At 42.2% G+C, this 144,179-nt stretch overlaps 1 protein-coding gene across 1 annotated transcript; it reads left to right on the forward strand.

Annotated features, from left to right (window-relative positions):
* Positions 1 to 50,538: 50,538 nt before the first annotated feature.
* On the forward strand, positions 50,539 to 94,723 carry LOC124612566 (DNA-directed RNA polymerase II subunit RPB1-like). The gene is made up of 5 exons (XM_047140848.1): positions 50,539 to 50,641; positions 59,668 to 60,665; positions 80,947 to 81,058; positions 85,308 to 85,768; positions 94,679 to 94,723. The coding sequence occupies exons 1-5, from the start codon at positions 50,539 to 50,541 to the stop codon at positions 94,721 to 94,723; spliced, it is 1,719 nt and encodes a 572-aa protein (XP_046996804.1).
* Positions 94,724 to 144,179: the final 49,456 nt, after the last annotated feature.

The raw sequence follows: 144,179 nt of genomic DNA on the forward strand, positions 1-144,179 counted from the left end.
GCAGCCAAGAACAGTACGGAGCTTGGACCAAACCTGCAATGAAGAGGCGTATGTCCCCGGAGGGGCACATAGTGCTCCCAGCATTCCTTTTTACACTGCTTAATAAGGTAATGAGCCTTCGCATGAACACACTTAAAAGCGAAGAGGTTCGTCTTTGAAATGTGTTGCTTAAAATGCTGCAGTGCATGTCAGCAGTTATAGACAGTGACTGTGACATCCTTGGCCCACCAAAGTACCCATCAACGATGAGGGGACATGTTGATGGGGGGGAGGGGGTGGCAGCAGTGTGAAGAATAGTGGCAGAGATGCCTTGCAGACTGCATCAATGCAATTCGACAGGGAGGTGTAGAGGTGCACAGCAGATGTATACAAAGGGCAATTGGCCCTGCGGAATTCGTAACTTGGGGGCCTGTCTGTCTGGTGGCGGCAGGGGAACAATAGAACCACTGTAAAGTGGTCACTGTCACAAACATCATCATGGGCTGACAAATGTAGGGAAGCAATGACAGCAGGAGAGGTGATCGTGAGATTGATAGTGGTAAAGGTGCCATTAAGAGCATTGAATTGGGTAGGGGAACCCTCATTGAGGAGACACAAATTCAGGTCCGTAATAAGCTGGTCAATTAGGAGACCCCTACCCATTGAAGTGTCACTCTCCCACAATGAGTGGTGGCTATTGAAGTCCCAAGGATGAGAAATGGGGTGTGAATTGCTAGATTAAGGTAGACAGTGCAAAGTAAGGAATTATTGTACCTGGAGGGAGGTCGACACTGCAAATGGTGATTGCCAGAGACATTTGCACTCTAACCACTATAGCTTCCAGGTAGGTACTTAGTGCGATCCGGTCACTACGACATTGGAGTGAACCAAAGTGCAGATCCCACCAGATGCTTCCCTGGGGCCAGTACACTTCCGACAGAAGGTTGCATTTCTGGTAGGTGATGATAGTAACTTTGGCAATTTCAGTGGATGACTGTGTGGCCAGAATCCAGATTACACAAAAAAATGAGGATACCATGTCACTTGGTCAGTAGCCTTCACCTACAAGGGTGAGGTGACATCCGTAAATAAGATAAGATCTCAGGCACAGGTTGCAAGGCAGGAGGTGGCATTACTGGGGACAGCGGTTGGGGGGGGGGGGGGGGGGCGGGGACCTTGTCTTAGGATTTATGTTTCTTCCTGTCCGTTTTCTCCTCCTCCTCCTCCTCCTATTTCAGAGCTGGAGGAGGGTAGAGCACAGAGGGAGTACAGGTGACTGAAAGAGAGCGGGTGACCTTCGGATGAGCAAACGCACTGACTGAGTGATGGTAGGAGTCTTCCAGCCTGAGCTGAGCTGGGCAAAGCGGCCTTGTAAGGGACCCCAATCACTGGCAGGTGCCAAAGAAGGGGCGCACTTCTTCGGCTGGAGAGAGGGAGCAGACCCAGACAGGAGGTTGTGGCAACTGCAGGGGTAGGGGGAGGGAGAGGGGATAGGTGGATGGGGCTGGGCAAGGGAGAGGTAGGAGGAGGAAATGAAGTAAAAGAGAGATAAGTTGAAGATAGTGACACTGGATGGAGTATCTCATACTTTTAGTAACCCTCAGTATAAGACAGGCGATTCGATGACTTGTATTCTTGGATCTCCTTCCTCTCTTTTACGCCGGGCAAATTTAGCGAGTGAGGGGAGTGGCTTTCAGTACATTTGTCACACACAGGTGTCAGAACACAGGGGCTTCCCTCATGGAATGGGTGTCCACAGTGAGTGTACAGAGGGTCTACCACACACACCAGGAAAACATATGCCCAAATTGCAGCCACCAGAAGCACCGCATAGGTGGTGGGGTGTATGGCTTCACATCACAACTTCAGCACATAACCTTGACATTCTCTGGGAGGGTATCCCCCAGAAAAGCTAGAATGAAGGCACCAGTATGGATGCGGTTGTCTTTGTGGCCCTTCTCCACATGCCAAACCAAATTAATGCACACCTCTCCAGATTAGCCCAGAGTTCCTAATCATTTTGCAGGGTGAGATCCCAATGAAAAATCACTCTACACCATATTCAGAGATTGGTGAGGGATAAAAGACACTGGGACATTGCCAATAGGATCACAGATGCAAAGAGCTGCCCATTGGGTGGCAGAAGATGCTCTGATCAAGAAAGTTTTCCTCAATATTTTCCACAAAAACAATGGCATTGTGGCAATGAATGTGTCCCCATCTGTCCTCGTACAGATGAGGTTAGGGGGGAAGTATATCATCCAAAGATGGCTAGCCTGGCCATCCTCCCATGGTGTAGCCAGGGAAGCAGAGGTTGCTGGGTAACATGAAGCACCATTCAATGATTGTTCACCATTCAAAGAAGCAGCCGTTTGAGATCGGCCAGATCTTTGCAGCTCCATACGCTTCATGCATCAAGCATCCCCCAAATACCAGCCATTCTGACCATGGGCTCTCCCGAAGGGTGCCACCCACCCAAACCTATAGCACGGTGGCTATAGGTGGGACTTCTGATGCTCCAAGAAGACAAGCAACCACTCCTTGGCATACATGGGGAATGAACAATTTATGAATCAGGAGAGTGATTCCTGTGTTGTCAGGGATCTCAGCCAGATGGGTACATAACAGACCCATCACACAGACTGGCTATGTGTGCTGGTGACCTAGCTGGGTTGAAGGGGGCAACAGGGGGAAGGCAAGAGGAATCCACATCGCAGATGCCAGGGAGCGAGTTGTTCCCCAAACGGCTCACATTAAACAAAAACAAGAAATTTTGAAGTGGAGGTAAAACTCAATTGGGGACCTAAAAACCAAAAAACATGAATGAACAGGCAGAGGAAAGCAAATTGTAAACAATAAAGGAAACCAGGTGGATAGCCATGTCGAGATGAATCAGATCACCAAGAAAGGTGGAGGAGGGGGCAACTGGGAGTGAGCAAGGATAGGGAGGGAGGGCAGGGTGACAAATGCGGACAGTAAGGAAGAACTGGCTGCATTAGCTCAGAGCCACATGTGCACCACATGTGAACTAACACGAAGGAACCATAATCCCCTTGTGAATGGTGGGGGGGATACTGTCTGCCTAGAGGGAATCGGAATGTAAAGTAGTTCAGGCATTTTAGTGACATTTTTGAGTCTTGTGGTAAATAATTATGAATTACAGGACACTGCTAAATAACCATTTGATACAGTTTGCAACACATACAATAGCCCAAGACTGATTGCATCAGCACATCTGAAGAAGCTGTTAACGTTTCTGTCAGCGACTGGGGAAGGTGCAAGTGAACTTCATGCACTACTTCAAGCAATATTCATGTGCTGTTGGCATTACAACTAAATGTATCCTTTCAAGATGTAATTACTTCACTGCTCTTTATAGAAAAAGTTGGCCAGTCTGTAACAACAAGATTTAAAACCTGCCTGAGTTTCAATAGCTTTCTGATATTAGAATGGAGATGTGCTTTTCTCAAAAATAAATGCAAATCTGAAATTATCAAGGCTACAGTACTACCACGACACAGCACATATGGGAACAAACAGCAGACCACCTGCAATGTCAAGCACTTAGGGCGTTTGAGATGAATCTAGTCGCTGCTAGTGTTGTGTATGTCATGCGTCACTTGACTCAAGCTTTGCAGAAGTGCAGCAAATTCAGGCAAGCCACGTGTAGTGAACACAAACCTATAGTGATGCCAAACAAATTGTTCAACAATTGTCCAAAGGGTGATTGTAGGGCTTCTAGTTGCACTTATGTATGCCGTCATGCTTGTCAAAAAGGGCACCACACATTGCTACACACAGAAATAAAACACACAAGATGGAACAAGGAAGGATTGTCCTAGTGACATGAAACACAAAAAATGGTATACATCCAAGTACATTGCATTACTGCTCACTTATAATCATCCGAGACAAACAAGTGCTGCTTACAACAGTGACAACATGGTTGATAGATAGTAGTGGCTCTGACTTCACAGATGGCACAGTAGAGTATACATTCAAGGAACAGGTGGAATCATACAACAAACAAAGCAGCACATCTCTGTTTAAGTTGACTTCTGTATAAACTTCTTCATTTCATCTTCTGTCTGGGATCAAGACAAGATGTCAGTTACCTTCAGCAAAATTAAACAGTGTGTTGGATTTGACACGTACAAAACTTATCGATCTAGAATTTTGGTCACCTGGCAAGATCGACAAGTTGCTGGGAGCAAACGTTTCTCTGTACATTCAGAAGGCAAGGACTATCTCCAGAAGAACTGATCATCCAGTGCTTTAAGATACAGAACTGTGTTGGATTATGTATGTGAAGGAGTATCAAATGGTAGAGCACAAAATGTTTTCAAGGTGGCCATTCATATTACACTTTGTGAAAACTGACACCGACTTTCTTGAACAAACTGTGGAAGACAGAAGGATTAAATCATGTCCGAGTCGTAGCAACACTTGCACATGTGTGTTGGTTTGGTGGGTCCTGAAGAAGAATTGGCATGTGGGCATGTGGCTGGCAAGTTGTTGCTTTTGGCAGACTCCCACTGTCCGGTGCAGGTCCCGAGATGCTGCTGAAGGTTGAATCAGTCACGTCAAGCTGGGCAGGCTGTCATAAGGCCAGATAGCGGTGAGCTGCATGAAGACATACGGACATTGCAAGCAACCTGATTGGCAAGTAACTGGCTTACTCTACAAGCTTAAATTTTATGGCTCCTCAATGATCACCTGAGTGTGTAGGATGCAATAATACCCTGGCTGGAATCCTGCAATGTATGGCTCCTTCACAACTGAGTGGAGTAAAGTGTTGTTCTTTTATATTTGAGTAAGGTCATGTCTGTGTTATCTAAAATTGCATCTGTTATATTAATGCACCTATGAGTGACTGAGTGCATGATCATCAGTCAGTGTTATTAATTGCAATTTGTGTTCCAGGTAATATGTCATGCAAGTGTAAGAGTATTCCCTGTTGTAAGTCTCATGAAGGGAATCAATTGTAACGTGATCTATGTCAGAGGCAAAGTGATCTTGGTATATGTGTACACTTGAGTTATTTTATCAGCAGGTGCTGATATTTTCAATTCTGAATAACAGAAATTTTAAACAGTGTCAATTACATTGCTAGTCACTTGTGCGTTTTGTTCACATTTTCTACTTCCTGCCCCTTCTTGTGTGAAGCTTTATTTGTGCAGAATTCTGTTCCCATTGGTGTGTGTTGGCAGGGTAGCTTTGGCAGGAAATGATGTGTTCTTGTTCCCTGTGCCCAGAGCAGAGGCATGTTTGCCTTTTGCCATGGTGGCACCTCTGTCGTCGCACGGCATCTGAGTTGACTGGCAGTCTGCTGCCCCTACCAGTCGCTCGAGTGTAGCGAAGTTGCTCATCTGACATGCTCCATGGCAGAGTGCCACAATTTGGGCAGGAACCAGTAGTCTGTTCTATTCGGTGAATTTATTGAGCTCAGGAGGATAAGGTACATTTATCGAGCCTGAGGTTCCTGCTCATTATAACTAACTACTCGCTTAAATGTTGCATCCTTATTACCAATTCTAAATACATTAAGTTTAAAACCTGTTAGTTACCAGTGTAAACTGTCGACATTTACCTTGGTGCATAGTCATTAGCTAACTCCACTTGGGGAATTTGGCTGCTCATTCCTAGTTGACTGTGATAGCTCTCTGCTCTAGCTCTCAGCCTGCTCTGAATTTTTGACAAATGTATGTTTATTAAATGTCTTTTACTTCTCACAGCACAACCTGTGATATATGAGCTATCAAATATGACGTTAGGTTTATTGAATTACTAAGCGACACAAGTTAAACATATGATACCCAAAGACAAGAAGACCTCTCTATGAAGTGCTCAAAAAATCTATTTAAGGGTTCGGATAGTATTCTAATAAGATTTTTTTCAAGTTCATCTGGCTATGATAATAGCAAGAAGAGTGACTCCATTATTGGTTTAAAAAGGTAATTGGCATGTAATTGCAATAACTAAATATTTTAGACACCTGTAGGTGGTAATTATCATGTTTACTGAATATCAACTTTGGTGTAACCTATCTCTTGGGTAATGTTACATATTTCTCAATGTCTATAGTACCAATGAATGATGGTTGCTGCCAGAAGGTCATATTCCAGTTCAAATAGTGGGTTTAAACTTTTATTCACTTTCAGAATTTTATCTCTTGCATGAAATCTGCTGCAAATATATGAACAGTTTCTGCAGAGTGTGACAATGATAGTTCCTTCATCAGTCTTCAATGTATCTGCTGATTTGAGTGGTTCATTCCATGCTATCTCATTCTTGCTCAGTGAAGTGCCGTGCCCTGGATCTGTTGCACCCATTACTGTCATTAGCCAGTATGCGAGTATTCTTTGATAAATTTTTGTGAAAAATTTGTGATAAATTTTGTGTTCAGTAGGTAATTACATCTTAATAATAGACTTGAGTTACCAGTGCAAATGGAGTTGCCAATGTTGTGGTGTCAGGAAAGATTGGAGTGAAAAAAATAAGTATGAAGTGAAGATATATAGGGTATATAGAAAGGAGTTGATTAATTAAAATGGTGTGTGCAGGGCAGCCCACAGAAGGGCTCAAAACCATGGGCTAATGAAAACTGTGAGCACCCTGGAAGGAGGCCAGGAAACAGAGGTGGGGGGGGGGGGGGGTTCATTACATGCCATAAAGCCAAACTTCTTTGCTGCTGGTGAAACTCACCCGCTCTCTGTCCGTCTCAGGGGTGCTTCCTCTACTTTCACTCACCTGAGCAATAGGACGCGGGGCTTCGTCGACAACAGGGCCTGATTGACAAAAAAGGAAATTGTGTGTTAATATAAAAAATACTTAATCTGCAAAAGTCAAACAAACAGTTGATAAATGAAGACTGTTTCAATATGACATTATAAAGAACAGAATCAATTATTTCAATCTTTTAGAGAGCCTAGTGATCAGTGAATAACTGAGCATCTAATCTAGTCAATTATGTACAACAGTGAACATTACTAACCGAGTTCCACAATGTCAGAACTTTATTCGAGTTGCAAGCTGGCTATCTGAATACCGCCAGGGGCAAATAAACTTTTATTGTCAACATTTCAAATAATTACTAACCAAATTTTATAATTAAAAATCCTGTAGTAATCTGCTTATTAAAACATACAATTTTATGTTACAGGGTTAACTCACTGTGGCAAGTTTAACAGTTAGGAACTGTGTGTATGACTGTACATGCAGCCTCACTCACTGCAAGCATATGCTGTCATTCTATTCATCCAGTATTTGACAATGAGAGCACTTGGTGACTTGCAGAAAACTTCACCAAGAATTTCAAATTATCATTAACTTTTCTCAGGGATACCCCTCATAAGGTAATAGCAAAAATTTTATCACTTACCACATTTTTGCTGTTCATGCAGTAAAATTGCACATCAAACACATACAATGTAATCCTCCTTTCTTTACTTACAGATGGATACACATAGCCAGGAGACTGTGTAGCAGATGATGTGGGTTGTTTCTCAGGTGCATTCTTCGTAAAGGTGAGGCAGGAAGAAATTTGTTGGGAACAGGATGGAATAGAAGACATCATAGGAATGAAGTAGAAGTGTGTGGTGTACCATATGACTGGTACCTTACAATGCTGACTTGTGACATTCAACAGAGTGCTGCCTGTTGCTAGCATGTTAATAAACCTGAAACAAAGTCAGAGCAGCTCATCTTGCCCATGACAGCCATTGCATAGTTTCTGTATAGGGACCACATGACACTGGACAATTTTCCAGCATTCCTGTGCTCTTCACAGCCTTCATAGACCACTGCACAATGGCTCACCAGCCAACCCAAGTCCCAGACTTGACATCCACTATCTACTTCTGAGTGCCATGACTATATTAATAAGAATGTAGCCCACAATATTGACATCACTAGTGCAACCTACTCTTTAGATACCTACAGCAGCGCCTCTCAGTTTTTACAAACAGAGTGCTGAACTGGAGCTTCAAGAATAGTTCTCATATTATCAAACATCTTTCAGTGGATCAGGGCATTCTTTACCTTGCCTTGCTGTAGCATTCCCAACTATTCCTCTGAGCACAACAACAATGGAATCTAGGAAAACACCAGTGCAGCTTGCAGTGCCCAGCTTAGCTCATATTTGTGACAACCTTACAGCATAACAGGACTATGTTTTTAGCACTATGAAGCCATTTCATATGCCCAACATTATAATGAGCCTTCTGTGTTGCAATGAAGTTCTAATGTTCATGACAACCTAAGCACATTTCTCACCTTGTGTATGGATCATCCGCAACAGATGGGATAAATGACCACGAGTGGATGACAGATGGGGAAATGCAGCTCCCTACTGGACACCATGTAGAGGGGTGAGGCAGTAAGAGAAACAATTTTGTCTGGGAACAGACTGTAGTGAAAGTCTTGATGGGAAATGTTTTTTGAGCAAAGGGACAGTGGTACTGTACGTACATTATCTTCGGATACTTATCACAAATTCTCTCCAAATGTGTGTGCACATTTCTCCTATGTGTTTCAGTTGTTTCTACTACACAATTTACTCCCAGCCTCTTCATTTCAGAGGTAATCAGCTCTCATGTGTCATATGGTAAATCATAGAAACATTATTGCTGACTGGATTCCTCATAAACCCCCTCCTCATTAATCAAAACACAGCTCCATAAATAAATGTAAACACCTAAATTATACGAAGAAACTACTAAGACAGCCAAAACAAAATAAGGAAAACAATGCAATTGTCTCCAGTACACTATCTCACAAGGAGGAAGAAAAATAGTACATTGTAAAACAGTGTCTGTACATTTGTGATGGCTAATCTCCAACTACAGTCTGGATTTTGACAGTCATGACTAATAGATACATGCATTAATTAGCAAAGTTAGTTTGTATGCTCTATTACTGCAATGCCAGACATGTCATCCAGCCATAGATACTTAGCCTTAGCTGTGGTAGCTATTATAAATGTAAAAATGTAGCTTTAAAAATAGAAGAAGTGATCAAAACAATAACTTTGCTGAACACACTAGTTACAAGACACAGACATCACTTTTCTTCAAGAATAAGTTATCGGTGAAAATATATGTCTAATAGTATATACCTAGCAAATAATGTAATAAAGATAAATAATATCTTCACTGACATTGTCACCCACAAAAAAAGCAAAATCCTTGCAGTTCTTTCTACAAAAGGAGTAAAGAAGACCTCTTGTGTTGGTGATATGAGGGCTACGTAGCACTGGAATGGAGACAGGGAAGGGTCTGAATGGGTGAGAAAACTGACTAATCAAGGTTGAAGCCAGGAGGGTTACAGGAACATAGGATATACTGCAGGGGGAGTTCCTGGCCACAGTTTATTACTGGTAATTCATGCAGACAGACAGCTTGTTGCTTGCCATTCCCATGCAGAAATCAGCACATTGGTTGAAGCTCAGCCTCTATATCAGATGACTGGTTTCACATGTAGCCCTGCCTTTGGTGGGATATATGTTGTTTGTGACCAGCCTGGAGTAGATGGTGAATGAAGGATGTATGGGACAGGTCTTGCATTTAGTTCTATTACAGTGATCTGAGCCATTAAGTAAGGGTTGGGAGCAGGGATTGTGCTGGGATGGACGAGTGTATTGTGTAGGTTTGGTGGACGGAGGAATATCACTGTGGGACAGGTGTGGAGGATAGTAGGCAGGACATTTCTGATTTCAGAGCACAATGATAGTCAGAACACTGGCAGAGGATGTAATTCAGTTGTTCCAGTCCTGGGTGGTACTGAGTTACGAGGGGAATGCTCCTCTGTGGTCAGATGGTGAGACTTTGGGGGTCGTGGGAAACTGCAAAGATAAAGCACAGAAGATTTGTTTTTGTACAAGGTTTGGAGGATAATTATTGTCTGAACACTTCATTGAGACCCCCGGTATATTTCGAGGATGGCCTCTCATCACTGCATATGTGGATAGACTGTATGGGAGGGACTTCTTGGTATGGACTGGGTAGCAGTTGTCAAAATGGAGGTATTAATTGTAGTTAGTAGGTTGGATATCGACAGAGGCAGTGATGTAGTAATCTTTGAAGTGGAGATCAACACCTAGGAACTAGGCTTGCTGGCTTGAGAAGGTCCTGGTGAGACAAAGGAGGAGAAGCTGTTGAGGTTCTGGAGGAATGCGTATAGGGTGTCCTCACTCTCGATCCAGATCACAAAGATGTCTTCAATGAATCTGAATGAGGGGAGGGGTTTTAGGATTCTGGGTGTTTAGGAAGAACTTTTAACCCATACTCATATCCCTGTAATAGCCCCAGATGCAAGACCTGTCCCATACATCCTACCACCACCACCACCACCACCACCACCACCACCACCACCTTCTCCAGTCTGGTCACAAATATCACCTATCCCATTGTAGGCAGTGCTACCTGTGAAACCAGTCATGTGCTATATAAGCTAAGATGCAGCCATTGTGCTGCATTATATGTGGGCATGACAACAAACAAACAGTCTCTCCACATAAATGGCCACATACAAACTGTGGCAAGAAACAAGTTGATACCCTGCTGCTAAGCATGCTGCCCAACACGACATCCTTCATTTCAACTCTACTATATAGTGAGTAGCGACTCTGTTTCATAATATTCTTTGTTTCAATTCAGTTCTTCAGTTTTATGAGTCATTCTCCTCAGTTGCGTCTAATTCTATTTCATGTTTAATTTTAAATGAGCTATTTCTTCTTTACAATTTAATTATTTGATAGATTAAAGATCTACTTGCCAAGCAGCAGCAGAAAAAAAACACACACACACACACACACACACACACACACACACACACACACACACACACACACACACACACACACACACACACACGAAAGAATGTGATGGGTTATTAGATGTTTTTATCTATCCAATTAAATTACACTGTTAGACAAAAGTGTGAACTTAGCAAGGGCTCATCACATGGGCATGCTACTGTTTTCTTTCTGTGAAATCATCATAATTAATTACAGTGGAAATTGCAAATACATTTTTAAATGTTATTCAAATCTGTAGATAATAGCAAAATCTAATTCTGACTGAAAATATGTGTTGGTACCAGTAGCATGGATTCAGAAAATGTGCTTTGAAAAAAAGAAAAAAATACCTATTGGAGGCAGCAAATTTAGTTTTCAGTGTCAGTTCTGTAATTAGGAAGCCTGTCATTCCATACTATGAAAAGGAAAGTTGCTACTCACCATGCAGCGGAGATGCTGAGTTGCAGATAGACGCAACAGAGAGACTACTGTTGATGAAGGTCTTAATGGCAGTCTTTTTGTTGTGCCTATCTGAAACTCAGCATCTCTGCTATATGGTGAGTAGCAACCTCCCTTCCCATAATACTGTTACATTCCATCCTGGATTTTTGTCTTTCCACACTCTCATAGAAATACACTTATGTATTTTTATGCCTGAAATGAAATAAGAAAATTTTACACAAGATACTAATTTACCTGATGCTTTGTTCCTGTGGGAAGAAATACAGATGAAGCAAAAGCATCTAAAATCAGAGTGATGAACATTACCTTTTGTACAGGAAATGAAGCATTAGCAGACACTGTATTATTGATAAGTAATGTTTATTACATCCCTGTCCTCTACTCAATGAGAAGATTATGCACTTCGGTGTCCACATGTTCCACAATACAGGTTAACTTTCCATGTAACATGCAACCGAAGGTAGTGCACTCAATAGTGGCTCGACAATACGCTTTTTTAAACTACCACATTGTCTGATTCAACCTACTACATCACCAACAACAAAAAAACAAACTCTAGTTCCACCAGCAGTATCTCATGCAACACATAGTACCATAGGGCAAACAACTGGTAAAATGCACCTATTGGAGCACATGAAAGATGAATATGTTCCTCTTTAAAATACTGACAGCAGAGTGAGGAACCAGCTGCCCCAGTCTACATTTTGCCTTCCTCACCAAACGTTTTTGCAATGTGAACATATTCCCACTGTTTTAACACGCAATTACCTAAATTCGTTCATCTGGTCTCTCCCTCTAGTGAAGCCTTCATACTCAGCACCTCCCCCTCACTGTCACTGTCACTGTCTATGTATATGGCTCTCCCCCACTGTCTCATTTTTCTCCCACTGATTTACAGAATATCCCACTGCCAATGTCACCTCTCTCAATTACACTGCCTGTTTTTGTCTTTCTTTGATAAGCTCACTGACTCCACAACTCCTTAACAGCTCAAAAATAATTCTGGGGCATCCAAGTTAGTTGTTTTTCCTTATACACTAGAGTGTAAGACCTCAGACCAAAATTTTCTCTCTCCCACACTTATGTGTTCATGTATACCAAGAAGCTGATTTATGGTGTCCCTAAGTCTTCCTTTTTGTCTACACAGGCTCCTATCTCTTTTCCTCCCACTGAGTCTATCTTCACAAATCTCGCCTCCTCTTTTACTAACACTGTCTCACTGACTATCACTATCTCATTTACCTTTCTTTTTAAAGAAATTTCCATGATTTGAATATTACTTGTTCATTTGTTTACACAGTCATGATTTCAGCTTTATACCCATTCTGAAGATCATGTTGAAATATTAAGATTGTTTGACCAGTCTGTGAGTTACCGAAAAAATATATTTTTGGTCTTGTAAGGTGTGTTCTATTGCAGGATATGAGTATGTGTGAAAGATATGTGATGTGGCTGATATTGTGCACAGTTGAAAACTACAAATGGGTCTATAAAGTTAGAAACATGTTTTTTTTTCAATAACAGAACAACACAGCATGACATACATATTAACATTTCAACAGGCATTCAAGAATGGCTAAGAAGCCAATGGCATTATTGTGCAAAATAAAAGCACACTCTTAAGTCAATTGATGGAAATTGGTTTTAAAACATCCCCCACCCCCGCAATTGTGTCCCTCATGCTCATTCCCTCATTGTGGAGCATTTGAATGCAATGGAGAAGGTTCGACAATGAAGAGTATGAGAACCACAAGCCAAATCAGAAAAATTACTGGTTGGCATTATGTGCATCATCCACTTGCTTGTCATCGATTAGTGTGTGAACACCACTGATCATTCCTATCTTGCACCATTACTGATGATTAGAAAATGTGTCTTTGTGGTAATTTAAGGGAAGGCATAGAATGGAATGCTTTTGTCTAAACAAGGCAGCAATGCTACAAAAACCACGTGATTTCTACTGTTGTGGATTCAGAAAGTTACCCCAACATTGGCAGACTGCAGTGATTAGTGGAGCAGATTATATTATTTATGACGACTTAAGTCTCCATTGTGTATAGTGTGTGTTTTTTGAACTTACAGAAAACATTACAGTCTTATGCACCAGCCTAAGATGTTCTGTTTGTCATGAAAGAGTTACTATGGAAATAAGCAGTGAAAGGTTAAGCCTTGAATAACATTTGCCACACTCTGTCCCTTTCTCAATCAGATAGATTTTCTTAAACCTGCAGGACAACTGTGTGAGGAGTTGTGGTGGACAGATTGAGTGAGAATGTCAGTGAAGGGATGGGGTGGCACAGGATGTAATATAGGAGGCACAGGGACAGATACGGGGATATGGACGGAGCTATGCTTGAGGAAGGGCAGCACACGGGTAATGAGTAATGAGGGAAGGAGTATTGTGGAACTTAAGGATGAGTTAAGGGGAACTCCCATATGTTTAAATTAGGGAAGCTGATATGGGAGTGGACGGGGTGACAGAATTGGAGATGGGTATCGAGAATGCAGTACACAGGTTGTGAAGCTACAACCAAGTCAGGCATTTTGTACTCAGTAGCATATTGTCAATGCGTAGTCAATAACCCTCTTGGCAGGCGAGGGATAACTGAGGCACCCAGGCTATTTCACACGTCACGTCAGTGAGGTTGCAAAATACTGCTTCAGGAGAGAAGAAGGATTACAGGGACAATATTCTTCATTTTGAGACATGATGATGAGGTTTCAAATCACTGGACATGAATGTGGTTAACTTGATCCAGTCCCCAATAAGATTGGCAATTTTTCTCTTTAAGAAGCTCAACTATGCTGAGTGATTGTCTTATACATAAATATATTTATCTCAAAGTGATTATTTTAATATGAGCCACGACTACGGAATAAGGGGACTGTGATCTTAACATTACTACTTATCATAGTGTGCCAATTTGTAATGTTAGCTCACCTTTACAATGACTTATTTTAAAATGTCAATTTGGTACTTAGAAATTTGTCTTCTTTCTCTTTCATCACATTTCCCTCACAATCTACCACCGCATACATTTTAAACACAACTGCACATTTGTGACCAACCTTTTGTAGTTACAAAGGCACTGCCAATTTTCAGTATGAATTATGTACATGTAATTAACATCCAGTGTCAAATTCAAGTATAAAATTTTGAACACCTGTTGCACTGAAATACTTTAGCAAGAAAAATATGGAAAAAATACCACATAAGAAAATATTAAAGTGATAACTTTAACATGTAATTAAGCTACTGAATAAAGCAAAAATCTCACCTGCCAGTACCTCCTCTGGGTGTACCTCTTCCTGCTCCTGCAAAAAAAATTAAAAAGCTGAATAACTTTACATGAACTGAATTTAAGCATAAATCAAACACCTTCAAATGTGTCAGTGGTATGTTATCTCACTGCACATGCTCATCTCAGTGTTAGTAAGTTGGTAAATTATATAATGACAGATTATGAATCAGGTGCAGTGACAAGTAGATACATGTGAAATTTTATTAAAGTGCAATTGACGAAAACTGCATAATAATACAAATGAAGAATCACAAAATATTTCTATTTCAATTGAGCATAACTGTCTGAATTCACTAGAGCTGCCAGCTGCCACATACAGCAACTGTCACAGTGCAGGACAAAGAAGGTGCCCACAAACCACAAGTCAACATGGTGGGAATGTAGACTACAGTTGCTAGATTCATGAAGGCTGGTGTAAGGATAATGCCAGTGACTGAAATAGAAGCACAGCATGGTTTGCTGGAATGAACACCCCTCAACTATGACCTGGTGGAGTAGTGTAAAGCAGCATGGAAGGGTTGGGTTGTTTGGGGAAGGAGACCAGACAGCAAGCTCATCAGTCTCATCGGATTAGGGAAGGATGGGGAAGTAAGTCGGCCGTGCCCTTTGAGAGGAACCATCCCATCATGGAAGGGGAAATGAATAACAGACCATTATAAAATTACAGATTATAGAGATAGTGATAGGGTCCATTATGATTGTATCTGCTGCTACCAGGGCAGAAATTTGAAAATGATTCTTGGTCCCAAAGAGCCACCTGAGGTTGGCCCACACAACAGAAGAGGGAGTGGAACAGTTAAAAGAACTAGTTAATTTAATCCAATCAATTTCTTGCTATCCTGAAGGGTGTGACGACACTGTTCAAGCAACAGTTTGCAATGTCTGCAGTTTTCTTTCATAGAATGTTAAAAACATGTAGAGCACATCTCTGCATATGAGTTGAGTCACAACATGGCTCAGTCAAACAAGGGTCTGGGACACAGCACGGTAAAGATGAAGTGCGAGAATGGAACATTGTGTGGTGGTAATGATAGAATTTTTAAGATTTTCTACTTGGGCATCAGAACTGGGGAAACAATGTTTCCTGAAGGGTGCCAGGGAACAGCAAATCTCTAGAAATCCTTAGAAAGCTGCCATTTGGGTGGGCACGTAGGTGGGGTAGGAGTCAGAAAATGGATAGCTAATGGGAAATGGTCGCTTGAGTGCATAACAAAGACAATGATGAGATGATGGGTAAATTGGGCAGTGCACGAGAGGTCCAGATGGGGGTAGGAGTGCATGGAGTGTGAAAGGCAGGTGGGTACTCCAACAATAAAGCAAATGAGGTTATGGTGACTGAGAAAGTCAGCCAAGAGGCACCTCTCCAACAGGTTCTGGGAGAGTCCCAAAGGGAATGGTGTGCATTACAGTCAACGAGCAGCCAAAAGGGGTGAAGGAGTTGGCCAGTAAGCATGAAGAAGACTGTTCAGTGACACAGAATGACTGAGGTATGCAATCAGTACATATGGAAAAGTTTACGATAGGAAGTAAAATGCAGACTGGAATAGCTTGAATCTGGGTTTCCAAGAAGACTATGAACATCATCCTTGATGAGCAGCATCACTCCACCCAATTACATTGAATCGGTCCTTGGATGATGCTGTGAGGTTGGGGGGATGTCACAGTGGACTGGAAATACACGCGAGAGCTCAAAGCAGGTCATGAGGATTCAATTTTGTTTCCTGGAGGCAGAGAACAAGCAGAGGCTGTGATTACAAGAGCAGCCATAAATCCTCTTTATTGGATCAAAGGCAGCAAACATTCCATTGGTGGATTGTCATGATTAGGGGAGGCGAGAAGGGAAAAATGCAGGGGTGTCACCTCAATGACTATTGAGTGGCAGCTTTTGAAGGCTCACTGCTACAGGGCAGAAGGGCTGGAGAATCAGCCTCTGTAAGATCTACAGAGGTGTTGGCATTCTCATTCTGTCTGTCCTTGAGGTCCAGAGCAGAAAGATGCCCGGAGATGCATACCAGCTACAAGGTGTTCAGTCAGCAAAGGGTATCATGTGGCCACACCATCAAGGAGGAACTGTGAGCCAATACAGAATCACATTGTTTGCCTTTGTTTGATTTCTTGGATCCTTTCTGGTTGGCATAGGAAGACTGAAATGTTTGTTGGCTGAAGGGACATAGAAAGCCTTTGTGGGAGTATTCATTCCATCCCTCCTGGGCTTTCAGTTGTGTAGCAGGTGACTTTGTCCCATGAGACAAAAGTTTGAGGCTTCTTGCACAGCTGGAGAGGAGGAGGAGGAGGAGGAGGAGGAGGAGGAGAAGGAGGAGGACGACGACGATGACACAGCTGCTATGACACTGGGTGATTTAACAACCACAGTGCTGTATTTCACATCACACATCTGGGTGTCCACATCCTTCATGGAGTGAGATGTAGCACCAATGGTACTGTAACTGCCTGATGGTAGAACACAGGGTCACTGACTAGCCAACAATTTGCGAGTGATCTGGTAAGGCATCTTTTTCCTTGACCCAGATCTCCTGGACACCCAGTCATTGAGATACACGAGACAATCTTGGTAGGAGGTGGCATGATCACCATTGCAACTTGTGCAGCAGAGAGGCCAAGGTAGCCAGGTGACACAGTTGGCTGGGCGTCACCATGACATTTGACTGTGGTCATAATGATGACACTGGTAGCAGTGCATTGGGTTTGGTGGTGTGCCATTTATGCAGACAGTTACTGCTTGTTTTTCCTGCCCTCCTAGAATGCAGTACAGTGGTTGGCTGCGGCCTAGCATTTAGATCACATGACGTGTTTCACAGGTTGCCCACCACTGAAGGGATACGTAATGTTTCTAGCTGGACTTCAGTAGGTGGAGTTGGTGGGGGGAGGACGTGTGGGATGTGTCTGCATCTAGATCTATTAGAAGGGTATGAGATAGGAGCTGCTGAAAAACACACAGTATTTGCGTGTTACAGAATATCAGTGAGTGCCCCGATCAACAAAAAGCATGAAATTGCACAGTGGGTACCAGCAATCAAACTCTGTTATATACACTGGTGCATGACATACAATAAATTGTTCCTTGAGAGATTGAATACCTAGCACGAATTTTGTATAACTCCAGACTTGCAGTACCTGAAAGAGCCTGCACAATATGTCATCGAAATATTGTGCATAAAATGTTGAAAACTCAGCAGGACTCCTGGAATCACAGAACTAAACACTGACAAGGCTTCTCCATTAGACATTTTGAAGTACGGGCTCAGAGATGTTTATCTAAATATCAAAATTTTCATGCAATATTTACGACACTCCTACTTGGCCTGGACAAGAGGGGGGGTCAGGCTTTGGCAATTCTGCCAAGGCTGCCAGACTACATTGATATGCAGGTCTGTAAATGAAGAACCACCACAGAAATTCAAGGCCTTTTAGAATTTCCACAAATGTAACTGAACGTAATTTAAGAAGGAGACGAACTGCTAATGGACCTCCTCAGACAAATGACAATTTTCCAAATGATGGAGGGAGATATTTTTATTGTAACTACTATAATGTTGAAACCAAACTGGCCTCAAACTGCCCAGTGATTTCTTAACATATTCAGAGAAACAGCACATGTAACGAATGTTTTGTCAATTCTGTGGCTCAAAGAAAATGTTTTTCACCTGTCTGCCATATATTTTTCTGTGCTCATTAAGGGCTTGAAGCCAAAATCATGATAGCAATGAAATAAACAGAAAGTAAAGAAATTCATAAATCAAGTAGGATATCACCTACCTCACAGAAGAACCAACACATTTGAGGTCAATCATTTTGTGTCAAAGCTCTCTTGAAATTGATGTCAACCCACCTTAGCAAGCTCCCAAGGGAAGCTAAAACATGGATATCTCGCAACAAAATGTCAGAAAAAAATCAGTTAGGTCATGTACCTATTTCACAAAGAAGTACAATGGAAGTTATGAATTTGAAAGTAGTAAGGAAAGGTGAGTTTGAAGTAAAACTTCTGTCTAACAAAGAAACTCACAAAGGTTACTAAAACATAATGCAGATAGACTCACTAACCAAGGAATCAGGTAAAGGCTATCAACATGAAATTAAAGTGACTAAGCATGGCAGCTTGCAAAAAGATATTCACAGCACCAAAAATAATTCAATAATAAAAAATAAAGGTAAAATGTGGTGGAATGAAATATGCAAAGAAACCATACCAGAGAGGGATAAAAGATGAATAAGGAAAAAATGCTGAAAGAAAATTCTAGATCATGATCAATCTAAACAACAAATAAAGAAAACTACCAGAATAATCAGAAATACCAAATAAACCTTTGAGAAAGAGAAACTTTTGCAAATAGACAAAAATAAATCCCCTGTTTTTTATCAAACTGTGAAGAACAAATTGAAGAGGTTTCAAACCGCAAATATGTTTCTAAAATAAAAATGGCCAAATTGGGTTAAATAATGCTTTCAAGATTTTTCATGAATTTCAAATCTCAGTTAGTAATGAAAATTGTGAAGAAGATTTACCACAAGCTATGCAACAAACTGAAAAAGGAATTAACACCCTCAGAAATAAGAAAGATTGTGGAGAAGATTGTATTTTAGCTGAACTTTTGATGTGGTCCCTGCCAAATAAGGCAAATTAGCTAAATTTACTCTTTGATGAAATCTGAAAAACAGAAAAAAAAAAAAATCCCAGAGGAGTGGAAAGTTACCTTGATACATCCACTGCATAAGAAAGATAATAAACAGTTGGAAACAACTACATAGTAACCTCTCTACTGTCAGTAGCAGCTAAGTATTTTCCAAAATGTTATCAAGCAGAATAAAAAACAACACTAGACAGCTTGCTTTAGATGAAGGGAAGGTCATGATCAGATCAAATATTTAATCTCATGTCACTAATTCATCACCAATTACTAAATTCAAAGGATATTGTATTATGTTTGTGGATAACAAGAAGGTTTTTGATTATGTTGACAGAAAAACTACAGATAAAATAATTTGAGGATTTGGTATAAGGTCTAAACTGACAAACCTAATCCATGAAACACTTACAGATACCACTCTGTTAAGTAAACCTTATGGGAGAAATTTCATAGCCTTCAAAATAAAAACACATGTACCACAAGGTGATGGCCTGTACCCATCTTTTTTAATACTGTATTAGGGAAAATTATAAGAATTTCTTACAAAGAATGTATTGAACTCAGCATTTTTCCAATAAGATTAGGAGGAGGAAGGAAAAAGGTCGAAATCAATTTGGAGGTGATTTTGTATTACCTGCCGAAAATGTGGCATCTGCTGTAACACAAACAAATTTCCTGGTGGAAATAGCCAGAAGAAGTGCTTAAGGATTTCTACAGCATGAGGGGGGAGGAGGGGGGGTATGTTAAGAATGCTAGGAAATCCTTTAAAACCGATGTGGTCCAAATAGATAGGTTCACTGTTAAGTTGATACATTGTTGTCGCTCTAACCAACACAGGTTCCATGTCTCAAACTTGGCCCTGGACTGACTGTCTCAGGACCAGAAATCAGGCCCTTATATACTATCACAATGATAGGTGCTGAAACTACACATTGTTTGAAGTTTAATTTACAGAAATTACAATTAAATTGTAACTCGTTAAATTGACTGATTACATCAAAAAATTCCATCTTTTTAACAGTTTCTTCTACTACAAGAGTTAGACAGAATTATTTGTTTAAATAATCAAATTGACAAATTTATGTATGCAAACAATACTTTGGACAAAGCTATTAATTAGTTTGGGATTAAATAACAGATAATTTTGCTAACATGTTTCTGAATAGAGGCAAATAGATACTTTAAGATTACTAGTATTTTGTCTCCCAAATGTTTATAATTAGTACAGAATTTAGATTTGTTTATAAATCAACAACAGAAATTAAGTTATGAAACAATTACTGATTTCACCTAATAATGGAAGATACCGACAAGGAATAGTCAAAATAAACTGGGAATTCAATTACATACATAAAATTAAGCACAAAATTTGATCTGATGTTAAGTTCCTTAAAACTGAGGACCAACGTTTCTCTCTTATGAAAATGCAGATTATATTGACATATGTTAATAGTACTTAATTCAAAAGTGACAAAATGAATTTTAAGGAGGCAGATGGCAAAACAAGAGTGGGAGTAAAACTATCCCAGCTTGCTTCATCACAAACACAAGACAGTAGATTTACAAATAAGATTTTAAAATAGCTGTGGGATAAGCAGTACAGAAATAGCTGGGTCAGTGAAGTAAAAAAAAAAAAAAAGTTTTAGAAAGAAACTATATAAGGACAGAAGATGCTAACAGAGAAATCTTTCAGGAAGAAGTTTTGAAAATCAAATTACTCCGAGGCAGGGTAGCTAAAAAGACTGGTTCAAAATGGTCTGCAAAGAGACAGAATATAGTGAACAAATGAAATCATAATGGAAGAAAAGGAAACAACAAACCGTGAGGATCTAAAATTGGAATGTGTTCCTCAGATGAACTATTCACAGGAGAAAAAATAAATAAATAAAAAGGTTATCCATGAACTTTATACAAACAGGCTTTTCCTGTTTGTCAGTCACTGTTTTCTTTTCATTTCAAATAACATATTTCTGTCACAAGATGTCCTGTGTGTATTCCAGAAAGCCAAAAAGTTATAAAAGTAAGAAGATTATAGGCGATAAGAAATTTGCACTGTGCCAAATTTGTTCAAGAAAAGTTCTGCGCCATACTGGAATGAAACAGCATGCATATTCAGTCAAAATCTGCACACCAAGCAGGAAGAAACATTCTTTAAGCCAGGGGAGGTGCAATTTTGGAATTAAGCAGAAGTATCATTCTGGGCACCGTAATGGGAGAGCATCTGCAGCATATGTGAAAAGTAGCAAAGATGAACTTAGCACAAGAAGGGAACAAATGGATACACCATACTTAATAGGGCTCTGTGAAGTTTATGTCTATGTGCTGGAGGGACTTTATATTTAGGCTCATCAGATAAAAAGTCCAGGGAAACTGCTGATTTGATAAAGTTATTTAACACATCACAATGACTACAGAATTTAAGACATTTTTGGCCTTACCTCTGTTTGACCTACACAGCTCTCTCTATCACCATCTAGTGGAACAAAGGGAAGAAACTTTTTCAAGGTTCTTAGAATTTACCTAACTTTCACCTGCAATAAAAATAGGAACTTGGAAAAACTGTCTCTTAAATGAGTAATGATGCTTTTTCTGCTGCCAACCTTGAGGGATTTCAATAGTTCCCAGGAGCTTGCTTTGTCTGCATCCATGTACAGCCTAAAGTCACACTGATACTGGTATAAATATCCATAGAATTTAAGAAGTATCAGTTCACCCTCCCATTTCCTTTGAATAGTTTGCACATTCCAATGTCCTGAGGATGAGGGTACTGAATAGGTTTCAAGCCTAAACATATTCAACTCCTGGGAGAGAACATCTTCTCAACATACATCATTAAAAACTTTAAAAATTCATATTTTACTGTAATTGCTGGGATATTTTGGATGTTCTCAACGTATTGTGAGAAAATTTAGTGCACCATTGGGCATCCACTCACTGGAGGGAGACTCAAAACGCTTCTCGAATTTTCACGGATCATCCTCCTGCTGCTCAATCACCAATGCAAAACTGTCGTCTGTACTAGTATAATGTTTAATGAACAAAGTTTATGGCTCTGTGTTTATATATTTACATGTTATCTTTGGGAGCGAATTCAGCTGTCACAAAACACATCCATTGAGGCCAACATACCTCGTAAGAGTGGTGTGTGTTTTCTGTAATGTATCTATTGTTCCTAATTTATATAAATGGTATGCCCTCTGCTTGCTGATGACACTAGCGTGGTAGGAAAGAATGTTTTGTGGAATGTTGGTATTGTTTCAAGTAGTGCAGTTTGAGATATAGGTTCATGGCTTGTAGAAAATAAACTAATGCTAAATCACAGCAAGAATAAGTTTTTACAATTTCTAACAAAAAATTCAACAAAACCAGCCATTTTAATTTCACAGAATGGCTGTACAATTAGTGAAACATAACAGTTCAGATTTCTATATGTTCAGATGGATAGTGAACTGTTGTGGAAAACTCGTGTTCAGGATCTTGTTCAAAGACTTAATGCTGGCATTTTTACTATTTGAATGGTATATGAAGTAAATGACAGTGTGACACAAAAATTAGTCTACTTTGTTTATTATCATTCGCTTATGAGGTATGGTGGTATATTTTGGGGTAATTCTTCCATTTCCCAAAGGATGTTTCGGCTCAGAAATGGGTGGTTCAGGCATTAAGTTGTATAAGCTCGTGTAACTCCTGCTGAACCCTGTTAATTAGTCTGGGTAATCTGACATAGGCCTCTCAATAAACACACATTCTTTGCTGTCATTTCCTGTTAACAGTGTCAGTTTACTCCCAAGAATTAGCAGCTTTCACTCAGTTAACACTAGGAAGAAATCCAATCTGCCTATGGGGCACACTTTCTTGACTCTCGAGCAGAAAGGCGTGCAGTACACTGCGGCATCCTTTTGCAGTAAGTTACCACAGGAATTCAAACCTCTTAGCAGTAATCCATGTAGTTTCAAATCAAAATTGAAGAGTTTCCTATCGTGTTGAGGATTTCCTTGAAAAATTAAGCTGATTCCTGTGTTACATTCTTGATTGCATTTACATAAACTTATAGCTCCTCTTTTTTGGTTTCTTAAACATTTTATTTTATCTGGCATATTCCATGACCTTTAAGATTTGTACCAAATATTGGTCCTAGAAAACAAGGTGTATGAAAATTAAAGCACTTACTGGACGAAAGACTGTTTGCCATGGTCAATGCAAGATCTGAAACGCCATCACAAGAGTTATCATTTGATTTTGTTTCAGGTACCAATCCCGAAGGACAAAAGTAGCTAAACAGTTACTTTTACATCACACTGCACAATTTGTGACACATGTGTTTAAGTACATTAAGGTAGTTCCATTGAATTACTAACCAACACGTGTCAAACACAACAACCACTAAGACAAGTAGATCTCTCGAAGTAGTCTCTTGGTACTTATTTAGCAACCAGGAAAGTATTTTCAGAAGACTTCAGGAAGTTTGTCATGCCATGATTATATGGAGGAGAATGAGTCACTTATCATTTGTGTTTATGATATTTGCTCAAAAATGAGGAGAACTCACTTCCAAACAGCAATAAGTAAGTATTTTAGACAACAGTAAGTGGTAGTTGTCATTCTGAAAGAATATTAATTGTCATATTTAATGAGTAACAATTACGATATGACCTACTGATTTGGTAAATTGTTTACCTCACCATGTCTATAGTACTGATGAATAGTGGTCACCACCATAAAGTCTTTTTTTAGTTCAAATGGTGGCTTTAAACTTTTATACACTTTAGGAGCTTTCTGTGCTGCACATGAGAACTGGTGCAGATTGATGTAGGATTTCTGGAGGGTGAGATGACAATAGTTGCTTTATCGTTCTTCAAAGTACATGATGATTTGAGTGGTTTACTCCATACTGATGATATCTCTCCTTGGGTTGATTCCTTGCTGTTTCATTCTGGTTCAGCATTGTGGATTCCCCCTAAATCTGTGAGCACCGTGACAACTACCATTACACAGGAGAACAAAGATGAAGTTGAGCTGTCGTTAAGATTCTGCATACTAACCAATGACACACGACTTGACATTAATTATTAAAGAGTGTTACTTGTTTTAAATTAAGAGCCAGTATATGATTGGTCTTTGAGAAATGTTTTGGATCATACAGCAAATAATTTAGACTTGAGATAGCATTTCAATTTCCATTGTAAAAGAAGTTGTGATGTTTGTGGTGTCAGGAAACAAACTGGCATGGGAGATGTAATGAGAATGAAATGGAAATGAATAGGATATGAAGGAAGTAGTTTTTATTTTATTTAAGTAAGTGTGTAGAGTGCATGGCAGTACAGTAGAGGAGGAAGTATTGTAATGGCTAAAAGCCCAAATGTAATGAACTTTGTGAGCACCTGAAAGGAGGCCAGGAAGTAGTGTGGTGTTAATTACAGGCCACAAAATTGAACTTTCTGCTACTGGTGAAACATACCATGGCTCCATCAGTTGTACCGGTGCTCTTTCCACTTTCACTCTCCTCAGCAATAGGAGATAGAACGCTTCGAATTGTACCTGATTGACAGAAAACATTTTGAGTTAATATAAAAAACTCTATCTGCAAAAGTAAAACAAATAATTGATTAACTAATAGTGTTTCAACATGGCATGATAAAGAACAGAATCAATTATTTCAGTCTTGTAGAGTGCCTACTAATCAGTGAATAACTGAGCATCTAATCTACTCAATTATGTACAACAGTGAACATTAATAAAACCCTGTCTTTCTGGAACTCAGTTAGTGAAGTTGCAGGCTGCTATCTGAAGACAATCAGGGGAAAATAAACTTTCATTGTCAACACTTCACATAATTGCTGATCAAAATTTAAAATGCTGTAATAATCTGCTACTTAAAACATATAATCTTATGTTACATGGTTAACACACTGTGGCAAGTTTAATAGTTAGGAACTGTGTCTATGCCTGTGTATGCAGCTTCACTCATTGCAGGCATATACCAACTTTATATTCATCTGGTATTTGACAATGAGAGCACTTAGTGACTTCCAAAAAACTTCACCCATAATTTCAAATTATCATGAATTTTTCTCAGAGAGAGCCCACAGAAATCAATAGCAAAAATGCTTACCAATTACTATATTTTCATTGTTCTACATTAAAATTGCCACATCACATGCATACAATGTAACACGCCTTTCTTTACTTACAGATGGGTACAAGTAGCCAGGAGAATGAGTGGCAGATGAGGTGGGGTACTTCTCAGGAGGATTCTTTGTAGAGGTGAGTCAGAAAGGAAAGATGATGAGTATGGCAACAGAATGGAGAAGGAGACATAACAGGAATGAGGTTGAAATGTGTGGTGTAGCATCTGGCTGGTGCTTCACAATCCCGCCTTATGCCCCACAATGGCGGGCTTTCAGTTGCTGGCATGCTAACAGGGCTGAAACTGAAACTTACACTCAGTGCAGCTCATCTTTCCCACGACAGCCACTGCATAGTTTCCACATTTGAGCCATGTGACACTGGGCTTTACAGCATTTCTCCATTGCACAGACTTTGTAGGTCAATTCACAGTGGCTCACTTGCCATTCAAAGTTCCAGACTCGATATCAACTATCTGCTTCTGAGTGCCATGACTATATTAATAAGAATGCAGCCCACAATATTGGCATTGCCAGTCCAACCTACACTGTAGGTGCCTACAGGAGTGTTTGTGACTTATTACAGACAGAGGGCTCAAGTGAAAGCTTAAAGAATAGTTTTCATATTAGCGACATCTTTTAGTGGATCAGGGCATTCTCTACCTTGCCTTCACCAGAGAGCTGTTTCATTTGCTGCATGTTGGCATGTGCAATCTGTGTCGCAATGAAAGACTATTCATTTTGGCTATTCAGGAACATCTCTCTTTCTGGCTTTTTTTTTATTACTTTTTTGTCTCTGGAAACTTCTTACCAGTGTCTTGTGTTTCATTAGGTAGAGTTCATCTCTGTGTTCAAGTGCTTCTTGACAGTGGTTGAATGGTTTTGCTCTATGTTCAAAAAACATTCTTCATATTTCCTTTGGGTTGCAGATGACTCTGCACAATTGTTCTCCCATGTTCTGTGATTATTTGCCTTATAATTACTTGTTCTAACTTGTCTATCTTGTGTCACTTCATTCCTTCATTCTCATGTTTTTCTGCCTGCACCGTTCCACCACACCGTTCCTCCCTAATGATGTCCTAGCCATTTCCTGTATTTTTCTTCCAGGTCTGTGCCTCCTGGATGGCATTGCTATCTCCTCCATGGGGATGAGAGTTGTCATATTTTTGCTGTTGTTACAGTATCAATTTCTCCTCTGAGTGCAACATCATTGGAATCTAGGACATCACCAGCATAGCTTGCAGTGCTCAACTTACACCTTACAGAGTAGGTCTCATATTAGTGAGAACCTGAAAGTGTATCAGGACTGTTTTTAGGTTGCTTTCACTGGAAATCTGTTGCACTTGCCCAACATCATCATGCGTCTTCTTTGTAGCAATGAGGTTCTTATGTTTGTGACAAACTCAGCACATTTCTCTCCTTGTGCATAGATCATCCACAATAGGTGAGATGTATGACCACGAGTGTGGGTGGTAGACGGGGCAAGGGAGTTCCCTGCTGGGCTCCCTGTAAAGAGGTGAGGCAGGAACACAAACAGATTGGTCTGGGAACAGACTGTAGTGAAAGTCCTGATGGGAAATATTTTATGAGCAAGGCACTGGCACCAGAGATAAATCAAGAGAACAAGATGTTAAGATAAGTTTAGTGTTTAGTAAGAAATTACATTTACTCTACATCCTATCTCAATGAGTATTTTTTCTGTATCACCAATAATTCCTGACTATGCTATGTTTCATGTCAAACTTTCTGTAAGATAAAAATTAAATTGAATTAGTATAACAACAAAAAATAATCCATTTTTACAACATAATGTAATTGGATAGGAAAAAATCTACTCACCAGGCAGTTTTGTTCTGTTTGTTTCATTTGGCTTTAGGACACAAAAAACAACTGGGGTCATACACACCCAAGTCAAGACTATAGACCACGAACACAGAGAGGAGTTAAACAACTTCACATCTGTCCCAATTGACAGAATAGGAGACAGCTAAAACCAGGCACATGGAAACAAGGCAAAAAAAAACCATACAGAAATGGAGGTCCGAAACTAAAAATTAATTGGCCTTCGTCATAGTGCTTCGGCGGATGAAAAGTAAAACGCAGTTGACAGCTCTCGCATCATTCTCTAAAATGGCTGATAAATCAGATGGCAAACCCAGGCTGGAATGTAAATTGTTAAAAAGGGCATTCCAGCAGGAAGTGGTGGATAGTTAAAATTTGGGGGTGATGAGTACAAAGTGGTGGGGTAGCTCCACTTAGCAAATGACAATGGCTAAAAAGGCTGTGCCCAATATGCAGCCCAATTAAAATAATCTCCACCTGGTGAGAGGCACTCATTCAAGGCACTGGCAGAGGCTTAATAAGCCAAAGCTTATTCTTGTGAAGGGAGGAACACTGACGATGCCAAAGGGACAGCACCTTCTGACAGGTGGCAATACAGAGATCATTGGAAAGAATATAGGTAATTGCAGGCTGAGGTACAAGGACTGCAACCTTGGCAGCAGCATCAGCAGCCTTGTTTCCTGGCAGACTGACATGACCAGGGACCCACAGGAACATGACACTGGTTCCACCAATAGTGAGCAAGTGACAGTTTACCTGGAACTGCTGCACTAAGAGATGAGCAGTGTACAGTGCACATAGACTTTGGAAGGCAGTGAGTGAGTCTGAGTGAAGGACACAATTGTGAAGGCTGTGTCCCCTATGTACTCCGTGGCCTGATACAAGGCGAAAAGTTTGGCTGTAAATACTGAGGAGTGTGCCGGCAGCCGATATCAAAAGACATGGGTGCCAATGACGAAGGCATACCTGACCCCATGATTAGTCTGAGACCCATCAGTGTATACAAAAGTACTATAGTGACATTCCATTCAAAGATCATGAAACTGAAGGCAACAGATCAAGGCTGGAGTAGTGTTCTTTGGAAATGAAGGAAGGCCAAGATTAACATGGGCCACTTTGCAAAGGAAAGGTGATGAACAGTTCATACCCACTAGGAAAGTTGCCGGTAGTGTGAAGTTAAATCGCCATAGCATGTGGCGAAAGTGGACTCCAGGAGGTAACAGAAGAGGGACGAGTCCCGTACTGATGATCAAAGGTATCATTGAAGAAGGATGCATAGGCAGAGTGGCCATGCTTGGCAGACAAATGGCATGCATAATTGCTGAGGAGAAAGTAATGACAGTAGGACAGTTGTAGTTCAACAGTGTCAGCATACAGACCCTAAACTGGGCTGGTGTAAAAGGTGTCCTTGGCCAAACAAACGCCACGATGGTGGATAGTGTTGAGACAGCATAAGAGGGATGGGTGTGCAAACTCCTAAACAAAGCACCCATAGTCGAGTTTCGAATGGACAAGGGTCCGAAACAAACTGAGGAGAGTGGTTTGATCGGCACCCCACGAAGTATCATTGAGGACATGTAGGAGATTGGGGAACCTCGTACAGCTGCGGGCTGCCAGGTAAGACACATGGGAGGATCAATAGAGTTTCCTATTGATCAGGAGCCCCAAAAATTTCATAGTTTCAATTAATGGAAGAGCAACAGGACGAAGGTGTAGAGATGGTGGGAGAAATCATTTTTGCCGTCAGAAATTCATACAGATGATTTTATCAGGGGAAAAGCGTAAGCCATTGTCAATGCTCCAGTAGTAAAGACTATCAAGACAGTGCTGAAGACACTGCTCAGTGAGACAGGTCTATGGAGAACTGCAATAGATGGCAAAGTCATCTACAAAAAGAGAACCGGAGATGCCTGGCGGGATACGGGCCATTGCAGGGTTAATGGCGATAAGAAAGAGGATGACACTGAGGGTGGAATCCTGAGGCACACCATTTTCCTGGATAAAGATGTCCAACAAGGCAGAACCCACATGCAACTTGAAAACTCAGTCTTGCAAAAATACCTGAAGAAATCAGGGTTGGTACCTACAGAATCCCAACATTTTATGAGTACAGAGGATACCAGTTCTCTAGCAGGTGTTTTAGGCCTTCTCCAAATCAAAAAACACTGCCCAGTCTAGGATTTTCACAGAAAACCATTCATAAAATGGGTGGACAACGTAATGAGATGGTCAACTGCAGAACGCCACACTCTAAATCCACACTGAGCATCCATCAGTAAATTCTGAGATTCAAGCCACCACACCAGCCAGTCATGAATCATACAAATTCCATCACCTTGCAAATGCATCTGGTAAGATATATGGGGGTGTTGGTGGGTGGGTGGGGGGGGGGGTAGCCAGAAGGGAGGTTTTTAGTGGAAAGCACTTGCCCACAAGAGAAAGGTGCTGCAACATCTGAATGTGGATGGTGTCTGGCCCTGAGGCGGAGGATCAGGATGAGCTGAGAGTATGATCTAGCTCTGTCATAGTGAAGACAGGTTTGTAGCACTCATGATTCAGAGAAGGGAAGGGTCTCACCCGAGCCCCCTCCACTTGTTTCTGATGGAGGAAGGTAGGGTGGTGGCAGGAAGAGCTGGAAACTTCTGCAAAATGGCATCCCAAGGTGTTGAAGATAGCAATAGCGTCCACAATGAGATCATCAGCTACTGTCAAACTACAAAACTGGGAATGGATCTTTGTTCCAGAGAGCCGTCTGATGTTGGCCCACATGACACAGCAATGTGTGGTACTGATAAAAGAACTAGTGAATGAAATCCAGCTAGCTCTTTTGCTATCCTGAAGAACAAGATGACTCTTTGCACGCATGTTTTTATAATGAATGAAGTTTTCCAGACTAGGGTGGGGGTTAAAAATGTGGAGAGCACATCTACATGTGCAAATTGCATCGCAGCATGCCTCAGTCCATTAAGGGACTGGGACACGACATGGTAGAGAGGAAGTGTGGGGGATGGAACGTTCTTCAGCAGTAAGGATAACATATCCCAGTAAGGATAACATATCCCACAAATGTGGGATATTCGACCTAGTCATCACAACTGGGAAATCTCATTCCTTGAAGGTCGCCAGGGAGGAAGGGAGGAGTAAAGCTGGCAGTTAGCCCTAGAAAGCTGTGATGGGCAAGCTGGGCAGTGTAGAAGGATAGGTCCAAATGGGAATAGGTGTGCGAGGAGTTGGACAGTGAAGTGGGTGCTCCAGTATTAAGGCACAGGAGAGGTTAAGTTCGTTAAGCAGGTCAGCCAAGATGGCACCTCTCTGACAGGTCCTGGGGGAACCCCAAAAGGGATGATTTGCATTAAAGTCACCAAGCAGCAAAAATGGGGAAGGTAGCAGCCAATAGTGACATACCCTATCATGTATTTAAGTGCCTGCCTCTCACTCAATGAAGCAGTCCGATATTCGCCTAAGTCTCTCGATATCTGGCTTACAGACATCACGTTTACTTGGCTTACTTCCATGAACCAGTGAACATTGTTGATTTTGTGAGGTTTTCACTTGTGACCCCGTTGCTTATTGCTTGTTGTTCTTGGTGTCTTTCTCTGTCATCTGTCGTCATGCTTGTCCTTCCTGTCCCATTCCTCCATTTTGTTTGTTCACGGGCTGCTCCCTTTCAGTTCCACCGCACTTTCCTTCACGGCCAATGCCACAACCACCCTCGTGAGTTGTTGTGACCCAGCCAACAGAGGCCAGTTCTGTTGGGACTCCTCTTTGCCTGATAGGTCTATGGCATCTGCGTCTCCAGACGCCGGTCGGGCGGTACACTTCCATCTTGCGCACAGTCCTTTACCACACATTCTCAAGCTGAATGTTCCCACTGCTCAGAAACGTGTATACTGTGTTTTTTTTTTTTTTTTTTTGGTTGTGGTTTTAGGGCGCAAAACTTCTATGGTCATTAGCGCCCAGCCCGTGACGTAGAAAACAGGAAAAAAACGAAATTTAAAATCAGCACCAATGGGAACAAGGTCATAAAATTTGAGAAACTAAAGGCAGAAGGAATGCTTAACAATCCACTATAGAAAGGGGTTGGTTGTCCCCCAAAAAAAGCTTCAAATGACTGACGTCATTTCACTGTCACTAATAAACTGTAGAACGCGGTCAGCTGAGCGCGTGTCATCTGCTAAAATCGATGATAGATCAGGCGATAGCTGTAGACGGGAGCGTAACGGATTAAAATAGGGGCATTCAATTAAAAGGTGTCTGACCGTCCACAGCCGAGAGCAGTGGGGACAGAGTGGGGGAGGATCACCGCTTAAAAGATGTCGATGACTAAAAAGACAGTGCCCTATCCGGAGTCTAGCTAAAATTACCTCCTCCCGACGACGCGTTCGGGAGGAAGAGGTCCAAGCGCAAGGAATGGCTTTCACTTACCGCAATTTATTATGGGGAAGTGTTGACCAATTCGCATGCCATAAATGAGCAACTTGGCGACATAAACGGCTCCGTAGATCGGTAAACGGAAGAGACTGAATAGCTGCCCGAGGAAGAGAGACTGCAGCCTTGGCCGCTATATCGGCCGCCTCATTTCCACAGATACCAGCGTGTCCCGGGAGCCAGAGGAACGCCACTGAGACGCCCCCCAGGTGGAGCAAGCGCAGACAGTCCTGAATCCGGTGGACCAGAGGGTGCACAGGGTAAAGAGCTTGGAGACTTAGGAGAGAGCTGAGAGAATCTGAGCAGATTACGTACTGTATCCGCTGATGGCGGCGGATGTAGTGGACAGCCTGGAGAATAGCGTAAAGCTCCGCAGTATAAACCGAACACTGGTCGGGAAGCCGAAAGTGATTTGGGGTGACGCCAACAATATAGGCACTCCCTACACCTAACGATGTATTCGAGCCATCGGTGTAAATAAATGTGGCTTCTGTCATTTGTGCACATAGAGCAGCAAATGCCCGACAATAAACAAGTGTAGGGGTACCATCCTTGGGAAATTGACATAGGTCTCTGAGCAAGTCGATCCGGGGACGGAGCCAAGGCGGTGCTGTACCCCAAGTTGTCAAGAAGGTTTTAGGAAAGCGGAGGGAAAGAGAATGGAGCAGTTGACGGAAGCGGACTCCCGGGGGTAGTAGGGAGGAGGAGCGGCCTGCATACCCGACATCAAAGGAGGCGTCGAAAAAAAAGTCATGGGCTGGATTAGCAGGCATGGAAGACAGATGGCTAGCATAATGACTCAGAAGGACTGCCCGCCGATTGGACAGCGGAGGTTCAGCAGTCTCAGCATAAAGGCTTTCCACAGGGCTGGTGTAAAAAGCTCCAGACACCAAACGTAATCCACGGTGGTGGATAGAGTCGAGACGCCGAAGAATAGACGGCCGAGCAGAGGAGTAGACTATGCTTCCATAATCCAATTTCGAGCGCACTAAGGCGCGATAGAGGCGGAGAAGGACCACTCGGTCCGCTCCCCAAGAGGTACCATTCAGGACACGGAGGGTGTTAAGGGAACGCAGACAGCGAGCCGAAAGATAGGAAACGTGGGAGGCCCAGCACAGTTTTCTGTCAAACATAAGACCCAAGAATTTAGCGACGTCGGAAAACGGAAGGTTGACAGGACCTAGATGTAAGGAGGGCGGAAGAAACTCCTTACGTCGCCAAAAATTAACACAAACGGTCTTACTGGGAGAAAAACGGAAGCCGGTTTCGATGCTCCACGAGTGGAGGCGATCGAGACATCCTTGAAGACGTCTTTCAAGAAGGCTGGTCCGTTGAGAGCTGTAGTAGATCGCAAAATCGTCCACAAAGAGGGAGCCCGAGACATCAGGAAGGAGACAATCCATAATTGGATTAATGGTGATGGCAAACAGTACAACACTCAGCACGGAGCCCTGGGGTACCCCGTTTTCTTGGGAGAAAGTACGGGATAGAGTAGGGTTCACCCGCACCCTAAATGTGCGCTCTGCCATAAATTCGCGAAGAAAAAGGGGCAGCCGGCCTCGAAAGCCCCAAGAGAACAGTGTGCGGAGGATGCCTGTCCTCCAACAGGTATCGTATGCTCTCTCCAGATCAAAAAATATTGCTACCGATTGGCGTGTCCGGAGGAAATTTTTCATGATATAAGTGGAGAGAGCAACAAGATGGTCAACGGCAAAACGATGCTGTCGGAATCCGCATTGGGCTGGTGTTAAAAGACTGGGGGATTCCAGCCACCAAGCTAAACGGTAATTCACCATACGCTCCAAAACCTTACAGGCACTACTCGTGAGAGAAATGGGGCGATAGCTAGAGGGGAGATGTTTGTCCTTTCCAGGTTTCGGAACGGGAACGACAATAGCTTCCCGCCATCGCCTGGGAAAGGTACTGTCGGTCCAAATTCGATTATAAAGGCGAAGGAGGTAACGCAGGCTATGGGTTGATAAATGCAGCAACATTTGGACATGGATACCATCCGGTCCTGGGGCGGAGGAGCGAGAAGAAGAGAGTGCATGTTGGAGTTCGCGCATGGAGAAAACAGTATTGTAGCTTTCGCGATTTTGAGAGGAGAAAGCAAGATGTCGCACTTCCGCTGCACGTTTCTTCGGGAGAACCGCTGGCGGGTAATTTGAAGAGCTCGAAATCTCAGCAAAGTGCTGACCCAATGAGTTATAAATTGCGATGGGGTCCACTAAGGTATCACGCGCGACTGTGAGCCCAGAGACCGGGGAGAAACTAGGTGCGCCTGAGAACCGTCGAAGCCGACTCCAAACTTCCGAGGAGGGAGTGAAGGTGTTAAATGAGCTAATAAAGAATTTCCAGCTTGCCTTCTTGCTATTGCGGATGACGCGACGGCATCGCGCATGGAGCTGCTTATATCGGATACAGTTGGCCAAAGTTGGATGGTGACGGAAAATGCGAAGAGCACGTCGCCACTCACGTATTGCGTCACGGCATGCCTCGTTCCACCAAGGAACTGGGGGGCGCCGGGGCAATTCGGAGGTGCGTGGTATTGAACGTTCCGCAGCTGTGAGGATAACGTCGGTAAAATGTGTGACCTCATCGTCGACGCTGGGAAAGCGACGGTCATCGAATGTCGCTAGAGACGAAAAAAGTGTCCAATCGGCTTGGGCAAACTTCCAGCGTCGCGAGCGCATATATGGCAGTTGAGGCTGCAGTCGAAGAACACATGGAAAGTGGTCATTCGAGTGTGTATCATCAAGGGCGAACCATTCGAAGCGCCGAGCTAGCGGAACAGTACCGACCACAAGGTCCAAATGAGATAAATTTGCCGTGGAGGCAGACAAAAATGTGGGGACCCCAATGTTGAGGCAGACTAGATCCGCTTGGTGGAAGACGTCTAGTAATAGTGAGCCACGTGGACAAGGATGTGGAGATCCCCAAAGCGGGTGGTGGGCATTGAAGTCCCCAACCAGCAAATAGGGGGGTGGAAGCTGATCAAGAAGATGAAGGAGATCAGCTCGTGCCAGTGGTGTAGACGATGGAATGTATACCGTACAAAGAGAGAACGTGTATCCAGAAAGGGAAAGACGGGCGGCGACAGCTTGGAAGGAAGTGTTTAAGGGGATTGGGTGATAATGGAGAGTATCATGGAGCAGAATCATGAGTCCTCCATGGGCTGGAGTGCCTTCAACAGAGGGGAGGTCATATCGGACGGACTGAAAATGAGGGAGAACAAAGCGGTCATGGGGACGCAGCTTTGTTTCCTGAAGACAGAAGATGACCGGCGAGTAGGATCGTAAGAGAATCGACAATTCATCCCGATTGGCGCGAATGCCGCGGATATTCCAGTGGATAATGGACATAGGGTGAACAGAAAGTGGAGAAACGTGACCAAGGGTGCTGTCAACGCAACGACTGCTCAGAGCTTGCGACCGACAGCATGGAATGGCATTCAGTCGAAGGCAGAAGATCCTGATCCATAGGTTGGTCAGGAGCAGCTCCTGCCACCAACGATCGCCCAGTTGACCGGCCACCAGCAGTGCGCCTCGGCGACACAGAAGATGGCCGAGGGCGATTTCCGCCAGGTGGTGCTGTAGATGGGACACGCCTTGGCGGAGAAGGAGAGGAACTGTGTTTCTTCGTAGCCTTCTTGGAGGTATGATGTTTAGATGAAGGAGGAACCGATGCTTGTGAAGTTGCAGTACGTAAAAACTCTTCACGAGAATGCTCTTTTTTCGAAGACTTGGCGTCTGACTTTTGGGCTCGAGATTTAGCAGAACCCGACGAAGGGTGAGCCATAGAGTGGGCAGGCGAAAGTGGTGAGGTTGAACGGGCGATCTTTGCGCTGGCCGATCTGACCACCGTGGTACTAAATGTGAGGTCGCAAGTCTGCGTGGCCGCCTCCTTTGTTGGCCGAGGAGAAGCAAGGACAGTGCTGTACTTTCCTCTCTGAGGCACGGTGGGCTGTCGACTGGCGAGTAACTTTCGAGCAGCAAGGGTCGACACCTTTTCCTTCACTCTGATTTCCTGGATGAGCTTTTCATCCTTAAAAACGGGGCAATCTCGAGAGGAAGCAGCGTGGTCACCCATACAGTTGATGCAGTGAGGGGATGGAGGTGGACAAGCACCCTCATGGGCATCCTTGCCACACGTAACACATTTGGCCGTATTGGAACAGGACTGGCTGGTGTGATTGAACCGCTGACATCGATAGCAACGCGTAGGGTTTGGGACATAAGGGCGAACGGAAATTATCTCATAGCCTGCTTTGATTTTTGATGGGAGTTGAACTTTGTCAAATGTCAAGAAGACAGTGCGGGTTGGAATGATGTTCGAGTCAACCCTTTTCATAACCCAATGAACAGCGGTGACGCCCTGGTCAGACAGGTAGTGCTGAATTTCTTCGTCAGACAATCCATCGAGGGAGCGTGTATAAACGACTCCATGTGAGGAATTTAAGGTACGGTGCGGTTCCACCCAGATAGGGAAGGTGTGGAGCAGAGAAGTACGCAGCAATTTTTGAGCCTGGAGGGCACTGTGTGTTTCTAACAACAGGGTACCATTCCGTAATCTGGAACAAGACTTTACAGGACCCGCAATTGCGTCGACACCTTTCTGAATAATGAAAGGGTTGACCGTGGAAAAGTCGTGACCTTCGTCAGACCGAGAAACAACAAGGAACTGTGGCAACGATGGAAGAACCATCTGTGGCTGAGACTCAGTGAACTTACGTTTGTGAGCAGACATAGTGGAAGGTGAGGAAACCATTGCGGAAGAATCCCCCATGATTACCGGCGTCTCCGATGGCGCGCTCCTCCCTTGTGGGGGCCCTCACCGAGGGCACACCCGCCTTAGGTGATTGTTCACACCTCAGGTCACACCTCCCGACAAACAGACGGAGGGACCAATCGGCATTTTCGGAAGGTATCAGCTCGGGTAATCACCCCTCCCTGGGCCTGGCCGTTACCAGGGGGTACGTACGTGTCCTACCTGTCTACCCGGGGCGGGGAATTACGCGTTACCCCGTCACCGGCTACGCATGGAAGTGCGTGGGTCGGCCTTCAGACACGCACAGGGAGGAAAAAAGAGAAAGGGAAAGGAAAGAAAAGGGGGTCTCAAACGCCGCAGCGGAGAAAAGGGCAAGGAGAAGACGGAAGTAAAAGAGAATGACAGAGGAAGGACGAGGACTTGCCAGTGTAAAAGCAAGGAATTTGGAACAGTTTCGAGCGTCCGTCTCCGGACGTAGGCACAAACCATACTCCCAGAGGGGGAGAAAGGGAAGGAAAGAGACAGGGGTGAGGGGGGGGGGGCGAAGATGGGGGACGGGGAGGGATGCGGAAAGGGAAGGGAAGGTATGCAGCCCGGAAAAGAAGGAGGGCCACATTAGCTCAGGGTCCCGTGCTCACTACGCACGTGTCCACAAAAGAGTTGTGGACCCCCTGGGGGGGTGTATGCTGTGTGACAACGAGGGCCACATTCAATCGGCTTGTCGCAGTTGCTCGACTCACTTCAGTCCTGCCCCTCCTGGGCCTCAAGGTACCATACATGCTCTGCAATTGATTGTCCCACTGGATGACCCATCAGTGCGGTAGCTTTTAGCTTTTCCTCACATTCAGCCTTTTCACGGAGGATGACAGTTTTCAGGTCAACACTGGGGCCACTGTCTCCATGATTAATATGGCAACATACATGCGACTGGGTTCTCTTGAGTTGTCACCTACCTCTCAGCAGTTGGTCACCTCCAGAGATGGTTCAATTCCCCTTCATGGGCAGTTCATTGTCCAGGCAATTTACAAACACGTTCCCCAGCTCCTTACCCTATTTGTCGTCTACTATCCATTGGCTTCGAATATTGTTGACCTGGATGCATTTCAACTGTTTAACTTCTCAATTTCTGATGAAGTTGAGGTCGTTTCCACAGCTGTTCTTTTTCAGGACCTGGGCAATCTGTGCTCAGCTTCTGTGTCATTGTTTGTCACAGATCTCGGATGTGATTCAGATTTTCAGGCACACATCACACTTCGGCTGGAAGTGCAGCCTCACTTTTTCTGGGCCCCACCCCTTCCGGTCAAGCAGGAACTGTATCGGCTCCAGGTTACTGGCATTCTGGAGCCTGTGACTTGTAGTGCCTGGGCGAAACCTTTGGTGGTCATACAGAAACCCAATGGGTCTCTTTGGCTGAGTGGGGACATTGCGCTACTGTCAATGCTCAGCCCCTCATAGACACTTACCCCATTCCCTGACAGGAAGACCTTCTCACCAAGCTAGCCGAGGGAGAGAACTTTTCAAAGATCGACCTGGCTGAGGCATACCACCAGTTACCCTCAGATGCCAATTCCTGGAACATCATGATTATCAACATGCCTTTCTGATTGTACAAGTACAAGCACCTACCATTTATTGACTATTCGGTGCCAGCCATTTTCCAGCAATTCCTGGCGCAGCTTAGGCAGCCCTGCAGGAATTGTCTGAATGACGTCTTGGGTACAGGTCATTCCCGCCAGGAACACTTGCAAAACCTCAGTGCCTTACTTCACACTCAGCAGTCTGCAGGTTTACGCTGTCAGCTAGACATGTGATGTTTTTCTTTCAACCAGAAGTGGAATACTTAGGCCACTGGCTTAGCAAAGATGGCATTTGCCCTTCAGGTCATAATGTTGTGGCCATTTAAGGCCCACCTCATCCCAAGGACTTATCTGAACTCCAGGTGTTTTTGGGCAAGATTACTTATCACTTGAAGCTCTTACCCCAGACTGCCTCTGTAGCTCAACCCCTAATTCACTTGTGTCACAAAGGAGTACAGTTTGATTGTGACCAGGCTTTTCTCTGTTTAAAGGTGATGCTTAACTCTGCCCCTTGCCTTACTTCCTTCTTTACGGACCACCCCTTGGTTGTGGCAGCTGATGCATCAGCATACGGCATTGGGGCCCCCCCTCATGCATGAGAATGTCAATGGCTCTGAACAGCCCATCACTTATGATTCTAAGATGTTTACCCCAGCACAACAGAACTACTCCCAGATTGGAAGGAGGCCCTGGCAATAGTGTTCGGCGTCCAAAAGTTTCACAACTATCTCCTTGGAGCAAAGTTCACTTTCCTGACAGACCATAAACCCTTAGTTATGCTTTTTGGGCTCCACTCCCACATTCCAGAGTGGACGGCTCATCGTATCCAGCACTGGGCATTATTTTTATGGAATTACACTTACACCATCCAGTATAAGCCAACCGCCTATGATGCTAATGCAGACGCTTTGTCACATCTCCCAGCAGGTCCTGAAATTGTGTTTGACGAACAGATGGTCCTCTGTTTCCACATTGATTCCACCCACCAGGACACGCTGAATGCTCTGCTTCTTATGGCTGCCACATTGCCACGGCTACATGCCGAGACCCTGTCTTGTGGCAGCTCCTCCGCTATGTGGTCCACTGGTAGCCCATCTATATTACTCATTGGATGTGGACCAACTTCAGCCCCTGGCACCCACTGTACCACAGTCTCTCCATGGTCGATGATGTCCTCCTGTTAGCCATGGAGTCTGATCCCATCAGGTGGACATCCCTCCAGATTTGTGGCATCAAGTGCTCAGTTTGTTACACTGTGGGCACTGGGGTATGTCCCACATGAAATTTTTGGCTCATTCGCACATGCATTGGCCAGACATCAATGATGATGTTGACCGGCTCATCCGTGGGTGCACTTTGTGTGCACGTCACCAGGCAAGCTCCTCCTCAGTCATTTGCACCCTGGCTTGTACCTTACCAGCCATGGCATCGCACCCATCTTGATTCTGAGTGCCTGTTTTTGGGGTCTGTGTGGTTACTTATCATTGACACCTACTCCAAATACCCATATGTTGACCGTGTTTCGGCCACCGCCAAGGAGGCCACACTCGTGGCCCTGGCCCAGGTTCTCACCTCTGAGGGCCTGCCTCACACATTGGTCTACCATAATGGCCCACCAATTCATGGTGTCCTCCTTCCATGACTTCTGTCTGGCCAATGGTATCAAACATATCCTCCAATGGCGCAGCAGAGAGGCTTGGCCACACGTTTATACAGCTGACAAAGGCAGTCTGAACATCTCCAACCACATCGGCCCCCACCCTGTTCTTGAGCACCTATCACACCACGCCAATTGACGGACGTAGTTCAGAGGAAATCCTCCATGGGTGACAGCCACAGACCCTGCTGCATTTGCTGATGCCATCCTCTTCCTGCCCCCGCTCTTGACCCTCTCAGCATTACGGCCCCAGCACAGTAGTGTGGGCCCACGTTTACAGGAGCAAGGCCGGTTGGACACCTGCCAGTCATCGCAACCCATGGGTGGCATGTGACATCAGTGCACATGCTGAAAGGGTTGGAGTGCCGCCATCATAACCAGCTCCACCCACGTTCCCCTGCGGGACTCCTGCACCAACTCCTCAACCACTACCTCCTTCAGGTACACATGTGGTCCTTGAGTCACCACCACTGCCCCAATTGTTGCCTCCCTGCCAGCCTGACACCAGCCCTCCCCGCCCCCAGATGGATCGGCAGCTCCCTCAGCTGCCATGGCCTCTGGGTTGGCCATCATGAACACCTCAGACGTCCTTTCCATGTACGAGTGGCCTTTGTCGATTTATGAGGCTTTCACTTGTGACCCCGTTGCTTATTGCTTGTTGTTGGTCTTTGTGTCTCAGTATCTTGCTCAGTCATCTGTCGTTGCGTCTGTTTTTCCTTCCGTATTCATCTGTCTTGTTTGTTTGCGGACTGCTCCCATTCGGTACCACTGCACTTTCATTGACAGCATACCTGCAGCCATTCCGGTCATGGTTACAACAGGGAAGATCAAAGCAAATCGGTAAGAAATTTGAAAGCTCAAAGCGGTCATGAGGGCACAATTTCGTTTCCTGAAAGCAGAGTACAAGGGGGTGCTTCAACACTAAAAGCAGTCGCAAATCCTCATTGTGGGACCGAAGGTGGTGAATGTTTCATTGGAGAACAGTCATGATGAACAGACGTTGGGGTGTCACCTCGGCAGATGCTGAGTGACAGCCTAGGAAGAGGTGCTACTACAGAGTGCAGACACAGGAGGATCCTGCTCGATGGAGTCAGACAGAAACATCAGATCGCTTGCGCAGGCTGTCTGTGGAGTCCAGTGCCGAAAAACAGTTTTTAGTTAACATCGGCATCATGGAGGCTGGCCGGGGTAAGGTATTACGTGCCGACACCATCAAAGAGGATCTTCAGGGTGGCAAAAGGAGGACTGTTTGCCTTTGGAGGACTTCTTCGAGCCCTCCCAGTTGATGACTCAAGTGTTGTTTGGCTGGAGGGACAGAGTAAGTCTTCATGGGAGTACTCCTTCTGGCCTTTCCGGCCTACCGGTTGTGTAGCTGGTTGCTTGGGTCCTTGAGGCAAGAGTTCGACGGTTTCTTGCAAAGCAGGACAGAGGGATGGCGATGCTACCTTGACACTGGGCAATTTCATGTCCTCAGAGTTGAATTGGAGGTTGTATGTCTGCCTGGCCACGTCTTTCATGGAGTAAGGGGTAACAAAAACAGAAATAGATGCCAGACAGGAGAACACAGGGTTTGTGACTACTCAGTAACTGGATAAGGCACCTTTTCCCTCAACTGGATCTCTTGAACAACGTGCACACCAAGATACACTGGTCACTCCTAAGATGAATTCGCATGGCCGCATTTGCAGTTGATACAGCAGGGAGATAGAGGTGGACGATCGCCCTCGTGCGCATCCCTACCACAGGTGACATGTGGCTGCGTGTTGACAAGATGTTATAGAGTGGTTAAAATGATGACATTGGTAGCAGCACATTGGGTTTGGAATGTATGGCAATTTGGAAAGTTTACTGCTCACGCACACACCCCACCCTGAGACTGGCCTACAGCAGGAGGAACGAGAGAATCCGACCTGTCAACACGGGGCTGGGAATTATGAGTCACCCAGTTGCCTGTTATGCACAGATGCATGGGCCAGCCTTTAGGAGCACACAGGGAGCAAGAAGAGAAAAAGAGGACCCTCGAACGCAGAAGCGGAGGAACAAGAGAAGGGGAACAGAGAAAGGAAAATGGAGCGGAAGACAAAGGTGAGATTGTTTGTACATCAGTGACAGAATGCTGGACATTCCCAAGAATACCCCAGACATGTTCCCCAAGGGGAAAAAGAACAGCAAGATGATTGACATACAACACAAAAGGGAAAAGGTGCTGCAAAGCCTGGGGCCCCATGGTAGCCAAGAATGAACCCACCAAGGAATGGCGTGCCCCCGGAGGGGTGGGGGGGGGGGCAGTGTTACCAAGCTACCAAGTGGTGGCATGAGAAAAACACACACACACACACACACACACACACACACACACACACACACACACACACACACACACACACACACACACACACACACACACACACACACACGTTTAACTTATACAAACATTTGGAGCCACTCCACTTACATTACATTGCTAATAAAATTGGTTTGCTATATTTTTAGGTGGGGCTCATGTGTCTTGCCCCATGGCCACCCCTCACTCTCCACAGTCCTGGTTGCAATGGCTGAGCAGTTTCTCAAAACCGCACACTCCTGTTGTCAACACTAAACAATACTGAAGGTCACGTAATGAGCAATGTCCACTGGACAGTGGACAACTGGAAGCAGGGGACTAGGAGTGAAGTGACAAATCATTCTATATTCCATGGCAATGTGACTGAAGGATTTGGGTTAGCTGAATGCTGGCTGAACTTTACCTGCCATCATCTTTAGTACCAACAATCATGTGAAGAGGAGGCAGTGTTACAGTATGCAATTCCTCATCGTTAACTTGTTGTCCTCTTATTGCACTTTAGAAAATGCTAAATTCAGAAGGATAATTATGTATTTGAGGTAGTGTACTGTCTACAGCAGAGGAAGTGTTCAGACACAAAGACTGACAATCAGCTCAACAATGCCCCCTGTCACTGAGCAGCATTGTGAGGCAAAGGTTTATGGACAATGACATTCCTGAAGTGAACTTGCGTGCCAATGTTCCAACCTGAAAGCAGTGGATCATATTCGGGACGAGTCATAATGGTGACATCATTCCAAACCTGATGTCCAACATCTCTACCTTCTTTGGGTTTAGCTCTCGAGGAAGAATGGGCTGCCATTTCTTCACAGAGGTTCAGACGTCTCGATGAAAGTACAAACAGAAGAGTTCAAGCCACCATAAAGGAGAAGGGTGGACACACTCCCTCTTAATGTCCACTAATATTTGTCCTGATACATTTGATTCACAAGCCTCCCACTGTGGGGTCTCACTACTACTCACCCACTGAGTGCCTGGCACCTCCAGCTCTTGCTTTTTTACTGGGTACGGCATCTTCCTCAAGTTGCCGCCGTCTTCCAGCAGCTGCAACTGTACACACAGAGAGGAAAGCATCTCTTAATAACTTTATTTACTGCTTTAGTGATGTGCTCCTTCTACTATTCCCACATTATGGCTGCAATGACTGGAACATATGTTAATTTTAACACACACTGTTGCCATACTGAGCCTCTAATCAATCTAAGAAGACATTACAAAGAAACAGAAAGCCACATTCATGGTCTGTGTAAAAAGGAAACTTTTAGACAGTGTCAATTAGCACACTACTTTCATGGAATATGCTTGTACATACCACTTCAAAGGAGTGATGCCTTCTTAATGAATGACATTTTTAAAAATGTCATTAATACAGTATGAAAATAATAACATAAAACAACCTGTCATATTGTTCATTAGATTTATTTTCATTTTTTATATGGTGAATTTTCGACATGGAACAATATGCACCTTCAGCACTGGAGAGTTTTAACAGCAGCTTTCAGTGAGAAACTATGTGCTTGGCTGTGGTAATAGGTACTCCGTGGGTCACCACACTGTCCTGCTGATGCATAGGCTTCCAAAGGGCAGTTATTTCAATAAATTATACATGCAGTGAGACACAGAAGAGGAATGTTGGAATTATAACAATTCTCTCTTTTATACTGAATGAATGAAAGTGGTCTTTTAGGTGTGTGTGTGTTTTCTATGACTGTTAAAAAACAACAACAACAACAACAACAACAACAACAACTACTACTACTACTACTACTACTACTACAATACCAATAATGTCTGCAGGAAGGATGAGTTGGAGAATCTTTGTTATCCTTCCAAACTCTGTGTCAGACATTTAAAAATCATATAAAGGGCTGCCATGCTCCAATGTATTTACATCACAGATGAAAATGGTAAAATAGGTCCAAGCAATAACCACACCTGTAAATTACTAATAAGTACTTTGATCAACTCTTGAACTGTAAACAACTAAATTGTTCCATCATCTTTCGCGCGTGCACTTGGGACAGCGACAATTCTTCTTGTAATATTTCAGCTAGAAACCTCCCAGCAGACTTCAAGGCAAGTCGGAGACTGAGTTCATAGCATTTGCGCATGCCTATTTATATGGAGAGTCATGTGATACAAATCTGCTGAGGATTAAAAGCGCATGCGTCAAAGATATCAAAGTCGCCACTACTGCACTAGTCATAGTTAAGATTTATATAGCAAAGATAAACATATAAGCGCAGAGTGCAAACAAAATAGTGCTGCTGCGAATCCACCGTGCTTGTAAATAAATAATTAATCTTTAAAAGGGGTAACATCTGTCAGAAGTGAAGATGCAGAAATTCTTTCTGAACGAAGGTCTGAAATAAGTGGTTTCCAAGCATTGTCAAGATGAAATCCTTCGTCATGGTTTAGCAGGTTGTCGGCTAGTTGTATTTCTACAGCTTCCTTAACAACTGAGTCCCAGAAAGATGAAGCAGTAGTTAAAATCTTAACATCTACATAATCCATGGCATGGCCAGTAGAAATGCAACGTTCAGCAACTGCTGATTTGTTGAACTGAAGAAGACGTGTGTACCGCTGGTGTTCGACGCATCGTTCCTGTACAGTGCACATGGTAGCCCTACGTAACATTTTCCACACTCACAAGGGATTTCATAAACTCCCGCCTTCTGCAAGAGCAGATCATCCATAACAGATCCCAACAAGGCTGCAGTCTTAGCGGGTGGGCGGAATATCACATCCACTTTATGTTTCTTCAAGATTCCAGCAATTTTAGAAGAAATATCATCCACGTATGGGAGAAAGGCTGTAGATTTCACTTCACTTTCCACTTCCTCATCCTTTTCCTGTGATTTTTCTGCAGTTTTTAAGACATAGTTTTAACATTTACAGGTTTTAGAAAAGCGTTTGATTGACAGGTTAACAGTGGGTAAAGTGACTCGAGAACTTGGCATTACACTAAACTAGCAAACCTTATTCGTGAAACACCCACACACTGAAGCATAAATAAGGTTTTGGTGTGAAACACCTAAGGCACTCAAAATAACAGGTGAAATGCAGGGTGACAACATGTTTCCACACCACCTCAACTGCATCTTAGAGGAAATAGTAAGATAATTGAAACAAAAGGCAAAGAACATAAGCTGTCACAATGAGACTGGAGACTTCAGGAAAAAGAGATACTGAAATTCAGTGTCTAGTATTTGCAAATGATTATGCCATTCTTTATAAAAATATAACAAATTCAGAAATACAAATCAACCTCTTGGAAGGTATACCTAACAAAGCAGCTTTAAAAGTTTCAGTAGAAAAATTTTTTTAGGACAAACATAAAAAAATGACCCAGAAATCCTAGTAACAGATAATGAACTGATAAAGAGGGTTTATAAATTTAAATATTTGTGAGGAAAGATTCAAGGCAATGGCTTCAAAAATATTTGCTGTAGACAAAAGAGTATGTAAAATGGAGAAAGCATATGATATAAAAATGAACATTTACAACAAGATGTGTGTGTCTAGAAATTTGAAAATATAGCACTACAGCACAGTAGTAAAACCAGAATGTCTCTATGCAAGTGAATGTTTAATGTTGAATTATGAATTATACAAACTTCAGGTCCTAGAATTAAGAATCATTTGAAAAATACTCAGACTGCTAGGAAATCCATAAGTATGAATATTAAGAAGTAATAAAGTATATTGCAGCATAGGAAAAACAACTGAAATGCTGCAGAAGAGCTGACTATTATTTTTTGGACATTTATACAGAGTGAACAGCAACAGGTTAACCAAACATATTGTTAAGCATCTTTGGGACAAGATGTCAACAACAGGACAGATTCAAGTAGTTAGGAAAGATTTGGAAAGAAATACAAGAAAAAGACCCAGCAGAATGATAGGATTTCAAGAAGAAAGTGTTGCAAATGGAAGCATTCCAAGGCAGGAAGAAGAAGAGGAAGACAGGGTCAGAATGGTCTGAGGAAGAAAAAAGGATAGATAGTGAAGACGAAGGAAACCTGGAAGAAGAACAAAGGAGGAAGCATTGAAATTAGTATGTGGTCATTAGATACCCCAAACAGAAAAACAAAAAGAAGAAGAATGTCTGTGATGTCATTAATATAAAACATCAATATCAAGGGCCCCACACACTTCCTTGGAGCACATCTACAGTTACATCTACAATGTTCCATATAGTTCTATGCAGTGTCCTATGTACCGATATCTTCAGCCTTGTCACGAAGCTCTTTTCATTTGTACATATTTTTTATTTAAACCACCCATCATCAATGCATTATGATGTTGGTACATCATTAGAACATTAAATGTTGGGAGCAAAAACAGAGAGACGTCTTAAGTGAACACTGTGCACTGTGTTATTGTTACTTATGCAGCCGATACCAATAATGTAAGAGTGAGCACACAATGTATGCTTTAAGTCAGCCTTTCCCATCATTGTGTTTTGTGTTGTTGGGGGCATTACATGTGATCTAAGACAAGTTCATATGCCTAGGGATAAAAGGATACAGTTGTCTTTTCCACCATTTTTACGAAGTACATTACCTTGTTCTCACTTAATGTGGACACATTCTTTTAGGTAAATTGTCATTCTATGAATATTATGTTGACACAAAGCACTGCTACATTTTAATTTAAAATGGCTAAGTGGGCAAAATGAGAACAGTGGTGTTTATGAATATGTGGTTTCAATGGTAACGTTTTCACCATGTATGGGTATAATGCCATGGGACAGAGCATGGCAAGGAAAGATTTTCTAATTTAAAGGATGATTGTTTTGACATTATTGACCCTCCATTTTCAGAAAGACCTTCAGCATTTGATGAAGATCATCTGAATGCATTAATCCACGATGATGCACATCATTGCACTCAAGAACCAGAAAATGTGATGAAGTATGACCATTCCGTCACTGTGCAGCATTTGAATACAAAGGAGAAGGTTCAACAATAAAGCATATGGGTACCACATGCCAAACCATATAAATCAGTGGTTGGCTGTATGTACATTACCCTCTTGCTTGTTCTTGATTAGTGGGTGAATACCACTGACCATTTCTAACCTGTATTGTTACTGATGACTAGAAATTTTGTTTTTATGCTAATGTAAGAGAAAGAACAGAAAGGAATGCTTTAATCCAAACAAAGCAGCAGTGCCACATAGACTTTTGAGCATCCACACAAGATAATGTTATGGATATTGTGGAGAGGTCCGGTGTTAGAATATTGCTGCGGGGTGTGGGAGCCTTACCAGGTGGGATTGACGGAGGACATCGAAAGGGTGCAAAAAAAGAGCAGCTCGTTTTGTATTATCACATAATAGGGGAGAGAGTGTAGCAGATATGATATGCGAGTTGGGATGGAAGTCATTAAAACAAAGACGTTTTTCATTGCGGCGAGATCTATTTGCGAAATTTCAATCACCAACTTTCCCTTCTGAATGCGAAAATATTTTGTTGAGACCAATCTACATAGGTAGGAATGATCATCAAAATAAAATAAGAGAAATCAGAGCTCCAACAGAAAGGTTTAGGTGTTCGTTTTTCCCATGCGCTGTTCGGGAGTGGAATGGTAGAGAGATAGTATGATTGTGGTTGGATTAACCCTCTGCCAAGCACTTAAATGTGAATTGCAGAGTAATCATGTAGATGTAGATGTACGTGACCATGTGGTGTACTACGAGTTGCTTGCATGAGGTGTAACTTCCCTGTTGGTATTTATTGTCAACAACAGACATCTTGCAGATATAGTCCCAGAAAAACATCCAGGAAGACTGTGTGAAGTGGTGCTATTCCACAGTAACAGTCACCAGCATTCTGCTAGACTGGCAACAAACACTATAGAACAACTGGGTTGAGAAGTCATTTTGCACCCACCTTTTTCATTTGATCTTGCACCCTCAGATTTCATCTTCTCTGCTCTCTGTTCAATGATCTTGACATACTTCCTTTGGGGTGAAAATACACTTTGAACATGGCTCTTTGCTACAAAATCACATGATTTCTACAGTTGTGGATTCAGAAAGTTATCCCAACAGACTGAAGTGAACAGCGAAACAAATTATATTATTTATGATGATTTAAGTCTCCAGTATGTATAGTCTGAGTTTTTTAACTTGTAGGAAACACTACAGTGTTATGCATCAGCCTAAGATGTTCGATTGGCCATGAAAGGGTTAATCTGGAAATAAGCAGTAAAAGGCTAAGCCTGGAATAACATTTGTTGTGTTCTGTCTCTCTGCCAATCAGATAAATTGTCATAAACCTGCAGGCCAACTGCGTGAGGAGTTGTGGTGGACAGATTTAATGCAAATGTCATAGAGGGGATGGGGTGGCAGAGGGTGTAACATAGGAGGTACAGGTACAGGTACAGAGCTAGGCATGGGAAAGGGCAGTGTAGGGGTGGCTAGTACTGAGGGAAGGATTGTGAAACTTAAGTTAAGGGGAACTCCAAAATTTCAAATTAAGGAAGCTGGTATGGGAGTAGAGGGGGTGAGAGGAGTATGAGATGGGTCTCAAGAATGCAGTACACAAGTTGTGAAGCCACCAACAAGTCAGCCACCTTGTACTCAGCATGTTGTCACCGGGTAGTCAATAACACTATTGGCAGGTGAGGGATTGAGAGTAACTGTGGCACCCAGATGGGTCAGGCTATTTCACACATCAGTCAGGTGGCAAAATTCATTACTACTTATCGTAGTGTGCCTATTTGTAATGTTTGCTTAACATTACAATGACAAATTTCTAAATGTCAATTTAGTACTTAAAAATTTGTCTTTTTTCTCTTTGACCACATTTCCCTCACAATCTACTACAGTACACATTTTCATTGCTACTGCACATTTATAACCAATCTTTCGTAGTTACAATAACACCGCCAATTTTCAGTATGAATTATGTATGACATAATTAACATCCAGTGTTAAGTTATAGTATAGAATTTTGAAAAACTGTTTCACAAAAATTATTTAGCACACCACCAATGGAATATTAATGTCAAAGAAAAAGATGAAGAATAAAGTACCACATAATAAAATATTAAAGTCATAACTTTAATGTGTAATTAAGCTACTGAAGGAAGCAAATATCTCACCTGCTAACAGTTCCTCCATCCTCAACTTCTGCGGCATCTGCAAAAATATTAAGAAACTGAATAACTTTACATCAACAGAATTTGAGTGTAAATCAAACATCTTGATATGTGGCAGTGGTTGTCTTCTCACTGCACATGCTCATTTTAATGTCAAGAAGTTGCTACACTAAAATAGTGATGGAGATTAGGAATCAGGTGCTGTGGCAAGTACATACATGAGAAATTTTATAAAAGTGAGATTGATGAAAACTGCATAATGATCCAAGTGAAGAACCACAAAATATTTTAATTTTAATTGTCTGAATTCATTACAGCTGCCATATACAGCCACTGTCACAGAGAAGGACAAAGGTGCCCGCAAAAAGCAAGGCAACATTGGTGTTTGGAGGCTGGTGTAAGGACACTGCCAGTCACCGAAATAATGGTACAGCTTAGTTTGCTGGAATGAACACCCCTCATGAAAGGGGAAAGGAATAACAGACCATTATAAAATTACAGACTGTCACAGTTAGGAGATAGAGAAATTATGTCATGTACAATTCCGATAGTGTCTCCATTGGATTTCAAGTTACTGAGAACCAGCAGATCCCAAAGTGTTGAGCCACAGCAGTTCACGTGGCACACGTTGCAAATGACATGCCATGTAGTGTAGCAGAGTTGTGGCAGCTTACAACTATGTGACTCACTTTCTTTTGTATTAGTAGTGTGATGTTGATTGGAAGCCATAAAGGCCACATGAATACCCAGAATCCTGATCGAAACACTTTAAACTATCTGCAAGTACTGTAATGACTGCATACCTACGAAAATGGAGGACACTGGCCTCAACAATACATTATGATTTTATGAGCTTTGTCTATTTAGGGGTGTACTAACCTGTTCCAGAGTGTTGTTGTGTTAGAGTAATTCTTCATCAAAGTTCATATTTTGGATTCCAACATGCTAATAGCTGCCCCATAGGTAAGGAAGTTTAATGTGTTGAGGGTATACCCACAGATACTTAACATGCGTGGCCAGCACATAAGTTTTCATTTCAATTGAGTCACACTACCCTGTTAGGGAGCTTCTTACAGATGCAAGCAGTTTGTTCAAGGCACATTGTTGGTTAGGGTTTGGATAGTTATTTTCTATGTGAATTATGTATTTTGTGTTGATTAGCACATGCTCAGTTAGCCCCCAAACTACACTGAATAGCTCTTGTTGTTCACACTGCTACAGCAGACTGCAATGTGATTGAAGTATAGCACTGTAGGCATCCAAATCGCTATTGATGGCATTCTCCTGTAAAAATGCATCAGTGGCAACTGGCATCAGTGTATCATCCTCTCTGATTTGTACCTGCACACACAGAACAAGTGAGACTTGTGTGTTTCATAGTGAATGACTAGGTGGAAGCCACTTCATACTGTGGACAGTGTTAAGGTGATATGCAGAAAAGTATATCTAATTTACAAAGATGATAGTGTAGGTGTCTTGAAGTGTACTATGTGACATTGGTAGCAATGATATACGGCATCATAAATCACAAATACTGTAACAGCCTAGCACATATTCATAGTAACACTGCAGAGAGCAACAATGACTGCATGAAGAACCAGCATAAAGGTGTGGGAGTTTAAACAATTGGAAAATTTTATATCCAGCAACTAAAGGAACTATATGCCAATTTGGATACACAGCTTAAACAACAAAACTATCATCAACAAGTGTGGTACTCAGTACTGGTGACTTAACATGAGGCATTCCTGTCAGGGACTGCTGTTACAACTTTTACAAGAAACTAATGTAACATTTACACAAAATCCAACTGCAATGTAAATTTGGATTCCTTGACACGCATAAGGCAAGTCCTACATCACTTGGAGGGGAAAGGAAATTTCAAAACTGAAGTCTTTAAAGTAATCTGTAAGAGCACAGTTTGACAGAACTACAGGCAATGCATCATTATCCCATTTTGGTATATTCGAGCATTTAATTGGGAAGCTGTTAGAGCAGTTGCTGTGGACAATTTTGAAGGCAACTTTGTATTTTGGCCATGCATATCTCTGTGGTCATGGCTAACAGGGATGGAAGCTGATATTATGACAGCAGCAACATAATGTGACTAATGTGAACACATCCAATAGAGAGGAAACTGCAAATAAGAATTTTTTGTCCAGTAGTGACTTGAGCAGGAGCATAATTGGACTGGGGCAGCCCAACAACTAGGGCCCCAACGGCAGTCAAAACAAAGGAAATACAAGAAATTAAAATGGAAACAAAAAGTGGAAAAATAGGTAAAAACATCTGACTAAACACGTCCACAAATGTCCATAGCTCATTGAGGAGTTACAGCAATGGTCTGGAATTAGTCCTCTGAAAGTGAACTAAATGGATTTTGGTCCACTCAGCTTGTGTCAGTTGCTAACAGGAGGCGGCTTAACTTCCAGCACTGCAGTACCTCATGAGAAACAAGTACTTTTATTCACTCCGTGAAGGCAGTACAGAATTCTCTGAACAGTTATTTGCACAGAAGTCATTCCATGTGGTACTGTGTTACAATCATTACTGTATGCCTCCTACCAGATTTAAACACATGATAATGAATTTAATAATGGTTACCGAGAGCCAAGGATGCTTGCACAAGGTAGACCAGAGTGGAGAACTGCATCAAACCCCATTCGGACTGACAATAACAATAACAACAACAAGAACAACTGCAGTCCATAAACTGCATGAGTATGAGCCTAATACCAAGTGGTGCTTACTTTACAAACTGATTTTCTGCTACATCAGTCCCATACTGACTTCCCTCCTACCTCCCTCCCACCCACCCTACCTCCCTCCTTTCGCACTGCAGTTCTGCAAGTATGAAGTGTCTGAGATGAGTGGCAGTATAGTTACTTCCCACTCACCAAATCTATCACTCTCACTGAAGGGTGCAGTGATGTAAGACAGATTGTGATTTTTTTTGGGGGGGAGGGGGGGGGTGTTGGTATGTTTAAGGGGGACTAAACAGCTAAGGTCATCAGTCCCCCATTCCAAAAAACAGGCGAGACTGAAATGCACGAAGCAGGTAAAACCCCAAGGGGAAGGAGACTCCCCCCCAGGCCCTAAAAGAACACAAATGCGGTAACAAACACTACAGACACGAAGACACCAGACAAAAAGAAACAGAACAAAAGAAGATGACTGGAGACTGGTTGACCTACCATGACAACAAAAAAGGGAAAGAGTTAACCAACCGACTACACACTAAAATCTGCAACCAAACATAAGAGACTCGAGGACAAGAGACACACAAAGGGAAAGGAGCAGGACTTCCCTAAATGGAACCACAAAAAGGACTACCACGGATAAAATGTAAAACATTGTCAGCCATAGAGGCATCGTCACATAAAATCAAAGGTAAAGTGCCCGAGAGATTAAAAGACTGCCGAAGGGTGCGCAGTCGGGGACACTCCAATAAAATGTGGGCGACCATCAGCCGGGACCCACACCGACACAGGGGGGGATCCTCCTGACGCAAAAGATGGCCGTGCGTCAGGTATGTATGGCCGATGCGGAGCCGACACAGGATAACAGAGTCCCTGCGAGAAGACCGCAGGGAGGAGCGCCACACATTGGTCATCTCCTTGACAGCCCGCAGTTTATTAGGCGCTGTCATGCTTCGCCACTCAGCAGACCACATCCCAAGCACCTTACAGCGCAACACCAGCTGCTGATCGCAAGCCGTGAGGCCGATCTCCAAAGCTGGGGCGTCAATCGCCCCTTTGGCCAGCCTGTCAACACATTCGTTCCCCGGGATGCCAACATGACCTGGCGTCCAAACCAAAACCACCGAACGACCAGAACGGGCAATGGCGGAAACAGACTCCTGAATAGAGGACACCAGAGGAGAAGAGGGATAGCAGCAGTCGATGGCCTGAAGGCTGCTCAGGGAGTCACTGCAGATCACGACGGACCTACGTGAGCAGAAACACATATGCTCAAGAGCGCGCAATATGGACACCAGCTCTGCAGTAAAAATACTGCAGCCAGCCGGCAAGGACCGCTGCTCAACATGGGCAGCGTGAGCAAAAGCGTAGGCAGTGCGACCATCAACCAGGGAACCATCAGTGTAGACGGGCTCACAGTCCGAAAATGAGGCGAGGAGCGCAAGAAAACGGCGACGGAGGGCCACAGGCGGAACCGAGTCCTTGGGTCCCTGTGCCAAGTCCAGACGGACAGACGGCCGGGACAAACACCAGGGAAGTGTAGGTGCACGGACCCGGAAGGGAGGCAGAAGAGGGAATGACCCCAGTTCCGACAGCAGGGACTGGACACGGACAGCTACGGAAAGCCCAGACCTAGGTCGCCGTTCGGGCAGATGGAGGACCATGGCAGGGAAAAGCAGGCGACGATTGGGATGGCCAGGCGAGCAATGCACGTGGACAGCATAGTCGGCGAGCAGTCGATGGCGGCGAATCCGCAGTGGAGGAACCCTGGCCTCCACCAGTAGACTATCCACGGGGCTCGTACGGAAAGCGCCAGTTGCAAGCCAAACCCCACAGTGGTGTATGGGGTCTAACAACGTCAACACTGAGGGTGATGCAGACCCATAGGCCAGGCTCCAATAATCAAGCCGGGACTGCACAAGGGCTCTGTACAACCGCAGCAGCGTGCAGCGATCTGCACCCCAAGACGTGTGGCTAAGGCAGCGGAGAGCGTTGAGGTGTCGCCAGCATTTTTGCTTCAGCTGAGTAACATGAGGAACCCATGTGAGCCGGGCATCAAACACGAGTCCCAAGAAGCGGCAAGCGTCCACCACTTCAAGCAGGTGGCCGTTGAGGTAAAGTTCAGGATGAGGGTGGACCGTCCGACGCCTGCAGAAGTGCATAACCCGAGTCTTGGCAGCAGAGAACTGAAAACCATGAGTCAGAGCCCATGATGCTGCCTTGCGAACGGCGACTTGCAGCCTGCGTTCGGTGACTCCCGTAGTCGTGGAGCTAAATGAGATGCAGAAGTCGTCGGCATACAAAGAAGGAGACACCGACGACCCCACTGCTGCAGCCAAACCATTAATGGCCACTAAAAATAAGGAGACGCTCAACACCGAGCCCTGCGGGACTCCATTTTCCTGTATATAAGATGAACCAGAGGTGGCACCGACTTGCACCCGGAGAGAGCGGCGCAATAAAAAGCTTTGAAGAAAAGCCGGGAGCCGACCATGAAGACCCCACTCATGCAACGTGGCGAGAATGTGATGCCTCCATGTGGTGTCATACGCCTTCCACAGATCGAAAAATACAGCAACGAGATGCTGACGTCGGGCAAAGGCCGTACAAATAGCAGATTCCAGCCGCACCAAATTGTCCGTGGCAGACCGGCCCCGACGGAAGCCACCCTGGGATGGAGCGAGGAGACCGCGCGACTCAAGGACCCAACACAAACGCCGCCCCACCATACATTCGAGCAATTTGCACAAAACGTTGGTGAGGGTAATGGGACGATAGCTGTCCACCGCCAGTGGGTCCGCACCGGGCTTCAAGATGGGGACAATAAGACCCTCTTGCCATTGCGACGGGAACACGCCCTCGTTCCAGATGCGGTTAAAGATGGTGAGGATGTGTCTCTGGCAGTCCCTGGAGAGATGCTTCAGCATCTGTGCGTGGATGCAGTCCGGTCCTGGTGCTGTATCAGGGCAATCGGCGAGGGCAGCGAGGAATTCCCTCTCGCTGAAAGGAGCATTGTATTTTTCAGAACGACACGTGTGGAACAATAACTGCGTCTGCTCGGCACGCTCCTTGAGAGAGCGAAAGGCGGGGGGATAAGTTGGAGTCGCAGAGCTCTTAGCGAAGTGCGCAGCAAGGTGTTCAGCAATGGCGGCAGCGTCCGCGCAGACAGCGCCGTTCAAAGAGATCCCAGGGACACCCGTAGGGGTCTGGTGTCAATAAATCCGCCGTATCCGGGACCACACGAGCGAGGGGGAGACACGGGAGCCCAAGGAGGAGACATACCGCTCCCAGCACTCCTGCTTACGCCGTGTAATAAGACGACGGGCAAAGGCACGGAGCCTCTTAAAGGCGATGAGGGTCTCGAGAGATGGGTGCCACCTATGACGCTGGAGAGCCCGCCAACGGTCGCGAATAGCCTCAGAAATCTCCAGCAACCACCAGGGTACAGCCTTCCTCCGAGGGAGGCCAGAAGAGCGGGTGATGGCAGCCTTGGCGGCCGAAACCACCAGGGTACAGCCTTCCTCCGAGGGAGGCCAGAAGAGCGGGTGATGGCAGCCTTGGCGGCCGAAATCATTGACGTGGTTAAGACGCGGACCACCTCATCAATGTCACCCTGTGGGGGAGACTCAATGATTGCAGCGGAAGTAAAAGCCGCCCAGTCAGCCCTATGGAGAGCCCAGCGGGGCAGGCGCCCAGAAGAATGACACTGGGGCAGTGACAAATAGATGGGAAAATGGTCACTACCCGACAGGTCAGGGTGCACCCTCCAGTGGAGGGAAGGGACAAGTCCGGGGCTGTAAAGAGAGAGATCGATGGCCGAGAACGAGCCATGGGCCACACTGGAATGCGTGGGAGCACCGGTGTTCAAGAGGCTAAGGTCGAGCTGAGCCAACAAATGCTCCACGGCTCGACCGCGGTCATCAGAGACAGTCCCACCCCATAGAGGGTTGTGGGCATTGAAATCGCCCAGAAGCAGCAATGGTGGCGGGAGTTGAGCCAGCAGGGCAGCCAAGACATGTCGGGGGAGCTCCCCATCCGGAGGAATGTAAACAGAGCAAACAGTAATAGCCAGCGAGAGCTCAACCCTGGCAGCAACTGCCTCTAAAGGCGTCTGAAGGGGTACTGACGAGCTACAGACAGAGTGGTGAACAAAGAGGCAAACCCCACCTGACGCTCGTTGACAGGCAGCACGGTTCTTATAGTATCCCCGATAACCACGAAGGGCGGGGGTCCACATTGCAGGAAACCAAGTTTCCTGCAGAGCAATGCAGAGAACAGGGGAAACACTCAGAAGCATCCGGAGCTCAGGCAGGTGGCGGAAATAACCGCCGCAGTTCCATTGGAGAATGGAAGCAGGAAGGGACTGGGAGGGCATGAATGCGACTAAGAGGCAGACAGCGCCTCAGAGCCAACTGCTGCCACTGGTGGAGAGTCAGCTGAGTCCATAGGAGAGGCCTCCAAGGGTTCCGTGAGGGTGAGATCCGCGGCAGAGGCGAGGATCTCCACCTCATCCCCGGAGCCAGGACCATGTACAGCAGGCGGTGCTGAAACTACCGGAACGTCCTTCTTCTTGGACACATGCCGTTCCTTCTTCTCACGTCGGCCCTTAGGGTGAGAGGGCTGGGAGAGCTTCTCTGAAGGAGCGTCGGAGGCTGACGATGACCCAGAAGCCCTACAACCAGCAGGTGGCGGAACCTTCAGCCACTGGCTGACATACGGCTGGGTAGGAGAAGAAACGGAGGAAGGGAGAGCCCCGAGGGACCCCTTCCGCGAGAGAGGAACCGGCGGAGGCAACGCCGGCGGAGAAGGAGGGGGAGGGATCGAGCCTCCCGGTTGTGGAGCAGATGTCACTCCCAAAGTAAGCGTAGGGGGAGCGACAGAAGAGGGTTTGCCCCCAACTGCTAAAGGGGCAACAGAGGAAGGCTTGCCCCCAAACACGAGGGGGCAGACAGAGATACACGGCCCAGACGGCCCACTGAAGGCGGCACAGATGAGGCGACAACCGTCGCTCGCGTGGGCGACGATAACGTGGCTGCAGCATAAGATGTTCAAATGGAAGCAGGATACAACCTTTCATATTTCAGTTTTGCCTCTCGATAAGTAAGCCGGTCCAGAGTCTCAAATTCCATGATCTTTCGCTCCTTATGAAGAACGGGGCAATCCGGCGAGCATGGAGAGTGGTGCTCCCCACAGTTGACACATACAGGCGGAGGCGCACATGGAGAATCGGGATGAGAGGGCCGTCCGCAATCTCGACATGTAGCGCTGGATGGGCAACGGGAGGACATATGCCCAAACTTCCAGCACTGGAAGCACCGCATCGGGGGAGGGACGTATGGCTTGACGTCGCAATGGTAAACCATCACCTTGACCTTCTCGGGCAAGACATCACCCTCGAAGGCCAAGATAAAGGCACCGGTGGCCACCCTGTTAGTCTTGGGTCCGCTATGTACACGACGGACAAAATGTACACCACGTCGTTCCAAGTTGGCTCTCAGCTCGTCATCGGATTGTAACAAGAGGTCACGATGGTAAATCATCCCCTGGACCATATTTAAGCTACTGTGGGGAGTGACGGTAACAGGGACGTCCCCCAGCTTATCACACAAGAGCAAAGCTCGTGACTGGGCTGGGGAGGACGTCTTGAGGAGGATGGACCCATTCCTCATTTTAGACAACCCCGCCACTTCCCCAAACTTATCCTCCAGGTGTTCCACAAAAAACAGAGGCTTCGTCGTAAGAAAGGAGTCACCATCAGTCCTGCTGCAGACAAGGTATTGCGGTACGTAAGGCTCCCGCTTGGCACTAGATCGGCGTCCCTCCCATGGCGCAGCCAACGAGGGGAACAACTGAGGGTCATATTGCACAGCATCAAAGTCTACTCTACCTTGCTTAGAGACGCTGATTCCCGTGCGACCACCAGTTTGGTTTGATTTATTGCGCTTCATTGCGCCACATCCGCCCAGATGCCACCTACTCCGAACGAGGGCTCTCCCCAAGGGCGCCACCCAGCCAAACCAATGGGTACCTGCCCGATATCCCGTTGCCCGAAATCCCCGTGCCCCAGACAAGATGGGCACATACTCCTTGGCATGCATGGGGAGGAAACAGCTCTGGCATCTGTAGTGCGATCCCTGCGTGGTCAGGGGGCTACCACCAAGAGGGTACATGACGACCCCACCACAACGGACTGGCTACCGTGCTGGATTTTAGGTGTTGAAAGGGTCCACAGTTGTTGTGGGCATGAAGAAGAAGAGTGCGCTCAAGCCAAGAAGGAGACAACCCAGAAGACGTTGGGTGTAGTCCCCCCCCCCCCCCCCCCCCCCCCCCCCCCCCCCCCCCCCCCACACGACAATAGGAAACATGCAAGATGGTGGAGCATGATGGACCAATAGAAAAACACCACATAAGGTGTCCTTCCCCAAATGGCACGCACTAACAACAGAAATTTGGAGGGGGGGAAAAAAAAAAAAAAAAAAAAAAAAAAAAAAAAAAAAGAGGTCAAACCCAAGAGGGGACCACCACAGAAGGCCGAAACGTTTGAGACTCCTTTTAGTCGCCTCTTACGACAGGCAGGAATACCGCGGGCCTATTCTTACCCCCGAACCCGCAGGGGGAGATTGTGATTTAGTAAGCAAATTGAGTGCACGGTCTTGCTATTGTTAGGTAGCACTGATTGGGACAAATGACCGACAGTTGAGATCAGATGGCCTCTAACAAAGCTGTGTTTAGTCAGGCTGTGGAGGATGCATGGGGAAATTACAAGATGCAGTGTCCACAGTTGCATTTTTCCTCAATTACATGAAGGAAGAACAATCTCTGGACAAAGTTCATTGCTGTAGCTCAGGATTCAGACAAGAAATAAACACGTTTTGTCCAACAGAAATTAAATGGCATATTGTTTCTTATTCTACATACAGCATGAGGAAACACATGTACTCCATCAATAAATGCAGCATACAGACCAATTTCTATATATATAAACACCATTTAGAAACTACAAATTATTATACTGCCCTGTTTTCTTATTTGGTCATGAGAGACTTTCCAATTTCTAATTTGCGTGTGCGTGCGCGTGTGTGTGTGTGTGTGTGTGTGTGCGTGTGCGTGTGAGAGAGAGAGGAGAGAGAGAGAGAGAGAGAGAGAGAGAGAGAGAGAGAGAGAGAGAGAGAGAGAAGATATATTTTGCACATTTTTGGCCGAGTCCGATGGGTGGCAATAGAGTGGGAGAGAGATGAATTTGACATAACAAAAAATAGCCCTAAAAAGGGGCACTCTTGATTTATTCATTTCATGTATGTAGGCAGAGAGCAAGTAAAGAGAATGTAATACTCAAAATATTAAATTAAAATAAATTTATTTCAGGTACAAGGATAATGCCAACTAGAACTAGCTCAAATTTCCTTCACTCATCTTTGATATTTTTCCGTCACCAAGAGATTTTGTGCTGGCTCTCACTGACAGAACACTGCACAGCAGAACAAGGAAAGAAAGTAAAATGTTCTCAGTCCATAACATTTTATCCAGAATGCCCCATTATTTCTGACTTCAGTCATGCACCCTGGCACTGAATCTGTGAGGCATTGGACCCATTTGTCAGAAGAGGCAACCCCACCGAGGCTTCAAAAAAGCAGTCCAAAAGAGCATCAGCTATAAATGGTGTGTTTCACAGCCAGTTCTCTGTGTGTTCGTGCTACTTACACACACATAATTTCCATTGTGTTCATGTGAGCAGTCTCTCACAGCAAGTCCATTACATTAATGTCTATGTTGGACAGCTGCAGTTGAATGAGCAGACCTATACACAAGTGAATATTCTTCCTGTAGCATGAGATCCCCTCCACAATATAGCATTCACACTAAATGCAGCACCACTTTCTTCAAAATGTGGGCATACGGCCTGCTACTGAGGAAGCATTCCTGCTCCTCTCACAGAAATCCAACGCCCCCAACGGGGAAACCAACGCCCCAAACGGGGAAACCAACGCCCCCAACGGGGAAACCAACGCCCCCAACGGGGAAACCAACGCCCCCAACGGGGAAACCAACGCCCCCCAACGGGGAAACCAACGCCCCCAACGGGGAAACCAACGCCCCCAACGGGGAAACCAACGCCCCCAACGGGGAAACCAACGCCCCCAACGGGGAAACCAACGCCCCCAACGGGGAAACCAACGCCCCCAACGGGGAAACCAACGCCCCCAACGGGGAAACCAACGCCCCCAACGGGGAAACCAACGCCCCCAACGGGGAAACCAACGCCCCCAACGGGGAAACCAACGCCCCCAACGGGGAAACCAACGCCCCCAACGGGGAAACCAACGCCCCCAACGGGGAAACCAACGCCCCCAACGGGGAAACCAACGCCCCCAACGGGGAAACCAACGCCCCCCAACGGGGAAACCAACGCCCCCAACGGGGAAACCAACGCCCCCAACGGGGAAACCAACGCCCCCAACGGGGAAACCAACGCCCCCAACGGGGAAACCAACGCCCCCAACGGGGAAACCAACGCCCCCAACGGGGAAACCAACGCCCCCAACGGGGAAACCAACGCCCCCAACGGGGAAACCAACGCCCCCAACGGGGAAACCAACGCCCCCAACGGGGAAACCAACGCCCCCAACGGGGAAACCAACGCCCCCAACGGGGAAACCAACGCCCCCAACGGGGAAACCAACGCCCCCAACGGGGAAACCAACGCCCCCAACGGGGAAACCAACGCCCCCAACGGGGAAACCAACGCCCCCAACGGGGAAACCAACGCCCCCAACGGGGAAACCAACGCCCCCAACGGGGAAACCAACGCCCCCAACGGGGAAACCAACGCCCCCAACGGGGAAACCAACGCCCCCAACGGGGAAACCAACGCCCCCAACGGGGAAACCAACGCCCCCAACGGGGAAACCAACGCCCCCAACGGGGAAACCAACGCCCCCAGGAAACTGACAATCGGCTAGTACTACCTGTTGTCACCACTTATTCCCCATTATGTCTGGACCCTCGCGGCTGCTAAACTACTGTTTGGCCTTGGTAAGACAACTTATCTGTGAAAAGTACATTTTTCCACATTGCATTCAGATGGAGCTCTGTGGCTGCCAGCCAGTGTAACACATTTCCTCACTGAGTTCCTGTTTTATAGTGGATCATTGTGCGTGCAGTACAGCTTTCCTTGGCCCTCAGTGAACTGCATCATTGGAACTGGGAAGTTGGTCACTCACTACAACTGCTTCGTATCTAGGGGAGGGATTAGTTGGCTCTTACAGGCAAGCTATGTGTTATCCTGCTGTGTGCTCATTATCTTGAGCCAGGCATTCTGCTGATAGTGCCTCCTTCAACAAAATTCTTTAAAACTCTGTTTACAGTAGGGGTAGACTTCTGCCATTCCAAAGATTCATCAATCACACAGGTTGATATTTCATCCAAAGTTCCCAATACTCAGGCAACTTCCATTCCCATAGTCACCCTTGGGGTGAATTTGTATAGCTTTAAAAATGCACGTTACTACCCCTTAATATTTGTCATGTCAACACAGGATACATAGAAATGCACGACTCTGCCAGATATGTGACAAACTTGGATGGAAAGCCAAATCATCTGCATACTGCAGACGTTTGCTGAACCCTGCACAGCTTACACTGGGGACAGGCCACATATTTGAACAAAATTTCCTTAAACATTTTTGCCATTTATCAGCATGACAAGAGAGAAATCAGCATTGGACTAATATGCCATTTCTGATGACTAACACCTCTGACAATACCTCAGTTACAGTCATCCACTCACAAGCAGCACCACAGGAATATCACAGTCAAGCAAACATTAATGGTTTGAGTTGGAGCCAGGGCATGGGTAACAACAACCAAAGGTGTATTCATTTATTTCTTATGTCTGTTACTTGTAATTAGGGTCTCAGTGATGTTCTAAGACCTTCCATGACATCTTCCACTGATCTGTGCTGGCTGGGCTGTTGAGGGAAGAGACCAAACTGCGAGGTCATTGGTCTCATCGGTTTAGGGAAGGATGGGAAAGGAAGTCGGCCGTGCCCTTTCAAAGGAACCATCTCGGCATTTGCCTGGAGCAATTTAGGGAAATCACGCTGATCTGTGCCTGCAACTATTGCTGCTATGATGGTCTAACACAAGACTGCAACTCACCTCGCCATCATCTTCCTTATCGTCCCCTTCTCCCTGTTCCCTTTGTCGAGCACGATATGCAGTACACTAGGACTCCCATACAAGACAAACATCGTGTGATGAAAACCTGAATAGTATTGTAAACCCCGTGAAGAAATTTTCTCTCTTTTTGCTGTAGAAATGTTTGTTGAAGTGCACTTCACAATGTTGATATTGTGCTGGACTATACACAAGCACTGTAATGGAAAGTGAATTTATTCTTTGGCACATGTGACAGATGAGATTTGATGGAATATGATCAAATATTTTGTTGCAACACTTGGCTTACCTAGGCCTGCAACTGGATGATACTGTGAATCATTAGTTTCACTGTTTCTATTCTTTGCCATGAGGTCTGGATGGTAAGTATTAAGTGTGGTTGTAGTAGTGTGTAACATTTCTTATCATGAACTGTTAAAGGTTTCATGTTTCATTCTGTCTTAAGAAGAGCTCTTCAAATGTTGCTTTTGTTGTTGGTTATTTTCTCTATCATAAAACATTATAACTTTCATTACTTTAGCTACAGGTACTTTAATAAATGTATCTGAAACAGAGTGAAGCCCATACGCAACAAGAGCAGCTATTTAATTACTCAGACACACAATTCCATTATTTGCATAAATGTCCAAAAAATCTGTCTCTCTCTTTCTAGTGAATTTGCAAAAACAATTAAAAAATGGAAATGTGTAGCTTTGAACTCTGGACCTTCAGGTTACCGTGCAATGCTTCTATCATTTCACCAAGGAGAATGGATTTGGGAAGAGCAGGTAATTTTGAGGCCTTAACCTTCATTCCAAAACATGCAGAGATATATTTTCAAGCTGCAAAATGAAGAATATGAGTGGCAGTGGAATACATATGTCAGTGGAATGCATATGTCAGTGATTTGAACCTTCTGAGAGTCAGGTCCATAACCTATGCAGTTAAGTAAGTGATCACTAGCATATGGGGCATACACGAATACTGAGTCAGTATCAGACACCTCACATTTACCACACCAATGACACTCATCTCCCCGAGATCAATCCCTGGTCTGGTTTTTACGGCACTATTGCCAAATGGTCTGATCTTTCCTGGCTTTTGTCTAATAAGGCACAATTGTTTGTTTGCTGATAAGTGTACACTGACCCCTACCCCAGCACCTCAATGCCTCGAGCCATCACAATTCTTCAGAAATGAATTTAACAATACCATGGAAGGCACACAGGCACGACAAAAAAAAAAAAAAAAAAAAAAACTGTAAGAAAGTGAGCTCTCAGTGAACAAGGCCTCTGATATATATAGATAACATACACTCACATACTCACGCAAATGCAACTCTCACACACGTGATCACACTCTCTGGCAGCTGAAGCCAGGCTGCGAGCAGTTGCACATGATGAAACAGGCAATCATGTGGGGGTAAGGAGGAGGCTGGGACAGGGTGTGGGAGGGTAACAGGGTAGGGGTGGGCAACAGTAGACTGCTGGAGATGACCTGCAGGAGACAGGACATAATAAAGTTAAAGGCAATAGCAAAGAGGGTCACACTCAAAACAGTACCCTGAGGCACACCAACTTCCTGGTGAAGGTGTCTCACAAGGCAGTACCAACATTCCATGAAAAATCAATACTTTAAAAATACCTGAAGGACATGGGGCATGCGGCCTCAGATGTGCCGCATGTAGAGAGATCAAGAATACCCATCCTTCAGAAGGTGTTTTAGGCTTTCTGCAAATTTAAAAACACTGCCAGTGTCTGATATATCCACAGAAAACCATTCGCGACACACGTTGACAAAGTGATGAGATGGTCAGCTGCAGGACGGCCTGCTCAAAATCCGCACGGTACAGTGGTCAGTGAATTGCCACACTCTAGTCACTATACCAGCCAGGCATGAATTACATGTTTCATCAGTTTGCAAACACAGCTTGTGGGAGAAACGGGGCAGTAACTAGAAGGAAGGTATTTTTCCTTACTGGGCTTGGGTATGGGTATGGGAATGACAGTGTCTCTATGCTGGCATCTGGCAAACGGTGCCCTCTGCCCAGATGCAGTTGTACATAAGAAAGAGCAAGTGCTTGCCCACAAAAGAAAAGTTTAGCAACATCTGAATGCAAATATCGTCCAGCACTGTGTTGGAGGATCGATATGAAGTGAGAGCAAGTTCTCACCCAATCATAATAAAGGCAGCTTGTAGCACTCGCTAATCTGCCAAAATAAGGGTACTACCCAAGCCTCCTCCACTTGTTTCTGGTGGAGGAAAGCAGAATGATAGTGGGTGGAGCTTGAAATCTCTGCAGAATAGCAGCCCAATGGATCTTGGTCCTGCAGGGCCCATACAACAATTGAGGTAGTGGAACTGTTAGAAGAACTAGTTAAGGAAATCTAGCTAGATTTTTGCTATCCTGAAGGGTGCAACGGCACTGTGCATGCAACTGTTCATAATGAATGCAGTTTGCCATCATAGAATGATGGTTAAAAGCATGGAGAAACCATCTCTGCATGTGAGTTGAGTCACAACACAGCTCAGTCAATCAAGGCACTGGGACATGGCACAGTAAAGATGAAGTGCGAGAATGGAATATTGTGTGGTGGTAATGATGGCATTTGTAAGATATTCTACCTGGCCATCACAACTGGAGAAATTATGTCACTCAAAGGGTGCCAGGGAACAGTAAATCTCCAGTCATCCCTAGAAAGTTGCCATTTCGGTGTGCATATATGTGGGGTAGGAGTCAGAAAATGGATAGCAAATGGTAAATGGTTGCTCGAGTACGTACTAGAGACAGTGATGAGATGATGGGCAAATTGGGCAGTGCAGGAGATTTCCAGATATGGGTAGGAGTGCATGTAGTATAAAAGGAAGATGGGTACTCCCACGATAAGGCAAATGAGGTTGAGGTGACTGAGAAGTTCAGCCTAGAGGGCACCTCTCTGTCAGGTTCTGGGAGATTTCCAAAGGGAATGGCGTGCATTACAGTCAACGAGCAGCAGAAAGGGGTGAGGGAGTTGGCCAGTAAGCTGGATGTAGAGTGTCCATGACACCGAATGACTGAGGGATGTAAACAGTACATATGCAAAAGTTCAGGAGAGGAAGTAAAATGCAGACAGGAATAGCTTCAAGCTGGGTAGTCAGGTAGAAGGGTTGACTTTGAACGTCCTTTCATATGAGCAGCATGACTCCCCTCTCTCCTCCTACGATATGGAATGCCATCTTTGGAGAGAGGGAGTCAAAGCCGACTGGGAAGAAATACAAAAGCTCAAATCAGTCTTGAGGATGCAATTTTGTTTCCTGCAGGCACAGAACTAGCATAGGATGCGATTCCAAGAGCAGCCGCAAGTCATCTTTTTGGATTGAAGGCCACCAGTATTCCATTGGAATAATGTCATGATTAGGAAAGAGGAGGAGGGAAGAAATGGAGAGGTGGCACCTCAGCGGCCATTCCTGTGTTACATTCTTGATTGCATTTACATAAACTTATGGCTCCTCTTTTTTGGTTTCTTAAACATTTTATTTTATCTGACACATTGCATGACCTTTAAGATTTGTGCCACATATTGGTCCTAAACAACAAGATGTATGAAAAAGAAACCACTTACTGGATAAAGGACTGTTTGCCATGGTCATGGGAGCTGGCAAGTAAGTCAATGCAAGATCTGAAAGATCACAAGAATGATCATTCGATTCTGTTTAATGTACCAGAGACCTATATTAATATTACTGAAAGCAAATCCCTAACAACAAAAGTAACTAAACAGTTACTTTGAAATCACACTGCACAATTTGTGATGCACGTGCTTAAGTACACTAAGGTAGTTTTATTGAATTACTAATCAACATTTGTCAAACATAACAAACACTATGACAAGTATACCTCTAAAAGTAGTTCACTTGGTAGTTATTTCACAAGCAGGAAAGTATTTTCAGAAGAGTTTAGGAAGTTTGACAGACCATGAATGTATGGAGGAGAATGAGTCTGATATCATTCTAGAAAGGTTCTTTGAAACGTGTTTGCGATTGCGAGTACCTGTCATTTGTGTTTGTGATATTTGCTCAAAAATGGGGAAATCTCAGTTCCCAACTGCAATCAGCAAGCATTTTAGACAACAGTAAGTGGTAAGTGTCGATTTTGAGGAATATTTATTGTCATGTTTAAAGAGTATCAACTATGGTGTAACACATCGCTTTGGTAAAGGCGTACATCTCACAATGTCTATAGTACCGATGAACAATGTTCACCACCACAAAGTGTTTTTTTTTTATTTTAATTCAAATGGTGGCTTTAAACTTTTATACCCTTCTCTGTTGTGCATAATGTGGTGTCACCGTCAGACACCACACTTGCTAGGTGGTAGCCTTTAAATCAGCCATTGTGAATTATGTACCATCAAGACAGACGTTCATCATTAATTAATTATTCCACCAGCTAAGTCCGTTTTTCCTTGTCCTGTTCCAGACCTCACGCCAGCCTGTGTGAGTTAAAACGCATGCATTTTGTCCTCCTCTAGTAACACCCTCCAACCAAAACACACAAAGTCTAGTGGAGACTGATGCAGCATATCTGCAGGGTGGGATAACGATAATTAGTTTATCGTTCTTCACAGTTCATTATGATTTCAGCGTTTTATTCTATCATGATGATGATGATACCTGGTTACGGGGCACTCAATGGCATGGTTATCAGCATCCACAGGAATTCCAAACTTTTACATGATCCAGCCATGCCACTTTCACAAATGATGATGGCAACACAAACAACCAGTCCATGAGTTTATATCTTGCTGTCTCATTCTTGTTCAGCAATGTGCCTTCCCCCTAGAACTGTCATCATCATGACAACTGCCATTACATCAGGTGAACGAAGATGAAGTTGAGCTGTCAGTAAGATTCTGTACACTGACCAATGACACATGACTTGACATTAATAATTAAAGAGAGTTACTTGTTTTAAATTAAGAGCCAGTATATGAGTGGTCTTTGAGATATTTTTTTTGGGTCATTTAGCAGGTAATTTAGACTTGAGATAGCATTTCAGTTAACAGTGCTAAAGAAGTTGCAAAGTTTGTGATGTCAGGAAACAGACTGCCATGGGAGACGCAATGAGACTGAAATGGAGATGAATATGATATTAATAAAGGTGTTTATTTGATTAAGCAAGTGGGTAGTGTGCAAAGTAGCTCAGAATAGGAGGAAGTATTTTAACGGTTCCAAGCCCTGAGCTGATGAAATATGTCCTCACCCTGGGAGGAGGACAGGAAGCAGTGTGGGGTTTATTACACGCCACAGAACCAAACTTTATATGCTACTGGTGAAAATCACACTTGCTCTGCCAGTCTCATATGTGCATCCACTACTTTCACTCACCTGAGCGATGGGACGCGTGCCTTTCTCCTCAGCAGGGCCTGATTGACAAAAAAAGAATTTGCGTGTTAACATAAAAAATACCTTATCTGCACAAGTAAAGCAAACTAGTGATAAACTAAGTGTGTTTCAACATGAACTGATAAAGAACAGAATCAATTGTTTCTATCTTTTAGAAAACCTACGGATCAGTGTATAATTGAGCATCTAATCTACTCAATTATAAACAACCATCAATATTACCGAGTTCCAGAAAGCCAGAACTTTATTCCAGTTGCATGCTTGCTATCTGAAGACTGGCAGGGACCAATAAGTGTTTATTGTCATCATTTCACATAAAAATTGCTCAAATTTTAAAATTTAAGATCCTGTACTTATCTGCTTTATAAAACATACAATCTTATGTTACACAGTTAACACACTGTTTCATGTTTAACATTTAGGAACTGTGTGTAAGCTTGTTTATGCACCTTCACTAATTGCATTCATGTACTGACATTATATTCATCCAGTATTTGGCAATGAGAGCACTTAGTGTTTTGCAGAAAACTTCACCAATAATTTTAAATTATCATGAATTTCTCTCACAGATACCCCACAGAAAGTAATAGCAAAAATGTTTATCACTTACCACATTTTTGCTGTTTGTGCAGTAATAATGCCACATCAAACACATTCAATGTAACACTCCTTTCTTTACTTACAGATGGGTACAAGTAGTGAGGAGAATGAGTGGCAGGTGAGGCAGATTATTTCTCAGGTGGATTTTTTGTGGAGGTGAGACAGAAAGAAAATCTGATGCGTATGGGAACAGGATGGATTAGGAGACATAATTGGAATGAGGTGGAAGTGGGTGGTGCAGCATCTGGCTGGTGCTTTACAATCCTGCCTTATGCCACACAACAGAGGTATGTCAGTTGCTGGCATCTTAACAGGCTTGAAACTGAAACTCACCCTCAGTGCAGCGGATCTTGCCAATGACAGCCACTGCATGGTTTCCACCCTGGAGCCATGCGACACTGGACAACTTAACAGTATTTCTCCACTACATAGCCTTTGTAGGGGAATGTACAGAGGCTCACCAGCCAACCCAAGTTCCAGACTCGACATCAACTATCTACTTTGGAATGCATGACTATATTAATAAGAATGCAGCCCACAATATTGGCATTGCCAGTGCAACCTACAGCAGTGTTTGTCAGTTCTTACAGGGTGCTCAACTGGAAGCTTCAAGAATAGTTTTCATATTAGTGGCAATCTTTTCATGCATCAGGGCATTCTCTACCTTGCCTTCATCACAAAGCTGTTTCATTTGCTTCATGTTGGCATGTACCATCTGTCCCGCAATGAAACACTCTTCCTCTTGTCCACTCAGGAACATCCCTCTTCTTGTGCTTTTATAATTCCTTTTTTGTCTCTGGAAGCTTTTTACCAGTGTCTTGTGATCCATTAGGTAGCCTTCATCTCTGTGTTCAAGTGCTTCTGCATAGTGTTTGAATGGTTTTGCTCCATGTTCAAATGCCTTGTGCCACTTCTTTCTTTCATCCTGGTATCTTTCTGCCTGCACCATTCCACATCATCATCCCTCCTTACTGATGTCTTGGCCCAATTTCTGTATTTTTCTTCCAGGTGTGTGCCTCATGGATGGCACTGCCATCTCCTCCATGGGGATGACAGTTCATACTTTTGGCTGCTGTTACAGTCAAAACTTTTCCTCTGAGCACAGCAACATTGGAATCTAGGACATCATCAGTGCAGCTTGCAGTGCTCAGCTTAGCTCATATTAGTGACAACCTTACAGCATATCAGGAGTATTTTTATGTTGCTTGCACTAGGAAGCTGTTTCACTTGCCCAACATTATCATGTGCCTTCTGTGCTGCAATGAAGTTCTATTGTTCATGGCTACCTGAGCACATCTCTCTCCTTGTGCATGGATCATCCACATTAGGTGGGACATATGACCATGAGTGTGGGTGGCAGATGGGGCAAGGCAGCTCCCTGCTGGACTCCCTGTAGAGAGGTGAGGCAGAAAGACGAACAGATTGGTCTGGTATCAAACTGTAGTGAAAGTCTTGATGGGAAATATTTTATGAACAAAGGTACTGGCACCAGAGACAAATCTAGTGAACAGGAAGTGATACTGTATTATCAGCCATTCTCTCCAAAAGCATTGACACATTCATCCCACATGCTTCAGTTGTTTCCACTCTACTATACACTCCCAGCACCTTCATTTTAGAGGTGATCAGCTTTCATATGTTATAAAGTAGACCATAGAAACCTTATTTCTGCTGACTGTATTCTTCATAACCACCCTACCCATTATTCAAAAGACAGCTCCATAAATAATTGTAAACAATTAATTCCAAGAAACTACTGAGACATTCAAGACAAAATAAGGAAAAGAAAACAAATGTCTCCAGTACACTATCTCATGAGAAAGAAGAAAAACAGTACATCAAAAGAACAGTATCTGTACATTTGGGGTGGTAGATTTCCAACTACAGTCATGATTTTGATATGATTTTCATTAATAAAGACATGCATTAATTTTAGTTACAAGACACAGACATCAGTTTTCTTCAAGAATGAGTTATCAGTGAAAATAGATGTCAAATAGTATATACCTAGCAAATAATGTAACAAAGATAAATAATATCTACACTGTCTTTGCCATCCACAATTAAGCCAAAGATAGGAAGCTCCTTCTACAAAACATACTGTACTCACTTTTGTACCAACAAAGAAAAAACACATTCTAGCATCACCTGTCAGCTTCTGGGTTCTAATTGTACATAAACTGAACAAAATATCACAGTACACAATGAAATGGGACATTCCAATGGTTGTGCAGATTCTGAAACAAACATTTTGGCAGGACCTTTATGTCTGATTGACCACAGAAAGGTTAAGGGAGCCCCTGAAAATGTTATTATCAAATAACTTATGGTAGTGCTGAACACATCAGCTATGACCATTTATAAACTAGATTCACACCCCAATATTTCCATTTAAGTTACTACCCTAATAGGTTGTACAAAAATGTTCAGTTTTGAAATACAAATCATCCTCAGTTTCTTCTACTCACATCATTCATTCATTATTTGGAGTCCCACTGTTTGATTAAGCCTCTTCCCTGGCTTCTCCTGGTATTCTGGTCTCAAGCTACAGGCATTGCAGCTTGAAGTCCATGTAGCCTGATATCCACTCAATGCCTCTCACCAGACTGTCACCTCAATGTTCCCCCCACTCACCTCCCTAGGATACGAGCATGTAATTGTCTTATCCTATCTGTCACTCACTCCATCACTACATGTATCACTCATCTCCACTACCTCCACACTACGTCTCCTAACCCTGCCTGTTCCCTGTCCATTTTTCTGTTTCCTTTTCCCTCCCAGTAATTCTCAGCACACACATTTCCACAGCTATAGAGGCAAACTTTGTATTTCTGTAAGTCAGTAAATACTCGCCCCAAATCAAAGTCCTCAATATTCAAAAACATAAATATAATAAAATATATTGTGATTTCTGGATTCTAATTCAATTGTGTATGGTGGACTGACTAAGGGGTTGCAGAAATCACATAGATAAGAACTATAAACCCACTATCCAATCAAAATACCTGGGCACCCTTATGTAACGGGCAACTGAGCACTTTAATTCAATGAGAGGTGGAGCTACTATTATAGGAAGTGAAATGATAATTAAATGGACACCCTAGCTGCAAACAGGCGGTGATGTACTTCATTGGGGAAATGGTGAAAATGTGTGCCCCAACCGGGACTCGAACCCGGGATCTCCTGCTTACATGGCAGACGCTCCATCCATTTAATTATCATTTCATTTCATTTCTAGCAAAGCTGCAGGGTGATCCACAGTAATTGTTCTTTCGGGAACAGATACTACCGTCATACCTTCTTGTGCGAACGCACACACTATGCCCAAACTCGTACGGGACTTGGTAGATTAATCTGCCACGAGTAATGAGTACGATCGGCAAACATCTGTTAGGCACACTACAAATGTAGTGGGGTGGACATGTTGGGAATGTGGATCTCACGGGGAGTGTGCAAGGGATAAGTCCCTGCAGACGCACTATCCTCTGTGCCCGCGGTGGCTCAGATGGATAGAGCGTCTGCCATGTAAACAGACGATCCCGGGAACAAGTCCCGGTTGGGCCATACATTTTCAACATGTCCCCAATGAAGTACATCACCACCTGTTTGCAGCTAGGGTGTCCATTTAATTATTTCATTTCTAGCAAAGCTGCATGGTCATCCATGGTAATTGTTCTTTTGGGAACAGATACTGCCGTCATATATATTATAGGAAGTGGCAGGTAATACTGTTTTGTAAGCAGAATTCATCAGTCAGGGATCTGAGTACACTGAACATGGACTTTTCTTTGCATTACACCTGAATAATTAACACAGGGATGCATTTCAGCCCTTCCAAACTTGCCCAAGTCAGCTGTCAGTGATTTGACAGTTAAGTGAAAATGTGAAGGAACAACCAATGCTACATGAAGTCCAGGCACACACAGTATGCTGATGGACAAGTGCTTCTGTCATTGTGGTAGGAAATAGTAAAAACCAGCTTGCAGTTAGAAGCTGCAGTCACTCTTCAGTTTTGAAGTGCAGCTAGGAGCCCGCTAAGGAAATGGCTGTGTACAGGGAGTTAGAAAAACTGGTTACAATGGCTGAGCAGCTTCTGGAAACAACATTTCTGTTCAACATAAAGTCACACTGACTGTAGCATAAAAACCTATGATTGCTGGTGAGTGGATGAGTGGAAACGAGATTTGGAGTGACAAACAGTGCTATACTCCGTGGGTATCTGACGGAAGAATTTGGATGTGGTGACTACTAAGTGAACATTATCCGCCATTACCTCTACTGCCAACAATGCAGTGCAGAGCAGGCAGTGTAACAATATGCAATTTCTCCTCTTTAACTTGTTCTCCCCTTATTGTACTTCAGGATATGATAAATGCAGAAGGGTAAGTACATATTTGACATTATTGTGTACTATACACAGCAGGGGAACAGTTCACAGATAACGACCGATTTGAACAGCTCAACACTTGTACCTCTCATGGATCAGCATTGTTAGGCAAAGGCTTATAACCAGTGGCATTCCTGAAGAAGGCTTGCCTGCCGATGTTCCAACCTGAAAGCAATGGATCGTCTTAGGGATTAGTTATAAATGGCATTTTCACTCCATACCCTGTGTCCAATATTTCTACCTTGTCTGGTATCAGCTATTAAGGAAGAATGGGCTGGCATCCATCCACAGAGATTTCGAAATGTCAAGGTGTCCCCAGAAGAGTTCAAGTCCCCATAAAGGAGAACACAAAATCTTAATGTCCACTAATAGGTGTCCAGATACATTTGATTCTCTAGTGTACAGAGCAGGAATGTAAGCCTCGCACAGTGGGCTCTTACTCTTACTCACCAGGTGACTTTGCTGCAGCTGCAGTACTGGGTCCAGCCTCTGGTGACCGTAGCCGCTGTTGTTCTGCACTGCCTACTATTGTACACACAGAGAGTAAAACGTCTTTTAAGTACTTTATGTACTGCTTTAGTTAAGGCTGCAATTACGTGTAAAGTTACTCTTACTCACCAGGTGACTTCACTGCACGTATGTCCTCAGCCCCAGTACTGGTTCCAGCCTCGGGTGTCCGCAGCCGCTGTGGTTCTGCACTGGATACTATTGTACACACAGAGAGGAAAACATCTTTCAAGTACTTTATGTTCACTTTAGTGACATGGTCTTAAATTGTGGCTGCAATTGAGGGTAAATTTGCGTATTTTATCACGGACAATGATGTACTGAGGCTATAACCAATCTCAGAAGCCATAGTTACGAAAAGAAATCCACATTCATGGCATATAGGGAAAAAAATTTAAAAAACTTTTGACTGTGTTCACTGGGCACCATGTTCACAGACTGTGCTTGTACGTACCACTCCAGAGGAGAGATGCACATATCAATGACTTCTTATCAATGAATGCCATTTTGAAAGAAGTGTTGTGTACACATTATGAAAAGAGCAATAGAAAACAACATGTCAAACATAAATGTACAGATATTGTTCATTAGTGTTATTTCTATTTTGTGTGTGGTGACTTACATCAGGGGACAATATGCACCTTCAGCACTGTACAGCTATCGCAGCAGCTTTGGGTGCCAAACTACATGTGTGAAAATAAGTATTCTGTGGGGTCACCACACTGTCCTGTAAAGCAATAGGCTGCCAAAGGAGTTATTTCAACAACTGATGTATGTTGTGAGACACAGAAGAGGAACCTTCAAAATTATTGTGAGTGTCTCTTTTATACTGAATGAAGGTGATCTTTTAGTGTAGTTCACGAGTGTGATGATGAAGGGAATAAATAATTTGTTAAGTCAAAAGTGACATAGTAAGTTATTTATAAAAATGTGATGCGTCAAAGGCATCAATTTTGAATTTTAAAGTAATTATAACAGAGTTTGAGAAGAAGTATAGAAGATAAGGTACAGAATATAATACATCATTGTATTAAATAGTTACACCACATGACACCTGACTGCAGTGTTAGGGGACAAACGACATGAAAGGGAAGCTGTGTTGACAGAGGAGTGAGACAAGTGTCAGAGTCCTGCACAACTGAGTAAGCAAGCACAAAATGTGAGATCAGGAGACCACAGCCTAACTTGATAGGCTACCCACACCACCTGTCATAGCCATGCACAGAAGTTGTGACTGAGCCTTATACAATTAACTCATATAGTTTAAGTCTTTTTGGTCACACATATTATAAACTTGCCAGTCAGTACTATAGGCAAAATGTCAAAGGTGGTGGTGTATGCTTTTATCTAAATCCCAAGCTTAAATTTAAGTTAAGATATGAGGCTAAACCATTAATCATAGAAAAGAAAGTAATTGTTGCAGCAATTCACAGATCACCATCTGGAGATACTGAAGTCTCTCTTAAGAATTTGGAAGAAATGCTCGACATTTTTCTCAAATGAGAACTCTACCATAATTCTTTGTGGTGACTTTAATATTAATCTATTGGTCCAGAGGTCAGTAAAATACAAGTTTTTAGACATACTAAAAGCTTCAACTTGTTTCCCCACGTATCAGCTGCCACTAGAACAACAAAATGGATCAAATGGCTCTGAGCACTATGGGACTCAACTGCTGTGGTCATTAGTCCCCTAGAACTGATAACTACTTAAACCTAACTAACCTAAGGACATCACACACACACCCATGCCCAAGGCAGGATTCGAACCTGCGACCGTAGCAGCAGCGCGGCTACGGACTGGAGCGCCTAGATCCGCACGGCCACTGCGGCCGGCACTAGAACAACAGATTCCAGTGAAAGCCTAATAAATAACATCTTCTCAAATGTGGTCACACATGAAGTTGCAGTTACAAATGTGAATATAGGATTATCAGATCATAATGCACTAACCTTTAATCTCACTGCAACTCCCAAGGAGGGGAACATAAAAGGAGCACAAACGATGTTTCTCTACTGAAAATTGTAATCAGTTCTAAAATAATGTTAAAAATGCAGTTTGGCCAGAGGTCTTGGCACAAACAAACACAAATGATGCTTACAATACATTTGCTTCCACTTTTATGGCATACTTTGAAATGTGCTTCCCAAAAAAGGTTTTGGGTTACAGATCATTTGGATCCAAAGGGACCTGGAGTACACCCGGAATTAAAACGTCAAGTGAAACCATGAAATTACTAAGTTTAAAGTTAAAAACATGTCATGATCAGCAGTTTGTTGAGTATGTGAGAACATACAAACAGACTTACTGCAAAGTAGTATCAAAAGCAAAATTATTAAGTAATGATAGATTAATAAGGCAGGCTAGTAACAAGTCCAGAATGATGTGGTAAAAAAAAAAGAAGGTCAAACTAAAGAACAGGAAATCCATCTTAAAAACAATAAAAATATCCCCATAGAAAAAATGCCATGGCAAACAATGTAAACAATTATTTTGTTAATATTCCCATTACTTTAAGCAGTAAATTTAAGCAACAATTAACAGTGATGTCTCCAATGGTAAATACCAGCATGATGGCAATCCCATCAGACGAGCATTAAGTTCTAAAAGTCATTAAATGCTTGAAATCGAAATTGTCCTCTGGTTTGGATGATGTACCTGTATCAATAATTAAGAAAATTGCTCCATGTGTTGTCAAACCTATAGTACACGTAGCAAACTTGTCCCTTAGTGAAGAGATATTTCCGGATAAACTAAAAATCTCTAAAGTGATACCTCTATACAAAAATGGTGACAGACATAAAATAGAAAATTACCAACCTATATCTCTCCTCCCATCCTTCTCCAAAATACTTGAGGAATTAAGGAAAATCAGGGTTACAAAATATATAGAAAAACATAAACTAGTAAATAACAGTCAACATGGCACAGTACAGAAACAGCCATATTGCACAGAAATAGTAAGAAATTTTGAGTCAAATAAACAGGATGTTTGAATTAATCTAGATTTAGCCAAAGCCTTCAATACTGTGAACAATGTAATATTACCAGGGAAACTTTAAGCAATATGCATCAGGGGTACCGTTAAAAATTGGTTTGAATCCTATCTGCAAAACAGGTCACAAGTTGTTGAGCTGAGGTCATCCAAGAATCTTCACAATTTTAAACCCATATCTGAACCAAAACAAATTTAAATAGTTGTTTCTCAGGGCAGCATTCTGGGCCCATTGTTATTTCTAGTTTATATCTATGACATACAGGCTCCAGACAGTTCAGCCAAAATTCTACTATTTGCAGATGACACGAGTATCATAATTAGTGATAAAAAAGAATCACTGTGTACTACAGCAGAAAAAATGCTCTCATACATACAGTCATGGTTTTATTCAAAAAGGGCTATCATGCTCCAATGTATTTACATCAGAGACGAAAATGGTAAAATAGGTCTAAGCAATAACCACACATGTAAATTACTAAGAAAGTACTTTGATCAACTCTTGAACTGTAGATAACTGAATTGTTAGCTAGAATTTCCAGATATTTGATGAAAACATGGAAGCAGATCTACCACCTACAGCAAACAAACAAACAAACAAACAAACAAAAACCCTGAAAAACAACAAAGCCAGTGGAGAAGAAATAAAATCATTTCAACCATAACTGGTGTCAAGCAGAAATGATGACTAACCTTCAGATTATGTCTGAAGAAATATGGGAAACTGAAAAGATTCCAGAAGACTGGAAAGTGGCTCCTATCCATCCTGTGCACAAAAAAGTCATAGGCATTATCTAAATAATTGCACAGGTATATATCTGTTGCCAGTGGGCTATATTATATTTTTAACAATATTACTAAACAAGGTAGAAGTAACACTTGACAGCCATTTGGGAGAATATCAGAGTGGATTTAGAAAGATCAAATCTGGCTCAGAACAGAATTTCAACTTTTAGTCCATACGAATTTTAAGACATAGTTTTAACATTTACAGGTTTTAGAAAAGCGTTTGATTGACAGGTTAACAGTGGGTAAAGTGACTCGAGAACTTGGCATTACACTAAACTAGCAAACCTTATTCGTGAAACACCCACACACTGAAGCATAAATAAGGTTTTGGTGTGAAACACCTAAGGCACTCAAAATAACAGGTGAAATGCAGGGTGACAACATGTTTCCACACCACCTCAACTGCATCTTAGAGGAAATAGTAAGATAATTGAAACAAAAGGCAAAGAACATAAGCTGTCACAATGAGACTGGAGACTTCAGGAAAAAGAGATACTGAAATTCAGTGTCTAGTATTTGCAAATGATTATGCCATTCTTTATAAAAATATAACAAATTCAGAAATACAAATCAACCTCTTGGAAGGTATACCTAACAAAGCAGCTTTAAAAGTTTCTGTAGAAAAATTTTTTTAGGACAAACATAAAAAAATGACCCAGAAATCCTAGTAACAGATAATGAACTGATAAAGAGGGTTTATAAATTTAAATATTTGTGAGGAAAGATTCAAGGCAATGGCTTCAAAAATATTTGCTGTAGACAAAAGAGTATGTAAAATGGAGAAAGCATATGATATAAAAATGAACATTTACAACAAGATGTGTGTGTCTAAAAATTTGAAAATATAGCACTACAGTACAGTAGTAAAACCAGAATGTCTCTATGCAAGTGAATGTTTAATGTTGAATTATGAATTATACAAACTTCAGGTCCTAGAATTAAGAATCATTTGAAAAATACTCAGACTGCTAGGAAATCCATAAGTATGAATATTAAGAAGTAATAAAGTATATTGCAGCATAGGAAAAACAACTGAAATGCTGCAGAAGAGCTGACTATTATTTTTTGGACATTTATACAGAGTGAACAGCAACAGGTTAACCAAACATATTGTTAAGCATCTTTGGGACAAGATGTCAACAACAGGACAGATTCAAGTAGTTAGGAAAGATTTGGAAAGAAATACAAGAAAAAGACCCAGCAGAATGATAGGATTTCAAGAAGAAAGTGTTGCAAATGGAAGCATTCCAAGGCAGGAAGAAGAAGAGGAAGACAGGGTCAGAATGGTCTGAGGAAGAAAAAAGGATAGATAGTGAAGACGAAGGAAACCTGGAAGAAGAACAAAGGAGGAAGCATTGAAATTAGTATGTGGTCATTAGATACCCCAAACAGAAAAACAAAAAGAAGAAGAATGTCTGTGATGTCATTAATATAAAACATCAATATCAAGGGCCCCACACACTTCCTTGGAGCACATCTACAGTTACATCTACAATGTTCCATATAGTTCTATGCAGTGTCCTATGTACCGATATCTTCAGCCTTGTCACGAAGCTCTTTTCATTTGTACATATTTTTTATTTAAACCACCCATCATCAATGCATTATGATGTTGGTACATCATTAGAACATTAAATGTTGGGAGCAAAAACAGAGAGACGTCTTAAGTGAACACTGTGCACTGTGTTATTGTTACTTATGCAGCCGATACCAATAATGTAAGAGTGAGCACACAATGTATGCTTTAAGTCAGCCTTTCCCATCATTGTGTTTTGTGTTGTTGGGGGCATTACATGTGATCTAAGACAAGTTCATATGCCTAGGGATAAAAGGATACAGTTGTCTTTTCCACCATTTTTACGAAGTACATTACCTTGTTCTCACTTAATGTGGACACATTCTTTTAGGTAAATTGTCATTCTATGAATATTATGTTGACACAAAGCACTGCTACATTTTAATTTAAAATGGCTAAGTGGGCAAAATGAGAACAGTGGTGTTTATGAATATGTGGTTTCAATGGTAACGTTTTCACCATGTATGGGTATAATGCCATGGGACAGAGCATGGCAAGGAAAGATTTTCTAATTTAAAGGATGATTGTTTTGACATTATTGACCCTCCATTTTCAGAAAGACCTTCAGCATTTGATGAAGATCATCTGAATGCATTAATCCACGATGATGCACATCATTGCACTCAAGAACCAGAAAATGTGATGAAGTATGACCATTCCGTCACTGTGCAGCATTTGAATACAAAGGAGAAGGTTCAACAATAAAGCATATGGGTACCACATGCCAAACCATATAAATCAGTGGTTGGCTGTATGTACATTACCCTCTTGCTTGTTCTTGATTAGTGGGTGAATACCACTGACCATTTCTAACCTGTATTGTTACTGATGACTAGAAATTTTGTTTTTATGCTAATGTAAGAGAAAGAACAGAAAGGAATGCTTTAATCCAAACAAAGCAGCAGTGCCACATAGACTTTTGAGCATCCACACAAGATAATGTTATGGATATTGTGGAGAGGTCCGGTGTTAGAATATTGCTGCGGGGTGTGGGAGCCTTACCAGGTGGGATTGACGGAGGACATCGAAAGGGTGCAAAAAAGGGCAGCTCGTTTTGTATTATCACATAATAGGGGAGAGAGTGTAGCAGATATGATATGCGAGTTGGGATGGAAGTCATTAAAACAAAGACGTTTTTCATTGCGGCGAGATCTATTTACGAAATTTCAATCACCAACTTTCCCTTCTGAATGCGAAAATATTTTGTTGAGACCAATCTACATAGGTAGGAATGATCATCAAAATAAAATAAGAGAAATCAGAGCTCCAACAGAAAGGTTTAGGTGTTCGTTTTTCCCATGCGCTGTTCGGGAGTGGAATGGTAGAGAGATAGTACGATTGTGGTTGGATTAACCCTCTGCCAAGCACTTAAATGTGAATTGCAGAGTAATCATGTAGATGTAGATGTACGTGACCATGTGGTGTACTACGAGTTGCTTTCATGAGGTGTAACTTCCCTGTTGGTATTTATTGTCAACAACAGACATCTTGCAGATATAGTCCCAGAAAAACATCCAGGAAGACTGTGTGAAGTGGTGCTATTCCACAGTAACAGTCACCAGCATTCTGCTAGACTGGCAACAAACACTATAGAACAACTGGGTTGAGAAGTCATTTTGCACCCACCTTTTTCATTTGATCTTGCACCCTCAGATTTCATCTTCTCTGCTCTCTGTTCAATGATCTTGACATACTTCCTTTGGGGTGAAAATACACTTTGAACATGGCTCTTTGCTACAAAATCACATGATTTCTACAGTTGTGGATTCAGAAAGTTATCCCAACAGACTGAAGTGAACAGCGAAACAAATTATATTATTTATGATGATTTAAGTCTCCAGTATGTATAGTCTGAGTTTTTTAACTTGTAGGAAACACTACAGTGTTATGCATCAGCCTAAGATGTTCGATTGGCCATGAAAGGGTTAATCTGGAAATAAGCAGTAAAAGGCTAAGCCTGGAATAACATTTGTTGTGTTCTGTCCCTCTGCCAATCAGATAAATTGTCATAAACCTGCAGGCCAACTGCGTGAGGAGTTGTGGTGGACAGATTTAATGCAAATGTCATAGAGGGGATGGGGTGGCAGAGGGTGTAACATAGGAGGTACAGGTACAGGTACAGAGCTAGACATGGGAAAGGGCAGTGTAGGGGTGCTAGTACTGAGGGAAGGATTGTGAAACTTAAGTTAAGGGTAACTCCAAAATTTTCAAATTAGGGAAGCTGGTATGGGAGTAGAGGGGGTGAGAGGAGTATGAGATGGGTCTCAAGAATGCAGTACACAAGTTGTGAAGCCACCAACAAGTCAGCCACCTTGTACTCAGTAGCATGTTGTCACCGGGTAGTCAATAACACTCTTGGCAGGTGAGGGATTGAGAGTAACTGTGGCACCCAGATGGGTCAGGCTATTTCACACATCAGTCAGGTGGCAAAATTCATTACTACTTATCGTAGTGTGCCTATTTGTAATGTTTGCTTAACATTACAATGACAAATTTCTAAATGTCAATTTGGTACTTAAAAAGTTGTCTTTTTTTCTCTTTGACCACATTTCCCTCACAATCTACTACAGTACACATTTTCATTGCAACTGCACATTTGTAATCAATCTTTCGTAGTTACAATAACACCGCCAATTTTCAGTATGAATTATGTATGACATAATTAACATCCAGTGTTAAGTTATAGTATAGAATTTTGAAAAACTGTTTCACAAAAATTATTTAGCACACCACCAATGGAATATTAATGTCAAAGAAAAAGATGAAAAATAAAGTACCACATAATAAAATATTAAAGTCATAACTTTAATGTGTAATTAAGCTACTGAAGGAAGCAAATATCTCACCTGCTAACAGTTCCTCCATCCTCAACTTCTGCGGCATCTGCAAAAATATTAAGAAGCTGAATAACTTTACATCAACAGAATTTGAGTGTAAATCAAACATCTTGATATGTGGCAGTGGTTGTCTTCTCACTGCACATGCTCATTTTAATGTCAAGAAGTTGCTACACTAAAATAGTGATGGAGATTAGGAATCAGGTGCTGTGGCAAGTACATACATGAGAAATTTTATAAAAGTGAGATTGACGAAAACTGCATAATGATCCAAGTGAAGAACCACGAAATATTTTAATTTTAATTGTCTGAATTCATTACAGCTGCCATATACAGCCACTGTCACAGAGGAGGACAAAGGTGCCCGCAAAAAGCAAGGCAACATTGGTGTTTGGAGGCTGGTGTAAGGACACTGCCAGTCACCGAAATAATGGTACAGCTTAGTTTGCTGGAATGAACACCCCTCATGAAAGGGGAAAGGAATAAAAGACCATTATAAAATTACAGACTGTCACAGTTAGGAGATAGAGAAATTATGTCATGTACAATTCTGATAGTGTCTCCATTGGATTTCAAGTTACTGAGAACCAGCAGATCCCAAAGTGTTGAGCCACAGCAGTTCACGTGGCACACGTTGCAAATGACATGCCATGTAGTGTAGCAGAGTTGTGGCAGCTTACAACTATGTGACTCACTTTCTTTTGTATTAGTAGTGTGATGTTGATTGGAAGCCATAAAGGCCACATGAATACCCAGAATCCTGATCGAAACACTTTAAACTATCTGCAAGTACTGTAATGACTGCATACCTACAAAAATGGAGGACACTGGCCTCAACAATACATTATGATTTTATGAGCTTTGTCTATTTAGGGGTGTACTAACCTGTTCCAGAGTGTTGTTGTGTTAGAGTAATTCTTCATCAAAGTTCATATTTTGGATTCCAACATGCTAATAGCTGCCCCAGAGGCAAGGAAGTTTAATGTGTTGAGGGTATGCCCACAGATACGTAACATGCGTGGCCAGCACATAAGTTTTCATTTCAATTGAGTCACACTACCCTGTTAGGGAGCTTCTTACAGATGCAAGCAGTTTGTTCATGGCACATTGTTGGTTAGGGTTTGGATAGTTATTTTCTATGTGAATTATGTATTTTGTGTTGATTAGCACATGCTCAGTTAGCCCCCAAACTACACTGAATAGCTCTTGTTGTTCACACTGCTACAGCAGACTGCAATGTGATTGAAATATAGCACTGTAGGCATCCAAATCGCTATTGATGGCATTCTCCCGTAAAAATGCATCAGTGGCAACTGGCATCAGTGTATCAGCCACACTGATTTGTACCTGCACACACAGAACAAGTGAGACTTGTGTGTTTCATAGTGAATGACTAGGTGGAAGCCACTTCATACTGTGGACAGTGTTAAGGTGATATGCAGAAAAGTATATCTAATTTACAAAGAAGATAGTGTAGGTGTCTTGAAGTGTACTATGTGACATTGGTAGCAATGATATACGGCATCATAAATCACAAATACTGTAACAGCCTAGCACATATTCATAGTAACACTGCAGAGAGCAACAATGACTGCATGAAGAACCAGCATAAAGGTGTGGGAGTTTAAACAATTGGAAAATTTTATATCCAGCAACTAAAGGAACTATATGCCAATTTGGATACACAGCTTAAACAACAAAACTATCATCAACAAGTGTGGTACTCAGTACTGGTGACTTAACATGAGGCATTCCTGTCAGGGACTGCTGTTACAACTTTTACAAGAAACTAATGTAACATTTACACAAAATCCAACTGCAATGTAAATTTGGATTCCTTGACACGCATAAGGCAAGTCCTACATCACTTGGAGGGGAAAGGAAATTTCAAAACTGAAGTCTTTAAAGTAATCTGTAAGAGCACAGTTTGACAGAACTACAGGCAATGCATCATTATCCCATTTTGGTATATTCGAGCATTTAATTGGGAAGCTGTTAGAGCAGTTGCTGTGGACAATTTTGAAGGCAACTTTGTATTTTGGCCATGCATATCTCTGTGGTCATGGCTAACAGGGATGGAAGCTGATATTATGACAGCAGCAACATAATGTGACTAATGTGAACACATCCAATAGAGAGGAAACTGCAAATAAGAATTTTTTGTCCAGTAGTGACTTGAGCAGGAGCATAATTGGACTGGGGCAGCCCAACAACTAGGGTCCCAATGGCAGTCAAAACAAAGGAAATACAAGAAATTAAAATGGAAACAAAAAGTGGAAAAATAGGTAAAAACATCTGACTAAACACGTCCACAAATGTCCATAGCTCATTGAGGAGCTACAGTAGTGGTCTGGAATTAGTCCTCTGAAAGTGAACTAAATGGATTTTGGTCCACTAAGCTTGTGTCAGTTGCTAACAGGATGCGGCTTAACTTCCAACACTGCAGTACCTCATGAGAAACAAGTACTTTTATTCACTCTGTGAAGGCAGTACAGAATTCTCTGACCAGTTATTTGTACAGAAGTTGGTGGCAGTGACTGCACTGAAGTCATTCCATGTGGTACTGTGTTACAATCATTACTGTATGCCTCCTACCAGATTTAAACACATGATAATGAATTTAATAATGGTTACCGAGAGCCAAGGATGCTTGCACAAGGTAGACCAGAGTGGAGAACTGCATCAAATCCCATTCGGACTGACAATAACAATAACAACAACAAGAACAACTGCAGTCCATAAACTGCGTGAGTATGAGCCTAATACCAAGTGGTGCTTACTTTACAAACTGATTTTCTGCTACATCAGTCCCATACTGACTTCCCTCCTACCTCCCTCCCACCCACCCTACCTCCCTCCTTTCGCACTGCAGTTCTGCAAGTATGAAGTGTCTGAGATGAGTGGCAGTATAGTTACTTCCCACTCACCAAATCTATCACTCTTACTGAAGGGTGCAGTGATGTAAGACAGATTGTGATTTAGTAAGCAAATTGAGTGCACGGTCTTGCTATTGTTAGGTAGCACTGATTAGGACAAATGACCGACAGTCGAGATCAGATGGCCTCTAACAAAGCTGTGTTTAGTCAGGCTGTGGAGGATGCATGGGGAAATTACATGATGCAGTGTCCACAGTTGCATTTTTCCTCAATTACATGAAGGAAGAACAATCTCTGGACAAAGTTCATTGCTGTAGCTCGGGATTCAGACAAGAAATAAACACGTTTTGTCCAACAGAAATTAAATGGCATATTGTTTCTTATTCTACATACAGCATGAGGAAACACATGTACTCCATCAAATAAATGCAGCATACAGACCAATTTCTATATATATAAACACCATTTAGAAACTACAAATTATTATACTGCCCTGTTTTCTTATTTGGTCATGAGAGACTTTCCAATTTCTAATTTGCGTGTATGTGTGTGTGCGTGCGCGTGTGTGTGTGTGTGTGTGTGTGTGTGTGTGTGTGTGTGTGTGTGTGCGTGCGCGTGTGTGTGTGTGTGTGTGTGTGTGTGCGTGCGCGTGTGTGTGTGTGTGTGTGTGTGTGTGTGTGCGTGCGCGTGTGTGTGTGTGTGTGTGTGTGTGTGTGTGTGTGCGTGCGCGTGTGTGTGTGTGTGTGTGTGTGTGTGTGCGTGCGCGTGTGTGTGTGTGTGTGTGTGTGTGTGTGTGCGTGCGCGTGTGTGTGTGTGTGTGTGTGTGCGTGCGCGTGCGCGTGTGTGTGTGTGTGTGTGTGTGCGTGCGCGTGCGCGTGTGTGTGTGTGTGTGTGCGTGCGCGTGTGTGTGTGTGTGTGTGCGTGCGCGTGTGTGTGCGTGCGCGTGTGTGTGTGTGTGTGTGCGTGCGCGTGTGTGTGCGTGCGCGTGCGCGTGTGTGTGTGCGTGTGTGTGTGTGTGCGCGCGCGTGTGTGTGTGTGTGCGCGCGTGTGTGCGTGCGTGCGCGCGTGTGTGCGTGCGTGCGCGCGTGTGTGTGTGCGTGCGCGCGTGTGTGTGTGCGTGCGCGCGTGTGTGCGTGCGTGCGCGCGTGTGTGCGTGCGTGCGCGCGTGTGTGCGTGCGTGCGCGCGTGTGTGCGTGCGTGCGCGTGTGTGTGTGTGTGTGTGTGTGTGTGTGTGTGTGTGTGTGTGTGTGTGTGTGTGTGTGTGTGTGCGTGCGCGTGCGCGCGCGTGTGTGTGCGCGTGCGCGCGTGCGCGTGCGAGAGAGAGAGAGAGAGAGAGAGAGAGAGAGAGAGAGAGAGAGAGAGAGAGAGAGAGAGAGAGAGAAGAGAAGATATATTTTGCACATTTTTGGTCGAGTCCGATGGGTGGCAATAGAGTGGGAGAGAGATGAATTTGACATAACAAAAAATAGCCCCCAACGGGGAAACCAACGCCCCCAACGGGGAAACCAACGCCCCCAACGGGGAAACCAACGCCCCCAACGGGGAAACCAACGCCCCCAACGGGGAAACCAACGCCCCCAACGGGGAAACCAACGCCCCCAACGGGGAAACCAACGCCCCCAACGGGGAAACCAACGCCCCCAACGGGGAAACCAACGCCCCCAACGGGGAAACCAACGCCCCCAACGGGGAAACCAACGCCCCCAACGGGGAAACCAACGCCCCCAACGGGGAAACCAACGCCCCCAACGGGGAAACCAACGCCCCCAACGGGGAAACCAACGCCCCCAACGGGGAAACCAACGCCCCCAACGGGGAAACCAACGCCCCCAACGGGGAAACCAACGCCCCCAACGGGGAAACCAACGCCCCCAACGGGGAAACCAACGCCCCCAACGGGGAAACCAACGCCCCCAACGGGGAAACCAACGCCCCCAGGAAACTGACAATCGGCTAGTACTACCTGTTGTCACCACTTATTCCCCATTATGTCTGGACCCTCGCGGCTGCTAAACTACTGTTTGGCCTTGGTAAGACAACTTATCTGTGAAAAGTACATTTTTCCACATTGCATTCAGATGGAGCTCTGTGGCTGCCAGCCAGTGTAACACATTTCCTCACTGAGTTCCTGTTTTATAGTGGATCATTGTGCGTGCAGTACAGCTTTCCTTGGCCCTCAGTGAACTGCATCATTGGAACTGGGAAGTTGGTCACTCACTACAACTGCTTCGTATCTAGGGGAGGGATTAGTTGGCTCTTACAGGCAAGCTATGTGTTATCCTGCTGTGTGCTCATTATCTTGAGCCAGGCATTCTGCTGATAGTGCCTCCTTCAACAAAATTCTTTAAAATTCTGTTTACAGTAGGGGTAGACTTCTGCCATTCCAAAGATTCATCAATCACACAGGTTGATATTTCATCCAAAGTTCCCAATACTCAGGCAACTTCCATTCCCATAGTCACCCTTGGGGTGAATTTGTATAGCTTTAAAAATGCACGTTACTACCCCTTAATATTTGTCATGTCAACACAGGATACATAGAAATGCACGACTCTGCCAGATATGTGACAAACTTGGATGGAAAGCCAAATCATCTGCATACTGCAGACGTTTGCTGAACCCTGCACAGCTTACACTGGGGACAGGCCACATATTTGAACAAAATTTCCTTAAACATTTTTGCCATTTATCAGCATGACAAGAGAGAAATCAGCATTGGACTAATATGCCATTTCTGATGACTAACACCTCTGACAATACCTCAGTTACAGTCATCCACTCACAAGCAGCACCACAGGAATATCACAGTCAAGCAAACATTAATGGTTTGAGTTGGAGCCAGGGCATGGGTAACAACAACCAAAGGTGTATTCATTTATTTCTTATGTCTGTTACTTGTAATTAGGGTCTCAGTGATGTTCTAAGACCTTCCATGACATCTTCCACTGATCTGTGCTGGCTGGGCTGTTGAGGGAAGAGACCAAACTGCGAGGTCATCGGTCTCATCGGTTTAGGGAAGGATGGGAAAGGAAGTCGGCCGTGCCCTTTCAAAGGAACCATCTCGGCATTTGCCTGGAGCAATTTAGGGAAATCACGCTGATCTGTGCCCGCAACTATTGCTGCTATGATGGTTTAACACAAGACTGCAACTCACCTCGCCATCATCTTCTTTATCTTCCCCTTCTCCCTGTTCCCTTTTTCGAGCACGATATGCAGTACACTAGGACTCCCATACAAGACAAACATCGTGTGATGAAAACCTGAATAGTATTGTAGACCCAGGGAAGAAATTTTCTCTCTTTTTGCTGTAGAAATGTTTGTGGAAGTGCACTTCACAATGTTGATATTGTGCTGGAATATACACAAGCATTGTAATGGAAAGTGAAGTTATACTTTGGCACATGTGACAGATGAGATCTGATGGAATATGATCAAATGTTTTGTTGCAACACTTGGCTTACCTAGGCCTGCAACTGGATGATACTGTGAATCATTAGTTTTACTGTTTCTATTCTTTACCATGAGGTCTGGTTCGTGTTCAAATAGCTATATCAAATTTGGCACCCATTCTACATCTACACCAGTAAAGGCACATAAGTGAGTACTTAAGATGCCAGCATCCGAGTTCAAATGCATCTGGAAGCTTTTAATTGTTGGCATTTTTTTTTCTGGTAGTTCATAATATATGTAATAGATTATAGTTAATATTCTCTGACAAATAGCTGACCCAGTAATGTTGATAACTAATTTAATAATGCTGCCTGCCCATTCATTAGAGCTTTAATGGCTGTATGTAGGTGCACAAGTACATCATTATTTGTTCACACTTTGTCAAAGTACTCTGGGAAATTTTAACCACTGCTTTAAACATTTAAGGATGGTAAGTATTAAGTGTGGTTGTAGTAGTGTGTAACATTTCTTATCATGAACTGTTAAAGGTTTCATGTTTCATTCTGTCTTAAGAAGAGCTCTTCAAATGTTGCTTTTGTTGTTGGTTATTTTCTCTATCATAAAACATTATAACTTTCATGACTTTAGCTACAGGTACTTTAATAAATGTATCTGAATTAGAGTGAAGCCCATACGCAACAAGAGCAGCTATTTAATTACTCAGACACACAATTCCATTATTTGCATAAATGTCCAAAAAATCTGTCTCTCTCTTTCTAGTGAATTTGCAAAAACAATTAAAAAATGGAAATGTGTAGCTTTGAACTCTGGACCTTCAGGTTACCGTGCAATGCTTCTATCATTTCACCAAGGAGAATGGATTTGGGAAGAGCAGGTAATTTTGAGGCCTTAACCTTCATTCCAAAACATGCAGAGATATATTTTCAAGCTGCAAAATGAAGAATATGAGTGTCAGTGGAATACAAAAAACTTGTTGGTAAAACTGGTCTTCCATTCTTAGTTGCTTGAATGGTAGACAGTGAGCACTTAGAACCTGAATGCCAATAAATATACTAAGGCTAAGAGTGTGCTTATGTCAGTGATTTGAACCTTCTGAGAGTCAGGTCCATAACCTATGCAGTTAAGTAAGCGATCACTGGCATATGGGGCATACACGAATACTGAGTCAGTATCAGACACCTCACATTTACCACACCAATGACACTCATCTCCCCGAGATCAATCCCTGGTCTGGTTTTTACGGCACTATTGCCAAATGGTCTGATCTTTCCTGGCTTTTGTCTAATAAGGCACAATTGTTTGTTTGCTGATAAGTGTACACTGACCCCTACCCCAGCACCTCAATGCCTCGAGCCATCACAATTCTTCAGAAATGAATTTAACAATACCATGGAAGGCACACAGGCACGACAAAAAAAAAAAAAAAAAAAAACTGTAAGAAAGTGAGCTCTCAGTGAACAAGGCCTCTGTTATATATAGATAACATACACTCACATACTCACACAAATGCAACTCTCACACACGTGATCACACTCTCTGGCAGCTGAAGCCAGGCTGCGAGCAGTTGCACATGACGAAACAGGCAATCATGTGGGGGTAAGGAGGAGGCTGGGACAGGGTGTGGGAGGGTAACAGGGTAGGGGTGGGCAACAGTAGACTGCTGGAGATGACCTGCAGGAGACAGGACATAATAAAGTTAAAGGCAATAGCAAAGAGGGTCACACTCAAAACAGTACCCTGAGGCACACCAACTTCCTGGTGAAGGTGTCTCACAAGGCAGTACCAACATTCCATGAAAAATCAATACTTTAAAAATACCTGAAGGACATGGGGCATGCGGCCTCAGATGTGCCGCATGTAGAGAGATCAAGAATACCCATCCTTCAGAAGGTGTTTTAGGCTTTCTGCAAATTTAAAAACACTGCCAGTGTCTGATATATCCACAGAAAACCATTCGCGACACACGTTGACAAAGTGATGAGATGGTCAGCTGCAGGACGGCCTGCTCAAAATCCGCACGGTACAGTGGTCAGTGAATTGCCACACTCTAGTCACTATGCCAGCCAGGCATGAATTACATGTTTCATCAGTTTGCAAACACAGCTTGTGGGAGAAACGGGGCAGTAACTAGAAGGAAGGTATTTTTCCTTACTGGGCTTGGGTATGGGTATGGGAATGACAGTGTCTCTATGCTGGCATCTGGCAAACGGTGCCCTCTGCCCAGATGCAGTTGTACATAAGAAAGAGCAAGTGCTTGCCCACAAAAGAAAGGTTTAGCAACATCTGAATGCAAACATCGTCCAGCACTGTGTTGGAGGATCGATATGAAGTGAGAGCAAGTTCTCACCCAATCATAATAAAGGCAGCTTGTAGCACTCGCTAATCTGCCAAAATAAGGGTACTACCCAAGCCTCCTCCACTTGTTTCTGGTGGAGGAAAGCAGAATGATAGTGGGTGGAGCTTGAAATCTCTGCAGAATAGCAGCCCAATGGATCTTGGTCCTGCAGGGCCCATACAACAATTGAGGTAGTGGAACTGTTAGAAGAACTAGTTAAGGAAATCTAGCTAGATTTTTGCTATCCTGAAGGGTGCAACGACACTGTGCATGCAACTGTTCATAATGAATGCAGTTTGCCATCATAGAATGATGGTTAAAAACATGGAGAACACATCTCTGCATGTGAGTTGAGTCACAACACAGCTCAGTCAATCAAGGCACTGGGACATGGCACAGTAAAGATGAAGTGCGAGAATGGAATATTGTGTGGTGGTAATGATGGCATTTGTAAGATATTCTACCTGGCCATCACAACTGGAGAAATTATGTCACTCAAAGGGTGCCAGGGGACAGTAAATCTCCAGTCATCCCTAGAAAGTTGCCATTTCGGTGTGCATATATGTGGGGTAGGAGTCAGAAAATGGATAGCAAATGGTAAATGGTTGCTCGAGTACGTACTAGAGACAGTGATGAGATGATGGGCAAATTGGGCAGTGCAGGAGATTTCCAGATATGGGTAGGAGTGCATGTAGTATAAAAGGAAGATGGGTACTCCCACGATAAGGCAAATGAGGTTAAGGTGACTGAGAAGTTCAGCCTAGAGGGCACCTCTCTGTCAGGTTCTGGGAGATTTCCAAAGGGAATGGCGTGCATTACAGTCAACGAGCAGCAGAAAGGGGTGAGGGAGTTGGCCAGTAAGCTGGATGTAGAGTGTCCATGACACCGAATGACTGAGGGATGTAAACAGTACATATGCAAAAGTTCAGGAGAGGAAGTAAAATGCAGACAGGAATAGCTTCAAGCTGGGTAGTCAGGTAGAAGGGTTGACTTTGAACGTCCTTTCATATGAGCAGCATGACTCCCCTCTCTCCTCCTACGATATGGAATGCCATCTTTGGAGAGAGGGAGTCAAAGCCGACTGGGAAGAAATACAAAAGCTCAAATCAGTCTTGAGGATGCAATTTTGTTTCCTGCAGGCACAGAACTAGCATAGGATGCGATTCCAAGAGCAGCCGCAAGTCATCTTTTTGGATTGAAGGCCACCAGTATTCCATTGGAATAATGTCATGATTAGGAAAGAGGAGGAGGGAAGAAATGGAGAGGTGGCACCTCAGCGGCCATTCCTGTGTTACATTCTTGATTGCATTTACATAAACTTATGGCTCCTCTTCTTTGGTTTCTTAAACATTTTATTTTATCTGACACATTGCATGACCTTTAAGATTTGTGCCACATATTGGTCCTAAACAACAAGATGTATGAAAAAGAAACCACTTACTGGATAAAGGACTGTTTGCCATGGTCATGGGAGCTGGCAAGTAAGTCAATGCAAGATCTGAAAGATCACAAGAATGATCATTCGATTCTGTTTAATGTACCAGAGACCTATATTAATATTACTGAAAGCAAATCCATAACAACAAAAGTAACTAAACAGTTACTTTGAAATCACACTGCACAATTTGTGATGCACGTGCTTAAGTACACTAAGGTAGTTTTATTGAATTACTAATCAACATTTGTCAAACATAACAAACACTATGACAAGTATACCTCTAAAAGTAGTTCACTTGGTAGTTATTTCACAAGCAGGAAAGTATTTTCAGAAGAGTTTAGGAAGTTTGACAGGCCATGAATGTATGGAGGAGAATGAGTCTGATATCATTCTAGAAAGGTACTTTGAAACGTGTTTGCGATTGCGAGTACCTGTCATTTGTGTTTGTGATATTTGCTCAAAAATGGGGAAATCTCAGTTCCCAACTGCAATCAGCAAGCATTTTAGACAACAGTAAGTGGTAAGTGTCGATTTTGAGGAATATTTATTGTCATGTTTAATGAGTATCCACTATGGTGTAACACATCGCTTTGGTGAAGGTGTACATCTCACAATGTCTATAGTACCGATGAACAATGGTCACCACCACAAAGTGTTTTTTTTTTTATTTTAATTCAAATGGTGGCTTTAAACTTTTATACCCTTTTCTGTTGTCCATAATGTGGTGTCACCGCCAGACACCACACTTGCTAGGTGGTAGCCTTTAAATCGGCCGCGGTCCGGTAGTATACGTCGAACCCGCATGTCGCCACTATCAGTGATTGCAGACCGAGCGCCACCACACGGCAGGTCTAGGGAGACTTCCTAGCACTCGCCCCAGCTGTACAACGGTCTTTGTAGTGATGGTTCACTGACAAAATACGCTCTTATTTGCCGAGACGATAGTTTAGCATAGCCTTCAGCTACTTCATTTGCTACGACCTAGCAAGGTGCCCATATCAGTTACTATTGATATTGTGAATCATGTACCATCAAGACAGATGTTCATCATTAATGGATTAAAGTTAAGTATTCCACCAGCTAAGTCCGTTTTTCTAAATTCTAATTTCCTTGTCCTGTTCCAGACCTCACGCCAGCCTGTGTGAGTTAAAACGCATGCATTTTGGCCTCCTCTAGTAACACCTGCCAACCAAAACACACAAAATCTAGTGGAGACTGATGCAGCATATCTGCAGGGTGGGATAACGATAATTAGTTTATCGTTCTTCACAGTTCATTATGAATTCAGTGTTTTATTCTATCATGATGATGATGATACCTGGTTAGGGGGCACTCAACGGCGTGGTTATCAGCATCCACACGAATTCCCAAATTTTACATGATCCAGCCATGCCACTTTCACAAATGATGATGGCAACACAAACAACCAGTCCATGGGTTTATTCCTCGCTGTCTCATTCCTGTTCAGCAATGTACCTTCCCCCTAGAACTGTCAGCATCATGACAACTGCCATTACATCAGGAGAACGAAGATGAAGTTGAGCTGTCAGTAAGATTCTGTACACTGACCAATGACACATGACTTGACATTAATAATTAAAGAGAGTTACTTGTTTTAAATTAAGAGCCAGTATATGAGTGGTCTTTGAGATATTTTTTGGGTCATTTAGCAGGTAATTTAGACTTGAGATAGCATTTCAGTTAACAGTGCTAAAGAAGTTGCAAAGTTTGTGATGTCAGGAAACAGACTGCCGTGGGAGACGCAATGAGACTGTAATGGAGATGAATAGGATATTAATAAAGGAGTTTATTTGATTAAGCAAGTGGGTAGTGTGCAGAGTAGCTCAGAATAGGAGGAAGTATTTTAACGGTTCCAAGCCCTGAGCTGATGAAATATGTCCTCACCCAGGGAGGAGGACAGGAAGCAGTGTGGGGTTTATTACACGCCACAGAACCAAACTTTATATGCTACTGGTGAAAATCACACTTGCTCTGCCAGTCTCATACGTGCATCCACTACTTTCACTCACCTGAGCGATGGGACGCGTGCCTTCCACCTCAGCAGGGCCTGATTGACAAAAAAAGAATTTGCGTGTTAACATAAAAAATACCTTATCTGCACAAGTAAAGCAAACTAGTGATAAACTAAGTGTGTTTCAACATGAACTGATAAAGAACAGAATCAATTGTTTCTATCTTTTAGAAAACCTACGGATCAGTGTATAATTGAGCATCTAATCTACTCAATTATAAACAACCATCAATATTACCGAGTTCCAGAAAGCCAGAACTTTATTCCAGTTGCACGCTTGCTATCTGAAGACTGGCAGGGACAAATAAATATTTACTGTCATCATTTCACATAAAAATTGCTCAAATTTTAAAATTTTAAATCCTGTACTTATCTGCTTTATAAAACATACAATCTTATGTTACACAGTTAACACACTGTTTCATGTTTAACATTTAGGAACTGTGTGTAAGCTTGTTTATGCACCTTCACTAATTGCATTCATGTACTGACATTATATTCATCCAGTATTTGGCAATGAGAGCACTTAGTGTTTTGCAGAAAACTTCACCAATAATTTTAAATTATCATGAATTTCTCTCACAGATACCCCACAGAAAGTAATAGCAAAAATGTTTATCACTTACCACATTTTTGCTGTTTGTGCAGTAATAATGCCACATCAAACACATTCAATGTAACACTCCTTTCTTTACTTACAGATGGGTACAAGTAGTGAGGAGAATGAGCGGCAGGTGAGGCAGATTATTTCTCAGGTGGATTTTTTGTGGAGGTGAGACAGAAAGAAAATCTGATGCATATGGGAACAGGATGGATTAGGAGACTTAGTAGGAATGAGGTGGAAGTGGGTGGTGTAGCATCTAGCTGGTGCTTTACAATCCTGCCTTATGCCACACAACAGAGGTATGTCAGTTGCTGGCATCTTAACAGGCTTGAAACGGAAACTCACCCTCAGTGCAGCGGATCTTGCCAATGACAGCCACTGCACGGTTTCCACCCTGGAGCCATGCGACACTGGACAACTTAACAGTATTTCTCCACTACATAGCCTTTGTAGGGGAATGTACAGAGGCTCACCAGCCAACCCAAGTTCCAGACTCGACATCAACTATCTACTTTGGAATGCATGACTATATTAATAAGAATGCAGCCCACAATATTGGCATTGCCAGTGCAACCTACAGCAGTGTTTGTCAGTTGTTACAGGGTGCTCAACTGGAAGCTTCTAGAATAGTTTTCATATTAGTGGCAATCTTTTCATGCATCAGGGCATTCACTACCTTGCCTTCATCACAAAGTTGTTTCATTTGCTTCATGTTGGCATGCACCATCTGTCCCGCAATGAAACACTCTTCCTCTTGTCCACTCAGGAACATCTCTCTTCTTGTGCTTTTATAATTCCTTTTTTGTCTCTGGAAGCTTTTTACCAGTGCCTTGTGATCCATTAGGTAGCCTTCATCTCTGTGTTCAAGTGCTTCTGCATAGTGTTTGAATGGTTTTGCTCCATGTTCAAATGCCTTGTGCCACTTCTTTCTTTCATCCTGGTATCTTTCTGCCTGCACCATTCCACATCATCATCCCTCCTTACTGATGTCTTGGCCCAATTTCTGTATTTTTCTTCCAGGTGTGTGCCTCATGGATGGCACTGCCACCTCCTCCATGGGGATGACAGTTCATACTTTTGGCTGCTGTTACAGTCAAAACTTTTCCTCTGAGCACAGCAACATTGGAATCTAGGACATCATCAGTGCAGCTTGCAGTGCTCAGCTTAGCTCATATTAGTGACAACCTTACAGCATATCAGGAGTATTTTTATGTTGCTTGCACTAGGAAGCTGTTTCACTTGCCCAACATTATCATGTGCCTTCTGTGCTGCAATGAAGTTCTATTGTTCATGGCTACCTGAGCACATCTCTCTCCTTGTGCATGGATCATCCACATTAGGTGGGACATATGACCATGAGTGTGGGTGGCAGATGGGGCAAGGCAGCTCCCTGCTGGACTCCCTGTAGAGAGGTGAGGCAGAAAGACGAACAGATTGGTCTGGTATCAAACTGTAGTGAAAGTCTTGATGGGAAATATTTTATGAACAAAGGTACTGGCACCAGAGACAAATCTAGTGAACAGGAAGTGATACTGTATTATCAGCCATTCTCTCCAAAAGCATTGACACATTCATCCCACATGCTTCAGTTGTTTCCACTCTACTATACACTCCCAGCACCTTCATTTTAGAGGTGATCAGCTTTCATATGTTATAAAGTAGACCATAGAAACCTTATTTCTGCTGACTGTATTCTTCATAACCACCCTACCCATTATTCAAAAGACAGCTCCATAAATAATTGTAAACAATTAATTCCAAGAAACTACTGAGACATTCAAGACAAAATAAGGAAAAGAAAACAAATGTCTCCAGTACACTATCTCATGAGAAAGAAGAAAAACAGTACATCAAAAGAACAGTATCTGTACATTTGGGGTGGTAGATTTCCAACTACAGTCATGATTTTGATATGATTTTCATTAATAAAGACATGCATTAATTTTAGTTACAAGACACAGACATCAGTTTTCTTCAAGAATGAGTTATCAGTGAAAATAGATGTCAAATAGTATATACCTAGCAAATAATGTAACAAAGATAAATAATATCTACACTGTCTTTGCCATCCACAATTAAGCCAAAGATAGGAAGCTCCTTCTACAAAACATACTGTACTCACTTTTGTACCAACAAAGAAAAAACACATTCTAGCATCACCTGTCAGCTTCTGGGTTCTAATTGTACATAAACTGAACAAAATATCACAGTACACAATGAAATGGGACATTCCAATGGTTGTGCAGATTCTGAAACAAACATTTTGGCAGGACCTTTATGTCTGATTGACCACAGAAAGGTTAAGGGAGCCCCTGAAAATGTTATTATCAAATAACTTATGGTAGTGCTGAACACATCAGCTATGACCATTTATAAACTAGATTCACACCCCAATATTTCCATTTAAGTTACTACCCTAATAGGTTGTACAAAAATGTTCAGTTTTGAAATACAAATCATCCTCAGTTTCTTCTACTCACATCATTCATTCATTATTTGGAGTCCCACTGTTTGATTAAGCCTCTTCCCTGGCTTCTCCTGGTATTCTGGTCTCAAGCTACAGGCATTGCAGCTTGAAGTCCATGTAGCCTGATATCCACTCAATGCCTCTCACCAGACTGTCACCTCAATGTTCCCCCCACTCACCTCCCTAGGATACGAGCATGTAATTGTCTTATCCTATCTGTCACTCACTCCATCACTACATGTATCACTCATCTCCACTACCTCCACACTACGTCTCCTAACCCTGCCTGTTCCCTGTCCATTTTTCTGTTTCCTTTTCCCTCCCAGTAATTCTCAGCACACATATTTCCACAGCTATAGAGGCAAACTTTGTATTTCTGTAAGTCAGTAAATACTCGCCCCAAATCAAAGTCCTCAATATTCAAAAACATAAATATAATAAAATATATTGTGATTTCTGGATTCTAATTCAATTGTGTATGGTGGACTGACTAAGGGGTTGCAGAAATCACATAGATAAGAACTATAAACCCACTATCCAATCAAAATACCTGGGCACCCTTATGTAACGGGCAACTGAGCACTTTAATTCAATGAGAGGTGGAGCTACTATTATAGGAAGTGAAATGATAATTAAATGGACACCCTAGCTGCAAACAGGCGGTGATGTACTTCATTGGGGAAATGGTGAAAATGTGTGCCCCAACCGGGACTCGAACCCGGGATCTCCTGCTTACATGGCAGACGCTCCATCCATTTAATTATCATTTCATTTCATTTCTAGCAAAGCTGCAGGGTGATCCACAGTAATTGTTCTTTCGGGAACAGATACTACCGTCATACCTTCTTGTGCGAACGCACACACTATGCCCAAACTCGTACGGGACTTGGTAGATTAATCTGCCACGAGTAATGAGTACGATCGGCAAACATCTGTTAGGCACACTACAAATGTAGTGGGGTGGACATGTTGGGAATGTGGATCTCACGGGGAGTGTGCAAGGGATAAGTCCCTGCAGACGCACTATCCTCTGTGCCCGCGGTGGCTCAGATGGATAGAGCGTCTGCCATGTAAACAGACGATCCCGGGAACAAGTCCCGGTTGGGCCACACATTTTCAACATGTCCCCAATGAAGTACATCACCACCTGTTTGCAGCTAGGGTGTCCATTTAATTATTTCATTTCTAGCAAAGCTGCATGGTCATCCATGGTAATTGTTCTTTTGGGAACAGATACTGCCGTCATATATATTATAGGAAGTGGCAGGTAATACTGTTTTGTAAGCAGAATTCATCAGTCAGGGATCTGAGTACACTGAACATGGACTTTTCTTTGCATTACACCTGAATAATTAACACAGGGATGCATTTCAGCCCTTCCAAACTTGCCCAAGTCAGCTGTCAGTGATTTGACAGTTAAGTGAAAATGTGAAGGAACAACCAATGCTACATGAAGTCCAGGCACACACAGTATGCTGATGGACAAGTGCTTCTGTCATTGTGGTAGGAAATAGTAAAAACCAGCTTGCAGTTAGAAGCTGCAGTCACTCTTCAGTTTTGAAGTGCAGCTAGGAGCCCGCTAAGGAAATGGCTGTGTACAGGGAGTTAGAAAAACTGGTTACAATGGCTGAGCAGCTTCTGGAAACAACATTTCTGTTCAACATAAAGTCACACTGACTGTAGCATAAAAACCTATGATTGCTGGTGAGTGGATGAGTGGAAACGAGATTTGGAGTGACAAACAGTGCTATACTCCGTGGGTATCTGACGGAAGAATTTGGATGTGGTGACTACTAAGTGAACATTATCCGCCATTACCTCTACTGCCAACAATGCAGTGCAGAGCAGGCAGTGTAACAATATGCAATTTCTCCTCTTTAACTTGTTCTCCCCTTATTGTACTTCAGGATATGATAAATGCAGAAGGGTAAGTACATATTTGACATTATTGTGTACTATACACAGCAGGGGAACAGTTCACAGATAACGACCGATTTGAACAGCTCAACACTTGTACCTCTCATGGATCAGCATTGTTAGGCAAAGGCTTATAACCAGTGGCATTCCTGAAGAAGGCTTGCCTGCCGATGTTCCAACCTGAAAGCAATGGATCGTCTTAGGGATTAGTTATAAATGGCATTTTCACTCCATACCCTGTGTCCAATATTTCTACCTTGTCTGGTATCAGCTATTAAGGAAGAATGGGCTGGCATCCATCCACAGAGATTTCGAAATGTCAAGGTGTCCCCAGAAGAGTTCAAGTCCCCATAAAGGAGAACACAAAATCTTAATGTCCACTAATAGGTGTCCAGATACATTTGATTCTCTAGTGTACAGAGCAGGAATGTAAGCCTCGCACAGTGGGCTCTTACTCTTACTCACCAGGTGACTTTGCTGCAGCTGCAGTACTGGGTCCAGCCTCTGGTGACCGTAGCCGCTGTTGTTCTGCACTGCCTACTATTGTACACACAGAGAGTAAAACGTCTTTTAAGTACTTTATGTACTGCTTTAGTTAAGGCTGCAATTACGTGTAAAGTTACTCTTACTCACCAGGTGACTTCACTGCACGTATGTCCTCAGCCCCAGTACTGGTTCCAGCCTCGGGTGTCCGCAGCCGCTGTGGTTCTGCACTGGATACTATTGTACACACAGAGAGGAAAACATCTTTCAAGTACTTTATGTTCACTTTAGTGACATGGTCTTAAATTGTGGCTGCAATTGAGGGTAAATTTGCGTATTTTATCACGGACAATGATGTACTGAGGCTATAACCAATCTCAGAAGCCATAGTTACGAAAAGAAATCCACATTCATGGCATATAGGGAAAAAAATTTAAAAAACTTTTGACTGTGTTCACTGGGCACCATGTTCACAGACTGTGCTTGTACGTACCACTCCAGAGGAGAGATGCACATATCAATGACTTCTTATCAATGAATGCCATTTTGAAAGAAGTGTTGTGTACACATTATGAAAAGAGCAATAGAAAACAACATGTCAAACATAAATGTACAGATATTGTTCATTAGTGTTATTTCTATTTTGTGTGTGGTGACTTACATCAGGGGACAATATGCACCTTCAGCACTGTACAGCTATCGCAGCAGCTTTGGGTGCCAAACTACATGTGTGAAAATAAGTATTCTGTGGGGTCACCACACTGTCCTGTAAAGCAATAGGCTGCCAAAGGAGTTATTTCAACAACTGATGTATGTTGTGAGACACAGAAGAGGAACCTTCAAAATTATTGTGAGTGTCTCTTTTATACTGAATGAAGGTGATCTTTTAGTGTAGTTCACGAGTGTGATGATGAAGGGAATAAATAATTTGTTAAGTCAAAAGTGACATAGTAAGTTATTTATAAAAATGTGATGCGTCAAAGGCATCAATTTTGAATTTTAAAGTAATTATAACAGAGTTTGAGAAGAAGTATAGAAGATAAGGTACAGAATATAATACATCATTGTATTAAATAGTTACACCACATGACACCTGACTGCAGTGTTAGGGGACAAACGACATGAAAGGGAAGCTGTGTTGACAGAGGAGTGAGACAAGTGTCAGAGTCCTGCACAACTGAGTAAGCAAGCACAAAATGTGAGATCAGGAGACCACAGCCTAACTTGATAGGCTGCCCACACCACCTGTCATAGCCATGCACAGAAGTTGTGACTGAGCCTTATACAATTAACTCATATAGTTTAAGTCTTTTTGGTCACACATATTATAAACTTGCCAGTCAGTACTATAGGCAAAATGTCAAAGGTGGTGGTGTATGCTTTTATCTAAATCCCAAGCTTAAATTTAAGTTAAGATATGAGGCTAAACCATTAATCATAGAAAAGAAAGTAATTGTTGCAGCAATTCACAGATCACCATCTGGAGATACTGAAGTCTCTCTTAAGAATTTGGAAGAAATGCTCGACATTTTTCTCAAATGAGAACTCTACCATAATTCTTTGTGGTGACTTTAATATTAATCTATTGGTCCAGAGGTCAGTAAAATACAAGTTTTTAGACATACTAAAAGCTTCAACTTGTTTCCCCACGTATCAGCTGCCACTAGAACAACAGATTCCAGTGAAAGCCTAATAAATAACATCTTCTCAAATGTGGTCACACATGAAGTTGCAGTTACAAATGTGAATATAGGATTATCAGATCATAATGCACTAACCTTTAATCTCACTGCAACTCCCAAGGAGGGGAACATAAAAGGAGCACAAACGATGTTTCTCTACTGAAAATTGTAATCAGTTCTAAAATAATGTTAAAAATGCAGTTTGGCCAGAGGTCTTGGCACAAACAAACACAAATGATGCTTACAATACATTTGCTTCCACTTTTATGGCATACTTTGAAATGTGCTTCCCAAAAAAGGTTTTGGGTTACAGATCATTTGGATCCAAAGGGACCTGGAGTACACCCGGAATTAAAACGTCAAGTGAAACCATGAAATTACTAAGTTTAAAGTTAAAAACATGTCATGATCAGCAGTTTGTTGAGTATGTGAGAACATACAAACAGACTTACTGCAAAGTAGTATCAAAAGCAAAATTATTAAGTAATGATAGATTAATAAGGCAGGCTAGTAACAAGTCCAGAATGATGTGGTAAAAAAAAAAGAAGGTCAAACTAAAGAACAGGAAATCCATCTTAAAAACAATAAAAATATCCCCATAGAAAAAATGCCATGGCAAACAATGTAAACAATTATTTTGTTAATATTCCCATTACTTTAAGCAGTAAATTTAAGCAACAATTAACAGTGATGTCTCCAATGGTAAATACCAGCATGATGGCAATCCCATCAGACGAGCATTAAGTTCTAAAAGTCATTAAATGCTTGAAATCGAAATTGTCCTCTGGTTTGGATGATGTACCTGTATCAATAATTAAGAAAATTGCTCCATGTGTTGTCAAACCTATAGTACACATAGCAAACTTGTCCCTTAGTGAAGAGATATTTCCGGATAAACTAAAAATCTCTAAAGTGATACCTCTATACAAAAATGGTGACAGACATAAAACAGAAAATTACCAACCTATATCTCTCCTCCCATCCTTCTCCAAAATACTTGAGGAATTAAGGAAAATCAGGGTTACAAAATATATAGAAAAACATAAACTAGTAAATAACAGTCAACATGGCACAGTACAGAAACAGCCATATTGCACAGAAATAGTAAGAAATTTTGAGTCAAATAAACAGGATGTTTGAATTAATCTAGATTTAGCCAAAGCCTTCAATACTGTGAACAATGTAATATTACCAGGGAAACTTGAAGCAATATGCATCAGGGGTACCGTTAAAAATTGGTTTGAATCCTATCTGCAAAACAGGTCACAAGTTGTTGAGCTGAGGTCATCCAAGAATCTTCACAATTTTAAACCCATATCTGAACCAAAACAAATTTAAATAGTTGTTTCTCAGGGCAGCATTCTGGGCCCATTGTTATTTCTAGTTTATATCTATGACATACAGGCTCCAGAAAGTTCAGCCAAAATTCTACTATTTGCAGATGACACGAGTATCATAATTAGTGATAAAAAAGAATCACTGTGTAACACAGCAGAAAAAATGCTCATACATACAGTCATGGTTTTATTAAAATAAGCTGACATGAAATAGAAAGAGAACTAACTTTGTACAGTAAGGGAGCAAGTGACAAGGCGAAAATATGTGCCTTATGCTGGATAGCAAAGAAATAGAAAAAATGTGCACCACGAAGTTTTTGGGAATGCGAATTGACCAAGATTTTAACAGGAATGAATACAGTGTATATCTTACTCAGGAAGTTAGCATGTTTTGCCTTAAGAATAATATCCAAGGTATGTAGCAAGGAATGTATTATAGCGGTGTACTTTAGTTATTTCCTATCAGTTGCTAGCTGTGGCATAAGCTTTTGGGGAGAAAACCAGGTCAAGACTAAATGACATTTTTATTATGTGAAAAAGAGCTATTCGTATCATGACACACAGCCCACCACAAACTCACTGTAGACCCTTATTCAGACAACTAAAGATACTGACAATACCATTGATATATATCTTTCAATGCCTGGAAATGATCAGTAAAAATAACTGCGATCTCCAAATCAACTCAAGCTACCACGATCGCAATACAAGGCATTCTAAAGACTTCCACATTCCCTATGTAGCAAAAACTGGAAGTCATAAACATGTTAGGCAATTAAAGAATTGAAAGGCAAAAATAATTTCAAGCATCAAGTAAAAAAAATACTTGATGGAAAAATGCTACTAGAGTAAGCAAATACCCATCTCAGACTGTGGATTGAAACCTGTACTTATTTTTTAAAAAATTTAAACTAATTTAATTGTGTTTTCAACTTCATAATTATGGTACTTATGAAAAATCTGTTAAATATCTGTAATACGTTTTGTGTACAAGGCGTAGTTCATGATCTGTAATTGTTTATCATGAGCACGTACTTTTGTTTTTGTGTAATAAGTTCTTGTACACTACTTATGTACTATGTGTATGTAATTTGTTTTGCCGTTTGTATATGTTCGTCCATTTATTTTGTGTATGTGTTGTTATGAGTTACGTGTAATCAAATGACAAATCCTATATCACATGTGTGATCTATTGGATGCTAAATATATAAATAAATAGACATCCAAAGGAACAGACACCACACTTTTATAAATATTCATGCCTGATGTAATATGGGCCTTTCAGTCCAAATGCACTGCAATGTCAGATATCCCACAGAAATACAGTAGACCTGCAAGCAAAGAAGGCTAATATACAGGGTACACTACTGTGGAGATTTGGGTTAGGAAGGAAACAGACTGATACCCAGAGCGCAAAAGAAATTTTCATCTGTCACTATTCAGTTCTTTCAATGTGCTATTGCAGTAGAAGTCAAATTTCTTTCATCAGGCCTCGATAATGTTTCACTCCGAAGACATTCAATATGTCTATAATGCTTTGCTACATCCAGCAATGTCTTCTCATGTATGTGTAAATAATCCTGCAACATGAGACAGGCAATGCAGTGAGCAGTAAATCTGGAATCAATGCATACACATTGAGGAAGTAAATAGGGGGGATCTAATCAGTGAAGTATAGAGTACATTTTGATTGGTTATGGATGGAATCATCAAGTCTAGTAGGTACATATTCCACATATACAGCTTGCATTATTGTGTTTCCAGTCAGGAACCACTCGTTTAAAGCAGCACATTTGTGATAAAACCCACACTGACACAGCTCCTTCAGAGATACTGGAAGTAATAAACAATAGTATAACACTGAAGTGTGTTGCAATGTGTGCCAAAGACACGAGTCCTCATAAAGCTGTTTCTGATGAAGGTTGCAAATAACTAGGCCAATGATTAACACATTTAGGTGCACAGGATAAAGAATTCTGTAGTTCAGATGCCATACTGCATACCATCTCTTGTAAACTTGGTTTTCTTTACACCATAATTTCTGGATTTAGGAGCATACAAGTAAATGTTATGAAAATCAAAGGAGAGTAATGCTGTTTAGAACATTTCACTGGACATGTTTCATAATTTTCTTACTGTCTCCAACCAGGGTACCAGAACAATAAAACTTTTTGGAAAACCACAAAAGGATTTTTAGCTTTGTTCTGATCTCTATGTTGTTCGTTATAATTTAAAATTAAAGTAATCGCTGAATAAACAGGATTCTCAGTCTTTCACATTTATTAACCTTCAAAATAAGCAAGGTGATCCACCAAAATAGCAGGGTTCTCAGTGTTCCATAACAGCCATAAACCACTCTCAACTATAATGATCACACCACTCCCCTACCCACCCTTTCCCTTGTGCTGAAATCACAATAATTTGTTTCACGACAAAATTATCATTAACACTAAAAATCAGATAATGTGACTAATTTGTGGAACATCTGCAGTGCTTACCATAACCAGGGTCCCTGGGGAGCACACGGAGAATAATTAATTCCTTCAACTGCTTTACTCGCATTTCCTTCTCATCTACCTCATTAATTTGTGAGCAACATGTTTCACAGAGCATTCCTTTTATGTCAATTTCTACATTGCACATGTGTATAATTTCACCGAGCCTCTGGCTGAGGCTGATTCTGCTGGTGCTGGTTAGCGCAGTCATGGGAGTCCCTGTAATTCCCACCGGTTCACGGCATAAAAAACAGCTACTTTCCCTGGCTGGTAGACGTTCTTGGAACTGGAAGTAAAAGCAAACACAAACCTGTGTTAAGTATTTGTCAATATTCATTTGTGTTACACTGGACTACAGTACTGCATACCCTAAAAGGAGTACCTGTAACTACTATAACCAGTTATATTTGTGACAGTTGTTTAGTTGTTCCTACCTGCAACTCAGCATCTCTGTTAGATGGTGCGTAGCAACTTTCCTTTCCAGGGCAACTTGGGGACAAGCTACTTAATTTTAGGTGTATGTGTAATGCTGTGCTCTAATATGAAAAGTCACAGTGAACAACTTATCCAATTCTTTGACATGAGCTCTTCTATCCTACTGTGTTTTAATTACTCCATAGAAACTCCACATTTTGGAAGACACAACACAGTCCACCCCTAAGTTTACACTGGAGCAGTAGGTGACTTTCATTCTTCTTTCAACAAAATTCAACCATATTTGGATCATCACTTAAATATACATTTCACATAGCAATCTAGCACATGGTCAGTTAGTTTGAGCATCAATATGAACTGCATAAAAGAACATGTTCGACCTGCTGCTGGAAGGTATGTTACTGCTCACAGTGTTCATCCTCACACAATAGCCACACTGAAGACAACCTTGGAAGAAAGTGGCACTGTCTCCCACTTTGGAGGTCAGTAAGACAACCCTGCAGTCGTCATATAGGCTAAATCAGTAAATATAAATGAAATATTGAAATCATCTTTAAAAATTCAGTCAATGTCAATGACAAATTGGGACAGACAGTACGATGTTTTCATGATCTCAGATGAGAATCAGAATGCAGAAGAGAGACAGGAGGCCAAATGGAGGAGTAAAACAACAAACTGGTAGTGTGAGAGATCTGACAGGAAAACAAGATCCAAACCCTGTCAGTGACACTGATTTTATATGATGGTACTTGCTGTCTTTCAATGTCCTGCCTCTTCACTAAGTTTGAAAAGGAATTTCAATTTCTTGAGTCTTAGTTAGAGAAACATGACACCATTGAATGAATATATCCAAGCTTAACAATTTATACAATCTAAAAGCATTTTTGCAGTAAGAATTAATGGTTTGTGGATTTACTAATGTGCTAGTAATTCAAATCATCTTATATTATTCATTAAAAAGACAGTATTCAGAATTAAAAATCAGTTATATTGCTACAAGTCCAACTGTGATGAAGTACGATAGATCAGCATAGATCTGCTTGGTTTTCCTGAAAGTCTGTAAGAGGGGTGGCCTGGAGGCCGATGGCGAACAATCTAATGCCATGCAACTGTCACTTACAGTACAATGCTGATTTATAATAAACTTAGTCGTCAGTGCATGTGTCAAGAGTAACTGTTATGCAGAGAATTCAAGGCTGTTCAGCAATACTGTCATTGTTAAAAGGCAAAGGACTGATAATTAAATATTTATTGCAAAATATATTCCAATTTGCTCAATTTTACCACTACAATGTAATAGAACAAATATCTTATTGCAGTTTATGAACTATTTTACCTTTAAATTATCTAAGTATGTCATTTAGCCAAGTACATCTTTCACATATTTTTCCTTTATTCTTCCCCTAAAAAATGGTTATAGTAAAAGGATTTTAAGCCATAAGTTATGGCCACAAAGGGGCAAGAAGGTTCTGAAAATACAGATCAAAAGTTGCCAATGGAATTACTTTGATTTACATCAGCTACATTAACTATTTTTGTCCCATGTCCAGGGTTCTGTTATATCAGATTACACAAATCACTTCAGCTTTCACACCAAGTCATGGACACTGAGTTCAATAGTTCCTTATACATGAAGAAACACTGCTTCACTTCTAAAGAACCCAATTGTGCATTTCCTGTCAGCACTCAAAGGGAGCCCAGTCAAAGCTGCAAAAGGGTTCCACATCTGAAATCTTCATTAAATTCAATTTGAATTTGAATTTGTTTTTAGAAACCCCATCAAGTATGTTCTTAACACTTTGATTGTTTTATTTGTTTTATTCTAGGGCCCAAGAACAACTAAGGTCATATGTACCCATGTCAGAGCATCTGAAAACTAAGACAAAAAAGAAGTTAAAAGTAAGTGCACGTTAAGTCGAATCTACAGAAGAGAGACAGTTAAAACTGAAAAATTCCTTGTGGAGAAAGTTGCATAAAATTTTCCATAGAGACAACAGAGGTCCCGAACTAAATATTAAATGTCATTTGCTGTATTGCTACGATAGATTAAAGGTAAGACAGGGTCAATCGCCTTTGGAGCTTTCGCTAAAATGTGTAATAACTCAGGCAGCAAACATAAATGAGAAGATAAGTGGTTGAAAAAAGGGAATTCTGACAGGAAATGCCAAACTGTCAAAGGCTGATGACAAGCAGATGGACTTTCCTGGAGCTTGTTCCCATGAAGTGGGGACCAATGGTGATGCCCAAGGACTGATGCCAACACAGAGATTATCAGACGGTATGGAAGAACTAACAGGCTGAGGTAGTCTGTTGCCTTGGTAGCAACAAGAGAAGCTGCATTTCTGATCAGACCGACATGACCAGGTACCCACATAAACATCACAGTAGCTCCATAAAGAGTGAGCAAGTGGAAGCTTTCTTGAACCAGTTGCACTAAGGGATGGACCTTGTGCAGCACACAGAGGATCTGAAGGGATATGAGAGAACTGGAGCAGATAACAATTGAAAAGCCTGTGTTGCCAAATGTAATGCATGGCTTGATACAGAACAAAGAGCTCTGCTGTAAATACTTAGCTGTGTTCTGGAAGCTGGTACCAAAATTTGTCAATGCAAATGACAAAGGCACACGTGATACCACAATCAGTCTGACTGCCATCAGTGTACAAAATGTACTATTGCTACGTTCTGTGCGAAGGTTGAGAAACTTATGCAATAGATCAAATCTGGATTAGTGTTCTTATGAAGTCTGGAGTGAACACAGGCTGCCGCAAGAAGCCGAGGTTGGGAAAGTGTCAGGTAGCATGTATTTAAGCAGCTGGAGCAGCAGCCAAAAGGGAAGTAACAGAAGAAGGATGCACCTAACACTGGTGGTGAAAAGAATCATCAAAAAAGAGGGCAGAGGATGGGTAGCCAGGCATGGCAGACAAACACCACGTGCGCCTGTTGAGGAGAACATCACACCAGTATGACTGTGGTAATTCAGCAGCTTCTGCATTCATACTCTCAATTGGGCTAGCGTAAAATGCTTCAGTAGCCAAACAGATGCCATGATGGTGCAAGATGGATGCATAAAAAGAACACCGATAGCCTAGTTTTGAATGGACAAGGGATCTGTTGGACTGGAGGAGGAAGGTCGAATCCACTCCCCAGGGAGTGCTGTTGATGGGACATTGAGGGACAGGGTATAGCAGGCAGCCAAGTAAGACGTGGGAGGACTAAGAAAATTTCCTATCAAGCATGAGCCCCAGGAATTTCACAGTTTCAGCAGACAGAAGAGCAACAGGCTCAAGATGTAAATACAGTGGAAGAAACCCATTGCACTGCCAGAAATTCCTACAAACCGTTTTGTCAGTGGAAAAGCAAAAGCCTTTGTCAATGCTCCATGAGTAAAGACAATCACTGAAGACGCTGCTCAATGAGACCAGTCTGTGGGAGAGTGCAATAGATCGAAAAATCATCAATGAAAAGGGAGCCGGATATGCCCTGCGAGATACAGGCCATAACAGTATCAAAGGTGACAGCAAGGAGGACAACACTCAGGACGGATCCCTGAGGCACAGCATTTTCCTGGATAAATGGGTTTGACAAGCAAAACCCTTATGTACCTTGAAAGTTGTCTTTTAAAAATTCCTGAAGGGAATGGTGCAGGCAGCCTCAGAAGCCCCATGTGTAGAGAGTATGGAGTATACCAGTCCTCCAGCATGTATTTTACATTTTCTCCAGGTCAAAAAATGCAGGTACAGTGTTATTTCCGCAGAAATGACATGGGTTGACAAGGTTATGAGATGGTCAACTGCAGGATGGTGTGTTGGAAATTCATATTGTGCAGTGGTTAGTAGATTGCGAGACTCTAGCCGCCACACCAGCCAGACCTGAATCACATGTCCCAACACCTTGCAAACATGGATGGTGAGAAATGGGGCTAGAACTAGAAGGAAGGTGCTTGTCCTTACAAGGGCTTAGGTGTGGGTATGACAGTGGCTTTACACCAATGTCTGGGAAACGTGCCATCTGTCCAGATGCGTCTGTATACATGACGGAGAAAGTGGTTGCCCGCAAGAGAAGAGTGCTGCACCATCAGAACACTAACATTGTCCAGTCTTGAGGAAGCTATCAGGAGGAATTAAGAGCATTATCTAGCTCCCACATAGTAAAAGTGTCATTTTAGCATTCACAATTCAGGTACAGTGTTATTTCCGCAGAAATGACACGGGTTGAAAAGGTTATGAGATGGTCAACTGTAAATGGTGTGTTGGAAATTCACATTGTGCAGTGGTTAGTAGATTGCGAGACTCTAGCCGCCACACCAGGCACCCAGCTCTGACTGGACATCATGTTGTATAGCCCCACTAGATATCAAGTTATGTTTGCAATCGACAATCTATGTGGCTGTGCATTCCTTGGTGTTTTCCATGTTAGCAGGTCATCCTTACCCTATCCCACACTACTTACCAGCAAAAATGTGAGATTACTGTCACAAAGACAAATTGAAATGTTGGTTTGTCCATTCTTGAACCATTCCCTAATCTTTCTGTTCTCGCACTGTAGCTCACTAAGCAAATTCTGGTTGGCACACTGAGCTTGTTGCTATCTAGGCCTTAACTCTCCTTCATTTTGGTTTCTCAGTTTTCAAGCAATGCTCACCACCAGCATTACATTAAATTCTGCTGAGTAGACAGTTAATTATTCAACATCCTTTCCAAAGAAACTACAATGAAATGTTATACGATAGTGTCAAGACTGTAGTGAAGTAATTTTTTCAAAGTAATTTGACAAATATGTGTATAAATGATTTTTTACAGCGTAATACATTTATGAAGAGCTTCCCAGAAGGCACAAACAGTCATCATCAGAGCATACTGATGACAGCCAACATCTCACTACTGACATGGGAACTATTGCAAGTTCATACACCTACAACCAATTACAAACATACTTAAAACATGGTGACATACCCCTCCAAGTGGCTATCGATAGTATTCACCCATAACAACACATATTTGACTGCTAGCATCAGTGTACTGGCGTCACTGCATTGTAACTGTACGCACAGTACAAACGAGGCCGCTGCTGTTTTTGGTAGTGTATCAACAGATGGAAGTCATTTAATCCATAACTCAAGAGGTGACTTTTCTGTAACGTATGCCACGAGCTCCACAGCTCATGGTCTCACTGTAGCGTTCTCGCTTCCCGAGCATTGGGTCCCAGGTTTGATTCCCAGCGGGGTCAGGGATTTTTCACCTGCCCCGAGATGCCTGGGTGTTGTTGTGTCCCCATCATCATCATCATCATCATCATCATCATCATCATCATCATCATCATCCCCATTACAGTTGGAGGAAGGCAATGGCAAACCACCTCCATTAGGACCTTGCCTAGTATGGCAGTGCAGGACTCCTGCATTGTTCCCATATGCTCTGTCATGAAGCGTGGGAATTTTTTTCCATTTCATACCACAAGGAGGGGTCTCTGGGAGCCCAATGTTTAAACTGGGATCAAGGCAAAAATGATTTGAAATTTTTAATTTATGCTATATAACATTTATTTTCACAATTAAATAAGTGTTGTCTAAATGCTTCTAGTTTATTTTACTGCACTAAACAAAGCCTGCAGCATTTGACTATTCATCACACAAAAGCACATAATTTTGTGTGGTTCATTTAAATAGTACACATAGACTGTTAGAGTACTGAATTTTACATCCTGTAAAATTATACAATCTCTGTAGGAAATAAATTTACAAATAAAACTAATGTCCAGGGTTTAAAATTGCACATAAAAAGTCCACCTGATAGGGACAAAAAAACCTTTTTCAAACTGAAATTAATTGCTAGGAGCAATTTTTTCTTATCACCACTCCACTGACACGTTCCTCCATAGACCAACTAACAACTACTACCACACAGGTCATCATGTGCTCTCCAGTGGATAGCTGGGAGAAGTCCTGGGCTGCAAATTGATAAATCAATGGCCGAGTAACTACCATGAGCCACACTGAAATGTGTGGTGGCCCCAGTATTTAAGAGGAGGAGGTTGAATTGCCACAGTAAAGTTTCGACATCTCTGACTCGGCCAGTGAGCGTAGTACCAACCCACAAGGGGTTATGGGCATTAAAATCTCCCAGAAGTAGGAGAAGTTTAGAAAGTTGATCAATCAGTGCAACTAATACATTCAGGGGTACTGCACCATCTGGAGGAAGGTATACATTGCAGACAGTTATTTCCCACATCGTCCTTATTCTGACAGCCAGAGCTTCAGCTACAAGCCGAGTTTAGGACATAAATGCCAATTCCACCTGACACTCTATTGTATTCGCTATGGTTCATGTAATATCCCTTATAGCTGTGGAAGGCAGGAATCCGCATTTCTGGGAACCATGTTTCCTGGAGAGCAATGCAGGTAGCAGGTGTAAAGTGCAACAGTTGCCGTAGCTTTGCCACCACTGGAGGATGACATTGTGAGACTGGGAAGGCATGGAACATTCAATGAGGCAGTTTACGCCTCAGAGTCACACACTGCCTCTGATTTATTGCCTGAGCAGTCTATATCCATTGTGTCTGAGGTTCTGGCAAGATCTAGGTCCTCAGCAGACACCAAAACCTCCACCCCATCCTCAGCCACAGAGCTTGTAGGTAGCAGTGGTTTGGGTGCCACCGCAGTTTCCTTGGTCTTGGGAGTTTTCATTTTGGATTTCTCTTGCTGCTCCTTGGGTTTCCCTGGCTGGGAGGACTTCACTGGCTCAGTCTCCGGGACTGGGTATGAACATGAAGCCCTACAACCAGCTGCTTTTGGGCTCTTCAGACACTGGCGGGTGTCATCTTTCCCACTAGAAGAAACCTGGGAATGGAGTGTCCCAAGGGACCCTTCCTAGTGAGAGAACCCGAAGAGGACTTACGGTCCTCCAGCTTAGAAATGGGGACGGATGTCCCTGATGGTTGAGGGGGTGTTGCTCCTGAAGTAGGTGGTGCAGGAGCAACAGGGACAGAAATGACCCCCACTGTCAAGGGGGCAGGTGTACTCTTCTGGCTCTGAGAGGTGACCTGGGTTGGCGGAGCTGATGGTGCCAAAACTGTTGTAGCGGCAGCATAAGACGATGTCATACGCACAGGCAGCAGATGTTCAAATTTTCTCTTAGCCTCAGTATAGGTCAGTTGGTCCAGGGTCTTGTACTCCATGATTTTCCTTTCTTTCTGGAGAATCCTGCAGTCAGGGGAGCGAGGCGAATGGTGCTCTCCGCAGCTGACACAGATGGGAGGCGGGGCACATGGAATATTGGGATGTGATGGGCGTCCGCAATCTTGGCATGTGATTCTGGAAGTACAGCAGGAAGACACATGACCAAACTTACAGCACTTAAAGCACCGCATTGGGTGAGGGATATAGGGCTTTACATCACACCGGTACACCATCACCTTGACCTTCTCGGGCAACATATCACCCTCAAAGGCCAAGTTGAAGGAACTGGTGGCAACCTGATTATCCTTCCAACCCCAGTGGACACACCGGATGAAATATACACCTCGCTGCTCTAAACTGGCATGCAGCTCATTGTCGGACTGCAAAAGAAGGTATCTGTGATACCCTGGACCATATTTAAGCTCTTATGGGGCGCGATGGCTACAGAAACATTCCCCTGCATGTCAGAAGTGAGTAACTCCCGTGACATGGCAGAGGACTCTGTTTTGATCAAGACTGACACAGATCTCATTTAAGCCCTCCACCTCCCTGAACTTGTCCTCTAAATGCTCAACAAAAAACTGAGGCTTCATCGTCATGAAAGTTTCCTCATCAGCTCTTGAACATACAAGGTACCGGGGCGAATGAGATCCGCTGCCATCCTTAGCCTGATGTTCCTCCCATGGTGTGGCCAGGGAGGGGAATGATTTGGGGTCATACTTCTGTGCATTTAATCAGGTTTGTCATCGCTTAGAGACTGCTGGTGTTTCACCACCAGCAAGAGATGATGGACTACACTTCATCACGTGTGATCTGCCCTGATGCCACCCACTCCGACCAGGGGCCCTCCCCATGGGCACCGCCTAGCTGCAGCAAAGGTCACCTGGCAGGATGGCCATTATCGGGAGTCCTGGTGCCCCAGGGGGCTGGGCGTCTACCCCTTGGCATACATGGGGAGTTAACGGCACAGGCATCATCAGCAGAGCAATCCCTGTGTGGTCAGGGGACTACAACCAACAGGGTACATGGTGGCCCCACCACTACGGAGTGGCTACCATGCTGGCTATCAGGTGCAAAGAAGTCCATGTTCATCGTCGATGCAGAAATCGATGCTGCATAGTGAATTGTGGAAAACGCACACAGGAAGGTGTCCTCACCCACGAGATGGAGAATGGGCAGGACTGCAATGCGACGACGAGAAAGTGTGCTAAAGATGTCAATGCATGATGGACACGATACACCTTGCAAGGTGCCCTCCCCCAATTGGTTCGCTCTTCGAAAAAATTTTGAAGAATGGAGGTCACACCCTACAGGGGACCATCACATAGAGGCTGAAATGTGTGAAACTCCTTTTAGTCACCTCGTATGACAGGCAGGAATATCTCGGGCCTATTCTGCCCCCAGACCCACAGAGGGGCCAGGTCTGTTCTGATACTCTGTAAGCTCGAATTTCCCCTCGCCCCCCCCCCCCCCCCTTTTCATTAAACGGCAATGCGGAAAGCTATCAAATGCCTTACTGAAGTCAAGGAACATAACATTAGCATGAGCACCATTGTCCACTGCGCTGTGGATCTCGTGGAGAAACAGAGCCAGCTGAGTTTTGCATGATCTGTGTGGAATCCATGTTGATTTTCTTCCAAGAAGTCAATTTTTTAGCGTAAAACATGTTCCATAATTCTACAACAGATTGACATCAATGATATAGGTCTATAATTATGTGGATCTGTCTTACAGCCTTTCTTATTAAACGGGAATGAGCTGCACTTTTTTCCAGTTGCTAGGTACCTTTCATTGTTCAAACGATCTATGATGAATTACTGCTAGGAAGGTAGTAAGAATCTCACAGGTATCTCATCTGGTCCTGCAGCCTTTCCACTACTAAGCAATTGTAGCCGCTTTTCAATACCGCTATCGATTATCTCAATATCTCCCATTTCATTTCAATGTTCGCACAATGATTGAAAGGAGGGACAGTGTTATGATCTTCCATGGTGAAACAACTTTGGAAGACTGAATTCAGTATTTTGGCCTTCTCTTTGTTATCTTGCGTTTTGGTGCCAGTGTGGTCACTGAGAGAATAGTAGATGATTTTGACCCACTTACTAATTTTACATACGACCAAAATCTCTCATGGTTTTTACTCAGGTTGGTTGACAACATCTTACTTTTGAAATCATTGAACACTTCTCTCATTGCTCTCCTTACGCTCATTTTTGCTTCATTCAGCTTTTGTTTGTCAGCTAGGTTTTTACTTCTCTTGAATCTGAGATGAAGTGCTGTTTGTTTACATAGCACTTTTCTAACATGGCTATTAAACAATGGTGGATCTTTCCCATCCCTTAAAACCTTACTCAGAACATACTTGTCTAGGGCATATTGAATGATGCCTTTGAATTTTTTTCCATTTGTTCTCCACCTCTTCATCCTCATCACTGAATATTTGTTGCAGACTGCTGAGTATCTTGAAATTTGTATCCTGTCTGCCTTGCTGAGGAAATATATCTTCCTACCTTTCTTGACATTCCTTGTATGACCTGTCGTCATAGATGCTGTCTCAGCCTTGTCAAAGTGGGCAGAGGAGTCGACAGATTTTCAGAGCACTCTCTTGTCCTTGAGTACGAAGCTGCTCCTAAAGGTGAAAGAATCAGCAATGATCAATGTCATGAGGATGCAGAAGACAATGGAAACCTCTGTATTAAATACCTGTAGTGTGAATTCACAGAACATGTGGCCTGTAACTGAGATAGTGTCATGATCTTTCCAATGACAAAATATTCTGGACTAGTCCTCCATTCGGATCTCCAGGATGGGACTGTGAAGGGGGAGGTGACCATGAGAAAAAGATTGAATGATCAATTAAAGGAAAACATCCTGCAACCCACGGCATGGAATGTAAGAAGCTTGAATGTGGTAGGGAAGCTAGAAAATCTGAAAAGGGAAATGCAAAGGCTCAATCTAGATATATTAGTGGTCAGCAAAGTTAAATGGAAAGACAAGGATTTCTGGTCAGATGAGTATAAGGTAATATAAACAGTGGTAGAAAATCGTATAACAGGTGTAGCATTCATTATGAATAGGATGGTATGGCAGAGAGTGTGGAATAGTGAACAGTTCAGTGATAGGTTTGTTCTTGTCAGAATCGACAGCAAATTGACACCAGCAACAATAGTTCTGGTATACATGCTGATGCCACAAGCTGAAGATGAAAATACAGAGAAAGTACATGAGGATGTTGAAAGGGCAATACAGTACATTAAGGGAGATGAAAATAAAATAGTCATGGGGGACTGGAATGAAGTTTTAGGGGATGGAGTAGAAGAAAAGGATACAGGAGAATATGGGCCTGGGACAAGGAGAGTTAGAGGAGAAAGACTAATTGAGTTCTGTAATAAATTTCAAAAAAATGGTTCAAATGGCTCTGAGCACTATGGGACTCAACTGCTGTGGTCATAAGTCCCCTAGAACTTAGAACTACTTAAACCAAACTAACCTAAGGACAGCACACAACACCCAGCCATCACGAGGCAGAGAAAATCCCTGACCCCGCCGGGAATCGAACCCGGGAACCCGGGCGTGGGAAGCGAGAACGCTACCGCACGACCACGAGATGCGGGCAAATAAATTTCAGCTAGTAATAGCAAATACTCTGTTCAAGAATCACAAGAGGTGGTGGTATACTTGGAAAAGGCATGCAGATAAGGAAAGATCTCAGGTAGATTACATCATGGCAATACAGAGATTTGGAAATCAGATACTGGACTGTAAGGCATACCCAGGAGCAGATACAGACTCTATTGAAATAGTGATGAAGATTAGTCTGAAGTTCAAGAGAATAGTCAGGAAGAAACAATACTCAAAGAAGTGGGATACAGATATACTAAGGGATGATGAGATGCACTTTTAAGTTCTATAAGGCTATAGACAGCACAGTGAAGAAGAGCTCAGTAGGCAATACAGCTGAAGAGGAATGGAAATCTCTTAAAAGGGCAATCACAGAAGTTGGAAAGAAGAACAAAGGTACTAAGAAGGTAACTGCGAAGAAACCATGAGTACGGAAGAAATACTTTAGTTGATCAATGAATGAAAGAAGTACAAAAATTTTCAGGGAAACTCAGGAACATAGAGATACAAGTCATTGAGGAAGGAAATAAATAGGAACCACAGGGAGCTAAGACAAAAAGGCTGCATGGAAATTCTGAATAAATTAAAGTAGTTCAGCATACAGGAAAGTCAAAACAACCTTTGGTGACACAAAAAACAAGGGTAGTAATATGAATAATGCAATGGGAATTCCACTGTTAAATGCAGAGGTGAGAGCAGATAGGTGTAAAGGGTACATTGAAGGCCTTAGGTGAACCACAAGTCAATTTAGAAGAGATAGGGGATGCATTAATAGAATCAATTTAAGACGGCTTCGGAAGACTTAAAATTAAGTAAGGCATAAGGGACAGATAACATTCCATCAGAATTTCTAAAATCATTGGGAGAAGTGGCAACAAATTGACTGTTCACAGGCCAGCCGAAGTGGCCGTGCGGTTAAAGGCGCTGCAGTCTGGAACCGCAAGACCGCTACGGTCGCAGGTTCGAATCCTGCCTCGGGCATGGATGTTTGTGATGTCCTTAGGTTAGTTAGGTTTAACTAGTTCTAAGTTCTAGGGGACTAATGACCTCAGCAGTTGAGTCCCATAGTGCTCAGAGCCATTTGAACCATTTGACTGTCCACATTGGTGTCTAGAATGTATGAGTCTGGGGACGTATCATCTGACTTTCAGGAAAATATCATCCACTCAATTCCGAAGACTGCAAGAGTTGACAAGTGCAAGAATTATCACACAATCAGCTTAGCAGCTCAGGCACCCAAGTTTCTGACAATAATTATACACAGAAGAGTGGAAAAGAAAATTGGGGATGTGCTAGATGACGATCAGTTTGGCTTTACAAAAGGAGCATATAGGCAATCTTGACATTGCAGTTGATAATGGAAGGAACACCAAAGAAAAATCAAGACACATTCATAGTATTTGTTGACCTGGAAAAAGCATTCGCCAATGTAAACTGGTCAAGATGTTCAAAATTCTGAGAAAAATAGGTGTAAGTTATAGGGACAGACACTAATATACAATATATACAAGAGCCAAGAAGGAATAATAAGAGAGGACGACCAAAAATGAACTTCTCAGATTAAAAAGTGTGAAAGACAGGATGTAGTCTTTCCTCCCTACTGTTCAATCTGTGCATCAAAGAAGCAATGATAGAAATAAAAGAATGCTTCAGGACTGGAATTAAAGTAAAAGGCGAGGGGATATTAATGATAGGATTCACTGATGCCATTACTATCCTGAGTGAAAGTGAAGATAAATTACATGATAAGCTGAATGGAATGAACAATGTAATGAGTACATAATATGGACTGAGTGTAAATCAAAGAAAGATGAAAGTAATGAAAAGTAGCAGAAATGAGAAGAGTGAGAAACTTAACATCAAGACTGATGGGCACGAAGTAGATGAAGTTAAGGAATTCTGCTACCTAGACAGCAAAGTAACCAATGACCAGTGGAGCAAGGAGGAAATCAAAAGCAGACTAGCCCTGTCAGAAAGGGCATTTCTGGCTAACAGAAGTCTACTAGTGTCACACACAGGCCTTAATATGAGGAGGAAATTTTTCAGAATGTACGTCTGGAGCAGTGTTGTATGTCAGTGAAACACGGACTGTGGGAAAACCAGAACAGAAGGGAATCAAAGCATTTGAGATATGGTGCTGCAGGCAAATGTTGAAAATTATGTGGAGTGATAAGGAAAGGAATGAGGAGGTTCTACGCAGAATCGGAGAGGAAAGGAATACATGGGAAACACTAAAAGGAGAAGGGACAGGATAATAAGATGTTAAGACATCAGGGAATGGCTTCCATGGTACTAGAGGAAGCTGTAGAGGGCTAACCTGAAGAGGAAGACAGAGATTGGAATACATCCAACAAATAATTGAGGACATGGCTTGCAAGTACTACTTTGAGATGAAGGGGTAGGCACCAAGGAGGAATTTCCGATGGGCCACATAAAACCAGTCAGAAGACAGATGGCAACAAAAATTAAGTTCATTTTGTGTCACATGCAACCATTTAGTCTCCTACTGACATGATGCATTTGTCAGAAAATGAGATGATGGCATGCAACAATATGGGACACTGATGAACAGCACCATTCTAACATGAATCCTCAGTGGCTTTGTTGGCCATATAATTTCCTTGTATCATGACGTGGCCAGGTACCCAGCAAATTATCACTTCCTTGCCACAGTGTTGGCATCACTATAGTGAGTCATGGATGTGTTGAATCAACTGGTCTTCCAGATTTCCGGATACAATTGGTGAAGTTCTTGTAGTAAACTAAGCACGTCGAAACAGACAAGAAACCTTGTACGGTGATGTCTGTATCCCCTTCAGTGCCATTAGAATGTCATTTAACTCTGCATCATAATTTGTGAATTATTCTGGAAGACACACTTTGAAAACCCATTGAGGGAAAACAGCAAAACTGAAGACATTCTTTTCCTGTGAGCCATCTGTATAAATGACAATAAAACTGTGGTAGGTGCTTAAAATGGACGAAACCAAAGTTGGGACACAGAGATTTTCAGCACCTGTCCAGCCAAATCCAGAAACAGACTGAAATGGACTGGTCCAAAAGGCTCCAGTGAATATCAGAATGTCCTCATGGTGGACAGCACCCAACACCTTGAGATGGGAAATAAGGACTGATCTATAGACCACACTGCCATAAACTAAAAGTGATTGAACAAATGCCGTATAAAACTGCAAGAGGGAGGACCTGTCAAGCATCCCTTATTTGTACGCTAAGGCATTTCAAAGTATTCAATGACTGGAAGCCCTTTGTTCATATGTCTTTCAAGTTAATTTTGAGTCAAATAATAAACCCAAAAAGTGCTCAGTTTCTCGAAAACGTAAAATATTGTACCTCATTGTGAATACTGGTTGGTTAAAATTTTGACAAGGACAGTTAAAATTGGCATGTGTAGTCTTCTCTGGTGATAACCAAAAAGCAGTAGTCCTGGTCCAGGTTTTCAGCTACATTGTCACTGTTGTAAGATCAGAGGAAGAGTAGAAGATTGCAAAGTCATCCACAAACAAAGAGAATTTGACAGTTCTCCTGACTGTGGAGGAAATGCCACTGACAGTGATGGTGAACAGTGTGACACTGACTACACTGGATGAGATTTTCACTCTGCAGCGGAGTGTGCGTAAGTCATGGTTGGGTACCTCAGATGGTAGAGCACTTGCATGCGAAAGGCGAAGGTCTCGAGTTCAAGTCTCGGTCCGGCACACAGTTTTAATCTGCCAGGAAATTTCACTGAGTACACTGCCTAGCATGACAATTCTCTTTAACATATCAGTCACCTGAGGAATTTCCCATGTGGTATCAAAAATGCCAGTCCACAAGAAAGAACTGGATAAGAAGTGGCAGATGTCTATGTAGTCCCCATTCATGAAGTTGGCAAAGGATGTTGTACCTGCAAAACGTTTCATACTTTCTGGATGTCTAAACAGTCCCAAACCAAATGGTTTCAGCATAACAAGGATTCCTGTATCGCTGTCTCCAGTAAATTTTGATTGTCAAGAGTGGAATTGTAGAGTAGGGGCTGAAATCACACCGCTAGGGGATCATGTGACCTCACGACACAAGCAACCAGAGGAGGTGGCAGTTGACCATGCGTTGACAAGTCTTACCCATACCACTTGTAAGGGCTACACCCCAGTAAGTGTTAGGGGCACTAAGGTCTTTGCCTGGTTTCCAGAATGGAATTAATATTGCCTCCTTCAAATTCATGGGGTAGTGTCCACGAAACCAGATCTGACTAAAACAACAAAGGAGCCATCCCTTCAGTTCAGAGCACAGATGACAAAGCCTGACATAGTGGATCTTATCACGTCCTGGAGCTGTGTCTCTGGCTACAGACAAAGCTAATTCCAGTTGTCAAATGGAGAACAGAAGGTTGTGGACTTCCTCATTACGTGACAAGAAATTGAATTTCCTCATCTCTGCAATCCTATGGAACACCTGAAAAGCAGGAGCTTGTCTGGATGACTTGGTGACAGTAAAAATGTTTTCACCTAAAACCTGAGCCATGGCTTGTCATGTCTGTCAACACCAAATTCCTTGACAAGCCTGTAAGAGGAAGTGTACTGCGCTTGCCTGAAATCCACTTTACTGAGTCCCAAACTTGCGCAGCAGAAGTGGACCAATTAATATAAGTCGAGAATTCCTTCCAGGAAGACCTGTTCTTTTATCACTCACCTTGCATGTGCTCTCACAGATCTGTAGGCATGAAAGTTTCCTGTACTTGGATGGTGTTTGAAGTTCTGCAGAACTGTTCATTTGGCCCTGATTGCCAATCTAGTCTTAATTCCACCAAGGCTCAGGCCATCATCTGAGGTGGCTATTAGACTGGGGGATGGACTCTGCAGCAGCTGAATGGATCTCACAACTGATATGGGCCACTGTGTCCTGTGCACAATCCTTTTGTTCAAAAATATCCTATCAACTATACTGCAACCCATTTGCCCTTTCTATCATCCATCTGCATGGTCTCCTGTCAGCCCCTGTCGGCAGAATGATCCACACTGGGAAGAGGTCACTGGAATGTGAATCTGTAGCCACTTCCCACTGAACTCAGTCTGCAACAGCTGGGGAACAATAACAAAGGTCAGTGGCTGAAAAAAGACATTGGAGCTGTGGAAAAGTGCGTCATCTGACCCAAGTTCAGAAAGCAGATACTCTCAGAACGGATGAATCGCTAGAGCATCTGACCCCTGCAGCAAGTGGTAGGTGAGCCCTACAACACAATGTGTGCACTTAAGTCCCCCATGAGGAATGGGTGTGGGAGTGCCTGAAGAGTTCTGTCAGTATGTTTACAACCAAATCATCATTAGGTGGAAGGCACAAAGAACATGCTGTGATATTAAAGGGTGTGAGAACTTTCTCAGCAATTACTGCCATGGTCGTGGTAAGAGGGATAGGTGAGGAGGGGTAACTGTCATCAATGAAAACAGTCACTCCACCTCTAGCCCTGCCTCCAGTATCATCATCTTTCCTATAGGGGTGGTAACCTCATAATTCTGATGTGTTTGACTTTAAAATGAGTATCTTGTCAGCAAATGCAGAAGTGTTTCTCCTGGACCAGGAGCTGTCATTCTTCCAAATGTGAGCGGTATCAATTTCAATACAACTGCAATGCAGAAGTCCATGTGGCAACCATTGTTTAGTGATGGTTGGTCTTTTCTTTCTCCTTGAGAGGTGATTTGCCGGTGAGATCAGGGGGAATGTTAGCCAGTTCTCAGCTCTCCAGATCCTGTGACTGGAAGGCCGTATCTTCCAAAGCTTAGTTCCCACCAGAGAGGGAGAAAGCTCACCAATCTGAAGGTTTAGCTACCACTTTCTTGGACTTTGAATTACTTTTTGAATGACGTTTTTCTTTACAGATGGGTTAGAGGTATGGCTTAGTTTGTTTCTGATGGTGGGTAGTGGTATGTGCCTTAGGTGGTGACGCCCACTGCTGATGGCTTTCGAAGACTTCAGTTTCAACTGGAGCATTTCCTCCACAGGTTCTCCAACAAGTGCATGAGCTCATACTTTAATCTGTGGTCTGAGATTGTGCAGAGGCATCAAGCTCAGCAATTGGCATCTTAAGGGCTCATGTGAAAGAAGTAGCAAGAACATGAGATTGCGTAGCTTCGAAAGCTTTTATAGCTTCACCATAGCTTGACTTTCAACTCCTGAATTTTCCATTCCTTGTTGTAAAACCTCGCACTTCTTGCTCCACACTGGGTGATCCTTGGAGCAGTTCACATATTTTGCAAGAAGTATACAATAATTGCCTGTTTTGTGAGCTGAGCCTCAGCAATGGCCACATGTAGCACTCCCATTACATCCCATAGAGGTACAGCCAAATTCTTCCCATTTTTACCATCACTCTGGGTTAGGAACAAATGGACAAACCTCGAGACAGATATAGCATATTGGAGCTAGTAACAACACCCTCACTAAAGTTAAGGCCTCTACTGGGTATTCATCTAAGGCCTTAGATCCCGGAAGCTTAGATACCTGGGTTGAATTAGCAGTTTCAACTAGAAGTGTTCCATTACATAGTTATTTGACTCTTTTTTGGGACCAAGCAATAGCTTTCCATGCCTTGAGAATATTGAAAGGGAAGGCCTTCTCAAGGGTTCCTCCTGTTCTCCTGATTACAATGAAAGTGTTCATCATCATCATCATCATCATCATCATGTTATCTGCTATATTAGCAGGTCCTTTGCCTCTCCATTTTCTGCGATCCAATGCTTCCTTCTTAAGGCTGCTGTATGTTGTACCATCCATCATGTCATCCAGTATCTGGAATCTCTTCCTCCCTCACTTCCTTTTCCCTTCTACATAACCTTCTAAAACTGTTTTTATCAGTCCGTCATTCTTTCTTAATATATGCCCAATCCAATTTCTTTTTCTTCTCTTTATTACATCTAGTAACTGTCTTTTCTCTCCCACTCTTCTCAGTACCTCTTCATTTTCTACTCTGTCCATCCAACTTATTCTTTCCATCTTCTGCCATGTCCAGATCTCAAAAGCCTCCAGCCTTTCTCTGTCTTTTTTCCTCATAGTCCATGTTTCAGCGCCATATAGAAGAACACTCCACACGAGACATTTTATGAGTCTCTTTCTGAGTTCTCTGTCCAGACCGCTGCAGAAGATTCTCCTTTTCTTATAAAACGCCTGTTTTGCCATTGCTATCCTTGTTTTAATTTCTGTGGTGCACTTCCAGTCGGTGTCTATCCTGCTTCCAAGATACTTAAAATTTTGCACCTGTTCTAGTGTTTCTCAATTCAGCACAATTATTATTTCTTTATTTCCTCCTATTGCCAATACTTTTGTTTTATTTGTGTTAATTTTCATTCCATATTTTTTTCCGTTAGTTGCAATGGTGTCCACCAAATCCTGTAATTCTTTTTCCCCTATGTCTAGAAGGACCATGTCATCAGCAAATCTCAAGCACCCTACTCTTCTTCCTCCAATTTCTACTCCTTTGTCATCTAATGAGCATTGGTCAATCATATTTTCCAAGTACAGGTTGAAAAGAGTAGGTGATAAACAGCATACTTGTCTTACTCCTTTCCCTAGTCTGATCCAGTTTGTACTTTCTCCTCTCACTTTAACTGAAACTTTTTGATTAAGGTACAATGAGTTTATAAGTCTTCTGGTTTTCCAGTCCACTCTCTTTTCCCTCATAATAGTCGCCAGCTTGTCCCAAACCACATTGTCAAATGCCTTTTCTAAATCGATGAAACACATATATAGGTCTCTTCCTTTTTCAATAAACCTTTCTCCCAAATTTCGTAGGAGCCCTATTGCATCTCTGGCTTTAGATGGAATACGGGCACCAAACTGCTCCTCGCCGAGATTCTCCTCTATTACTTTTTCTAGTCTTTTATTAATTATTCTTAACATCACTTTGACTGCATGTGAAATGAGGCTGATTGGCCTGTGCTCACTGCATTTCTTGGTTCCTTGTTTTTTCAGTAATGGAATCATTACTGTTGTCAAAAAGTCCTCAGGCCATTCACCACTGTCATATTTTATTACATAACCTCAATATTTCTCTTATTCCATTGTGGTTCAAACATTTTAGTATTTCCCCCAGTATTGTATCTGTACCTACTGCTTTCCCATTTTTCATTGCAGCAATGGCAGACTTTACTTCTTCCATTATGATGGTCAGTCCTTTCTCTTCATCACTTACACTGTTGTGTGATTCCAGTTCCAGAGTTTCTGGTTCGCTATTTGTGTCATATAGCTCTTTTATATATTCTTCCCATCTCTGGAGGACATCGTCATGATCTTTGTACACTACCTCTTCGTCTTTACTCAAAATTTCCATAGTAGCACTTCCTGCTCTGTTTTGTTCCCATGTCATAGTCTTTACTCTGTTGTATAGTAAGTCATATCTTCCCTTCCTGTCTAGTTCTTCAATTTCATCACATTCCTCTTTTAGCCATTTTTTCCTAGCCTGCTCTGTTTCTCTTCGCAGTTCATTATTTAACCTCCGGTATATCTTTCCTGCATCTTCAGTGTTCTTGTTTTTCAATTTTCTTCTCTCCTCCATCTTGGAAATCATTTCTTGTGTGACCCATTGTTTTTTTTTACCTTTTCCCATTTATGTATCCTATATTTTGCTGCCCTGCTTTAATGATTCCTTCTTTCAGCATATTTCAGTACTCATTGGCATTATCAGGTGCTTCTTTGTCTCATAATGTGTTTAGAAAGTCCCGAGACAGCATTTCTGTAATTTGTTCTTTGTTGGACCTTATCTTCTCTAAATCCCACTTCTTCACCATTGTCACCTTTTTCAGTTTTTTCATTCTTATTTCTATTTCTGCCATAAGTAAGTTGTGGTCACTATTAATATCTGCACCTGGTAATGTGTGCACCTTGTTGATTCCATTCCTGTATCTTTCTTCTACCAGTATAAAATCGATTTGGCTTCTATATTTATCCCCTGGTGTTCCAAGTGTAGAGCCTCCTCTTATGGTTCTTGAACCATGTGTTTGTCGCTATCGGCTGCCTTTCCCTGCAGAAGTCAATTAACCATTCACCTCTGTCATTTCTCTTTGCAAAACCATGACTGCCTACTATGTTTCCCTCTTTCCCTTCTCCCACAATGGCGTTCCAGTCTCCCAATACTATTTTGCAGCGTTTTTTATTTTCGTCCATTATTCTCTCTATTACATTGTACGTTTCCTCTACAATTTGGTCATCATGTTCTGAAGTTGGCATATTCACCTGGACAATCAGTAAATCTTTTTGTGCTCCTTTCAGCCTTACACCAATAACCCGGTCATTTGCATAGTCTACATATTCCACACATTTAGCCAATTCCTTTGTCATAATCATTCCTACTCCATTAATTCCTTTTACTTCTCCTCCTGAGTAGTAGAATACATATTCATCTGACTGCAACTCTCCATGTCCATTCCATCTTACCTCAGCAACTCCTACGAGGTCCATATGATTCTTTTCCATCTCTCTTTTAAGGTTTTCTAGTTTTCCTGCTTGTAGCAGAGGTCTGACATTCCAGGTACCAATTCTCGTTTTGATTTTTTGCATCCTTTCAAGTTGTCCCTCCCAGAGATCCGAATGGGGGACTATTTTACCTCCGGACACTGATTTAACATGAGAGGAAGCCATTTTTTGTGCATAAAATGGAAACTGCATTATGCAGGGAAGATAATCTGCGGTGGTATTCCGTTGCCTTCCGCAGTTCTGGAGGCTGCCCCTAACATGGGATACAGATGCCTTTTGCAGCTGCCCGCTCCGGGTCAGACGCTGCATGAGAAGTACAGGTTGGAAAATGAAAGACCCCTAGCCCTTGAAACCTAATAGCATCAGGGTCGGAAAAGAACAAGAGATGGCCGAGGGTGGCCAGATAGGAAAGATAAAAGTGAGGAGCCTGGCATAAGTAAGTGGAAGCAATGCCAGGACTCAGTTTGGGGCCCCGTGGTCCAGCCACGTATCACTAGGTGTGACTCCCTAACCTCAAGACAGATATAGCATATTGGAGCTAGTAACAACACCCTCACTGAAGTTAAGGCCTCTAGTGTGTATTCATCCAAGGCCTTAGATCCCGGAAGCTTAGATACCTGGGTTGAATTAGCAGTTTCAACTAGAAGTGTTCCATTACATAGTTATTTGACTCTTTTTTGGGACCAAGCAATACCTTTCCATGCCTTGAGAATATAGAAAGGGAAGGCCTTCTCAAAGGTTCCTCCTGTTCTCCTGATAACAATGAAAGTGTTAGCGCACACTAAATCCCTGTTACTATGATTCTGAGACTTCTTTTTGGGAGGACTGGCCAACCAAGCTCTCTTTGATGAGTGGGCGTAGGTACTATCTGATGGTACACCTGTTCCATAGGGATCCCAGCAGATGCTAGAGAAACAACCATCAACCCAGGCAGAGCCCTGCATGCCTGAGAAAGCCTTATACAACTACAGGGCACCAGGTGCCCCATAGGTTGCCCATTTGATACTGTGTTCCTCAAGTCATTCACCTCACCAGCACATAGCACACCATGAGGTTAAGGGTTTTTTTTTTTTTTTTATACAGGTGTGTACCTTGCTGGCAGTCCAGGTGGTGAAGCCAAGGCCCCCATTCTCCAAAACACACAACATTCCAGAGCTGCAACGCAGGGTTGTCACTGAAGCATGCCTAGAACTTACAGTAGCAGAGGACTGATGGCACTCACCAGTCCCCAGCTCAGGAACTCAGGACTGTCAAGTTTGTTCCCAACAACCAAATGTTGAGCCCCAGGAGGAGGAGGAGGAGGAGGTGTATATGTCACAACAGACAAAAAAAATCAAATCCACCAAGACAAACACTGAAGCTGCATGTGGGATTGTTTGGGCAACGCTCAGTATCAGCGATGGGCATAAAATGATAATTGGATCCTTCTATCACCCACCAGACTTATCTGCTGGTGCAACTGAAAACTCCACAGAATACCTCAATTCACTTGTATGCAAGTTCCCTAATCACACTGTTATCATTGGTGGAGACTTTAATGGTCCAATTATTATCTGGAAAAATTACAATTTCGTTAATGGTGGGCATGATAAGACATACTGCAAAACTTCACCAAATGCCTTCTCTGAAAACTACCTAGAACAGATAGTTCAGAACCCTACTCATGATGGAAATACATTGCATCTGCTGACAACAGACAGACCTGATCTCTTTGAGGATGTTGACAAAGATAGTTGTGTCAGTGAACTGATGTGGTTGTATCAACAATGATTTCCAAAGTACAAAGGACAACTACAACGAGCAGAAAGGTATGTTGAGTAAATTAGATAAAAAACATCAGTAGTGTCATATCTCAGGAGGAACTTTAAGCTTTCAGCACAGGTCAGGAGCATCTAGAGGAACTATGGCACAAGTTCAAAAGAATAGTTGACCATGCACTGTATAGATATTTACATAGTAGAACAGTTCATAGTGGGAGGACTCTCCATGGTATGCAGCCACTGTAAAGAAACTTCTAAAGAAACAGACTGCTGCAGAATAGGTGTAAAACAAAACACTGGAGTATAGACAGAGATATGCTGAATGAACATGTTTGGCTGTCAAGAGAGCAATGCATATTACCTTCAATGACCACCATAGCATCATATTGTCAAATGACATTTAAAAAATCCAAAGTAATTCTGCTCATATGTAAAGGCTGTAAGTGGCACTGAAGTTCAGGTCCATTCCCTAGAGAATGAGACGGGATCTGAAACTCATGGTAGCAAAGCAAAAGCTGAAATGCTTAACTCCATTTTCAAAACCCAGGAGAATTGCCCCAATTTAGTCCTTGTACCATTGAAAAGGTGAATTAAATGAACAGTACTTCAAGCCTGATGGAATCTGATGTGTTGGCAGAAGAGCCAACACCGTGTTGCTAGAGGAGGCCAAAATGCACGCGTTTAAGCTCACGCAGACTGGCGTGAGGTCTGGAACAAGGTAAAGTAGTTGAGTCTAGTAAGAAAAGAATGTAGTTGCGGGAATACTTAACTTCAATCCATAATTGGATAACATCACTCTTGTTGATACATTAATTACAATCTCAATATAAACTGGTAAAGGCGCCTTGCTAGGTCGTAGCAAATGACGTAGCTGAAGGCTATGCTAACTATCGTCTCGGCAAATGAGAGCATAGTTTGTCAGTATAGCATCACTAGCAAAGTCATCTGTACAACTGGGTCGAATGCTCAGAAGTCTCTAGACCTGCCGTGTGGCGGCGCTTGGTCTGCAATCACTGACAGTGGCGACACACGGGTCCGACGTATACTAACGGACCGCGGCCGATTTAAAGGCTACCACCTAGCAAGTGTGGTGTCTGGTGGTGACAGCACAGAATCCCCATCATATTCTATACTGAATTTGCAGCTGAGTTAGCCCCTATTCTCACTACACTACCATATCGGCCCCGAGCAAAAAACCATGCCCACTAATTGGAGAATGGCACAGGTCACACCTGTCTATGAGAAGGGTAGTAGACGTGACCCACAGAACTACCATCCAACATCCTTGATGTTAATTTGACGTAGACTCTTAGAACATACTCTGACCTCAAACATGATAATGTACCTTGAACAGAAAGACCTCCTCGATGCCAACCAGCTCGGTTTTTGAAAACACTGATCATGTGTAAACCAACTCACACTTTGCTCACGTGCCGTACTGAAAGCTTTGGATCAAGTCAATCATTTAGATGCCATGTTTCTTGATTTTCAAGAAGCATTTGATTCACTTATGTTTATTGTCAAAAGTATGATCATATGGGGTACAAAGTGAAATTTGTGACTGTATTGAGGACTTTTTGGTAGGAATGGCACGGCATGTTACCTTGGGTGGAGACTCATCATCAGATGTAGAAGTAACTTGGTGTGTGCCCCAGGGTAGTGTGTTGGGACCCTGGCTGTTCTTGCTGTAAATTAATGACCTCACAGACAACATTAATAGTAAAACCTGGCTTTTTCCATAAGATGCAGTTATCTATAATGAAGCACTATCTGAGAGAAGCTGCAGAAATATTCAGTCAGATCCTGACAAGTTTTCAACATGGTGCAGAGATTGACAACTTGCTCTAAATGTTCACAAATGTACAATTTTGCACTTTACAAAACGAGAAAACATGGTATTCTTGGATGACAATATCAATGAGTCACAACTAGAATCAGCCAACTTATACAAATACCTGCATGTAACACTTTGTTGGGGTATGAAATGGAATGATCAGAGGGTGAAGTAGGTGGTAGACTTCAGTTTATTGGTAGAATACTGGAGATGTGCAATCACTCTACAAAACATACTGCTTACAAATCACTCATGCAATCAATTCAAGAATACTGTTCAAGTGTGTGTGACTTATACCAGATGGGACTAACAGGGGATCTTGAAAGTATACAGAGAATAGCAGCACAAATGGTCACAGGTTTGTTTAATTCATGAGGGAGTGTCAGAGATACTGAAGGAACTGAAATGGCAAACTTTTTAAGACAGACAAACTACCCTGAGATAGACTATTAACAAAGTTGCGAGGACCAGCTTTAAATGGTTACTCTAGGAATATACTACTAACATCTATGTACTGTTCAAACAGAGATTGTGAGGATAAGATGACAATAATTATCACATGCTCAGAGGCACTCACACAATCTTTCTTCTCACATTCCATACATGGATGGAACAGGAAGATACCTTAATAATGGGTAAAATGGGGTGTACCCTCTGCCATGCACCTCATAGTGGTTTGCAGAATATAGAAAGGGAAACATGACATCAAAACTGAGGGCTTAAAGTTAATGTGTAAGAGTGAAGCTCAACAGAGCTACCATCAATGGATGAATTCTCTATTGTTGGCACATTCAAGCATGTAATACGGAAGCTGCTAGAGCAGTTTCTCTGTACAATTTTAAGGCTTCTTCACATTTTGTCCAGGCAAATCACTATGGTGAGCAGGGCATAACTGGACTGAGGCAACCAGAGAACTAGGGGGTACACTGGCACCCACAACAAGGAAATAATTAAATAACGAAAATTTAAAATGTGTCTACAATATACATCATATGTAAAGTGTGTACTGTAAAATCCACCTTTCTTCAGAAAATGTATGGCTGGCTTAGCTACTATCTCATCATCCCACGTATTTGGGGTAGTGTGGTAGACAAGTTGATGGCTCATCTCACATCAACTAGCAGGGCAGATTCTACAGAAATATGAGTTGGAATAAGATGATCAGCACAGCTGCATCAAGGGGTGTCCTCTATTAATAAGGAACCTGTGGGAAACTGTGTAGAGGTCACTATGCAGTCAACAGTAAAATTGCACCTTTCTGAGTGGCCAGGAGTGACATATCCCCTACCACAGTGGTCCCTTCAGTTATTCTCAGCTTGCTGAGGGTTGTTGTAGCCTGCCATTCATATCCTAGGCTTTCAAAATGTTATGTTGCAGCTGAGATCTTAGGTCTCTCTCTCCAGTACACATATTCAAGCTTGCCTCTTGCGGTTGCCTCTTTAGCCGATTTGTCAGTTCATTTCACAGAAAACTCACATTGCCCTGTCTCCAGATGAATGTTAGTACTCTGTAGCTGTGTAGGTCATCTACTAAGCCTTGGATGTTCACTTCTGAAATGTACACGGGGTGATATGTCCTTTGTAAGTAGTTCACGTAGTCCCTACAAACCAGTTGTCCTTTGTGGTGATTTTTTCAATAAACTGCAGAGCCTGGCCATGACCAACTCTCCAGTGTGTACACTGTATGCGTGAGGCAGAAAATACATTCTGCATATGAAAAAGCACAACCAAACCTGCCATTAACTTTCAGTCTGTCCATGTACATGCTCGTCAAATTAGGATAGTTGTGGGGAACTGAACACTAGTTACCTGAGGGTGGTGGATCTGCATTTTTCTTATGGCCACAGAAGAGATCCACTTGAATCATAAGGCTGGAGGCATATCGCAGGAGATGCTGAGAAGGAATTATGTACACAGGCAAGTGGGGCCCGGTCCGCACATACTGTTTCCAATCGTATCTAAACTAGTCTAACCATTTTTGGAGGGTTCAGAATGAGTATGAACAGGTAGTTGTGAAACAGAGTTGACTAACATAGATGTTTAGGCATGTGGCAAATTTAGATTGAATTCTTCACCAAGAGTTGCTGGCACTTGACCCTCAATAGTGGGATTCCAACTTCCAACAGTATTTTGTGTGTGGGACTCTTCACAGAAAGCACCAGCTGCCAACTGCACACCATTGAAGTGGATAGGGTCTAACAAACTCAGTATTGATGTGGTATTGACTCACAAGCAACACATCCATAGATCAGGTGGGATAAAACCAAAGCTCTGCAAAATTGTAGGAGAGCTGTGCAGTTGGGGCTCCAGGTAGTGCTGCTGAAAAATCTGAGGGTATTGAGTTTCTGCGTGCAATTTGGAGAAATTACTAACAAACACAAAATCATTCACCATACTGAAACATCTGAAGTTCAATCTTCATACAAAGTCAAATATTATGTGGACACAGTGAAGAATTACATACCACAGACAATGTCAACACAATGAAAACTGTAACTTTGGAGAAGTTTAAATCCTCTTGGGACAAAGTGATTCATAATGTATATAATGTGGGAACTGTTGTGTGTCACAGTAAGTGAAACTAAAGATAAAAGTATCATTTATGGATGGCAGAGTTAGTGTTGGGCAAGGGACATCGAATATCCTTCTGACTTTCTCAAATGAAGTAAGATGAGGTATATTAGTTCATCATCATGTCTCAGTAGAAAATAATTTCAGTGATGACACAGTAGCAAGATAAGAGATGTGGTTTTGAAAACTTTGATGATGCACCAGTGGATGTTGAAGATAAAACTGATATGCTTGGGAAAAAATGTAGTACATTTTAATACAGCTGATGTTCCATTGCTGGAAAATTTGTAATTTATTTGTGTGAAACATATGATCACATGCATTGCATTTGGTAGTACAACAAACACAGCAGAATACAATCTATGTTATAAAAGGTACTGAAGTATACACTAAATTATTTTACATAATAATATATTAAATTTTAGTCTCTATGGTAGGCTCTAGTAGCATTGCTCAGTGAGCTATGATTTTCAATGCATTTGGAATTTTTGAGTAGTTAACAGCTGGGCATTGAAATATTTTGCTCCTTTAGTGTATGGACCATTTGCAATTTTTTTCAGTCTTTGTCTGCCACATGGTAATATTCTACTCGTACAGAGTTTTGTTCATGAATTTCTGTTTTATGACATGTATATTTCTTGTCTTCTACAGCCAGTACTATTGCTTCAAATACATACATAGAACAGACAGTCATTATTTTAAAATCTATTAATTCCCTGAAAGATGTTCTTTCATCTTTCTTACCTAATATTCTCAAAGCTCATTTCTGCAGCTTAAAAACTCTGCCCAAATGAAGTATTGAAGCCCCAACCAATAATACTGAAGCATTTGGAAGAAAGGGCTGCATTAAACTGAAATGCATTAGGCCTACCCTCATTGTTGGGTGTTGACATATGGAGTTATTCTTCTTGAAACATGTAAGCTGGATATTAGTCTAACAAACACACATTGCCAACTTCTTGTGTCCATAACCGTTTTCTGTCTACACATATACCTACAAACTTAAACTCACTGCAGATTTTCCCTAACACATTATATCTTGACAATTGGTACAATTTTGCAAGTACCCAACGTTGAAGGAAATTATACTTCTTTCTTGTAAATTGACTTATAATTTTATTTCCTAACTCTGACTTTGCCATATCTATAAAATTTTTTACCTTCGTGACAAGATTAAACACACAATTTCCCCAATAAATTCTGAACCGTCATCTGCATACATTGTAATGAAGATACCAGTTTTGAATATATTTGGGAACTCACTGGCATATCTTACACAAAGGAGGGCATCAATTATCAATCCCTCATGATCACAGAATTTAATATTCCTGGCCCTTGATGTGTAGCTTTTTAATGTTTCTCCATTATAGTGTGGGATTTTGGTACACTGTCTTCTGTTTTCTAATATGACGTATTTAGGTGCAAAATTTTTCCACTGATGCCATCTCTGGCCAGTTTTGACCAGAGTACCTCTTTATCAACCCTATCAAAAGTCTGTGATAGATCTAAGGAAACCCAAGCTCCTTGCATGCCTTCATTGATTTTCTCAAGAAATTTCAGCATAAATTTTAGTGCTGCTGTCATGGTCCTGCGACCATTTGCAAAGCCCTGCTGAAAATCTCTCAGGAGTTTGTGCATATTATACTACTCTAACACATTTCAGACTGATTTTGTTGATTGACTTGCTAAAAACAGAAGTTGAAGTGAGTGGTCTAATTTTCCACTAACTGTTTATCACCTTTTCTGTAGGGAGGTTTAATGGTGGGTGATTTTAGTCTATCACAGACCACTCCTCACAACTAGAGCCATCAAATGATATGCTAGATTATATTGGCACTGCATAAGTAAAAATGGAGAAATTTCATCCCAGCCAGCAGATTTTATGTTTTTACATTCTCTGATGAACTGCAAAGTATGCTTGAATTAAAGTTCAGGGAGTTGATCAGGTTTAGATTAGATTAATACTAGTTCCATGAATCATGAATACAATATTTCGTAATGATTTTCCAATACATGAAATAATTAAGTTAATATAACAACTTATATATTTTTTTAATTTTTTTTTTTTTTTTTTTTTTTTCTCTTTTTTCTTAATTTATATCTAAAAATTCCTCTATGAAGTAGAAGGAGTTGTGTTTCAGAAATTCTTTTAATTTCTTCTTAAATACTTGTTGGTCATCTGTCATACTTTTGATACTATTTGATAAGTGACCAAAGACTTTAGTGGCAGTATAATTCACCCCTTTCTGTGCCAAAGTTAGATTTAATCTTGAATAGTGAAGATCATCCTTTCTCCTAGTATTGTAGTTATGCACACTGCTATTACTTTTGAATTGTGTTTGGTTGTTAATAACAAATTTCGTAAGAGTATATATACTGAGAAGCTACTGTGAATATCCCTAGATCCTTAAATAACGTCTGCAGGATGATCTTGGGTGGACTCCAGCTATTATTCTGATTACATGCTTTTGTGCAATAAATACCTTATTCCTCAGTGATGAATGACCCCAAAATATGATGCCATATGCAAGCAATAAGTGAAAATAGCTGCAGTAAGCTAATTTACTAAGATGTTTATCACCAAAATTTGAAATGACCCTTATTGCACAAGTAGCTGAACTCAAACGTTTCAGCAGATCATCAATGTGTTTCTTCCAATTTAATCTCTCATCAATGGACACACCTAAAAATTTTGAATAGTCTACCTTAGCTATATGCTTCTGATTAAGGTCTATATTTATTAATGGCATCACACCATTTACTGTACGGAACTGTATGTACTGTGTCTTATCAAAATTCAGTGAGAGTCCGTTTACAAGGAAACACTTAGTAATTTTCTGAAATACATTATTGACAATTTCATCAGTCAATTCTTGTTTGTCAAGTGTGATTACTATACTTGTATCATCAGCAAAGAGAACTAAGTTTGAGTTGACCTCAGTCGAGGCCCATGAGAAAGACAGGCCGCGGCACAGAAATCACTAATGTAGGCCTGAGTGCCCTCACTCACTTAACTCAGCAGACAAACTGTATTTTTAGACCTGTTAGCTCTCAACTGGGTGTATGTGTACTAACGAGAATTGCATCTTCTACTGGAATCTGCTATTATGAGGTCTCACTTATTACTCGTCATACAGTGAAATTGAAGATCAATTCTCATCATAAACAGCATTTATAGCATTTAGTCTCATCTGATTAACAGTCCTCATTTCATGCAAGATGTAGAGCCTTATGCAACAGATAATAATTTAGGCATGATTTTAATTTTATTATATCACATTACAGCCATAACAAATTATCAGTAACCTTGTGGACTTACAATCATTGTAGGACTAGTAACAGTAAGACTTCATAGTAGTTACTTCCAGTAGAAGATGCAATTCTTGTTTGTACATACACGTCTAGTTACTAGTTAATAGGTATATAAATGCAGTTTGTGTGCCAAGTTGAGCGAGCTCGGCCTACCTTCGGGATGTACGTGCCATGGTCTCTTTCTTGTGGGCCTCACCTCAGTGTGATTTCCAACATTTACTTTATCTGTAGTACAGAAGTCAGATTCTGCAATGTGTATGAAGTAATCATTAAAAATATTACTTAGCCCCTCTCTATTGGTAACAATATTGTTATTAGATATGTGTTATTAGATTCTAAAGGTGGCACGGGTAAAGTACAGGGAGCAAAAGGCTATTTACAATTTGTACAGAAACCACGTGGCAGTTATGAGAGTTGAGATGCACGTACTGGAAGCAGTGGTTGGGAAGGGAGTGAGACAGGGTTGTAGCCTCTCCCCAATGTTATTAAATCTATGTATTGATGAAGCAGTAAAAAAAAAAAAAAAAAAAAAAAAAAAAAAAAAAAAAAAAAAGAGTAGGTATTAAAATCTGTGGAGAAGAAATAAAAACTATGAGGTTCGATGATGACATTGTAATTCTGTCAGAGACAGCAAAGGACTTGGAAGAGCAGTTGAACGGAATGGACAGTGTCATGAAAGGAGGGTATAAGATGAACATCAACAAAAGCAAATCGAGGATAATGGAATGTAGTCGAATTAAATCGGGTGATGCTGAGGGAATTAGATTAGGAAATGAGACACTTAAAGTAGTAAAGGAGTTTTGCTATTTGGGGAGCGAAATAACTGATGATGGTCGAACTAGAGAGGATATAAAATGTAGACTGACAATGGCAAGGAAAGCGTTTCTGAAGAAGAGAAATTAGTTAACATCGAGTATAGATTTAAGTGTCAGCAAGTCGTTTGTGAAAGTATTTATGTGGAGTGTAGCCATGTATGGAAGTGAAACATGGACGGTAAATAGTTTGGACAAGAAGAGAATAGAAGCTTTCGAAATGTGGTGCTACAGAAGAATGCTGAAGATTAGATGGGTAGGTCACATAACCAATGAGGAGGTGTTGAATAGGATTGGGGAGAAGAGAAGTTTGTAACACAACTTGACTAGAAGAAGGGATCGGTTGGTAGGACATGTACTGAGGCATCAAGGGATCACAAATTTAGCATTGGAGGGCACCGTGGAGGGTAAAAATCAGAGGGAGACCAAGATATGAATACACTAAGCAGATTCAGAAGGATGTAAACTGCTGGAGTATGTACTGGGAGATGAAGCAGCTTGCACAGGACAGAGTAGCATGGAGAGCTGCATCAAACCAGTCTCATGACTGAAGACCACAACAACAAACAACCACATCATCCAACAGTTGTGATGTTACACACTTTGACTTTCTAGCATCATCAGAGATAAATTTGTGCAGTGAGGGAGGAAACACTTATGACTGGATCAGTGGTACTTGAGCTTAGTATCATTGAAGATGATATTAATTCTTTGAAGATAAAACGAGTTTGATGATACTGGCACTGTCAGTAGTGCAGTGCCACAATGTGAATTTTGAGTGGATATCAAGATCAGTCATAATGTTACAACACTGAATTACAGAGTCAAAATATTTCCACTGTTAACACACAAAGCATTTTTGTGTCAAACCTTACAAATGAATTGTGTTCATTGTTATATTAAGTATCTTCCATGAGCTACATCTGTAAATAATGAGAGTTGAAATTAAAAGCATAAATTTTTAAGAAGAACAATATTAATTTGTCAACTGTTTGCTGGCCTTCATCATCCATAGTTCATGTTCCCTTTTCTCACACAATATACTGTGACATTTAAAAGGAGCAATGCTTTCTAAATATCATGCTGATTTGTGGACATAAGCTTCTCAGTCTCAAGAAAGTTCATGATATTTGAATTGAGAATGTGTTCATGAATTCTGCATCAAACTGATAAGGATATTGGTCTGTGATTTTGTGGATCCATTCTTTCACCCTGTATATATACAAGAGTCACCTGTGCTGTTTGCCAGTCACTTGGGACTTTGAACTAAGCGAAAAATTCATGACAAATCAAAGCTAAGCTAAGCTAAGCTAAGCAAAGTGCCAATTCCATAATATACTCTTTGTAACACCAAATTGGGATTCAACCTCGACCTGATGACTTCTCTGTTTTCAACCCTTTCAGTTGTTTCTCTACACTTGGGATGCTTACCACTATGTTATCCATATGGGACATTGTGTGATGATCAAGCAATGGTGTGTTTGTACAATTCTCCCGCATGAATGCTTTCTTCAACACAAAATTCAAAATTTCAGCTTTTATTTTGCTATCTTAAACTGCCACACCGAACTAGTCAATGAATGACTGCAAAGAAGCTTTAACCCTAGACACTGATTTTACATAGAACCAGTATATTCTTAGATCCCCTGACATCTTTTTTGCTACAATGTGACTGTGGTAGTAGTTGCACACTTCACACACACATCTTTTCATAGACGCATGAATCTTTCAACTAATCTTTGCTTCAGTATTTTCCTGATTTTGGTATTAAAGCCCAGTAGGTCTTTCCCAACCTTAATTCACTTTATAGGCACCTATTTCTCCAGAGCACACCTAGCAATCTGTTTAAACTTTGCCTGTAATACCTCTACAACCATCATAAGGGAAATAAGCAATGTCAATTCATTGCCAAGTGATATACTAACAGCTGCTTACCTGCCATTTCTCCACTGGCCTTCTTGACTGTTTTACACACTGCTTCATGGGTCACAACAAACAAAATCAGTGATTTAAAAGAAATCTCTGAACATAACTGGGCAACCTGCCATTACTGTTGCATTTTTTCTCTCTTACTGTACATTACCTGTCACCTCAAAATCAGCAGTATTAGTATCAGAATTTTGGTGTTCAAAAAACATTTAATATGAAAGAATAACTGAAGTTAAGCTGAAACAGTTTTGGGGACTGGACAATGATAACTGTAGTTGAGTGAAAACTTAGTTACCAGTACATGGTTAATTTGTTAAAAAGTAATTTTCCAGTATTTTCAAGTGTAAAAGATAATGTCCATCTGAGATAAAAGTTTCTAATGTGATAAATATTGACCAAAGGACTTCTTTTAGTAGATAGTGCCATTCATGGAAGTATTGCTGAGTGTGTATACACAGATTTCATTGATGGAAGTACAAGTAAATACAGTGAAAATGCAATTTAAAACAACTGAGCATTGGCAGCATCTGTGGAATATTACAAACAGTAGTAACTTGGCAATAACAACATTCTTCTGAGGTGCAACATTTTCCTTTGGCATTCTATATTAATGAAGAATAGACAAGAAGAATTACCACAAAACTGGAAAACTTTGCCAGGGTTACTTCCTTCTTACAACAGAAGAAATAATGATTATTTAAAGAACTCTCTTGTTGAGGATACTGTTTCAGGTGGTGCCCAAATCAAAGGCTATGGGGCTCACATGCTGACTGAGAAATCATGGTCCATAGAGAGTGGGCAACAGGTTGACTGACACTCTGCCTGAGGACAGCTGGAATTGAGATCTTGGAAGAAAACAGTGGTCAAATCTACCACTGAACATCAAACAGTACAAAATCCCTATGAGACTTGTTCAGATTTGCTTCAGGTAACAACATGCACAATAAAATTACTGTAATTCATTAATTGACTAATATCAGGTAGGTACAAATATCCTGATATTTAACATGCTCTCTTGGTTTATTTTTCCTTAAACAAAAGTTAATTTTTTATGAAACTGGGATACTGTTTGTGAGTGTCTGCTGTGTAGGGAAGTTCCAGACAGAGAACCCACAAGGACCTATTGTGGTGTCTCTCCTTGGGTCAGACAATAGAATAACTTGTGAATGTATGAGCCAGTGTGAGGAGTGTTCTCTCACTGTAAGATAAAATCAAGAGCGAACCCAGTGTGGACATTCCAATCTGCATAAAGTGATAACATATTTTCCACAAAGGTTGGTAGTGGTTTTTGCATCCATTCTCAAACTATTAAGAGCAGTAGAAGTTTAGCAATCCCTATCCCAAGCCTTCAGAATTACAAGCTTCCTTGTTTCTTAAGTCAGTACCAACTATTCTGACATCTATTAATTCACTCTTACCCAATTCCTCAGTAAGTTGGTCAGTGAACTCATTCCTGGTATACTGATGTGTCTCAGTCATCATTCGATAACATATTAGCAAAGCCAGCCCTTAATTGTTTCCCAAGCAATTACCAGGTTTGCCAAAAGTATTGTTTCTATAATTATTTCTGTTAATTTCACTATTTAAAAAATAATTTGGCCTGACCTTTCTGGTAGAAGAAATTGTTAAAAAAGGTGGAATTTTTGAACAGATTCAGTTAATTGAATGAGTTAGGTTTTAATTGTCATTTCTGTAACAAACATCAAACTAAGTATACTTATAGTATCTATTATTGTGAGGATATATAAAGACCCGATTTTTGGTCCCGAGACAATCAGACCATGGCCGATTTTTAAACGATACACTTATATTGGTTAGATCAACAACAATGCTTCATCTTAACCATGAAATTAGTGCAACACAAATAGGCATGTGTTAAAATAATGACAGTGTCTGTTCAATAGTGTCACACATACCATATTATTCTGCATGAACTGTGTGGTTGGGTTTTTACTGCTCATAGATGTTCAGTGGTGAACTATTGCAGCAGTATGCTGATGTCTGCCTGCAAACTATTAATGAAGCTTATCAAAAGTTAACCAATAGCAAACTGGACATATTAACTACGTAATATTAGGGGGTTGTGAACAGTGCAGTGTGAAACGCAACTGTGCAACTGTAGGCTACATCATTTACAGTACTCAGTGTTGAACTTCCATCCCCAATTTCTCAGCCAGTATAACAACGCAATACTTTGACTCCAAGAACTATCAAAGAAGAAATAAAGCAGGCAAACGTCCCAATGGGGTAGTGCTGGCTAATAACTTGGAGGTAGCACAATGAGCCACACCAAGACAGCAACTTCTAATTGTCATTGGTTCCGTTGGCTCCACAGTAAATGTGCTGCATACATTTGGCGGGGACTGTAGTTTGTAGTTACCAGTGTACAAAAACACATATTGAACACCACTATTAGTTCAGAAGGTGGGTGGTGTATGTAGAAAGGAAATTAATTGATGACACAAATTGTGACTTACCAGAAATAACGCACTTCTGCAGGGGGATATTTAGTCTCAGATGAAAAAAAATAGTTAGAGAAATGGATATCAGCACACAAAAGGAAGGTCTATTGTCATCGCTTGGAGCTCCATGCACATGAAAACTGAGTGCCCTGAAAGGAAAACAGGAAGGATTGTGGGGGTAACCATATGCTACTGACAAAACTCACCATTACTGCTTCTTTTTCTCCTAATTCTTCTTTTTCTTCTTCCTCTCCTCTCTCACCACCAGTCTCCTCTCTGGCTGGTTGTTGGGCTCCTGATCGTCAGGGAAAAAAACTGATCAGTTTTGAGATACTGTCAAAATTTAGGCACAAATATATGACAAATAAAAGACAAACCAAGTATGTCTCATCATGGAATAAAGTAGCACTAATTGAACAGCAGAAAAACCAAGTTGGAATATTAACAACATTCTGAAGAAGATGGATTGCTATCCACCATAAAGATGACTTGTTGAGCTGCAGACAGGCACAATGAAAAGACTTTCTTGTGTCCACCTGAATGAACATAAGTGTGTGTTTGTGTGTTTGTGTGTTTGTGTGTTTGTGTGTGTGTGTGTGTGTGTGTGTGTGTGTGTGTGGGACAAACATGATCCAGTCTAAGAGTCGCCCAGTACATTTTCTTTGGGATTTTGCATGCCTCAGTGGTGTCAGACAGCCGTACCATAGATGCAACCACGAAGGAGTATTTGCTCAGAGATTAGACAAAAGCGTGGTTGCTGAAGGGGAGTGCAGCACCCTTTTTGATATTTGAAGGTGCAACAGTCTGGGCAAGTGACTGTTCTGGCCTTGTGACACCAACTTACATGGCCTTGCAGTGCTGGTACAGCGAACAGCTTCATGCGGGGGGAAAACTACAGCCGTAATTTGTCCTTAGGCCATGCAACTTTACTCTACAGTTAAACGATGGCATCTTCTTGAGTAAAACATTCCACACATGTAAATGATCCCCCATGTGGATTTCTAAGTAGGGACTGCTCTGTAAAATGTTGTCAGGAGAAACACAACTGATATTCTACATGTTGGAGGATGGTAAATTGTGTCCTTAAGCTGGGAGGGATGCCTGAAAATTTAAGAAAGTAAATGTATAGCTTAAAGTTAGAATATAATGGGAATTATTGAAGTTCAGTGGCGAGAGGAATAGGACTTCTGGCCAGATGAATACAGGGCTGGAAATATAAATCAAATAAAGTAATGTAGGAGTAGATGTAATAATGAATAAGAAAACAACAAACAACAATTCAAGCAAGCCACTGTGAACAACATTGTTAACAGATTATTGTAGACAAGATACATGAAGCCAAAACCCATTGCTGTATCCGAAGCTTACAATCCCACTAGCTCTGCAGATGGAGCAATTGAAGAAATGTGTGGTGAAACAAAAGAACTTATTTGGACAGTTAAGTGATACAGAAATTTAATTGTGATGGTGGATGGGAATACAATAGTAGGAAAAGAAAGAGGAGGAAAAATAGAAGGAAAATGTGAACTAGGGAAAGAAATGAAAGAGGAAGCTGCCTGGTACATTGTTGCACAGACCACAATTTAATCATCACTAAAACTTGGTTTAATAATCATGAAAGAAGGTTACAGACGCTGAAGAGTTGCAGACACCAGCAGGTTTCAGATTGATTATATAATTTTGAGAGAGAGACTGAATTATGGGTCCAGATTTTAAGATATATCAAGGTGCACATGCAGATTGACCAGAATATACTGATTATATACCGCAGATTGTAACTGAAGAAATGGCAAAAAGGTAGGAAATTATGGAGATGGTATGTGAATAAGCTGAAAGAGCCAGAGGTCATTGTAAGTTATGGATGGAGCATTAGGCAATTTAATCATCACTAGGACAGAGGAAAGGAACACAGAACAGTTGTGGACAAACAGTGGCCCACTAGTGGTTTTTGTCTGGCCTCCCAAGACAGAATTTTTTGCAACAATTTATAACTTTCCTGAACTGCAAAGTGGACTACTGCATGCCATCATTTTAAAAGGTGTGACCCTCTGCTCACCTCTGCCTACATAAGAATGGCTCCAAGCCAAAGTTATTGCCCATCCCTGCAGCAGCAGACCAAATGAATATGGGTTATGAAATGGTGAAGGCAGCAGAAGATCAGTTATGTAACAAGACAAGGCTTAGTAGAAATCTTTTGACAACAGAAGAGAACAGAATTTAATTGATAAAAGAAAGGAAATATAAAAATGCAGCAAATGAAGCATATAAAAGTGAACACAAACATCTACAAAGGAGTGACAGGCAGTATAAAATTGCTAAGCAGGAAAGGCTAGAGTTCAAATTTAAGGACTTAGAAGCATATGTCACAAGGTGAGAGATCAGCACTGCCAACAGGAAAATTTAAGAGGTCTTTGGAGGTAACATTAGCAGCTGTATGAATATCAAGAACTGAGATAGACAGAAACTACTAAATAAAGAAGGTAATACTGCAAGGAGTATAATAGAGGGTCTATACATAGGAGGTGAAGCTGTAAGCAACTTTATGGAAACAGAAGACAGAAGATGGGATGGGAGATATGATACAGCAGGAGGAATTTGACAGAGCAATGAAGGACCCGGGTCAAACCAAGGTCCCTGGAGTACACAACATCCAATCAGAATTACTGATAGCCTTGGGAGAGCAGCCTTGACAAAATAGAACTATTCCATCTGATGAGCAAGGTGTACAAGACAGGTGAAATACCCTGAGACTACAAGAAGAGTGTAATGATTCCATTTTCAAAGAAAGCAGGTACTGACAGGTGGGAGTATTTCATGGCTGCAAAATACTAACACTAATTCTTAGCAGAAGAATGGAAAAGCTGTTAGAATCCAACCTCAGGGAAGGTCTGTTTGGGTTACAAAAAACAACACTAATGACACAGGGCAATAAATGCTAAAGGAAAACACGCAAAGAAAGAGATGAAACAAATGCTGAGATGGTAGGGACATTGAAGAACATGAGGGATGTTGTAGAAGGTGACAGCAGGTGGCATCTCTAAGGTGCTAGACATGATGATGCCCCAGCCCTGGTGCCAACCCATCCCAGTCCCCACACCACAGTATGACTGTGACAACACCAGTGGAAGAAGACACATGGAAAGGTGAAACAAAATGGCACAAAGAACCAGGCAACATGTAGGGGAAAGGGGAGGGAGGAGGGCAGGAATCCAGCCCATCCTCACAGCTTTACTGGAGACGTGATACTGGCAGAAGTAAAGCTGTGAGAACGGGGTGTCAGTCATGCTTGCATAGCTCAGATGGTAGAACACTTTTCAGTGAACGGCAAAGGTCCCGAGTTCAAGTCTTGGTCCAGCGCACAGTTTTAATCTGCCAGGAAGTTTCAATAAAGGTATTATTTTTGCTAGTTTTTGGATCCAGTGGCTCCTCCTCCTGGCAGAAGTGTTCAAGGGGAAGGATGTGTTGTGAAGGATAAGGACTAGAGAGAGATTTAGGAAAAGACGCAGTGTTCAGAAAAGTCAGCCTGAACCCCAGGTCATGGGAGGCTTACCAGACAGAATGAGAAGGAAAGCCTCTTTCCTTCTCATGCCATCTGGTCATTGATCATGGGAACATAAAGAAGGTCGTTTCTTCAGGTGCCACTTCTCAGCATCCTCCCACAGTGAAACGAACAGCAGTCTATCAATGATGGTGTCATCATGATTCATGGAGGTTGTGTAATACACTATAGTGCACTCAACAGCATTTGCCACTATTTCGATTCCTTTTTATTTTCTCTGTAACCCTTCATTGAAGGTACCATAGAAAGTTTACTAACATTGTTTTTAAATCAATGCTGAATTATATAAAACACTTTTTATTCCATTTAAAATTGTGTTTTTGGAACAAATGTTAATCATGATGAAAATTATGATATATGTAAGTCATTAAAATAGCACAAAACTACCACAAAAAACTATATGGCATTACCTTCATTTTGAACTGTGTTTGAGAATTTTACTTTGAATGGATTCCAAGATAAGTCTTAGAATCAGGCAATTTAATTATAGCAACTGTGACTCTTAAAGAGACCGGAAGTCCTTTCTTATCACAGTTGTGCATTTGTGGGAGATATTAATGCATGTCCACATTAGGCAACATAAAAATGAACTCCCACAGAAAGAACAATGCTTCCTGCAGTCTGAATTCAAATGTAACAGCCTGTACATGGCCCAGCCATTGGCAGAAAAGAAGATGTTGCATGTAATGTGCAATTTAGTGTGATGGGAGTAAGTGCGGGACAGAAAAGTATTGTGTTGGAAAGGAATTGAAAGTGAAGAGAGAGAAAGACAAGGCACAGGACAGGGGCAGAGGTGGACATGTGACTGGGACAGGAGCTAGTGAAGACTGACACATGGAGGATTCTGAGACTGAAAGCAATGACAAGGCAAAACCCTTTACTTATGTCAGGGAATCTGATATAGTAGCTGAGGGCAGTGATGAGGCGAGAATGCTTGGGAACTCAGATGCCATGGATTATGAAGTGAGGTAATAGCTGAGTATCACTTTCTTGGCAGCATATTCTGCAACTGCGTAGTCATTTTTGCTCTTTGCGGCAATTTGAGATGGTCTCTGAACAGCTGTTTGGTGATCAAGTTCAGGTTAAACATGACATGGAAATTACAGCACAGCTGGTATACAACATGACTGATTTTTATGAAAGGCCTTGCCTTTCATCTGGAAAGAATCACTGTCTGCTTACCACTGAAAAGATGAGTAAAATAAGT

Source organism: Schistocerca americana, chromosome 4, assembly GCF_021461395.2.
Source record: "Schistocerca americana isolate TAMUIC-IGC-003095 chromosome 4, iqSchAmer2.1, whole genome shotgun sequence".
Lineage (NCBI taxonomy): Eukaryota > Metazoa > Arthropoda > Insecta > Orthoptera > Acrididae > Schistocerca > Schistocerca americana.

What these genes read in the sequence shown, in the direction of transcription:
- LOC124612566 (XM_047140848.1), top strand. Translation starts at nt 50,539, where the DNA reads ATGATATACGGCATCATAAATCACAAATACTGTAACAGCCTAGCACAT. An exon ending in CATGAAGAACCAGCATAAAG is followed by an intron (nt 50,642 to 59,667) that starts GTGTGGGAGTTT and finishes CTCCTCTCACAG; the next exon opens with AAATCCAACGCCCCCAACGG. An exon ending in TACATCAACAGAATTTGAGT is followed by an intron (nt 81,059 to 85,307) that starts GTAAATCAAACA and finishes AACAAAAAATAG; the next exon opens with CCCCCAACGGGGAAACCAAC.